The sequence below is a fragment of the Coenobita brevimanus genome, chromosome 89 (assembly GCF_032717465.1).
Source record: "Coenobita brevimanus isolate Jiangsu-jjx chromosome 89, ASM3271746v2, whole genome shotgun sequence".
NCBI classification, from domain to species: Eukaryota; Metazoa; Arthropoda; class Malacostraca; order Decapoda; family Coenobitidae; genus Coenobita; species Coenobita brevimanus.
Window position 1 is genome coordinate 15235042 of NC_137042.1, and position 144179 is coordinate 15379220.

Sequence of the window (144179 nt, forward strand, 5' to 3'; positions counted from 1 at the left end):
AACAGACGTTCGTTTAGTCCCCAGACACCGGCGGTGACATCCGTGGGAGCACGCCATTATTCCCAAGTATTGCCCATAGACTTTTACACTTACACTTACAGCACTCACGAGTTATTATTGCAAACCGAAGGTATTTGATGTGTTATTAATGGTTCTATCAAGTGAATTCTTTTTTTTGTAGATAAGGAATAGAAGTATAGAAGTGATATGTTCTGTAACGGAAAGGAAAATTCAAATTCATCAACTGTTCTCTTTCTTTAAAATTAATTTATTAGAAAAAATTATAATCAGGAGCGTGGAAGGGAACTTACTGATTGTGAACAATAATGTGATATTTAAGTTGTACCTCGAGGCTAAATAAGCCCGAGTGATTGAGGTGTTCCTAGTGATTGTATTTCTTTTTTTTTTAATTGTACCTCGAGGCTAGACAGGCCCGAGAGATTATGTATTTCTAGTGATTATATAACATTGTCGATGGTAAAACGTGAAAAAAATACTGATTTGATGTGAGAACCGAGAAAACTATATGAGAATACCTTATATGGGTGAAAAATGAATACAAATAATCATTCTTATTGATTCGAGGCTATGCCAGCCCGAACAGACAAATCCTATCTGTAAGAGTGTCCCTGTCTTGAGGCCAATGTTGAGCCCAAGAGTAACTGCCAAAAATAAATTAAAGTACAACGACTCCATATCTCGCGTGTATCAAAATTGTTTCGTCTGGTAACAATGTTAGAGGAATGATCACCCAAAAGCCTTAGTAGCCTTTACAATCTTCTCTCATACTAAAAAGGGTCATGTAATAAAAAATGTTTTTGTGGAAATTGACAATTATTAAAGTAGAGTAAAGTACATAGCATTTTCTTTTCTTTATTAGTATACCTAATCAAGGAAATTATGTCCTCAAGCCAAATTCACTCCCCTTCCAATTCAAGATTCCTTCGCTGAGGGAACGACAACCACCTGAGGTACCGACTAAATCTAAACTCGGCCAAAAACTACAAACGCTACCACAATTCATTCTTTTCATAAATATTTATCATCCACTATATTAAGTCGAGTACCACTTGTATATCCATGGGTGAGTTGATCAATACCCACAACAGGTAAGCAAATACATACCACTAGCATCACGCTGGTGAATACCGGTGGGGCAGCATTCATAGCTTTACACTGGTGTCAACTGGTGGGATAAGTTTCTACCATTACAATGCGAAACATAGAGCACATTGGTGGACGCTGGATTGCTGACAAGCATTAAGGAAACGCAATAGGAGATACAGGATTTTTGATAGTCAGCCCACTGAGGAAAATTTTATTGCATACAAACAGGCACAGGCTGAGGCAAGGAGAATAATAAGAAGGACCAAACGTGACTCCTGGCGATCCTTTGTGTCTACGGTGACTCGCACTACACCATTAAGTAAAGTCTGGTCCACTATAAGAATATTAAATAATAAAGGCCCATACATTCCTGTTATCACTCTGTATGTGAACAACACCATCTATGACGAGCCCGTGGACGTTGCTAACATCCTCGCCAGGAGTTTTTCTCATGTAAGTAGCTCAGCCAATTATGACCAGCATTTCCAACATCATAAACGCACGGCTGAGCTACAGTTAATAGACTTTGCCACAGAAGATGTAGACTCCCCGTACAACCAAGAGTTTACGCTAGATGAACTGCTCCTTGCCCTTAAATCATGTAAAGACACCAGCCCCGGAGCTGACACCATCACGTACGGTATGATCTAGCATCTTAATCAGGACAGCCTGATTAAGATGTTAGCATTGTACAATGAGATTTGGGCGTCTCAAACGTTCCCAAACTCATGGCGCTTTGCGCACATCATACCGATACCCAAAGAGGCTGGTCATCTTATGAATCCCACTTCATTTCGTCCTATTGTGTTGACTTCTTGTCTCTGTAAGGTCATGGAACGTATGGTTAATAACAGGCTTCTTTTTGTTTTAGAGTCAAAGAATTTGTTAAATGATCAACGATGTGACTTCCGTAAATACAGAAGTTCACTAGATCATTTAATGAATTTGGAGCATTGTACTGCAGAGGCATTTGCCAATAAAGAATTCATGATTGGGGTGTTCTTGGACATCCATTGAGCCTATGACATGACATGGCGACACGTTATAGTAATGAAGCTCTATGCTTATGGTTTAAGAGGAAATTTGCCTATTTTTATTTCAAATTTCTTAAGGGACAGTACTTTCTCTGTCAAATTGCCCCGTAATGTAACATCGGATATATTTATCCAGGAAAACGGGGTGCCTCAGGGAAGTGTGCTTAGTCCCACTTTATTTAGTATTATGATCAATGATATTCTGTCATCAGCTCCCGTCCCAAGGAATCTTAAATACTCGCTCTATGCTGACGACTGTGCAATATGGCACTCTTCCCATAATGCACAATTTTCGGCTGGGCGGATTCAAGCAGCCCTTGATTCCGTCCACCAATGGGCCTTGCAGTGGGCATTTAAGTTTTCCATCCCTAAGTGTGCTGCTGTAGTTTTTATGATTCGTAACGTACATAATTTGTGCTTAACTTTGGATAATTAGGCGGTACCTTTTCAAAATTCTGTAAAGTTTTTGGGAATACATTTTGATTGTCGTTTGAACTTCAAAATTCGTGTTAATAATTTGCTTGCTCGTTGTGATAAACCAGTTAATGTCCTCAAGTACCTAGCGGGTACTACATGAGGTGCCGACAGAAAATCTTTATTAATGGTGTATAAGTCCCTTATTTGATCGAAGCTAGACTATGACGCACAGGTGTATGGCTTGGCATCCGATGCCACGCTGAAAGGATTGGGTGTGTTGCAGAATAAATGTTTGCGAATGTGTCTTGGAGCCGTTCGGTGTACCTGTGTAGCTCGTATGGAAGTGGAGGCGAATGTGCCTCCCCTCCGTATTTGCCGTGACAACCTGGCTTGGTCCTATGGACTCAGAACATCGAGGAAAAGTAATATCGGCAATGTGGCCTGTACCCCCCTGCGTCAATACCATCTTCTGCGGGGGTTGCGTCAGCCACTTGCCGTTCGCCTCCACTTACTAACTCAGGAGCTTGGTGTGGACCTCAGTGACTGTGACAAGTTGGTGTTTAAAAATATAGCGCCTTGGGAGCAACCCGACTTTATTGTTGATGTATCATGGCTCCTAGCACCAAAGACCAAGGTGCCGGAGGCGGAGGTCCACCACTTGTTTCGTAAGATCATCATTCGTCACTTGGGGTTCCACCAATTGTACACCGACGGCTCCAAGTCGAGTGAATGTGTGGGTGCTAGTGTGTGGTCGACTGAATGTGCCCTTAGGTATTGGTTGCCGACTCATACATCTGTGTTTACCTGAACTTTTTGCTATTGACAAAGCCATAGACTATGCTCTAAATTCTCAGCATGACCCATTTGTCATATTTTCAGACTCGAAATCAGCCCTTCAGGCACTCGCATCTTGCACTACGGACTCGCACGAGATCCAGGGCCGCATTTTTAATAAGTTGCATTCATGCAAAAAGTCATTCACGCTAATCAGGGTGCCTGGTCATTGTCGCATCTACGGCAGTGAGCAGGCTGACTTACTTGCAAAGTCGGCTGTAGAGCTCGAGGACACTTGGGACGTTCCTCGTGAACTACGGTCGAGTCTCTCTCTCGGAAAGAAATCAATAAACCTTCTGTGGCAAGGTCAGTGGACCAGACTAAATATTCGAACATGTAAGCCGTACCTAGGCGACTGGGACACTGCCAACTGTCCCAGTCGTCTTGAGGAAAAAAGTCCTGGCGCGATTACGGCTTAATGCCACACCATATTAACGCACATGAAACCTTATATGGAAAGACGATTCCCACAGCACTGTGACATCTGTGATGCGGTGTTATCTATCAGTCATATCATCCTGCACTGTCGGCGATTTATTCGTGAACGCGCTTCACTTATAAATTACTGCAGCGCAGAAGACATCCCTTCACCCTTTCCACCATCCTGGGTGATGGGGACCTTGTTATGACTGTTAAATTTATGGCTTTCTTGAGAGAGACCGGACTGATCAGAGTGATGTGACTTTTTTACTGTATGGTTATGTTTTTATCAACCGTAAATATGTACTGTATATATTGTACTGTTAATTAGAGCTGACAGTTGACATATCTGAAATAGTTCCTCCTCCCACTGATATCTTTCTAATATAGATGTCCCCTACATTAAACCCCGTTCCTCGACTGACAGTCACCAGCTGATGAGCGCAAGTGTGCAATACAGAATGGTATTGGGCACTTGCAGTCGATGGTGGTCTCTTGGGCGAGGTTCTTCACTTTTGTACATATTATGTAAATATGTTATACCATCTTGCTTAAATTATTCTAATTAGAGCCGACAGCTGACGTATATGGAAATGTTCCGGAATCGTCTGGTTCCCCTTCATATATTGATGTCCCCTACAGTATATTAGGTTGTGCCTCGACTGACAGTCACCAGGTGATGAGTGCAGATATGTAATGTTGAAAGGCATTACATATCTGCAGTCGATGGTGCTCTCTTGGTCGAGGTCTTTTTACCATTAGTTTAAGTTTATTTATTTGTCTCTTTAGGATTTAGTATAGGTCAGTGATTTGTCAGTTAGGTGATTAGTTTCAGGTTCTTTAGATTAGGCATTTTCGTTTATAATGTAAGGAAAAATTATAGAAATAGAAAAAAAATAATAATAAATAAAAATACAAAAAAAAATAAAAAAAAAATTATTATACATATGTACGTGTGCATGAAATTGTGTATTTTCATATGCATGGATGTGGGTATGTATGTATGTATGTATTGTTACGGAACAGAGAAAGATAATGTACACTTTAAGTGAGAATACTAAATATCACTACTGTCCCGTAAAGTTCCAGGTTCAAAACAAAAGAGTTAGGTAAAATTACAAGTTAAAGTTTAATGCTCAAACTAACAACAAAACATTCAGGACTCATAAGGATAATGTAATGGCAAAAACAGGTTAAATATATGGTTAACTGCAATAGCCTCTATTAACACGAAATTAGCAAGAGTAAATTTACCTAAGTCAGCCCTGATAAAATGAAAATACACTGGGTAATGCTCAGTTAATGCAAGATAAATTATTATAGATACAAAATAATATTAAAACTGGCTGACAAAATGAATCCTACATAAATTACAAAAAAAAACTCACTAGGCCTACAAATCAACACCTTATGCTATACAGTACAAGGAAAAAATGCAATAACAGTTATACTCAAATTACACGGCTGCTAGATGGTTTGGAGACTTCCGGAGCACTCACAATAATAATAACGGTGCAGGGGAGGACAGAGATGTGAACAAAATGAGGAGTAGATCTAAGTGGCAATGATGCAGAGACTGAGCTCATTATATAGGGGCCGGCAGAGCTTGATACAACTTGTAAGAAGGATGCGCAAATCAAGCCATGGGGACAAAGAGTTGACAATCCCGCTCTAAACAATAGAAAGAACGACTTACTCTACTATAACGGTAGAAGGGGGGCACTGAGGCAGAACACGCTCGTGATCAAACATGCAGCATACTGTGCGTTAGAATTACACAAAGGATGATGAAATCATAGGCTATGTAACACCTCCCCACAAAGAAAAAGAAATTTACATAGGAAATTTCTTATTATTCTAAAACAATCTGTCTAAAGTCTAGATAAGCAATCTGCAATAACATTTTCTTTCCCCTTGACATGTTGTATGTCTAATGAATACTCCTGAAGAAGTAGACTCCATCTTGTCAATCCCTGATTTTTATCTTTAAACTTACTAAGGAATTTCAGTGGGTTATGATCGGTATAAATGACTATGGGGTCAAAACCAGAACACAAATAAAATGAAAAATGCTGTAAACCCAAAATCAAGGCCAAAAGCTCTTTCTCAATAGTTGAGTAGTTCTTTTGAGGTGGAGTGAACTTCTTACTGTAGTAAGATACAGGGTGTTCAATACCCTGATCATCCTCTTGCAGCAAAACAGCCCCAGCTCCTGTATCACTTGCATCAACAGCCATCTTAAAAGGCTTAGCAAAATTTGGAGTAGCGAGCACTGGCTGACTTAATAGAATAGCTTTAAGTTTGTTGAAAGAGGATTCACAGTTATCGGTCCAGACAAATTTAACTCCCTTTTTCAGTAGGTCTGTAAGTGGTGATACAAGAACAGAAAAGTTAAGAACAAATCTCCTGTAATAACCTACAATTCCCAAAAATCTTTGTAGTTCCTTCCTACTTTTAGGTCTGGGAAGATCACTTATAACCTGAACCTTAGCTCCTGGTGGTGCAACATGTCCATCACCAATCACGTACCCAAGGTACTGAACTTTAGCTTGACCAAACTCACACTTTGATAAATTAGCTACAAGATTAGCCTGAACTAAACGGTCAAGAAATTTACTGCCATAGCATAGGTGATCTTTCCAGTTGTCACTGAAGATTAATACATCATCAATATAAACAACACACCCTGCCAAACCCTCTGTTACAACATTCATGAGCTTCTGAAATGTGGCTGGTGCATTCTTCATACCATATGGCATTACAGAACATGCAAAAGTCTTTCCTAGTGTTACAAAACATGAAATCTCCCTAGCACGTTCAGTCATAGGTACTTGCCAGTATCCCTTTAACAAATCAAACTTACTTATGTACCTAGCCTTTCCGATCTTGTCTATGCAATCTTCCACACGAGGGAGAGAGTAAGTGTCTGTTTCGGTCATCTGATTAACACGTCTGTAGTCGATGCAAAGCCGCTGTGACCCACCTGGCTTAGGGACTAGAGTGACAGGAGAACTCCACTCGCTCTGACAGGGCTCAATCATCTTGTGGTCCAACAGGTAGCCAAGCTCCTTCTGGATGAGAGGAACTTTCACTGCGTTCACACGGTAAGGAGGCAGTTTAATTGGCTTTGAGTCTCCAACATCGACATCATGCATCAACACAGTAGTTCTTCCTGGAGTGGCACAGAACACTTGCGGGTACTCCTGCAGTAATGCCGAAAACTCCTGCCTTTCCTCGGGAGGTAGATGAGAAAGCTTAGTCTGGAGATCATTCATGATATCTGGATTCTTCCCCAAACTATCACTCAGGCTCATACTGCATGGGAGAGCTTCACTTGCAGACTCGGGTGGAACAGCTACAGTGCAGACTGGATTATTCTCGTCCCGCCTGTGATATAACTTTAGCATGTTGATGTGACATAGTTGCTTGTTCTTTCTACGATCTGGTGTGGCGATGACATAGTTGACATCACTGAGTTTCTTCTCCACGAAATAAGGACCGCTAAACTTGGCTTGAAGAGGTTGCCCATGTACTGGTAGCAGAATCAAAACCTGATCTCCTGGCTGAAAGTGGCATAACCTGGACTTCTTATTATACCAAGTCTTCATCTTCTCCTGAGCAGCTCCTAAATTCTCTCGCGCCAGCTGTAAAGCAGTGGACAGCCGTTCTTTGAACTTCATCACATACTCCAGCAGGTTGACGTCATCTTCCTCCGACAGCCAGCATTCTTTGAGTAACTTAAGGGGTCCTCTTACTTCATGGCCAAACAGTAGTTCAAAAGGTGAGAAGCACAGTGATTCATTTGGAGATTCTCTTGTGGCAAACACAACGAATGGAAGACCTTTATCCCAGTCTTTCTGATGTTCCAAACAGTATTTCTTGAGCATCGATTTGAGTGTTTGATGATATCTCTCCAACGCTCCTTGGGTCTGGGGATGGTAAGCTGAAGACGTGATCTGGGTGATGCCCAACTCTTTCAGAGACTGCTTGAAAACCTTTGACATGAAATTACTTCCCCGGTCTGACTGTACCTCCTTGGGCAGACCAAACTTTGTGAAGAACCCTAGCATTTCCTTAACCACGTTCTTTGCTGAGATATTTCTAAGTGGAATGGCTTCAGGATAACGAGTAGCCATATCAATCAGGGTCAACACATAAGAAAATCCTGAAGAAGTCTTAGGAAGAGGGCCCACAATATCCACCAACACACGGGTGAAAGGCGCCTCAAAAGGAGGAATGGGAACTAGAGGTGCAACCTTTTCGATCTGATTACACTTCCCCACAACTTGACAGGTGTGACAAGACTTACAATACCAGGAAACATCCCTGAAGATACCTGGCCAGTAGAAGTGTTTCAAAATGCGTGCCACAGTCTTCCTCACTCCAAGGTGTCCTGCCAAACTGGAATCATGAGCCACTCTAATGATATCCTGCCTACAAACACAAGGGATGACAACTTGATGTACAACCTCCCATTCACAGTCGGCTGATGCTGTTGGGGGTCTCCACTTCCTCATATGTACTCCTGACTTTATATAATAACAAGTAGAAGCACCAGCTGACTCTTCCTCACTGCAAGCAGAGTTAGTTAGACCTTTCAACTCAGGGTCAGCAACCTGCAACTCAACCAACTCTTGACGAGACAAATTATCAACACTACGGGGTACTGCCTCATCTGGTGAGTGGTCCAAATTAGCAAGAAAAGTGTCAGCTAGGATAACATCATCATCATTATCCTCTAAGTCACCAGTAACTTTAGACTTAGCCCTAGTGACAGCACATGCAGGGAACACATCAGAGACACCACAATCCTGGGTCGCAGCCACTGGCTCACTAGACAACTGAGGAGCTGGACACACTTGACTTCCACCAATATCATTTCCAAGTAAGAAAGTTACACCTGACATTGGGAGTATCTCAACCAACCCAACCATAACGGAACCATTAACAAAACCAGACTCTAAATTCACTCTGCACAGAGGGACAGAGAAGTAATTATTCCCTACACCTTGTAAGATTACAGTTTCATCAGGGGAATTAACATTAGAGCCTAGAACACTGGTCAGCATAAGGGATTGGCAAGCACCTGTATCACGATATATTTTTACTGATTTCCTGTCATTACTGTCCAGAGGACTGACAAAACCATCAGACAGGAAATTAGCACATGAACTCTTGAGAGTGTCACCCACGTTACTGCTCAAAAGAGGAGCTCCATCATGAGAATTTAAGTTACCCCTCAAAGCAGGATCAGTTAACTCAGTTAAAGCATTCTGCGAACTCTCAAGAGTGGACACTAGACCAATTGACTGAATATTTAAAGATTCCTTTTTGTTCACATCACGCTGTCTCCTGAAACATTTCTCCGTAGTATGACCAAGCTTACTACAATAAGTACATTTACTTTTCTGAAATCTAGAGGTGAAGCTGGTATTTACTTCCTGAGAAACATCATTTTTATTCTCTTTCCTGTTACCTGTACTCTGAGTAGAGGCAACGTACTTACTCTCAGCTTTCCCTTTTTCTTTAGAATATCTCTTGTGAGTGAGAACATATTCATCCGCTAAAACTGCAGCATCAGACAAATTATCTATTCTTTTCTCATCAAGATATAGGCTTACATCTTTCTAAATACACCTCTTGAAGTCCTCCAGCAAAATTATCTGCTTAAATTAACCAGAATCAGAATCCACATTCTTAGAATTTAACCACTGCTCTAACAGATCTTCTTTGATTTTTGCATACTCAACATGGGATTGCTTATCTTGCTTATAGGTTGTCCTAAATTTTACTCTATAGGCTTCAGGAACAAGCTCATAGGCCTTAAGAATCAAGCTCTTAACTACATCATAATTATCAGATTGATCCTGAGGCAAAGATGCATAAGTTACTTGAGCTTTACCGGTGAGAACAGTTTGAAGGAGTACTGGCCAATACTTTTTGGGCCAATTAAAACTCGTAGCTACCCTCTCAAACAACTGAAAATACTTTGTTAAATCAGATTCATTAAAAGGAGGGACAAGTTTAACATTTTTAGCCACATCAAAATCATCAGAGCTAGATGATCCAGTTCCACCTTGTTTCATGCGATACTCATGGTCTGCCTGAATCCTAGCAAGTTCAATTTGTGCCTGAGCCTTTATCTGTGCCTCCTGAATACGAGCATTTGCTTGAAATTCAGCCTCCTTAACACAAGCCTCCTTAGCCTGAGACTCAGCCTCCTTAGCACGTGCTTGAAATTCAGCTTCCTTCACACGAGCCTCCTGCAGGGCTAGCTGTAACTTAGCTAATTCAATCTGCGTTTGCTCATTTGGAGGAGTTACATTAAACAAGCTTTCATTAATCATGTCAACAATTTGATCTTTAGAATGATGAAAGTGAACAGCAATTCCCAATTGTTGAGCAACAAGCTTAAGTTCATTCTTTGTTCTGTTTTCTACATCACACACTGTTTGCACATTTGACAAAAAATCTTTGGCTTCATCAAGTGTAGTAATAGTAGACATCATGAATAAGTAACAGTCACAAAATATCAAGCAATATCCTTATGATAATATCCTGAATATCCTGATATGAGGTCGCCAAATTTATGTTACGGAACAGAGAAAGATAATGTACACTTTAAGTGAGAATACTAAAAATCACTACTGTCCCGTAAAGTTCCAGGTTCAAAACAAAAGAGTTAGGTAAAATTACAAGTTAAAGTTTAATGCTCAAACTAACAACAAAACATTCAGGACTCATAAGGATAATGTAATGGCAAAAACAGGCTAAATATATGGTTAACTGCAATAGCCTCTATTAACACGAAATTAGCAAGAGTAAATTTATCTAAGTCAGCCCTGATAAAATGAAAATACACTGGGTAATGCTCAGTTAATGCAAGATAAATTATTACAGATACAAAATAATATTAAAACTGGCTGACAAAATGAATACTACATAAATTACAAAAAAACCTCACTAGGCCTACAAATCAACACCTTATGCTATACAGTACAAGGAAAATATGCAATAACAGTTATACTCAAATTACACGGCTGCTAGATGGTTTGGAGACTTCCGGAGCACTCACAATAATAATAACGGGGCAGGGGAGGACAGAGATGTGAACAAAATGAGGAGTAGATCTAAGTGGCAATGATGCAGAGACTGAGCTCTTTATATAGGGGCCGGCAGAGCTTGATACAACTTGTAAGAAGGACGCGCAAATGAAGCCATGGGGACAAAGAGTTGACAATCCCGCTCTGAACAACAGAAAGAACGACTTACTCTACTATAACGGAAGAAGGGGGGGACTGAGGCAGAACACGCTCGTGATCAAACATGCAGCATACTGTGCGTTAGAATTACACAAAGGATGATGAAATCATAGACTATGTAACAGTATGTATATATATATATATATATATATATATATATATATATATATATATGTGTCACCGTATATATATATATATATATATATATATATATATATATATATATATATATATATATATATATATATATATATATATATATATATATATATATATATATATATATATATATATATATATATATATATATATAATTGCCTTAATGACAAAAAAAAAAATCACTCTGCTCCTAGACCTCGTCGAGCTAGCACATTGTAAATACACACCTCAAGGATGCTTGGTAGCCCAAGCAACTGACAGAAAAGCCAGGCTCGTCATAATCTGCTGTCCGACTCTTTCTAGCTAAGTAACCTTTACGAATTGGCCAATTCAATGGGGAATTAGCTAGGAGATAGAAGAGTAATTATTAGGTGAGTTAACGTATCAGTTACGGTATACTTAAACCTTAGAGGCTTATGTGAATTTTTTTTAGGACAATTTTTTGGCACCGAGTGCGGTCCTACAACTTATATACTATAGAGATTTTTTACTTCAGTTATTATTATTAGTATTTTTATTATTAATTAATTTTTCCTTATCATTCTGGCAACGTTTAGGATTAGCTGGCTTCTCATTTTCCTCCCTTCCCAGTTAGTATCGAACAGTAGGTGACTGTACCTTAATGTTAAGATTGTCTTTGCCTCCTGGCCACGAAGGGTCCCCGCCAACTGATCGCTCTGGGCGCGAGTACACGGTCGGGCCTCCCTGGAGTGGGTTCAGAGGGTGATCTTAGCCAATGTTGTTTTTTCCTTGGGTGTATTGTCCCTCGCATGTCTGCTTTTTCTTCCCACTTTCCCTACAAGGATAGGCGGTTACTACCACGGACGCCCCTGCCGGCTATCACCTCTTCAGGGGGGGAGGGGGAAGGTGGTTCAGACGGACTGACTGTTACCCAGACTGACCGTCCTCAGACTCGTACACCGCTTGACTTTCCTGTACATTATGCATTGTTTGTTACCCTACATGCCTTAGGTTCTGCGTCCTTGGCCAGTCTCAGTCATTATCAAAAAGACTGTGCTGAAGAGATAGAACTAGTTAAAAAACTTGCTAATGGAGACCTTCTAGTAAAAACTATCAACTCCTCCCAGGTTTAAGACTTGCTTAAACTGCGCAAGTTTCACATGATGTCAGGTAGATGATCCCGCATTCCATGAAATTTTGCAAAGGTGTAGGGACCTCATGGTTAGGGAGGAAGATGAGGTCAAACGTGATCTTGATTAGCAAGATGTCATAAATGCAAGATTTCTTAATCAGTTCTCGGAAGGAAAGGGGACGAAGACTGCAATAATTGTCTTAACCTTTGGCAGTTTCTCTTTCTAGCTCCTCAGGTCAAAATCGGTTATGAAATTGTTAATGTATGCCTGTTATTCCCAGTCTCCTTCACTGTTCCAAATGTCAGCTTTTGGGCATAATGACAAGACTTGTTGGGCTTCCCAACCAGATTGTGGCAGGTGTGCAGCTCAGAGTCATGATACTAAACACTGAACATTTGAGACTGTATGTTGCTTCCGCTGCAGGGGTACTCACGCCATTTCCTCGAGGGATTGTCCCAAGTGGAAGGAAAAGAAAGATGTCTGCATGGTGAAGGCAGCTGAGAGCATCTACTACGAAGCTAGGCAGATGGTAAGAGCATTGCACACAACTCCATCGCCGAATAACCTCAGTGCTTCGGCGGTGATGTCCCGTCCTGTGATGTGCTCTGTCGAAACACAGACTGCCCCTGCCCCTGTTCCTGATGCTATTTGCTCTGCTTCTATGTCTCAGCCTCCTGTACGTTTCATCTCTCTGATATCCCAGCAACTACTTCTTATTCTCAGGCTACTGCTGCTTCTCTGTCACTAAGGCCTAAACATAAGTCTAATAAGACTAACAAGATTAATCTGATCACGCTTAGTATGCAAGCACGTCCTCTAGTACTTCCTGCTCCTGCTTCAGCAAGGGAGAGAAGGGTTAGCTCTTCCTCGGGGGAATCTGCGAGTCCTGCAATTGATTTTAATACGGATGTTTCCGTTAACAAGCACTGGGATAGGTACCCCAGTAGTTGCTTGCCTGGTGGCGGGCGGCATGAAAAAAAAAAAAAAAAACTGCACAATGGCCCACCTGGTAAATCTTAAACCATCGCGTACACTGTGTTAAAGTGGAATTGTAGGATTCTTAGGAATAAATTACACAATATAGCAATCTTGCTATACACAGGCAAGATGTTATTTGTTTACAAAAGACACGCTTGGCGGATCACCCTGATCCTCCATAGTTCATAATAGTATATTATACTGCCACTCTAATACCAGGTTTGGTGGTTACGGAGATAACATATACACCCACAAAATTAATCACACCCACAAACAGAAGTGATTCTAAGTTCCACTCTGGAAGCTGTCACGTGCAGAGTACAGTTTAATAACACGTGTCTGTCTATTTACTGTCTCAGCCGTCCACCACATGGCCCCAATTATTGTAATTCTTCAAATTTACTTTTTGAACGTCTTCCTGGAAATAAGTTGGTGCTGGGCGACTTTAACTTCCATCACTATCAATGGGGTAGGTTGAGGATTGATGGTCTTGGGGAGTAAGCAGCTGACCTAATACTACAATCCAACCTCTGTCTTCTGAACAATGGTAGAGCGACTCGTGTGGACGATCGTACTGGTAATTTTTTGGCCATCGACTTATCTCTTCCTTCTTTAAATATACATCAAGATTTCTCACAGGCTCTTTGTGATGACTCCTTTGGAGGTGGTCATTTACCCGTCTGTCTTTCTTGCACATGCGACGTTCTTTTGGACCTTCCACTTCCAAAACTGAACTTTAAGGAATCGGGGGATCATTCTCAAGGGCTGTCAGTTTGGATATAACTGGAGAGTCCATACATGTGAAAGTCCAACATTTAACTAATTCCATGTTACATACAGCAAAGGCTGCTATTTTCAAGACTTTTCCAGTTCATGCAAGTGTTGAGCTCATTGATGGACGCCGGATTGCCGACAAGCGTTAAGGAATTAGGAGGTACAGGATTTTTGACAGCCAGCCAGCTGAGAAAAACACTATTGCATACAAACAAAAAAGGAATGAGGCAAGGAGAATAATTAGAGGGCTAAACGTGACTCCTGGCATTCCTTTGTGTCCACGATTAATCGTTTTACCCCACTCAGTAAAGTTTGGCCCACAATAAAAAAAATAAAAAAACTAGATAATAAACTCCCTAACATCCTTTTGACCATTTTGCAGGTAGATGACACCATCTATGATGATCCCGTGGACGTCGCTGACGTCCTTGCCAGTTTTTCTCATGTTTGCAGCTCAGCCAATTATGACCTGTGTTTCCAAGATCATAAACACGTGGCTGAGCTACAAATATTAGCCCAGACTTTGCCGTAGAAGACGTAGATTCCTCGAACTCCAAGGGTTTATTTTAGATTAATTTCTTTCCCACTAATCCTGTAAAGACACCAGTCCTGGACCAGATACAATCACGTATGATATGATCCAGCATCTTAATCATGACAACTGTACAGAGAGCTTTGGGCGTCCCGAATGTTCCCAAACTCGTGGCACTAAGCATTCGCCATACCGATACCCAAACAGGCTGGTCATCTTATGAATCCCTCTTCACTTCATCGTGTTGTGTTGACTTCTTGTCTATGTAAGGCCATGGAGCGAATGATTAACAATAAGTTTCTTTTTGTTCTCGTCAAAGACTTTGTTAATTGATCGACAATGTGACTTCTAAATATCATTTAGAGCATTGCAAATCAGTGGGATTTGCCAATAAAAAATTCATGACAGGGAGGTTCTTTGGCATCCATAAAATCTATGGCATGATGTGGTGACATGGTATACTAATGAAGCTCTATGCTTATGGCTTAAGGGGTAATTTGCCTATTTTTATTTCCAATTTTTTAAGAGATGGACCTTTCTGTCAAATTGCCCCGTAAAGTTACATTGGATATGTTAAGCCTAGAAAACGTAGTGCATCAGGGCAGTTTGCTTAACCCCACCTTGTTTTGTATTATGATCAATGATATTCTGTCATCAGCTCCCATCCCGAGGAATATTAAATCACTCAATGCTGACGATTGTGCAATATGACACTCTTTTTGTAATGTTCCATTTTCAGCTGGGCAGATTCAATTAGCCCATGATTCCGGCCACCAATGGGCCTTGCAGTGGAGATTCAACTTTTCCATCCCTAAGTGTGCCGCTGCAGTTTTTACAACCCTTTGTGTCCCTGGTTTGGGCTTGACTCTGGATAATCATGCGGTACCTTAAAATCTGTCAAACTTTGGGGCTTGCATTTTGATTGGAGGTTAAACTTTAAATATCATGTTAATTTAATTGTTCATTGTCATAAGCCAATTAATGTCCTTATGTAACTAGAGATTACTACATGGGGAGCCAACAAGGAATCTTTGTTAATGGCATATAAGTCCCTTATTAGATCTAAGCTACAGGTGTATGGGTCGGGATCTGAAGCCACGTTGAGGAGGCTGGATGTACTACTGAATAAATGTCTGCAAATGTGTTGTGGAACCTTAAATTTTACTAGTCTGGCACTAATGGAAGTGGAGGCGAATGTACCTCCCCTCCAGATTCGCGGTGACTTCTATTTTATCATACGACATACAAACTGTAAGGAATTTTGATATCGGCAATGTGTTCTATATCTCCTGCGTCAACACCACCATCTTATGTGGGGAGGTTCGTTGGCCATGGCTTTCGCCTCCATTTACTGCATCAAGAGCTTGGTTTGGACCTCAATGACTGACAAGTTGGTGTTTCAAATTATGGCGCCTTGGGAGCCACCCAATATCGCTGTTGATGTTTCAAGGCTCTCAATACAGAAGACCAAGGCATCAGAGGTGGGGTCCACCATTTGTTTTACAAAAACATCGTGCATCATTTGGGGTCCCACTAATTGTACACTGATGTCTCCAGGTCAATTGACTGTGTGAATGCTACTGTGCGGTTGATAATGTGTCCTCAGGTTTCGGTTGCCGACTTAAATATCTGTGTTTACTTCTGAGCTTTTGTCCATTGACAAAGCCACAGACTATGCTGTAAATTCTCGGCAAGACTCATTTGTCATATTTTCAGACTCTGAATGAGCACTTCAGGCAATCATTTCTGGCACTACTGATTCTAATGAGATCATGGCCGCATCATTAATAAATGGCATTCATGCAACAAATCCTTCATGATGATTTGGGTGCCTGGTCATTGTCGTATCTACGACAACAAGCAGACTGACTTGCAAAGTCGGCTGTGGAGCATGGAAAGACTTGAGACGGTTCTCATGATATACTGTCGAGTCTCACCCTCGGAAAGAAATCAGGAAATCTTCTGTGGCAAGGTCAGTGGACCAGACTGCATATTCCAACATGTAAGTCACTCCTTGGTGACTGGGACTACAAATCATCCCAGTCACCTGGAAGAAAGAATACTGGCTTGATCGCAGTTCAACCGCATGAGTCTCACACACATGTTGCAGTACTTTATAACGAAAGACGATTCCCACCACACTGTGACATCAGTGATGTGGTGCTATCTAACGGCTATGTCAGCCTGCACTTGGTGATTTGTTCATGAACGTGATTCATTTATAAATTACTGCAGTGCAGCAGACGTCCTCTTCACACTTTCCACCTCTTGGGTGATGGGAATCTTATAAATAATTGGTACATTTCTTGAGGGAGACTAGACTGATCAGAGCATTATGACTTTTTTTTTTTTTTTACCGTGTTTGATCATGGGTTTTATCTGCTGTAAGTATTGTTAAGAAGGGGATTTGGTAGTTAGGTAGTCTCGAAGTTTCTCACTAATTTCCGATGTTTACCGTCGGCTAGTTCTGGTACGAGTCAGAGTTGCCAGTTAGTCTGCTATTGTGAGTGTAGTTATTTCCTAAGTTGTACATTAATTTTTATCCTCTTTTTCTCAATAATGTTTTGTTTATGTATTGCCTGTTAAATTATATTATTTAATTTAACCCGAGGCATCCCGATAACATATGGACTCTGAAATACCTACCCCAACGGGAGGCCACAGTAAGGGTGGCACAATACCCACCCCAAGGAGGGACCACCGGCAGGGTGGAGAAATACCCACCCATAGGGGAAGCCACAGGGAGGCTCGTAGAGTATGTAAGGGATCCGAGCCAGAGGGTCCTACGTCCCCTGTCACCATGTGTCCCTCTTCCTCTCAAGCAGACCCAACGAGAGGTACGCAGTGCTGGTAGACTACTCTCCAGCCAGAACAGCCTTTGCTAGGATCAGGGTGGGACTTGTCTCAGCACAGTCCCAAGCAGCAACGCGGTGACGGCCACCAGCCGCACCGGGAAAGAAGAGAGGGTCACCAGCTGCTATTTAGCTGTTGCCCCATGCAGCACTGCAGTGACGGCCACCAGCTGCACTGGGAAAGAAGAGAGGGCCACCAGCCACTTTTTAGCTGCAGCCACCTCCTCAGGGAGCAGCGCTGCAGTGACGGCCACCAGCCGCACCGGGGAAGAAGGGACGTCCACTGTAGGCCCATCGTCCACTGCCCTGGTGACTACCCCTCTGGAGGAAGTCCCTCGCTTGGCCCACCATCCATCCAGAGGCTGAGCTGGATGCCTTTCTCTCTCTCCCCACAGGTGCAGTTCCACCGAGGAGTTGCACCTGGAGGAGCTTTGTCGAGGGCCCATCACGAGTCTGGGGATCAGTGACCTGCATCCAGTGTCCGGGCAACGCCCTCAGCGGACGGACTCTATGACGAAGGGACACTGCAGGCCACTCCTAATGGCAGCTCAACCCAGCAGTGACCGCCCCCCAGATGCCCAGGGGCACCCCTAGGACTCTGGGGCATAACCTCCCCAGCCCCACCAGCAGGCAGTCCTCCTCCAAGAGCAGGTGGAAGCAAGCATGCCTGCTTGCCCTGTTCGGACCCAGCCCAGAGGACCGCCTTCCCCACTGAGGTCCCATTAGGAAAGGGTCTCTCTCCGTGCCAACCAGCAGCCCATTCTGGATGACCCAGCCTCCAGCAGTAGTCCCGTGCCTCCTACAGGAAGGCACACCTGACAAGCCACCTCCCACACCCGGGCATCACCTGGAAGCAGCCCAAATCCACAGCAGCCCGGCGCAGGGTCAACTTGTCCAATTGTGTCCACCTTAACCTCTCTGTGTATATAATTAATATTGTACTTGTTCTGATTGTAACTAAGGTAATATACGTGTAGGGTTGGTCAGCCGAGTTTTTATGCCCTATTCCTCTTGTCGTGTATTCTAGTTCCGGTCTTGAAAGAGAATCCCAGCTCAGTAGCTAAAGTTCTACAGACAAGAATTTGACCTAAGAACACATAGCATTATACTGGTGGCCAGCAGTGGTTCTTGACCTGATCAGAATACAAAGAAGAGCAAACAGGGAAGTCTAGGAAAATGGTGGCTTAACCTCACATCTAATTACCAAAATTCAATCCTGAACAATATGATACCTATAACTATTCATGGTTAAGCCACTAATGGACATAGGTTTTGACCACGACAGGGAGAAAATAGCTGTTACCTTGCTGCACATGGGCAAGGCAGTATCAAGTATCGCCTCCAAGATCGTCCCGAAGCTAACATGGGCGAAATTCACCCAAATCGTGATCCAGGCAGTCACGACATCCTTAGGTAAAGTTGTAGCCTCATCACAGCTCAACGCCCTCACATACAACAGCAACCTGGATGACACACTCATCCAGGCCAGGTGACTTGTCACTGCTGCTTACCCGGAAACCAAAACAGCCACCCGGGAACAACTTATCTTTAATACCCTGCTAAGGACCCTCCCCAGCACCATAAGGGAATATTTCATAATCTTTGACCGAAGGGGAGACCTTTACAGGGATGTCCAACTTATCAGGCATCTTCTTGCCCTTCGCACCACCCCACAACGCATCAGGGCAGTAGGTGGAATCCCGATGAATCTGGTACAACCTCCAAAACCACGGATGGCCCCCAGACACACAGTTTCACCAACACCACCCAGTAGGGCCAGGGCGCACCCCAACACAAGGCGCCCCCCTTCTAAAGAAAATGCCAATCAGATTTCCATAGATCCGTGGGAATTTTCAGCAAGTAACCACCGGTGCCCCATTCATGACATGCGGGAAAAACTCATCGCTGTCTGATGCAGACCAGCTACCCAAGGTCACCATCCGGTCTCCTCCATCCAACATCACAACACTCCCAGCACATCTCACAATCGCCATGTGCATCTCTTCCACCCCCCACCCACCACCTCTCAACCATGCCATACTAACTCCCCCACTCAGCATGCCACACCACCACCCACCTCCCCTGACTACACAACTGACTCATACACCTGCTATCTCACACCATCACACTCCTCACCCTCACTCACTCCCCCCTCCACAATTACGCCTCCCACCATACCCTCCACCAACTCCACACCCTCATCATAGACCCCCCACTCATCCCCGGCAACCTCACCTCCCACCCAAGTATTTGCTGCCACACCGCCACCACTGGACATGCAGGTACCTCCATCCACCCCATGTCATCCCACCACGTCACCGACACTGCACAACACCCACCACCACCCCTACACCCACTCAATTATCCCCCCCACACACACACTACCTAACCACCTCCGATGCCAAACCACACACCAACTCCTCACCCACTGCCACCACCACCACTCCACATACTCCACCACCAAGACAATCAACCACCCACCCACGCCCAGCCACCTCACCACATGGCCCAAGCTCCTCACCACTCACACCCGTCCTCACCACTGTCACTACCAGATCCAGCCAGCTCTCCAACCCACCAGCTAGATACACATTCACACCCTCACCCAAACCCCAAGCGCCTTCAGCACCCACAAAACCAACCACCTCCACAGCCCCTGGCGACCCTCTAAAATCCAGGTCGCCTCACCCATCTCTAGCCTTCAGCCAGGAGATGTCGGCCACTCACCACCTCCAGAAATGAAGATACGCTGAGTGACCTGGACACCTGCCCAGGGGAAACATCAGCATATCCAAGGGACACCTCAACTCCTCTGCCTCCTCTTGAAGACGCTGCAGACCTCCACCCTCCACGTCCCCTACACACTGCACCGGGAGCCCAAACCACCCACCCACCACTGGACCACTCTCCTCCACCACCTCACACTGGCTTACCGAACCACCACCTTGGACACCTTACCACCTACAGCCACGGGGACGTGACTTTTTCCCCACCGACGGTGGTGAAATACCCACCTCAATGGGAGGCCACAGTACGGGTGGCACAATACCCACCCCAAGGAGGGACCATGGGCAGAGTGGTGAAATACCCACCCACAGGGAAAGCCATGGATGGGGAGGCACGTAGAGTGCATAAGGAATCCGAGCCAGAGGGTCCTAGGTCCCCTGCCACCATGCGTCCCTCTTCCTGTCAAGCAGACCCAATGAGAGGTACACAGTGCTGGTAGACTACTCTCCAGCCAGAACAGCCTTTGCCAGGATCGGGGTGGGACTTGTCTCAGCACAGTCACAAGCAGCAATGCGGTGACAGCCACCACCCACATTGGGAAAGAAGAGCTGGCCATCAGCTGCTCTTTAGCTGTTGCCCCATGCAGCACCACAGTGATGGCCACCAGCAGCACTGGGAAAGAAGAGAGGGCCGCAAGCTGCTCTTTAGCTGTAGCTGCCCCTGGGAGCAGCACCTCGGTGACGGCCACCAGCCACACAAGAAAAGATGAGAAGGTCACCAGCTGCTCTTTGGCTGTTGCCCCATGCAGCACCACAGTGACGGCCACCAGCCGCACTGGGAAAGAAGAGTGGGTCACCAGCCACTCTTTAGCTGCAGCCACCTCCTCAGGGAGCAGCACTGCAGTGACAGCCACTGGCTGCACCGGGGAAGAAGGGATGTCCACTGTACACCCTTCGTCCACTGCCCTGGTGACTTCCCCTCTGGAGGAAGTCCCTCACTCGGCCCACCACCCATCCAGAGGCTAAGTGGGACGCCTTTCTCTCTCTTCCCACAGGTGCTGCTCTCCCGAGGAGTTGCAGCTGGAGGAGCTTTCGTGAGGGCCCATCACGAGCCTAGGGATCAGTGCCCTGTAGCCAGTGTCCGGGCAACGCCCTCAGCTGATGGACTCCATGAGGAAGGGACGCCACAGGCCGCTCCTGACTGCTGCTAAACCCAGGAGAGACCACAGCCCCCAGATGCCCAGGGGCACCCCTAGGACTCTAGGGTGTCACCACCCCAGTCCTCATCCAGGATCAGGCATAGACAAGCACGTCTGCTTGCCCCGTTCAGTCCCAGCCCAGATGACCGCCTTCCCCACCAAGGCCCGACTAGGGAAGGGCCTCTCCCCTCGCCAACCAGCAGCCCAATCTGGACGACCCAACCTCCAGCAGTAGTCTCGTGCCTCCTACAGCAAGGCACACCTGATGAGGCACCTTACATGCACGGGCGTCACCTGTAAGCAGCCCAAATCCACAGCAGCCTGAGGCAGAGTCAACTAGTCCAATTGTGTCCCCCTTAACCTGTCTGTGTATATTATTAATATTGTACTTGTTCTGATTGTAACTAAAGTAATATCCGTGTAATGTTGGTCAGCAAGTTTTTATGCCCTGTTCATCTTGTGTAATCTAGTTTCGGTCTCAAAAGAGAACCCCAGCTCAGTAGCTAGTGTTCTAAGGACGAGAAGTCAACTTAAGAACATATAGCATAACAGATACGTTGCAACGTTTTGTCATGGTGAATCCCGATAATGTATCTATACATTTTGCAATTGCAAGGTCTGTCATTTCCACAATTTTCAAATTTCACGCGTGATTTTTGGTATGTAGACGTGGGACACCTTCCTCTACATGCCGCCAGGCGGGACACTGCATTACCCTGCGTGACCTCCCCCCCCCCCCGCAAGCCATTGTCTCAGCAACTCACCTGTTAGCAGTGACCTATAGCCAGTAAAGACATGTTGCACCATGGTAGGAAATTCAAGGCGAAAGTGATTCCCCAATCAATGACGAAATGGAGGACAAGGATTACATGGCGCCAGAGGAAGAAAAGAGCGGAAGTGATGAGGATATAACGTCACCAAAGAAGGTGCGGTATGTTGATGTGTTCATTGAATGAAACAAGCTTATATGGTCTATATTATTGTGTGAAAACCAATATTCTTGTACTACATATAAATTCGTACCAAATGAACAAATATCTCCCTCTTCTGAGTGTTTTGCAATAGTTACCGCTACATAGAAAACGCGACATCCGCTGCACAGCTCCAGAGAACATGGTAACAGATGTTTACAGGGTCACGTGTTTAAACCACTTCTAAGCTCACGTGAGCACTTTTGGGGGCATTTTCCAATGTTTCTTATAAAAAGCGAAGGTTTTAGCCATTTTTTTTTTTCCCCGAAGACTGCAGGGATTGTGGGGGGGGGGGCAGTGGTGAAAAATCAGTTGGGATGCGGCAGGTTAAGTTTGTATGCTAAATAATTTAGAGTGTTATGCAGTGTAAGAAACTCTGGCATGTTTTGGATATCTCCGAGTTAGCAACTGTTGTTCTCATAGTGTGTAGAGAACTCCAGAATATAGGAAGCTTATATAAGGATGGGGAGGAGAGTAGGGGAAGTTCAGTCGGTTGTCAGTTCAGTTTGAGTGTAGTGCAGTGTCAGTGAAGTTTTTATATTTTCGGTACTTGTGGAAACAGTGAAGTGTCGTTGGCAAACAGTGAAGTGTTACTGAACTTTGTATATCATCGGTACTCGTGAAAATAGTGAAGTGTTGTAGTTAAGCATTAAATGTAATTGCAGTTAGTAAAGTAGGTATAGCTTCAGTGCTTGTGAAAATAGTGAAGTGAAGATAGAAAGCTTTAAGTGTAATTATTTGGAAAATAAAGACAGTGAACTTAAGAAGCCATTGTTTATTCACCACGCCTGAGCTGATCTTGTGTACTGTACACTTAAAAGGCTGACCATACGAAGAACAACTCACTGGGCAACGTCCTTCCTGTACTGAACTACTGCTGCTGGAGCCTGTGGCAGTGTGGGTGGGGACGTAACAGTATGTATATGTTGTGTACTTTAATTAGGGTTGACAGTTGACGTATTTCGATTGTTCCTGCTTCTGAAGGTCATACTTCTTATCCTGATGTCCTCTACAGTATATTAAACCACTTGCCTCCCCTGACGGCCACCAGTTGATGAATGCAAGTGTCCAGTAGGCTACATAGCGGTGTTGGTCACTTCCAGTCGATGGTGTTCTGCTGGGCGAGGTATTCCACTTTTTGTACAGATGTAAATATTTTGCATCTGTTTATATATATATATTTTTTTTTTTTTTTTTTTAAATTATGGTCGACGGTTGACGTATGAAACAGTTCCCGACTCCTCTGGCTCTTTCATACACTGATGTTCCTTATATTAACATGTGCCTCGCCTGACAGTCAGCAGGTGATGAGTGCAGGTGTGTACTGTTGACAGGCATTACACATCTGCAGTCGATGGTGTTCTGTTGGTTGAGGTATTTTAGGTTAAAAATATAAAGTGTGAATATTTAGTTCGGTTAAACTGTTTGCGTCTTAAGGCGCTAGTGTAGGTTAGTGATTTTTTTTTTTTTTTTTTTTGTTAGGTTTAGCTGTGTTAGGATGCTTTTAGCGTCTTTTCATTTTTTCTTTTTTCTTAGTTATTTTTTAAGTTAATATTAAATTATTCACATAACTAAACGAAATGAAAAAAAAATGTAAATTTAAAAAGTAAAAATAAATGGCTTAATGACCAGGGCCGATTGATAACCATTAAAAAAAAAAAAAAGTTGTAAATCTTATTTGATGCTGGCCTTAACTGTGGCTAATATTAGCCTACACCGCTAGAGTGAGAGAAGGCTGATACATGAGCACATTGTGGTTTTTGCATTTATATACTGACTTACTTCCTCCGAGAAGAAACAAGAGACATATTGTAATAGCCACACTGTCGGATGTTCGTTTAAAACCACCAGATACTAGCCATGGTAATGTGACGTCATCACTTCGGTGCTATTATTGTCTCTCTTCTTCGTTCTACTTACATTCAGAAAGACTTTCAAGTTACAGGGGTTAACGCCTTCAGTACAAAAGATCCTTCCTATGTTGAATAAGATTGCTCGAAAGTACGGTAGCAAAAATTCAGTGGCAAACACGTCATAAAATTGAGAAGGTTTCTTTTTGACCGAAGGCGTCAAATAATTAAAGAAATCTGATTTCTTCTTTATCATTAATGATTCAGAACTTTATTCCACGATGCTGAGTAAATGATTTGCAGAGCGAAAGATTGGGGGATTTTAGCAAATATTTTCCTGACAGAGAAGCCGTATAGCCGAGTGACGACATAATCTTAGTCTTATTCTTGCTACTGTCAGAGTATTTTTTTTTTATTCTGCCTAGCAGTGGCGTCCCGCCGTCACAGCGTTCAAACAGTCGTAGTCAGCCTTCTAACGACGACAGAGTCGTAACTGTCTTTTTCTCCTACCATCGGGCTGTTCTATACTGCTGAGGTGCAGCCTCTCTTCTTTTATAGCTAAAGTCAACCGAGTTTACTCCGCCAGTATGTCAATTAATACATTACGAGGGTCTGCAGCTATATCGGCTTCATTTCATTGGTACAGTGGTTCGATAATCTCGTGGGAATAGACAAAATAGTAGTTACTAAGAGTAGAGTAAATTAATCACAGGTGCTATTCCAGTTGCCGTAGAGCTGTGGTTTTATTTATGACCGTTCTTTTCAAAGCAGTCAGTCTCTACTGCTGAACTAGACTAATCTCTCATTCACTTCTTCCCTGCCAGACCCGTTATGCCCGACTATGGAAGCATGGTGCCTGAGACCATGAGAAGCTCTGATAACCCTTCGTTGGCCACACTGGGGCATCGCATGGAAATGGATTACCACCTTAACCTTTCGGACCCATTCGCAATGGTGACCCCAAAAGTTTTGACGGGAAAATATGTCATGGTGGCACACGTCTATATTATGGCTTACACCCAAGCTCAAAAAGATCTCACGCAATCTACCTACATTATGAAGGAGAATGTAAGTATTTAGTCATGCCTCAATGTGATCAGTGCCGTATAGCCAGGCCTTCCCAATTGGAAAGGCCAAGGTGGAGTCAAACCCTACTCTGGAGGGGCACACTAGACCCAGTATGTTATGTTGACTCAACTGGCACAACTGTAGTCAACGGTAGTATATGCTCTTAAGGCGCCTAGGACAGTAGCAGTTGACGCAAGATTTTTATAACATTCAAGCAAAAGTTATATGCTATGTACTAAACACAGCAATGTATTTTTTTTTTATTAAATTATGTGGGGATGTGGGGATTAAATATTTGCAGTGAGACAGTTAGTTGAAAAAGTTTCTGAGAAACTTATTTGTAAAAGAGTTGCGGCATTTATAGGTCTGGACAAAGCGTATGTAGACAAGGTTTACTGAGGGTTATGCCTATGTATGGTGTGAACGGAAAGTTGTTGAACGCTGTTAACAGTTTTCATGAGAGTGAGTGTGAATAAGGATATGTGGATGTGTAAGAGCGTGGCTTAATATCAGTGTTGCAATGATAAAAGAATATTTGATATCCACATGGCTGTTCAGTACATACATACACACATACATACATACATACAGATAGATAGATAGATAGATAGATAGACAGACAGACAGATAGATAGATAGATAGATAAGGTTCGTAAAAAAGGGAAAGCTTTGCGTTATGGAGAGAGGGATGAGGATGGTATGAATGGTGTTGGGTGGAGCATCGCGAATCCAATGTATGCAGATAATGATGCGATGTTTGCTAATGGTGAACAAGAGCTTCGTAAACTGGTGAAGTTTTGTTGATACATGAGAGCGTCGTGCTTTGTTAATTAATGCTGATAAGAGTAAAGTGATGGCTGTTGAGACAGAGTAATTATCAGTGTGGTAAACTGGTGACTGCAAAGGGAGTTTAGGTACCCAGGTCTAGTAACAGAAAAGAGAGCTAAAAGCGCAGAGGAAGTGAAAAGTATAATAACACAGGGAAGGAAAGTGACTGAAGGCTATTATACTAAACAAAGATCTGAGTGTGGACATGGCAAGATATTATATGATATTTCAGTGTTTCAGGCCTTTGGCGTGACAATAACTAAAGTCAAGAGTAAGAGCGGTGGCAATGGTGTTGTTGAGGATTGTGTGTAAACTGTGTAGAGTGTATAGGATAAAAATAAATATTGGTTTAGATCGAACAGGACATAAAATAATGTGACTGGTGGATGAAGTGGAATAAGGAAATCTTTTAACAACAGGTTTAGAGAGTGTGCTTAGATGGTATGGTCATATGAATGCAAATAGAGCAGTAATAAGAGTTTCCTTATGTTGAGTGAATCTGAAGGAAGAATAGGGCTTGGTATGCAACGAAGAAGGTGGAAACATCTGATAAATGAGCGTATGGGAAAGCACGATATGCAGGTTGATAAGGCATGGGAACTGACGGGGGATCGCACTGTTTGGACGAATTATATCAGGAGGTGAACATGACAAGGGTGTGGGACGTTTTCAGTCCTCACAGTCACTGGAATGATTGTATGATTGGAAATGTGAAGTACACCTAAGAAAAATGTGTGGATAGTCATGCGTGTTAGGTCGAGTGAGGATTCCAAGGGCTTGAATGGTTAGTGAATAATGCAGGGCCCATTCACTCAGCAGTCGACTGATTAGTTTTCCCTCTATTGTTTTCCTTTTTCTTGCTTTCTGGACCCTGCCTTACCTCAAGGATGATGGGAGAAACAGGTCGGGGTGCGGCTGCTGCTGCTGCTGCTTAATCTCATCTGGCTGAACACGTATTGTCTAGAACTCACTGACGTATTCTCATAATTCATAGGTATTTACCAGCAATATAAACAATAAGGTTTGTAAAATTGTTACCGAGCTTCATAATAATTAAAAATCACATACACATGTAGTTGAACTGCCTCGTCTAGTAATGCAGCTGATTCGACCAACTTGCTATTATTCAAAGTTTTCATCAACTGGCAGACTTAGCTAAAATAATAATAATAATAATAATCTTTGGCATTAGAGGTTACTCAGGCCAGAGCAACTGTATACGGTATCCCTTAATAACCCGAAACACAGTCTCCTCCTTCCAATGTCGAATTCAGTAAAGTTAGAACGTTCAGTTTCAGACATAAGATTCTCGTTAACTTGTCAATAATGATGAAAAATGAAATATGTGTTTCAACAAAATGTGAGGCAGACTGCCGCATACTGTGCATATTTAGTAATGCGAAATTTCAAATTGGAGACCCAGTGGGAGGGCAGGAGTCTGACTGGAGTAGGAGGAGGAGGAGTGCAGGTCCCTTGTGGCAACGCCACTGATGATTATTAAAATGGACAAGCTAATCAGAGTGCATTTCTGCTTCAAGAAACACACGAAAGCCTCCAAAGGTGACTGACTTGAAGGTGATGATCAAGGTCTAAAAGTAGAAATATCAGAGTGCCAATCGAAATGTTTTATGGCCGAGGATTACCTTCATTACCCTGACAGAGCCCACCATGTAAACCCGCAAGAGCTCACTCTTCCATGTGGACACACACACACACACACACACACACACACACACACACACACACACACACACACGCTGACGGAATGAACGACTTAGTGAGGGAGAAAGAAACTGCGAAGATGACTGAAGGTGCATGGATAGATAAATACTGTAAGGATTAAGACGGCATGCGACCGATGTATTTTCATGAGCGCATGAAAGCAGGCAAGTGTGGTAGGGAATCGGTGCTGTGGTAGTAACGAAATGTATGGGTATTGTAAAGGACTGTCAGAGGATGGGATCAAAAATTTTACTATGAAGATAAAAGTGGAAACAGAAATGCCAGTCTGTGTGTGTGCATGTGCTGAAACTGATGAAAGGGAAGAAAGAGGCAGAATTTGGGGGCAGATTTCGAGTTAGGTTTAGGTAATTTTAACCTACCCTTAAATAGAAGAAAGGTCAGGATGACGATGGTGATGATGATGTATCTCCATCAGATCTTCAAGAGTTACTTAGTATGGTGGATGCCGCCGAACACACCCTACACCAAACTCATCTCAGACTACCTCACTCGCCTTCTGGAGAGTGGGATTCTGGCCAAGATGTACGACAACAATTTAATGCAGAGATATTTTGTCATTCCAGACGAGGTGAGTTAGATCACGAGTCAGTTGTACTACGTTCTTCGCTAAACATCTGTATTTTTGTGCCATTATCTAGATATAGATGAAAACATGGTGATGACAACAGTCTATCAAACATCTGCTAATATCTATCAGTTTGATTAACGTGCCCAAATATGTGGGTCTGTTTACTGCCGAGCGACCACCTTAACCTTCCGCTACGGTTGGTGCACTTGAGCATTTTATTTAGGATTCACCAGAAGATTCGTTCTGCTATACTACTTTCAGTGGAGAGAAAGCCTAGCAGTCAAATGGTTAAGGTATCATGAAGTATGACCGTAATGCACTATTACCCTGTGCACGTAAATATAGGCTGAAAAGTCTATCTTAATTCAAGATGACAGAGGTCCACGACATTCATAACGAGATTTATAATAATTATTACAGATCTCGTTATGAATGTCCTGGACCTCAGTATGATTATAATCATACTGATTCCTGGACTGGTGTGCCCTGTGACAGATCCGAGGCGCTGTCGTGCTGTCCCTGGACCACCTTCAAAGTGCCTTCATCATCCTGCTGGTGGGCGCAAGTGTTGGTGCTGCCACCCTGATGCTGGAGCAACTCGTTTAGCCTCAGCCACCCTCCTGCCCTCCGAGCCTCACCTTACCTGTTTCCGCCTCTCTCCTACCCTAACAATCTCTCCTCGCATCCTCCCTGCCCTTCAAACCTCACATAGCCTGTATCCTGCACTTCCAACCTAGCCTGTTTCCCTCTTGCGCCCCCAACTTAGTCTCACCTTACTGCTCTCCCGGCCTAGCCTCAGCCTCCATTCTGCTCTCCCACTCAAGCCTCAGCCTCCCTCTGCTCTCCCATCTTAGCCTCGGCTTCCCCTTTACTCTCTGAGCTGAGCTCTAGCCTCCCTCTGCCTTCCCAGCCTAGCCTCAACCTCCCTCCGCCTTCCCAACCTAACCACAGCCTCTCTCAGACCTCCCATCCTAGTTTCATACGCTCTCTCTCTCTTTTACCCTCCCACCCTAACCTCAATATCCCTTCTAGTTTCAGTCTTCCTTCTGTTCTCTCACCCTAGTTTCAGCCTTCCAGTACCCTCCCAGCCTAGTCTCAGCCTCCCTTTTACCTTCCCAGCCTAGCCTTAGCCTCTCCCCTGCCCTGCCAGCCTCGCCATACCCTACAATCCACTCGCAGTGAAGAGAGATTATTCATCCCTGTACTTTTGCAAGTGTGTGACTGGGTATTCACTTTCTTCAGACAGTTGAATATTATCTCCAGATAAAATACTACTACCCTGTAGTGTGTTTGTCTGCCTGTCTGTTTGTTCGTCTTCCGCACATCTTTCAGTGTAATGTCAACAGTACAGAGGTTCCTTAACTGAGCAGATGGGGTTCATAGCAAGATTTCACACGGTTCATGGCGGATAGTGAATTACGGGAGGTTTTTCAGAACAGTCTGAGAAATCTAACGTAGATAGTCATATTATTTATTTTGAACTGACAACATATAGTTTACTTTGCATTTGATTTTCCTATAGCTCGCTGGATGACTTCATACTGTGGCCTGGGTGTCATTAATGCAGTAGTGGTTGCGTCGACACAGCAAGTGTTTTTTTTTTTTTTTATTAAATTGATGTGAACTTTATATTCATGCTGTAAAATTATAATCATTTGCAATTCCAACAGAGTATTATGAGATTTTTTATGTGATTCAGATGAATATTGTTCATGTCAATATGATATTCATTGCCATTATGTATTATCAGTATTGCTTTCAATATCTCAAGATTCACGAATTCAGTACCTGTTGGCCTGTATGTGACGGGCGTTAAAAGTAAATCGAGTAACGAATATACGCTACGATGTCAACAGTATAAAGGAAATATACGTGTTTATCTCCTACTGATATATATCATCATCATCATCGTCAACCGTTGAGGTCCACTGCAGGACCGGCCTATCCCTCCCGAAGCAGGGACGATACAGTCAATGTATCTCTACCTAGTGGCTTAGGCTGTCTGGCAGAGACTGTATGTAGGGTGAGAAGTGCTTGTGAGTGTGATTGAAGTGTTGTAGTGGCTTTGGATGTGTGTGTGTAGTCTGTGAACCAAGTGTAATAGGCCCGCCTTAAGCTGTTTGGGTGTAAGCATACTAGTATGCGACACTGGTTCAACCACAGCACCCCTTGTGTCCGCCAAAGTAGCAAGTGGCTTGGTGAACGCTTCCCAAAGCTTTTACAACTCTGGCGGGAGGCGAACCCCCGCTCACCAGCGTGCGAAACGCACACTGTACCACAGAGACTCCACTAGTATATATATATATATATATATATATATATATATATATATATATATATATATATATATATATATATATATATATATATATATATATATATATATATATATATATATATATATATATATATATATATATATATATATATATATATATATATATATATATCATATAACTGTTTTATGGGTTTGGGGGAAAATGTCCACAGAGATAGTAACCCCTTCGCTATGATGATTTAATTTGTATCTCATTTTCACTGCCATCTGACGATTTTCTTCAGCCTGGGGAGACCTGTGGCAGTGAAGGGGTTAGAAAGTTTTCATTAACATCCTCAGCACGGATGACTTCTTGTTTTATTAAACCCTTCAGTCCGATGACGTTTTTGTTTTTATTCTACCTTCCTTCATATGATTTTATAAGTTTAGGAGAGCATTGTCATCGTGAAAGAGATCATGGGGGTTATACCTTACTCCTCCAGTTAGAAAAAAAAAATTCTTAGCTGAATAAACTCGTCTGAAGTAGCAAGAATACAGCGGAACAAGGACAAGTACTATATAGATGCGGGTGCTTCAGAACCCCTAAATGGGACTTTGCTGAAGTAGATGAAGCCTGCAGGAATGAAGCACCTCGTGTCCAAAAAACGTTGGTAAGTGAGAGACGGAGAGGGCCATTCCAAAATATCCTTCATCTTAAATAAATTAAGAAAAGATAAAAAAAATAAATAGAACAATAAGTAAATGTAGCTGACGGGAGTATGCAAGGGGTTGTCCAGCCTAGGAGAGAATCCTCGTAGTCAGGTAATTAGTAGTTTACTAACGTGGAATGCAGTACAACGAGACAAGAAACTACTGATGACCACAACTAACCCAGCCATTTCCACCAACCCAGCCACGTGTTCTTTGACCTTGGACACATTCCTAAGATACACCACTGACACAGCTCAGATGCACACTACACGTACCTCAGACACACCCCAGACCCCACCACACACACCACCAATACCCTTCACCTCACAACATACTCCAAAAAGTGTGACGCTCATAAACATCTAGTCTCCAATTGCCAGATTTCATTATTCAATAAGGTACAGTTCAGTGATTCAGTGAGTGAATGAGCGAGTGCGCGACACAGCTAGGGACACACAGTGGATCTGACCGCCCCCTGTGGGTGAGGCAAAAGACTAATAATCACTGCAACATTTATTGGTAGTTTTCACATTTCTATGGATTGTCGATAAGTCAGGGAAACGGCACTGTACTGGCTTAACCCTTTCACTGTGATAACATCCTTTATGTTTATTCTTGTTACCACCAGACGATTTTGGTCAGCTTGGGAAGGCCTGTGGCTGTGAAAGAGTTAAAGAATAAAATGTTTATTAATCCCTTTCGTGCAATGGCGTATTTTGTATTGTACTTTTGATGCCACCACCCGATTCTATTCAACTTAGACAAGACTGCCATCGTAGTTACTACATCGCGGTTATTGCGACAGTGTGAATCTGGGCTGGGATGCACAAAACTGTGCTGGGGTTCGGAAGGTAGTCTTAAGGCCAGTCTAATGTGAAGCATTTAAGGCCACGCAACTGCTGCCCATAAGGCCGATGTATAAGACCGTCGGACTCAGGTAAGGCAGACTTTAAGGGCAAGGAGTGTTTTTTTTTTTTTTTAAGAAATCTCTCAACAATCAGACGGAAGAGAGCAGAAACGTAAAACCAATCGCAGTGCTTGAAATTATCATTGGAAAGCTCAGTTACTAACTGACTGATTGATATGACAGAATTAACACGATATGACAGCACTGACATGATATGCCAATACTAACGACGTGACATGACAGCACTGACATGATATGCCAATACTAACGACGTGACGTGACAACACTGACATGATATGCCAATACTAACGACGTGACATGACAGCACTTACATTACATGAGACGGCATGACATCAAAACACTGAAATGGCATTACACGACAGCATTAGCTTTGCATGACATGATGCTAGTAACCTTACAGCACTGACATGACATACATGTCGTCATATCAGTGAACTGATATGACGACAGGCATGACACGTGATGACATGACATGGTAGCAGAAATATGACATGAAATGATAGCACTTATATGACAACGCTGACAGCATGAAAACATTGGCGTGATAAACGAGATGACATGACATGATAACATGATACACTGATATGACATGAGAGCATTGACATAACGTGAACTAGCATGATATACAAGATGACATGACATGATTACACGACGCACTGATTTGACATGAGAACAATGACATAACATGAGATGACTTGACAACACTGATATAAGATGACATAACAGGCTGACATGACATAACAACACCGGTGACGGTACTCACATGACACATGAGTGTCAATAGGTAGATGAGGAGGTAGACATGACAGCACTGATATAAGATGACATAACAGGCTGACACTACATAACAACACTGGTGACGGTACTCACATGACACATGAGTGTCGATAGGTAGATGGGGAGGTAGGTAGGTGCCACCAGTGTCGATAATGTGGGATACTGTAGAGAATCGTTGCCACCAATGTCGGGTATCGTAGAGGATCAAAGATTACTGCTGCTGCCAGTGTATATAATAGTCGTGGCTTAGGAGTTGGGATTGTAGTTGTAGATTGGTGAGGCACTCTGTCACCAGTAATGGTGCTTGCTACCAATATAAAGTCGTGAGGCGTTGGATGGAGTGGGGATTGTATTGTAAGTGATGGTGAGGTAGAGCCACTCTGGGGTTAAGGGGTTTTATTGTGACAGTTATATCGTTTATGTGATGGACAAAGTGACGTGGCCAGGATGGTCAGGGGGACATCAAATCCTACTTTCCCCAATCTCCTATTTCTTCTCAACTCCATCTCCTCTAATGGCTCCCAATTTCCTTCTGCCTTCTTTCTGGCCGCTGCACCGGATTATATTACTGCCTGGCTTCTGGTTACCTGACGTGTGTGCGTATGTGTGTGTGTATAGCGTCTACCATGCTTCCGACACGTGAGCTGATCGTGTGTTGACATACATCATATATTCTTGGTCGTCTAAGGCCATTGGATGTTATGTGATTCTCTTCCTAACGCACCAGACATTACACATTGTGCTAGTGTTACATATTGTGCTACGATTATATAATGCCTATATGTAGCTCGGTCACGCCAAACTGCCATACCTACGACCTAACTTTGTATTATAATCAACACAGTGTACAGGAATACGTTACAAGGTTTTTATCTACTTGTTAAAAAATTAAGTTAAATACTGACGTAAATACATGGTATTCATTATGATGTTGTAAAGCTGAATGCAGTAACATAATTATACAGTACAATAGAGACATACATATCTGTACATATTTATACAATAGCAAGATTATAATAATAAAATGGTAAGTCAACAGTAGTCATTCATATCAAGAAAGTATGTGCTTCCTATCTGTTTATATGAGACATAGTAATATGGTAACATATCATAACCTGAATACATGTATAACTGGCTTCATTCCGTTGCGCAGTTTATAGTCAAGTAAATGCTATACTATATTGTGTAACCTCATAGTTTTGTTATTTGTCCTCCTTACCTACTAGAAACCACGCACATAAACTCTTCCAACCACTACCCACGATGAATTTAAGAGTATGCATATTAAGTTAACTTCACCTAAATGTGAAACCATGCAACTGATCAATCAAACAATGCAACCTTGAGATGAATATAGTAGGATTATGTTCAATCCATAATTTTATGTTTATAGCCCAGCACCAGTCATCTTTACAATTTTCTCCATCATACTTGCAATATTATTATTGGCTATGTGCCAAATGCAAGCTAGGATTGAAGACTTGGAAACATTATGTAAAAGCTATGCGTTACAAGTGAGACCAACTGTGTAAATATATATATATATATATATATATATATATATATATATATATATATATATATATATATATATATATATTTATATATGTATAACTATCTGTCTATCTTTCTATCTATCTATCTATATATATATATACATATATATCTATATATATATATATATATATATATATGTACAATATTTACACAGTTGGTCTCACTTGTAACGCATAGCTTTTACATAATGTTTCCAAGTCTTCAATCCTAGCTTGCATTTGGCACATAGCCAATAATAATATTGCAAGTATGATGGAGAAAATTGTAAAGATGACTGGTGCTGGGCTATAAACATAGAATTATGGACCGAACATAATCCTACTATATTCATCTCAAGGTTGCATTGCTTGATTGATCAGTTGCATGGTTTCACATTTAGGTGAAGTTAACTTAATATGCGTACTCATATTTAAATTCATCGTGGGTAATGGTTGGAAGAGCTTATGTGCGTGGTTTATAATTGCATAGTTAATTCTAGTAGGTAAGGTGGACAACGAAGGGGTTGGTACTGAACAGTAATCCGGTGATATGTATAAACCAGATGCTGATGTATGGGTTGGAGGTGTGTCTGGGCAAGTTACGAAAACTAGTATATTTTGAGTGAAATGGAAAAACTGCGAACGTCCAATGCGTTGATGACGGATGAGTTGATCTGGAGCAAATGTGAAAATGCAATGATGATTGGTGTGATTCTTTATGATAGCCATTTCGCAAGGGACTGTCATAACTGGCTGAAACCTGAAGATATAAGCAGGACTAAAGTGAAATGCATGCAATGATATGCGACATTTATGTTCAATTGTTGTTTCACTAGTGAAGATGGCAGTGTCCTGTTTACTGGAGACTAACAGGACTTCTGTTTTGGTGTTGATGGTGACTAATGAGTCATCTTTTTTAAGAAGGGAAAGGATATTATTTGATAAACCGTGAAAAAAATCATCTGTTATGAATGGTACATGAACTACTATTGATGCTGGTGTGAGTGTTGCTTCTAAGTATGGATAATAAAACATAAGGTTCCTTTCCTCAACAAAGCCTTCACACCATGCTTATTTACGCGCTGACTGATTATTTGACGTAGATTGTGAATGGGAAGTAAATTAATGGTGATCTTATACCAGCATTAGCACTGCCTTTCATGAAAGCTAGATAATGAACTCTAGTATTGTCTAACGAAAGTATTATTACGTAAATATTTCCATGACCAATGAGAAGTGTTGGAAAAGTGTAGCAGTTCTATCCAGTGCATTTACTTTCTCCACAATTTCTTGAGTTGATTTCTCTGTCTATCGTAGGTTCTTTATAATCGTCATCATTACAGTGTTCTGGGTATCAGCTAGCTTATGTTGATATGAGAGAATTTGTGCAGTCTTGTTGAATTTGTTATTTACATCTTCAAGATCATTTTCTGTAGCCACTCCAAAAATGTTACCTAGAATTGCTCCACCTAGATCGAACGAACCAAGTTTGTCACGTGTATTTGTGATGTTTGTTTCCCTAACTGTGTCATTCCAGCGGGATGTCCTGGATCATGGTGAGCATAATGGTCTTAGCCTGTTCTGCTTTATTAGATAGTTAATCCAATTATGTTACCAAGTCATATTACGGATGATGATACTGATGATGAATATTTTAGTTATCTTGGCTTTAATCTGGCTCTAGGAGAAAAATGACTCTGCTCTAAATTGTTCAAAGTATTACCCATAAAAGGAATCTGTATTAGTTGCACCTATGTTTGTATGTTTGGCATGCGATCGTAATTCATTCCGGTATGGATTAATTTTTTTCGGTTTATTTCCATCGTATTTACCAGGTTTTTCGGTTGTATCCGATGTTTTATAATTGCAAGCTAAATTTCTTGAGACCTTTTTTAAATGATCATTATGAATTTGTTTCTCTTCGCCAATCGATAGTGACTTAATACCTTATTGGCTGTTCTCTTAATAATCCTGTATGAGCCTTCAAATTTCGGTGATATTTTATTGTCTCTAGTGTTAATGATGCCATAGACAATGTCACCTATGTTGAAATTTGCTTCTTTTGCCTTCTTATTAAATGATTCTGTCATTTATTCCCTGGACATCGTTTACTTTTTAACTTTGTATCTCTTGTAATTCACGTAAATAAAGTTTAGGATAATCTTCATAACTGTATACAGGTATTTGCTCGCCTTCCAGTATCTCGTATGGGAGATGTTTGTGTGTCTCGTAAAGAATAAAATGAGGTGTTTCTCCTATAGGCTTGTTAAATGCACAATTAACTGAGGCTTCATCTCTGGGGATCCAGTCATCCCAGTTTACATAATTCTCATTGAGTATGTGACGTAGTACATCTAATACTTCTTTATTCTGTCTCTCTACCAAGCCATTGGAAGCTGGAGGGTAGGCTAAAACATTAACCTTTGTTTATATTGTATTGTTTACATATTTCTTGTAAGATTTCAGAGTTAAATTCTCCTGCATTGTCACTTATTAGCAACTTTGGTGTGGTTAACCTACAGATAACATTATCTATGATTACACGCACCACTGTTTCTGCTGTCTTATCCTTCATTGGGACCAAAATTACAAATCTTGAGAAATGATCAGTAGCAACAAAAAGATATTGATTATGATTATTAGATAACAGTAGCTTAAGTAAGTCAACCCCAACAACGTCCCACTGTTGGTTAGGCACAGGATATTTTGCTATGGGTGCGGGTGTTGAAGTGTAACCTTTGTGTTTTGCAGATGGTTCACATTTGTCAATGTGATCATGTATGTCTTTGCGTAACGAAGGCCAATAATATGACATCCGGGCATGCCTGACGGTCCTATCTTTAACAGGATGGCCTGCATGTGGACTATGGTGTATTGGCCTTAAAATTTGAGGTATCATTGTATAAGGAGTAACTAACTGCCTGATATTCTCCCAATGATTTGGTTGTCTTGGATTTACCCTATATAAGGTATTGTTTATGACTGTGAATTATTTAAGTGGTACATGTAGCTTGGGTAATGACTTTCTAAATGATAAATAACGTTAGACCATACTGGGTCATCTCTTTGTGCCTGAGCAATATCTTCATTGTTGGGGAATGTTTCCCATAGACTAACTGTAGCGACATTGGTCGTTGTTGGAGTTTGTGATATAGGGTCTGCTGCCATATTTATTTTGCCTTTTATATAATGAATATTTACATCGTAATTCTGTACTGTACCTTTCCATTTGCTCTCCTCCCAGTGAGAAGTTTTTCCTGAAACATGCCCAAGAGGCTTATGATCAGTATAGAGATGGATTTCGTAACCACATACAAGATCACGAAATTTTTGTAGTGCAAAATTCACTGCCAGGGCTTGTAGGTCCGTAGTAAAATAATTTTTCTCTGCCCCTTTTGTTTGTCTACTGACAAATGCAATTGGTTGATATTTTTCATGTTTAACTTCTTGCATCAGCACAGCTCCTAAGCCTTTACGTGAGGCATTTGTGCAAATTATGAATGGTTTAATAAAGTTTGGATATGCCAAGTAGGGTGCACATGTAAATTTATCTTTTAAATTATTAAATGCTGTCTTTTGTTCCTCTCCCCACTGAAATATAACTTGTTTTTTTCAGTCTGTATGAGTGAGATGGAGGGGGAGAGAGGGAGGGGGAGGCCAAGAATGAGATGGAGGGATGGAGTGGAAAGGTATATGAGAGAGGAGTGAGTGAGCTGGGAGCAAGGCAGTGAAATGGTGGGGGACAGAGCGACATGGAGGTGATTTGTTTGTGGCCACCCCTTACTAGATTAAGGCATCTGGCAATAGGTAGATAGACAGATTTTCAGTAGGTGGAATAATGGCTCTGTTATATTAAAAAATCCTTGTATAAAGGATCTCTAATGTCCCGCTAGTCCTAGAAACTGTCTTACTTCATCCACATTTGTGGGTTCAGGGAAATCCCTTACTGCCTTTATTATTTGTCTGAGGTGTGGATACCCTCTGCATCCAGCACATGGCCAAGAAATATAATTTCTTTAAAGCAAAATTTACATTTATACAGTTTAATTTTTAATCCCATATTGGCTAACTTGTTTAGGAGTTTGTCTAATTACTGTAAATGATCTTCTATTGCTTGTTGCAATTATAATGTCCTCCAGATAAACAAAAATGCCATCACCTAGCATTCCTGATAACACACTATTCATTAATTGTTGGAAGGCGCCTGGAGCCATGCGAAGCCCCAGTGGCATTCTGTGGTACTGAAAACTACCACTATTTGTGGAAAATGCTGTATATTTGCATGATTCCACATCTAACTCTGTCTGGTAGGCTAGTAAGCACTGAGTAAATCGATTGTTGAAAATATATTGTATTCAGGTCCAATGTTTTGTGAGACGTCACTTAACAGTGGCATGGGAAAACGATCTGGGATCGTTTGCTGACTGAGGCCGCGATAATCAGTACCTGCCCGCACTTCACCGTTTTGTTTAGGTACAAAGAAAAGTTGTGCATTCCATGGGGACACGGAAGGTTCAGTGATAACCAAACTTAGTGTTTCATCCACATATTGTTTAGATAATGCACGCTGCGAGTGTGCAACTCTATATGCTGGCACGTAGAGAGGTTGTGTGTCAGGTTTTACATTAATTGTGTGTTGTATTAAATTTGTACAACCTAATTTTTCCCCAGGTAATGCGACTGTCGGAGTTTTTCTAGTAAGTGTAGTAGGTCATTCTCTATATTAAAATATTCTGAATGAATCAAATGTTCTTTTATGCACTCTCTGTCTGTCGATTTTATATTGCTAGATGTTACAGCTATTGTTGCTTTGCGTACTGGAGCTGGGCAAATCTCTAAATTACATATACAAGCCTGTAGCACCAGTCGAGCAGGGCAGAACTCCCAAGGTGGATGGAAAGCTCATGACAGGGAGAGCTGGAGCTCCAGTTTCATCAGCCCTCGGGACTAGTTCCTGACCATCTCCCTTTGTTGAACTTTTTCAATGTTTCTGTAACACAGAGATTAGGCCAGATGCTCTCCAATACAAAGTTTCTCTATCAACACCAAACTACATGCACACTACACACTACACTTCCTTTTCAAAATTAGAAAAGAAAAATGAGGTCTAATAACCATGCCTCGGAGTCCCCGGGGGGAGGGGACCATAAATGCCCCCATCATCCGCCCCTACCCCGGTGACGACTCAACGAGCTACCTGGAACCACTGACTGACTCACTTCTTCTTCATTTCTGCAACATTCGCTGCCTTTCCTCTAACTTTACCTTCGTTGAGCACCATCTCCCCTCGTCTAAACTTCACCTTCTCTTCTTAACTGAAACTCAGGTGTCTGAGGCCACTGAGAGCAAACCCTTCTCTGTATCCTCCTACTTTCTCTATACTCATTTCAAAGCCAAAGGTGGCTGTTGTGTATATCTATGCAACGATTTATCTTGAAAGCAAGTTCCTGAATTTGATTCTTCTGAATCCTCTGCTCTCTGGCTTCGGCTATCCTGTCATTCTCTACCTAAATATATCTGTGCTATTTACTTATCCCCTAATAATTCTACTGGCTATGAAAAATTCTTCGACTATCTTACTTCTGCGATGAAACACATCCTATCCATTTCTCCTTTTTGTGAAATCTCCATTCTAGGAGATTTCAGTGTTCACCACCACCTTTGGCTCTCTTCTCCTTTCACTGAACCTCTGTCCTTAATGACCTAGTGCAGCTTGTACAGCACTCTACCCGTATCCCTGACTGCCTTGGAGAGAACTCCAACATACTTGCCCTCTTCCTTACACCTAATCCTTCTGCTTACACTGTTAATCTTTCCTCTACATTGGGCTCCTCCGATCACAACCTTACTACCTTAACTTGTCCTATCACTTTGGTGCGGCCTGTGGACCCTCCAAAGAAACGTCGACTGTGGCACTTTGGAGCTGCAGATTGGGAGGCCCTCAGGCAGTACTTCTTTGATTTTCCATGGAATGATTATTGCTTCCATGGCCAGGAGTCATTTGAGTGTGCCTTGTGCATTACGGAGGTTATTCTCTCGGGCATGGAAGCGTACATTTCCATTCTCATATCCTTTGTCAAATGCAAAAAAGCCTTGGTTTAATCATGCATATTCTAATGCTGTCCACAACAAGGAGAGGGCCTATAAATGGTACCAGAGCCAACCCACCCCTGAATCACATCTTGCTTATGTTTCTGCCCGGAATCGTGCTGAGTCTGTTCTTTGCACTGCAAAAAATAATTTCATCTGTTCGGAATGTTCTCAACTCTCCAACTCGAATTCTTCCTGCTCTCTGGCACCTTGCCAAAGCCCTTATCTTATCATCCTTCCCTCCTCTTTTCTACTCTGATGGCTCTGCAGCTATTTCTTCTACTGATAAAGCAGATCTCTTTGCTCAGACTTTCTCCTCCATTTCCACCTTAGACGATTCTGGTGCTGTTCCTCCATCACTTCCTCCCTCTAACTTCCTCATGGCTGATGTTAAAATTTCTTCAGCTGATGTATTTTCTTCCATCACTGGCCTTAGTACTAACAAGGCATATGGGTCGGATGCGGTCCCTCCTATTGTCCTCAAGAACTGTGCTTCTGTGCTTACACCCTGCTTAGGTAAACTCTTTCGCCTTTGTCTATCAAATCGTACCTTTCCTTCTTGCTGGAAGTTTGCTCTCATTCAGCCAGTCCCAAAGAAGGTGACCATTCCCAACTTTCTAACTATCGTCCAATTGCTTTACCATCCTGTGTGTCAAAAGTTATCAAGTCTCTTCTTAACAGAAAATATTTAAAGCATCTTTCCTATCACAACCTTCATTTTGATCGTCAGTATGGGTTCCGTCGGGGACGCTCCACTGGCGATCTTCTCACCTACCTTTCAGACTCCTGGTCGTCCTCTTTTCGGGACTTTGGCGAAAGCTTTGCCATTGCACTTGACATCTCAAAAGCTTTCGATTGAGTCTGGCATAAATCTTTAATTTCCAAACTGCTCTCTTGCGGTTTCTATCCTTCTATCTGTGCCTTCATCTGTAGCTTCCTTTCTGATCGTTCTATGGCTGCTGTTGTACACGACCATCATTCTTCTCCTAGATCTGTCGATAGTAGTGTGCCTCAAGGCTCTGTCCTATCACCAACTCTCTTCCTTTTATTCATCAATGACCTTCTAAGCTGTACATCTAACCCTATCCATTCATATGCTGATGATTCCACCAATCACCTTTCCATTCGGTTCTTGCAACGTCCATCTCAGTAGTTACTTCAACAAACAAGGGGTGAGGCTATGGCACGCCTGTCTGACTTGGCTCGTATCTCTAACTAGGGTAAAAATAATCTTGTTTTTTTTAATACACCAAAAACTCAGTTCTTACACCTATCAATCCGACAGAATCTCTCACAGGAGTACCCACTAATGTTTAATAGCATCCATCTTAATCCTGCATCATCCTTAAACATACTTGGGATTTCATTGTTTTGGGACTTATCTTGGAAAGATCATATTACATCTCTTGTAAAATCTGCTTCCAAGAGATTATGTGTGCTAAGCCAACTCCATATCTTCTTTACTCCTGCACCTTTGTTGACTTTATACACGGGTTTTATTTGCCCCTGTGTAGAGTACAACTCTGATGCGTGGGGAGGCTCCGCACATATAGCTCTTCTCAACAGGGTGGAGTCAAAGGCTTTTCGTCTTATTAACTCTCCTCCTCTTACTGGCTCCCTTCAACATCTGTCTCTTCGCTACACTGATGCATCTTTATCTCTTTTCTATCGCTGCTTCAATGGTCACAGCTCCTCTGAACTGACTGCTTGCCTCCCTCCACCTCTACAATGGGCGCGTAGCACCCGTCTAGCAACAAACTTTCATCCCTTTTCTGTCTAACTCTCTAATGCAAGAGTTAACCGTTACTCCCAGCCCTTCATTTATGCAACAGGTCAACTCTGGAACTGTCTCCCTCTGTCTGTATTTTCTACTTCCTATAATCTCCAGTCTTTTAAACGCAGTGTGTCCAGGCATCTCGAAATGAATGGATCTTGAATTTGGCTCTTTTTCATATTGTTTTTGTTTTTTTCATAGAAGGAACGGTTTGCAGGCTCCTGGCCTTTGGTTCCTTCTTCCTTGCATTTAAAAAAAAAAAGAAAATTCATCAGGTTAACTAGGAAAACAGTAGTTTCCCCTCCGTTGCCCCCTCTGCGGAAGGACGTACCCGCTCTCACTCACCAGTTTTTACACGATTTGAGTGAATTTGAGTGATTATTCCGTGTTCAAATAGTGCTTCTGTGTTTACAAGTGTCTTGGAAGTATTATTCCTGTGAAAGGTGTGAAAGTCCAGAGCTAGAGTTTTTTTTGCTGTGTTTTAACTTTTAAGTGTGAAAAGCTCTGTCTGGTCGTGTGTTTGTTTACGTTTGGCGCCAAATAGGGTGACTGAGGTGGATGGTTATTGTTCCCGTGGAAGTGATTAGTGTTACCCTGTGTAAATTTAGAGCTACAATTGGGTGAGTGTTAACTGTATGTTGTTTCACCAGTAAGAACAGTTTATAACTCAGTATAACCATTCGGAACTGAGTGGAACTTCGTTTTGTTTTGATTACTTTGTTTGAGCTGATGTAGGCTGAGTGGACTTGTCTTTGTATGAACTGAGCCTTATTTTCAGGTGATACAGCAGTTTAATGTAATTGTTGTGTATTAACAGTAGTGTGGGAACGATTTTTGTGACGATTTAAGCAGTTTGTGGCAATCAGTTCTGACTGTGGCTGGCGCCGTTATGCTGGGAGATGTAAACAACTGCAGTCTGGTACAGTATACTTGATGTATTTAGTGCTAAGCATTCCCCTGTGCACAGTGTGTGAGTGAGTACTATTCCCTTAGTTTTTGTTTGTTTGTTTTCGCCAACGAAAACAGTTTATATCCCAGGTTTACGGTTATCCTTACAGGTAATACATAATTGTACTTTCATATGTTGTAACTTTTCAGGTGCTAAACAATTAATTTTTGTATTGTAAGACTCTGTTGTGACTTCATTGTTGGTGTATTTCAGGTAATATAATTTTAGTTCTTCATTCCAGGTAACGGTTAGCTTTCCATTCTTTGTAACAGGTGTATTACGAACCAGTAAGGTAGCTATTCCTGTACAGTTCTAAACAGCATCAAGACCCCCACCAGTAAAACCTGTAACCATTGCATAAATTGTCACTGTTCTAGCAGGTTTTGTATATGTAACTTATTCTTGTTCCAATATCTCTTCCAGGTACTAATCAGTATTACCAGATTCTTTTTCTCAGACAAATCCTCGCAGTTACCTTGCATTTCAGAATGCCGCGGAACATCATTTGCGTAACCTGCTCTGGTAGTTTCACCGGATCCTTTTGTACGGACCGCACCTTTGTTTGCAGGATGTGCATACTATGTCAGAGCCTGGAAGACAAGCTGACCGAGGCTACAAACAAAATTAACAGTCTGACCCGAAAAGTAGATGTGCTGGAGGAATTCATTGCGAGTAATGTCGGACACACTGCAGAGGACAACGTCACTGCTAGGCCAACTGCAGTCCAGGTTGACCATCCTCCTCCTGCTGTAGTTACTTCTTCCCCCACCGTACAGAATGAGTTCCAGCCACTGGTGCTTGGTGCAAGGACAAGAAGCATCATTCCAGGTAACAACATACAAGTTTCAGATTCTCACAGAAGTAGAAGAAGAGCCCCATGAGGCACGGGTTGTGGGGGACTCCATCATTCGTGGTCAGTTGGTGGAATTTTGCGCCCGGGAACCCTCTAAACGAAAGCGTTTTTGTATTCCAGGTGCAGGAGTAGATGACGTAACAGAGGCTGTGGATGACGTTTTTGAGAATGCGGAAAATGACAGCCTTGTTATCATTCATACAGGTACCAACGACGTCATACGAACCCGATCAGAGGAGCTGATGGAGAAGTACAGGAAGATGATCCGACGCTACAAGGAGAAAACTAACCATATTTTAATTTCTGGCATACTACCAAGGATTAATGCAGGGAATGCCTTCTTCAGCAGAGCATTTAGTATTAATAATAAAGTCAAGTCACTTTGCTTACAGGAAGGAGTTCAGTTCATCGACACGTGGAACTAATTTTACGAGCAGCTTACACTATTTACGAACGATGGACTACACTTGAATGCCGTTGGTTCTGCCCGTCTCGGTCGTTTACTTAATGATGCCGTAAGTTTTTTCTGGAGAAAAAACAAGCACCACGGGAGGCAAACGTAGGTGTCATACGATCTGACAAATCAATAAATAATGGAAGCTCCCCACATCAGAAAGGAAAGCACATTAAAGCAATCCTTGCAAATGCTCTTAGTCTACGTAATAAATTTTCTAATTTAGAGGCCCTTGTCTTTATCGAAGATTATGATATAATTGGAGTAACAGAATCGTGGCTAAATACTGAGCAGAGAGATTTTCTAGCAAAGTTTAATTTACCAGGCTATCACATTTTCAGTAGTGAAAGGAAGAATTGAGCAGGGGGCGGTGTGCTGTTATATGTTAAATCAGGATTTCATCCAGTCGAAATTACCAAGCCATGTATTGAAAACATCGACACTATTTATATTCAGCTTAGAAATGAATCTTGTCATAAAATCACTCTTGGGTTAATTTATCGTCCACCTGGGCAGCCACTCAACATCGATAATGAAATCTACAATCAAATTGCTGAACTATCTTGTATGCAAAGCACTGTAATATTTAATGACTTAAATTTACCAGTTCCAAAATGGAGAGAAGCCCTATCCTCACACACAGGGTTAGACCTATATACAAACTTGAAGGAAAGTTCTCTGTATCAATTTGTAAATTATCCGACACGTGGAGCTAACATCCTAGATCTTGTCTTAGCTACATCAGATAATGTAGTAAGTAATGTTATTGTAGGTGAAGAATTTAGTACAAGTGATCATTGCATAGTTACATTTAACATTAAATTCAGTGAAGACAGTGTCAAGGGCAGTTGTGAGAAAGTGCCTGACTTTAAGAGAGCAAATTTTAAGAAATCAAAAGCAATTGCAGGTGCACCTGACTGGCATCCCATTGTCGAAACTTTGGATATCAATGACGCGTGGAGTTACCTTAAAGAAACTCTCGACAGTGCAATCAAATTATGTATTCCAATGCGCAACAGAAGGCCCGCCAAAAATTCTAAACCCAAATGGTGGAACTCCAACATTAAACATTGTCTAGAGCCAAAAAATCTCGCATATAAGAATTATACCACAGTCAAAGTGATAAAAATAAATACGATGCCCTTCGACGAAAAGCCAAAAAATTAATTAAACGCAGTAAGAAAAACCTTGAGACACATATTGCAAGTATCAGTAAATCAAATCCCAAAGAATTTTTCCGTTACATAAGAAGCAAAATGGTAATAACTCCATCAATCGGTCCCTTAATCACAGATAACGGAGAGCACACTGATGATGAAACTATGATGGCGAAAATTCTTAATACTTTCTTCGCGTCAGTATTTACAACAGAAAATATACATACAGTTCCTACTGTTTCCCCCATTCCTATAGAAGAGGGCAACATAATCACTGACATTACAGTCAGCGATCGCGATGTACTGCTTGCAATAAACAGATTAAAAGAGAATAAAGCACCAGGACCAGACAAAATATCGCCACGTGTATTGAAGGAACTACAGAATGAAATATCAAAGCCTTTAGTTGAACTTTTTAACTTATCATTTAAGAGCAGTAAGGTGCCACATGAATGGAAGCTTGCTAACGTAACCCCAATATTCAAAAAGGGCAACAGAGCCCAACCAGAAAACTACCGTCCAATTAGTTTAACATCGGTGGTTTGCAAATTGCTTGAAACCATTATCAGAGACAAGTTTGTAAAGCACTTACAAACAAACAATCTCATCAAAGATTCGCAACATGGTTTTCTTAATAATCGCTCTTGCCTCACAAATCTGCTGGACTTTTTCAATGATATACTGAACATGTATGACGAGACTAAATCTGTTGATGTGGTCTACCTCGATTTTCAAAAGGCTTTTGACAAAGTTCCACACAAAAGACTCCTTCAGAAGCTAAAGGCACATGGTTTCAGTGGCAGTGTTCTCGGGTGGGTAGAAGATTGGCTCACCGGACGAAAGCAAAGAGTTGTAATAAATGGAAAAGAGTCAGACTGGATAAACGTTCCAAGTGGAGTGCAGCAGGGTTCAGTGTTAGGTCCTATTCTTTTCTTAATATATGTAAATGATATTGACGAAGGATTGTGTTGTAAGATTTCAAAATTTGCTGATGATACTAAAATAGGTAACAGATCAGATACAGCACTGCAAAGACAGGCAATTCAGTGAGATCTTGATCAACTGTTTAACTGGGCCCAAGTCTGGCAAATGGATTTCAATATTAATAAATGCAAAGTGCTAAACATTGGCAGTAAAATTGTACGAGCATGTTATAGCATGAATAATGTTCAACTTGATAGGGTACACCATGAAAAAGACTTAGGAGTTATAATAACAAACGATTTGAAACCAAGCAAACAATGTACTGAAGCTGTGAAAAAAGCCAATAAATTGACTGGATTCATAGGCAGAGCATTTGAATATAAATCCGATAATATCTTCCTCACTTTGTATAATTCCTTAGTACGCCCACACTTGGAGTATTGCGTTCAGTTTTGGTCACTGTATTATTAAAAGGATATGGAAAAGCTTGAAAGAGTGCAGCGAAGGATGACAAAGATGATACCTAGACTGAGAAATAAATCGTACGAGGAACGTTTAGAAGCCCTGAATCTCTTTACCCTGACAAAACGGAGGATACGAGATTTAATTCAAGTATCAAGATATTCAAAGGACATGATAACATGGCTGTCGATAAATACTTGACAGTTGATCACTCGAATTACACTAGAGGCAGTGGGCATAAAATAATTGGCAAAAGATTCCAGTCGCATGAAGCTAAGCATTTCTTCTTCAATAGAGTTGTAAATATATAGAATAAATTGCTCTCCAACGTAATAAATTGTAATACTGGATAAGTATTTGGCATTAAACCCCCAGCTTAATAAGTTTACTCCTGAATAAAACACTTGTATATATATAATTTTCTATTTTACTTTATTTTAGTTTTTTAGAGCCTGAATCAATTAATTAAATGCAAATATAGTATATGCACAGACAAGGATACGCACAGATAGCCCTGAGTTAACGGTCACTACTCATACTTTCGACCTGTGATGGGCTGTGGATCACTGAGGGTCCCTGTTAGTTAAGTGGCCACCATCGGGATTTTTTTAATGTACCAGGGGTCACTGCTTCAGGAGGTGACTTGTTTGCTTGTCCCGCATGGGGGAAGTTCCTAGTCTTAGTGGAATGAATGGAGCTGGGGCCTGATTGACTGCTGCCTACCTTAATAGCACCAGGCAAGGCTGCCGCACCACCCCTGAATATCCAGACTGAGCACTGTGCAATTTCCACACCGTGTCCGCAGACGCCCCATCAACTTAACGTACCCGTACAAATCTACATGCATTAGTTATTTATTTATTTGATTATTCATTGCACTTTAATACTTTCTCTTTCAGGTTATTGATACTGGTAGCTTATAGATAATGTATTATAGAATGTAGTTTTCCTTTTTAATCTTTCCTATAAAATTTCCATGTCAGGTTTTCCATGCTGCATGGTGGTTTTTCTCACTTTTTCTTGCCAGTTTTAACTGGGGGGTTTGAAGGCAGGGAGGAGCCTTCTTGCTTTACTATCCTTATCCTTCAGCATATTGAGTCAGAGCTTGTAGTCATACTCTACTCTGTAACAAACAGCCTTGAAAGGACCATAAGGTCTGTTGCTGTTTGGTTTCCTTTGTACTCCTTTGTACCTTTGTTACTTATCCAACATAAAGCATTCTCCATTGAGAGACCTTTTACTTTGCAAGTTTCTTCTACTACAATAATATTGAAATGATTCAATTTACTCTTTATTGCGAATTTCATAAATGATCTTGGTGGTAAGGTTATGTCATAGCTGATGAAAACTGGGTGAGTGGGTACGGGACGTGACTTGGGCTGGGAGATGTGAGAGAGTGAGGGATTGTAGGGCATAATCTTCGTTTCATCTTTTGCTACTTGCTCTTGTTACTTTAGATTTTTTATAATTGTTAGTTGTTGTATTTGGAGAATAAATTTCCTCTATGAATTCATCGTCAAATTGTATACAATTAAAACGAGGTATCAGTAAAATATTTTCTTCTCTCATCGTACATAGGACAAGGAGCATATTTGGTTTAATTGATAAATTATCTACTGCGTAGAATATAGCAGTGGTTGTTTTGGTAATCTCTGCAAATTTGATGTCTAATTCAATCATACCTTTTCCAGATTCTACAATCTATAAATCTAAGTCTGGTTCCACCATATGTGTTAGCTTTCTTTTATTTCTAAAAATTCGTTGTAATTCATCTTGTGTTATTAGACTGACTGGAGAGCCTGAATCCATAAATAATGAAATCTTTTCATCTTCACAAAAAGTGGAAACCAGAATGCTTTCATTTCCATCTATGATTGCTATAATTATGCTTGGCTTGTTTGATTCTTTATCTTGTTTTGCATATTGTTGTCTTTTGCGCTGATATAATTTTCCCTCAAATTGTAAACAGCTACTAATTTTTGCACCATTTTCCACTCTAAGGTCCAATGACCGACAGTTTTGTGTTTCCTACAGTAGGGTTCAAACCCTTTTGTTTTGTCTGTCCTTGAAATGCGTGATCTACAGCATAGTGTCCCCAGAAACTCACCAACACCCCCACCCAGATCCCATGGAGTAGCCGCAGCCAAACCACGGGATGCCGTGCGACAACAGCACAAGTCAACCCAGGCCGTGCGCCCCTATAGCACCCAGCCACCTCACCGTCGCCCTAGCAGGAAGACGACACTACCTTCAGGGAGTGGGACCACCAGATCAGCTCGGGGTGGAGCTGTCTGTCCAGCTCCGACTAGCGCCCCTTAGGAGACGGCCGATAGCTGCTCCCGCTTTCTACAGGAAGGTGCCTTCTCTTTAGGGACGGCCGATAGCCGCCCGCCCCTTGTAAGGTTGTCATAAAAATGTCATAAAAGACTTTGTATTTACTTTGTGGTTACTTGTAGTTGAGTTATATATATATTAGACTTGTGGACGAGCAGTTATTATACTGGAGTAGCTTCGTGAGTAGCTAATCTTCTTTCCCATTTGTCATGTAGTGACAGGAGAGGTAAAGAATAGTATGGGACTATTTTTATTTGTCTTGGAAATATTAACAAGTCTCTCACACAGAGCAGAGTATAAAGTGAAGTCCCGCTAGCTATCTCTCTGTCTCGCTCTCTCTGTCTCTCTCTCAAGTTGCTAAACCCTTCTCCCCTTCTGACCTGCCTGTTCTATGGCCTGTCTCCTTCTGAGCTCTCTTTCCTAAATTCTGGTGAAACAGGAGACGTATCACGTGTGTTCCTTGTGGATGGAAAGTTTAAGAAGCCTGTGTGTGAGTATGTGTGTATGTGTGTGTATGGTCACTAGGGCTTTGTTCACGGGTGGACTGCCGACAGCTAACTGCATCATCTCCTTACTGGCCACTGTCGTCAGCTTTCCTCAGTGTAATTTGCAAGCTCATTTCCTATTCCCAGGCTCGCATAGAGCTGTCTATCTATCTATTTATCTATCTATCTATTATGATTTGTAATTATAATATGGAGTTCTGATATCTGCTCGGGCACGCGAAAATGGCGTACCATCGACAGTTAATAGTCCTAACATATTAATACATATTATATACACATTATAATGAACCTATAAGTTAAGTGAAATACATAATATTGTAAAAGTAACATAATTGTATGAATATTGTATACATATAATATTTATAGTAAATAGTGATTATTCAGTAATATTACATTTTAAACAAGTTGTATACATATTTGAATAAATGCATTAAAGTAAATTATTTAACTCTAATACAGTATGTACTTGGGTTTTTGTAGTGAAATGCATACATGTGTTGGCCTTATAACTGTAGTTACATTTTGTTAATGCAACTGTTACATAAGTGTCTTGGCCTTATAATTGTAGTTAAAGTTACATAAAAGTTACATCTTGTTAATGCAACTGTTAATTGGCAAAGTGTAACATAATGCAATCGTTTGTCGTTACATAATTGTTACATATCGTTTGTAGTTACATAATTGTAGTTAAAGTTACATAAAAGTTACATCTTGTTAATGCAACTGTTAATTGGCAAAGTGTAACATAATGCAATCGTTTGTCGTTACATAATTGTTACATATCGTTTGTAGTTACATAATTGTAGTTAAAGTTACCTAAAAGTTGCATCTTGTTAATGCAACTGTTACATAATTGGCAAAGTGTAACATAATGCAATCGTTTGTCGTTACATAATTGTTACATATCGTTTGTACGTACATAATTGTAGTTAATGTTACATAAAAGTTACATCTTGTTAATGCAACTGTTACATAATTGGCAAAGTGTAACATAATGCAATCGTTTGTCGTTACATAATTATAATATGGAGTTACATAATTGTTATAATTGCAGTCCTAACATATGCTGCGGTCGATGATAGTGATGATGAGTCATGCCACTTGCTTGTGGAGACAACAATTTGCTTTTTTTTTTTTTGTAGTTTATGTGGTATTTTGGCATATGTAGTAACACTTACACTTATTTTCATTTGTTTGTTATGTGATATTACTCTATTTCTCTCTTTTTTCTTTCTTGCTTTTTCTTTCTTTCTTTTTTTTTTTTTTTTTGTATGTATTGATTTTCCATAGTTTGTTTTTCTTCGCTTGTGTACGCTTTTTCTATGTTGTTCATGGTTGCATAATTACTGGCTAATTTCCTTGGGATACTTTTTTAAAGTTTAGTTTATATTGCACAGAGATTAAAAAATGATATTATATAGTCCCATATTTTGTTATTTTATATAAAAAATATATATACATATATACAGTATTAACTATATACACTGACTTGTTGTTTACTTGTACCTATCGTGGGCAATATGTGTGTCAGCACTGTGTGGAAATCATTGTCTTCACGATTGTGTTGAAGGTGTTCACTCTTGCTAACGTCATTTGTGTTGGCCTTTTTTTTTTTTTTTTTCTAGTTTACCTTGTAACTTAATTTGTCTGTTTCCACTAGGTAGCTTTAATTAATAAATGTTAAATACAGTTCTTTTAATCGCTCACTGAGTAACTGTGATGGTATATTTTCTTGATCACTTTGTAGATATAATAATGTATAGCTGTACGTATGAAACACGTATTTTATGTAGGTATAAATGGTAACACTCGTTGGTAGTAAATAAATGTTATAATAAATGAATGAATATATACAGTGTAGAATATTTATTGTTGGTGATTATTTAGTGTTTGAGTTATGCAGATAACTGAAATAAGTATGTGTATTTAAGCTGTAACTATACAGCACGTTTTATATGTTTGTGCAGAAGCTTATTGTCTATCACTGTGTATTGTATAAATGAAGTAACTATGTAACTCACTAATTTTTACCGCGGTGGGAATGGTGTGGGTGGTGTTGCACGTGGTGATAGCGTTGTTCTTCACGGGTTGATTGGTGTGGTGTGGGGTGTCAGACACACGGCTTGGCGTCGTCTCAGCACACGTATGGTGACGTCGTCAACTTCCCACACTGGTAGCTGTGGTGAGTAAACGAGTAGCGATGAGTAACTTGAGTGAAGATGAGTAAGATGAGTTATAAATGTGGCTCTGGTGTTTTGTTGCGTCGTCTTGACCTCTGCATCAGCGTAGGCGGGAGAGAGTGGTGGGGGCTTATGTGCTTGTTGCTTTGGGCTTTCCTCTTCTTTACTTGCTTTGTTTTATATTCTTCTTGTTGCTGCTTGAAGTTACGTGAAGATTATAGAGTTGTTTTGTAGACTTGTAGGCTATTTGCATTGTAGGCTGTATTTTGTAGGAATTTACTGTAGAACTGAAGCTAATCTTGTAGAGTCTCGCCTGCTTTTGTAGAAATTTGCTTTTGATTCGGAGACGATGTCCGTAGATTCGCTGCTACCAAATGTCATAAAAGACTTTGTGGTTCCTTTGTGGTTGAGTTATATATATATTAGACTTGTGGACGAGCGGTTATTATACTGGAGTAGCTTGTAGTAGATAATCTTCTTTCCCATTTGTCATGTAGTGACAGGAGAGGTAAAGAATAGTATGGGACTATTTTTATTTGTCTTGGAAATATTAACAAGTCTCTCACACAGAGCGGAGTATAAAGTAGAGTCCCGCTAGCTATCTCTCTGTCTCGCTCTCTCTGTCTCTCTCTCAAGTTGCTAAGCCCTTCTCCCCTTCTGACCTGCCTGTTCTATGGCCTGTCTCCTTCTGAGCTCTCTTTCCTAAATTCTGGTGAAACAGGAGACGTATCACATGTGTTCCTTGTGGATGGAAAGTTTAAGAAGCCTGTGGGTGAGTATGTGTGTATGTGTGTGTATGGTCACTAGGGCTTTGTTCACGGGTGGACTGCCGACAGCTAACTGCATCATCTCCTTACTGGCCACTGTCGTCAGCTTTCCTCAGTGTAATTTGCAAGCTCATTTCCTATTCCCAGGCTCGCATAGAGCTGTCTATCTATCTATTTATCTATCTATCTATTATGATTTGTAATTATAATATGGAGTTCTGATATCTGCTCGGTCACGCGAAAATGGCGTACCATCGACAGTTAATAGTCCTAACATATTAATACATATTATATACACATTATAATGAACCTATAAGTTAAGTGAAATACATAATATTGTAAAAGTAACATAATTGTATGAATATTGTATACATATAATATTTATAGTAAATAGTGATTATTCAGTAATATTACATTTTAAACAAGTTGTATACATATTTGAATAAATGCATTAAAGTAAATTATTTAACTGTAATACAGTATGTACTTGGGTTTTTGTAGTGAAATGCATACATGTGTTGGCCTTATAACTGTAGTTACATTTTGTTAATGCAACTGTTACATAAGTGTCTTGGCCTTATAATTGTAGTTAAAGTTACATAAAAGTTACATCTTGTTAATGCAACTGTTAATTGGCAAAGTGTAACATAATGCAATCGTTTGTCGTTACATAATTGTTACATATCGTTTGTAGTTACATAATTGTAGTTAAAGTTACATAAAAGTTACATCTTGTTAATGCAACTGTTAATTGGCAAAGTGTAACATAATGCAATCGTTTGTCGTTACATAATTGTTACATATCGTTTGTAGTTACATAATTGTAGTTAAAGTTACCTAAAAGTTACATCTTGTTAATGCAACTGTTACATAATTGGCAAAGTGTAACATAATGCAATCGTTTGTCGTTACATAATTGTTACATATCGTTTGTAGGTACATAATTGTAGTTAATGTTACATAAAAGTTACATCTTGTTAATGCAACTGTTACATAATTGGCAAAGTGTAACATAATGCAATCGTTTGTCGTTACATAATTATAATATGGAGTTACATAATTGTTATAATTGCAGTCCTAACATATGCTGCGGTCGATGATAGTGATGATGAGTCATGCCACTTGCTTGTGGAGACAACAATTTGCTTTTTTTTTTTTGTAGTTTATGTGGTATTTTGGCATATGTAGTAACACTTACACTTATTTTCATTTGTTTGTTATGTGATCTTACTCTATTTCTCTCTTTTTTCTTTCTTACTTTTTCTTTCTTTCTTTCTTTTTTTTTTTTTTGTATGTATTGATTTTCCATAGTTTGTTTTTCTTCGCTTGTGTACGCTTTTTCTATGTTGTTCATGGTTGCATAATTACTGGCTAATTTCCTTGGGATACTTTTTTAAAGTTTAGTTTATATTGCACAGAGATTAAAAAATGATATTATATAGTCCCATATTTTGTTATTTTATATAAAAAATATATATACATATATACAGTATTAACTATATACACTGACTTGTTGTTCACTTGTACCTATCGTGGGCAATATGTGTGTCAGCACTGTGTGGAAATCATTGTCTTCACGATTGTGTTGAAGGTGTTCACTCTTGCTAACGTCATTTGTGTTGGCCTTTTTTTTTTTTTTTTTTCTAGTTTACCTTGTAACTTAATTTGTCTGTTTCCACTAGGTAGCTTTAATTAATAAATGTTAAATACAGTTCTTTTAATCGCTCACTGAGTAACTGTGATGGTATATTTTCTTGATCACTTTGTAGATATAATAATGTATAGCTGTACGTATGAAACACGTATTTTATGTAGGTATAAATGGTAACACTCGTTGGTAGTAAATAAATGTTATAATAAATGAATGAATATATACAGTGTAGATTATTTATTGTTGGTGATTATTTAGTGTTTGAGTTATGCAGATAACTGAAATAAGTATGTGTATTTAAGCTGTAACTATACAGCATGTTTTATATGTTTGTGCAGAAGCTTATTGTCTATCACTGTGTATTGTATAAATGAAGTAACTATGTAACTCACTAATTTTTACCGTGGTGGGAATGGTGTGGGTGGTGTTGCACGTGGTGATAGCGTTGTTCTTCACGGGTTGATTGGTGTGGTGTGGGGTGTCAGACACACGGCTTGGCGTCGTCTCAGCACACGTATGGTGACGTCAACTTCCCACACTGGTAGCTGTGGTGAGTAAACGAGTAGCGATGAGTAACTTGAGTGAAGATGAGTAAGATGAGTTATAAATGTGGCTCTGGTGTTTTGTTGCGTCGTCTTGACCTCTGCATCAGCGTAGGCAGGAGAGAGTGGTGGGGGCTTATGTGCTTGTTGCTTTGGGCTTTCCTCTTCTTTACTTGCTTTGTTTTATATTCTTCTTGTTGCTGCTTGAAGTTACGTGAAGATTATAGAGTTGTTTTGTAGACTTGTAGGCTATTTGCATTGTAGGCTGTATTTTGTAGGAATTTACTGTAGAACTGAAGCTAATCTTGTAGAGTCTCGCCTGCTTTTGTAGAAATTTGCTTTTGATTCGGAGACGATGTCCGTAGATTCGCTGCTACCAAATGTCATAAAAGACTGTGGTTCCTTTGTGGTTGAGTTATATATATATTAGACTTGTGGACGAGCGGTTATTATACTGGAGTAGCTTGTAGTAGATAATCTTCTTTCCCATTTGTCATGTAGTGACAGGAGAGGTAAAGAATAGTATGGGACTATTTTTATTTGTCTTGGAAATATTAACAAGTCTCTCACACAGAGCGGAGTATAAAGTACAGTCCCGCTAGCTATCTCTCTGTCTCGCTCTCTCTGTCTCTCTCTCAAGTTGCTAAGCCCTTCTCCCCTTCTGACCTGCCTGTTCTATGGCCTGTCTCCTTCTGAGCTCTCTTTCCTAAATTCTGGTGAAACAGGAGACGTATCACATGTGTTCCTTGTGGATGGAAAGTTTAAGAAGCCTGTGGGTGAGTATGTGTGTATGTGTGTGTATGGTCACTAGGGCTTTGTTCACGGGTGGACTGCTGACAGCTAACTGCATCATCTCCTTACTGGCCACTGTCGTCAGCTTTCCTCAGTGTAATTTGCAAGCTCATTTCCTATTCCCAGGCTCGCATAGAGCTGTCTATCTATCTATTTATCTATCTATCTATTATGATTTGTAATTATAATATGGAGTTCTGATAAGGTAACCGATGTCTCACCGGCCTGAGGGTAACAAGGAGATGGCTGATAGCCACTCCCGCCTTCGTCAGACGGCTGATAGCTGCTCTGAAGGTGCTGCCCCTGAGACGGCCGATAGCTGCTCACTCCTCTGGCAGAAGGAGATGGCAAGAGGCCGCTCCCACCTTCGCCAGACGGCCGATAGCCACTCCGGTGTTGCCCTAGAGACGGCCGATAGCCGCTCACTCCTCCGGCAGGAGATGGCAAGAGGCCGCTCCTGCCTTCGTCAGACGGTCGATAGCTGCTCCGAAGGTGCTGACCCCGAGAGAGCCGATAGCCGCTCACCCCTCTGACAGAAGGAGATGGCAAGAGGCCGCTCCCGCCTTCATCAGACGGCCAATGGCCGCTCCGAAGGTGCTGCCCCTGAGTCGACCAATAGCCGCTCCCGCCTTCGTCAGATGGCCGATAGCCGCTCCGAAGGTGTCCAGAGGCTCGCTGAGTCCCCTACTCAGCCCACGGCCAATAGCCGGGCCTTGGCGCCCTATAGTTGCGCCCTTGGACAGCCACGGCTGATAGCCAAGCCCCACGGCCAGAGAGAGGTGCAAGCAGTGTCACAGCCCCAGCGTGAGACGAGTGCCCGGACCTCCAGCACCGAAGGACCCCAGGGAGGTCCTACAGCTTCCCCCGGCCCCTGCTCCTTACGCCTGGCCCTGGAGAAGACCCACCTGATGGACCCTAACTCAGGTCGGTGCTGCAGCCCCTCCCTGACGGCTTCCCTTGACCCTGGGGGCCGCAGTCCTCGGGTAGTCCAGGCCCTCCCCAGGACGCCCGGGCGTGATCTCTCCACGGCCCGACGGCGGAAGACCTCCACCTCTGGCCAAGACCTGAGCCAGAGATTCCTGGACCTGTTTGGCCCCAGTCTTGAGGGCCACACTCCTGTACCCAGCCCGGAGACTACGGGCCCCTTCACCACATGCAGCCCTGGACGAGAGAGGACGCCCCTGCGAGCCGTCCCGTGCCCTCTCGGCACGCCCTACCTTGGCGGTGCTCCTATTCTGGCGGAGTTGTTGCAGGCATGTCTCCCTGCCGTCACCACAATATGAGTGAATTATGTTAAGTGTGGTGTTGCCCCAGAATTAGTTAAGTGACTTATGCTAAGTGTGATGTTGCCCCAGAATTAGTGTAACAGTGGTACAGTGACTCAGTGTATGTTGAATACCGGGGCGAGTGATATCAAGCGCGGATGAATAAGGAAGAATGCAGAAACTAAGTTCTGGTAAATCAGACTCATGAATGACGCCCTGGTAGAAAGCCAGTAAGACTCCTACCCCGAGAGATTCTTCATAGTAAAATATCCAAATGTCCTTTGCTACCAGGAAATAGCAGAGAAAAAGTGTTAATAATATTCTCCCGCTTGTATTACCATAAACACAGTACATTCCCAGTGTCCTCCACCCTCCCTTAAGGAATCTCCTCTCAGCAGTCAGTGTGTATGTAAGAACCCGGACTAGCAATAGAATCAATTGTCAAAGTCCCTTTGCTATCAGAAAATGCTAATTTAGAATCCATAGCATTAACTCCCTCCCAATATTACTATAACTCTGATCTGACCCTCCGCGCGTCACCCATTGTCCCCCCTCCCCCCCCGTGTGAGAACCACTCCTGCGCTCCCTGTACATCTGTTCACTAAAATTACAGTCTTGGCATCAGTTTCTGTTAAGCCAGTATCCTGCGAGATACTAATTATCCAGTTAAGGTTTTATTTTCTGTCACATACTGTATTTTATTATCTGCTGTTTTTGTTCTGTGTCTGACTGTGGCAATATACGTGTAAAGGTTATTGCCTGGAGTTTTTGAGTCCTACCTCTCTTTGTAACACTAAGCTCCGGTCTCGAAAGAGGACCCCGCTACACGTTAGGTGTTGTAGGACCGAGGAGTTGGGCCTTTTACACCTAGCATTAGAGTTCTCTTTATTTTTTATGTAACATTCAGGTTTCGTGTGGCCTGGATTTGCACAGTGGAAACATTGTCTCTTGAATTTGACCTACGAGATGATTTAACATATTTTGGTCCTTCTGTAGCATGATGCCTACTAGGGTTACACCCGTATTTCGGAGCCTGCCTGTTGCTTGGTGTGCATGTGTGAGGCATTGTGCTCAACTGACTTATCTGGACAAGACTTTCTTTGGTCTTTATTTGGACTTGATTTATTTATCCCTGCAACAGTCTGTACTACTCTCATACCTGTTTTATTGCTTTGTGATATTTCATTCACACCTGTTTTATTGCACTGGAACTCTAACTCATACACACAATCTATGTAAACAGATTCCTGGACTATAAGATATCGTCTTTGCGATTTTTAAAACTTTCAGGCAATTTACGTAATGTAGCTATATATATCCAGTTATGTCAACGGCATGTATTGGTGACATACTACCATCATCTGTAACCCATTCTGAATTTTCTCTGCTAGCTAAAAAGTTCTTTTAGTGGTGGACATGTCTGCTGTTATATCACCCAGATCTGAGTTAGAATTTGTTTGTTTTAGTGGGTCTACAATTTTATGTAATTCTGGTGTTAACCAGCTAGAATATTTCCACCCCCAGAGAATTTTATCAGAAATTATTACTTAAATTCATCATATGTTATAGCTCGCAAAAGCTTGTCTGACTTAACCAAATTGACAGCTGGCCAACGTTTCTGATTAATTGTAGCTGAAAAAATGGCTCTTTTTTCCTTTTTGTCTGTGATGTTTCTTCTAATGAAATGTTATTCACATTCGTCTAACACTGTCTGTGTATCTACTCTGTCCTTATCATTAACTGAAAATTTTCTGCGACTTTTGTCCTCATGATAAACATACGCTGGTACCGAATATACGTAGTGATGTGAGAAAGGTAATGCACCGGACATTGCTTTATTTGTTTTGCTATTGCTGACATGACATACATGAAATGATATGACTGCACTGACATAATAAAACTGATATGACAACTGGCATGACACCTGATGACATGACATGGCAGCAGAAATATGACATGACATAAGAGCACTTATATGACAACAGTGACGACATGAAAACACTGGTGTGATAAATGAGAAGACATGACATGATGACATGATATACTGATATGACATGAGAGCACTGACGTAACATGAACAAGCGTGATATACGGTACGAGGAGACATGATGTGATTACACAACGCACTGATATGACATGAGAACATTGACATAACATGAGATGACATGACAGCACTGATATGAGATGATATAACAGGCTGACATGACATAATAGCATTGATGATGGTATTGACATGACACATGAGAACACTGACATAACATGAGATGACATGACGTAATTGATATAAGATGATATAACAGGCTGACATGACATAATAGCATTGATGATGGTACTGACATGACACATGAGAACACTAACGTGGCACGAGATGACACGACACAATGGCATTTACATGACATATGAGATGACACGACACAATGGCTTTTACATGACATATGAGATGACAGCAATGACATGACATAATGTAAGAACTGACAAAACATGAGAACAGTGGCATGGCACGAAGTAACCTGGCAGCTCTGATATGACCTGACATGATGGCACTGACATAACTGATATAACAACCTGAAGTCGTGCAGGTTTGTGTAGTTGGGGATATCGAGTTGGTGCAGTAATTATAGGTCACAAAACGTTACACCCAGGATTAATACAACTCCGGACTCGCATTTCCAGTTTAGGCAGCCACAGCCTTCTATATGTGCTGCATTCATTGAAATAGCGGGATACGGCCTCCGAGAAGACAGAACCTGCCAACAGACTTGAAAGATATATTACCATAATCCAGCCCATCACTTTTATATAACTTGTTGCTAACACAACCAGTACATCTAAAACCAGCAATATCTTGCAGTCTACCTCTGATACTACCACAGCCATTGGTTTCAGTATTATCCAGTGCAGAGTTTCTATTCCTACCTACAGTAGTTTTATATATCTCATTTCATCTCATCAGGCGTTTGAGTGTCCACTGTAGGACCGGCCTATCCCTACCGAAATGGGGACGATACAGCCAATGTATCTCTATCAAGTGGCTTAGCTTGTCTAGTAGAGATTATATGTTGGGTGAGAAGTGCTTGTAAGTGTAATTGTTGTGTTGGAATGGCTTTGGATGTGTGTGTAGTGTGTGAACCAACTGTAATCAGCCAGCGCAAGCCGACTGGGTGCAAGCATACTTTACAGTATGCAACACTGGTTCAACCACAACACCCCTTGTGTCCGTCAAAGCAGTATTTGGCCAGAAGAACGCTCCGAAAGTTTTTTACCCTGGCGGGGAGCGAACCCTCGTTCTTCAGTATACGAAAAAGCACACTTTACCAGAGAGGCTCCATTTATATATATATATATATATATATATATATATATATATATATATATATATATATATATATATATATATATATATATATATATATATATTGTTACGGAACAGAGATAGATAATGAACACTTCAAGTGAGAATACTAATATCACTACTGTTCCGCAAATTTCCAGGTTCAAAACAAAAGAGTTAGGTAAAATTTCAAGTTAAAGGTTAATGCTGAAACTAACAACTAAACATTCAGGACTCATAAGGATAATGTAATGGCAAAAAACAGGTTAAATATATGGTTAACTGCAATAGCCTCTATTAACACGAACTTAGCAAGAGTAAATTTATCTAAGTCAGCCCTGATAAAATGAGAAAACCGGATAATGCTCAGTTAATGCAAGATATATTATTACAGATACAAAATATTATTAATAATGGCTGACACCTAAAACACATGAATCACAAGAGCCTCACTAGGCCTACGAATTAACACCTTATGCTATACAGTACAAGAAAAAATGTAATAACACTTATACTCAAATTACACAGCAGCTAGATGGTTGGAGACTTCCTGAGCACTCACAAAAATAATAACAACAGTACAGGGGAGGACAGAGATGTGAACAAAATGAGGAGTAGATCTAAGTGGCAATTAATGCAGAGACTGAGCTCATTATATAGGGGCCGGCAGAGCTTGATACAACTTGTAAGAAGGACAAGCATATGAATCCATAAGGGACAAAGAGTTGACAATCCTGCTCTGAACAACAGAAAGAACGACTTACTCTACTATAAGGGAGAGAAGGGGGGAGTGAGGTAAAACACGCTAGCCTGGTCACTATGGAAGCCACGAGGCGAATCGTGATCAAACATGCAGCATACTGTACGTTAGAATTATACAAAGGATGATGAAATCATAGGCTATGTAACACCTCCCCACAAAGAAAAAGAAATTTACAAAGGAAATTTCTTATTACTCTAAAACAATCTGTCTAAAGTCTAGATAAGCAATCTGCAATAACATTTTCTTTCCCCTTGACATGTTGTATGTCTAATGAATACTCCTGAAGAAGTAGACTCCATCTTGTCAATCTCTGATTTTTATCTTTAAACTTACTAAGGAATTTCAGTGGGTTATGATCGGTATAAATGACTATGGGGTCAAAACCAGAACACAAATAAAATGAAAAATGCTGTAAACCCAAAATCAAGGCCAAAAGCTCTTTCTCAATAGTCGAGTAGTTCTTTTGAGGTGGAGTGAACTTCTTACTGTAATAAGACACAGGGTGTTCAATACCCTGATCATCCTCTTGCAGCAAAACAGCCCCAGCTCCTGTATCACTTGCGTCAACAGCCATCTTAAAAGGCTTAGCAAAATTTGGAGTAGTGAGCACTGGCTGACTTAATAGGATAGCTTTAAGTTTGCTGAAAGAGGATTCACAGTTATCGGTCCAGACAAATTTAACTCCCTTTTTCAGTAGGTCTGTAAGTGGTGATACAAGAATTGAAAAGTTAAGAACAAATCTCCTGTAATAACCTACCATTCCCAAAAATCTTTTGTAGCTCTTTCCTACTTTTAGGTCTGGGAAGATCACTTATAACCTGAACCTTAGCTCCTGGTGGTACAACGTGTCCATCACCAATTACGTACCCAAGGTACTGAACTTTAGCTTGACCAAACTCACACTTTGATAAATTAGCTACAAGATTAGCCTGAACCAGACGCTCAAGAAATTTACTGACATGGCATAGGTGATCTTTCCAGTCACTGAAGATTAATACATCATCAATATAATCAACACACCCTGCCAAACCCTCTGTTACAACATTCATGAGCTTCTGAAATGTGGCTGGTGCATTCTTCATACCATATGGCATTACAGAACATGCAAAAGTCTTTCCTAGTGTTACAAAACATGAGATCTCCCTAGCACGTTCAGTCATAGGTACTTGCCAGTATCCCTTTAACAAATCAAACTTACTTATGTACCTAGCTTTTCCGATCTTGTCTATGCAATCTTCCACGCGAGGGAGAGAGTAAGTGTCTGTTTCGGTCATCTGATTAACACGTCTGTAGCCGATGCAAAGCCGCTGTGACCCACCTGGCTTAGGGACTAGAGTGACAGGAGAACTCCACTCGCTCTGACAGGGCTCAATCATCTTGTGGTCCAACAGGTAGCCAAGCTCCTTCTGGATGAGAGAAATTTTCACTGAGTTCACACGGTAAGGAGGCAGTTTAATTGGCTTTGCGTCTCCAACATCGACATCATGCATCAACACAGTGGTTCTTCCTGGAGTGGCATGGAACACTTGCGGGTACTCCTGCAGTAATGCCGAAAACTCCTGCCTTTCCTCGGGAGCTAGATGAGAAAGCTTAGTCTGGAGATCATTCATGATATCAGGATTCTTCCCCAAACTATCACTCAGGCTCATGCTGCATGGGAGAACTTCACTTGCAGACTCGGGTGGAACAGCTACAGTGCAGACTGGGTTATTTTCGTCCCGCCTGTAATATAACTTTAGCATGTTGATGTGACAAAGTTGCTTGTTTTTTCTACAATCTGGTGTGGTGATGACATAGTTGACATCACTGAGTTTCTTCTCCACGAAATAAGGACCACTAAACTTGGCTTGAAGAGGTTGCCCATGCACCGGTAGCAGAATCAAAACCTGATCTCCTGGCTGAAAGTGGCGTAACCTGGACTTCTTATCATACCAAGTCTTCATCTTCTCCTGAGCAGCTCCTAAATTCTCTCTCGCTAGCTGTAAAGCAGTGGACAGCCGTTCTTTGAACTTCATCACATACTCCAGCAGGTTGACGTCATCTTCCTCCGACAGCCAGCATTCCTTGAGTAGCTTAAGGGGTCCTCTTACTTCATGGCCAAACAGTAGATCAAAGGGTTAGAAGCCCAGTGATTCATTTGGAGATTCTCTTGCGGCAAATACAATGAATGGAAGACCTTTATCCCAGTCTTTCTGATGTTCCAAATTTCTTGAGCATCGATTTGAGTGTTTGATGATATCTCTCCAACGCTCCTTGGGTCTGGGGATGGTAAGCTCAAGACGTGATCTGGGTGATGCCCAACTCTTTCAGAGACTGCTTGAAAACATCTGACATGCAATTACTTCCCCGGTCTGACTGTACCTCCTTGGGCAGACCAAACTTTGTGAAGAACCCTAGCATTTCCTTAACCACGTTCTTTGCTGAGATATTTCTAAGTGGAATGGCTTCAGGATAACGAGTAGCCATATCAATCAGGGTCAACACATAAGAAAATCCTGAAGAAGTCTTAGGAAGAGGGCCCACAATATCCACCAACACACGGGTGAAAGGCGCCTCAAAAGGAGGAATGGGAACTAGAGGTGCAACCTTTTTGGTCTGATTACACTTCCCCACAACTTGACAGGTGTGACAAGACTTACAATACCAGGAAACATCTCTGAAGATACCTGGCCAGTAGAAGTGTTTCAAAATGCGTGCCACAGTCTTCCTCACTCCAAGGTGTCCTGCCAAACTGGAATCATGAGCCACTCTAATGATATCCTGCCTACAAACACGAGGGATGACAACTTGATGTACAACCTCCCATTCACAGTCGGCTGATGCTGTTGGGGGTCTCTACTTCCTCATAAGTACTCCTGACTTTATATAATAACAAGTAGAAGCACCAGCTGACTCTTCCTCACTGCAAGCAGAGTTAGCTAGACCTTTCAACTCAGGGTCAGCAACCTGCAACTCAACCAACTCTTGACGAGACAAATTATCAACACTACGGGGTACTGCCTCATCTGGTGAGTGGTCCAAATTAGCAAGAAAGGTGTCAGCTAGGATAACATTATCATTATCCTCTAAGTCACCAGTAACTTTAGACTTAGCCCTAGTGACAGCACATGCAGAGAACACATCAGGGACATCACAATCCTGGGTTGCAGCCCCTGGCTCACTAGACAACTGAGGAGCTGGACACACTTGACTTCCACCAATATCATTTCCAAGTAAGAAAGTTACACCTGACATTGGGAGTGTCTCAACCAACCCAACCATAACGAAGCCATTAACAAAACCAGACTCTAAATTCACTCTGCACAGAGGGACAGAGAAGTAATTATTCCCTACACCTTGTAAGATTACAGTTTCATCAGGGGAATTAACATTAGAGCCTAGAACACTGGTCAGCATAAAGGATTGGGAAGCACCTGTATCAAGATATATTTTAACTGATTTCCTGTCATTACTGTCCAGAGGACTGACAAAACCATCAGACAGGAAATTAGCACATGAACTCTTGAGAGTGTCACCCACGTTACTGCTCAAAAGAGGAGCTTCATCAAGAGAATTTAATTTACCCCTCAAAGCAGGTTCAGTTAACTCGGTTAATGAATTCTGGGAACTCTCAAGGGTGGACACTAGACCAATTGACTGAATATTTAAAGACTCCTTTTTGTTCACATCATGCTGTCTCCTGAAACATTTCTCTGTAGTATGACCAAGCTTACTACAATAAGTACATTTACTTTTCTGAAATCTAGAGGTGGAGCTGGTATTTACTTCCTGAGAAACATCATCTTTATTCTCTTTCCAGTTACCTGTATTCTGAGTAGAGGCAACGTACTTACTCTCAGCTTTCGTTTTTTCTTTAAATATCTTTTGTGAGTGAAAACATATTCATCAGCTAAAACTGCAGCATCAGACAAATTATCTATTCTTTTCTCATCAAGATATAGGCTTACATCATTATTAATACACCTTTTGAAGTCCTCCAGCAAAATCATCTGCTTAAATTTATCAAAATCAGAATTTACATTCTTAGAATTTAACCACTGCTCTAACAGATCTTCTTTGATTTTTGCATACTCAACATGGGATTGCTTATCTTGCTTATAAGTTGTCCTAAATTTTACTCTATAGGCTTCAGGAACAAGCTCATAGGCCTTAAGAATCAAGCTCTTAACTACATCATAATTATCAGATTGATCCTGAGGCAAAGATGCGTAAGTTACTTGAGCTTTACCGGTGAGAACAGTTTGAAGGAGTACTGGCCAATACTTTTTGGGCCAATTAAAACCTGTAGCTACTCTCTCAAACAACTGAAAATACTTTGTTAAATCAGATTCATTAAAAGGAGGGACAAGTTTAACATTTTTGACCACATCAAAATCATCAGAGCTAGATGATCCAGTTCCACTTTGTTTCATGTGATACTCATGGTCTGCCTGAATCCTAGCAATTTCAATTTGAGCCTGTGCCTCCTTAGAACGTGCCTGAAACTCAGCCTCCTTAGCACGAGCCTCCTGCAGGGCTAGCTGTAACTTAGCTATTTCAATCTGCGTTTGCTCATCTGGAGGAGTTACATTAAACAAGCTTTCATTAATCATGTCAACAATTTGATCTTTAGAACGATGAGAGTGAACTGCAATTCCCAATTGTTGAGCAACAAGCTTAAGTTCATTCTTTGTTCTGTTTTCTACATCTCACACTGTTTGCACATTTGACAAAAAATCTTTGGCTTCATGAAGCGTAGTAATAGTAGACATAATGAATAAATCACAGTCACAAAATATCAAGCAATATCCTTATGATAATATCCTGAATATCCTGATAGGAGGTCGCCAAATTTATGTTACGGAAGAGAGATAGATAAGGAACACTTCAAGTGAGTATACTAAAATCACTACTGTTCCGCAAATTTCCAGGTTCAAAACAAAAGAGTTAGGTAAAATTTCAAGTTAAAGTTTAATGCTCAAACTAACAACTAAACATTCAGGACTCATAAGGATAATGTAATGGCAAAAAACAGGTTAAATATATGGTTAACTGCAATAGCCTCTATTAACACGAAATTAGCAAGAGTAAATTTATCTAAGTCAGCCCTGATGAAATGAGAAAACCGGATAATGCTCAGTTAATGCACGATATATTATTACAGATACAAAATATTATTAATAATGGCTGACACCTAAAACACATGAATCACAAAAACCTCACTAGGCCTATGAATTAACACCTTATGCTATACAGTACAAGAAAAAATGTAATAACACTTATACTCAAATTACACAGCAGCTAGATGGTTGGAGACTTCCTGAGCACTCACAAAAATAATAACAACTGTACAGGGGAGGACAGAGATGTGACCAAAATGAGGAGTAGATCTAAGTGGCAATTAATGCAGAGACTGAGCTCATTATATAGGGGCCGGCAGAGCTTGATACAACTTGTCAGAAGGACAAGCAAATGAAGCCATAGGGGACAAAGAGTTGACAATCCTGCTCTGAACAACAGAAAGAACGACTTACTATACTATAAGGGAGAGAAGGGGGGAGTGAGGTAAAACACGCTAGCCTGGTCACTATGGAAGCCACGAGGCAAATCGTGATCAAACATGCAGCATACTGTATGTTAGAATTATACAAAGGATGATGAAATCATAGGATATATATATATATATATATATATATATATATATATATATATATATATATATACTGTATATCCCATTGGATACCAGGGTTCTTGGGCGAGGCACTTAATGACCTAGAGCATCTTGTACAGCACCCTACCCGTATCCCTGACCGCCTTGGAGAGAGCTCTAACATACTTGACCTCTTCCTTACAACTACTCCTTCTGCTTACACTCTTAATCTTTTCTCTCCATTGGGCTCCTCCGATCATAACCTTGTTACTTTAACCTGTCCTATCGCTATGGTACGGCCTGTGGATCCTCCAAGGAAACGTCTGTGGCACTTTGGAGCTGCAGACTGGAAGGCCCTCAGGCAATACTTCTTTGATTTTCCCTGGAATAATTACTGCTTCCGTGGCCGGGAGCCATCTGAGTGTGCCTTACGCATTACGGAGGTTATTCTCTCGGGCATGGAGGCATACATTCCTTTCTCATATCTTCTGAGTAATGCAAGAAAGCCTTGTTTTAATCACGCTTGTTCTAATGCTGTCCGCAACAAGGAGAGGACCTATAAAAGGTACCGGAGCTAACCCACCACCGTATCACATTTTTTTAATGTTTCTGCCCGGAATCGTGCTAAGTCTGTTCTTTGCATTGCAAAAAATAATTTCATCTGTTCGAAATGCTCTCAACTCTCCAACTTGAATTCTTCCCGCTTCTTCTGGCACCTTGCCAAAAACCTTTCTAACATCTTTACATCATCATCCTTCCCTCCTCTTTTCTACTTTGATGGCCTATTTCTTCTACTGATAAAACAGATCTGTTTGCTCAGACTTTCTCCTCCTATTCCACCTAAGATGATTCCGGTGCTGTTCCTCCTTCACTTCCCCCCTCTGACTTCCTCAAGGCTGACATTAAAATTTCTTCAGCTGATGTATTTTCTGCCATCACTGGCCTCAATACTAACAAAGCATATGGGCCTGATGGAGTCTCTCCTGTTGTCCTCAAGAACTGTGCTTCTGTGCTTACACCCTGCCTAGGTAAATTCATTTGCCTTTGTCTTTCTGCTTGTACCTTTCCTTCTTGCTGGAAGTTTGCTCTCATTCAGCCAGTCCCAAAGAAGGGTGACCGTTCCTAACCCTCTAACTATCGTCCAATTGCTTTAACATTCTGTGTATCAAAAGCTTTTGAGTCCATTCTTAACAGAGAAATTTTAAAGTATTTTTCCTATTACAACCTTCTTTCTGATCATCAGTATGGGTTCCATCAGGGACGCTCTACTGGCGATCTTCTCACTACCTTTCAGACTCCTGGCCATCCTCCTTTCGGGACTATGGCGAAAGCTTTGCCATTGCACTTGACATCTCAAAGAATTTTGATCGAGTCTCGCATAAATCTTTAATTTCCAAACTGCCCTCTTACGGTTTCTATCCTTCTATCTGTGCCTTCATCTATAGCTTCCTTTCCGATCGTTCTATAGCTGCTGTTGTAGACGGCCATCGTTCTTCTCCTAGATCTGTTAACAGTGGTGCTCATCAGGGCTCTGCCCCATCACCAACTCTCTTCCTTTTATTCATCAATGACCTTCTTAGCTGTACATCTAACCCTATCCACTCGTATGCTGATGATTCCACCCTTCACCTTTCCATTCGGTTCCCGCAACGTCCATCTCGGCAGTTACTTCAACAAACAAGGGATGAGGCTATGGCACACCTAATGTCTGACTTGGCTCGTATCTCTGACTGGGGTAAAAATAATATTGTTTTTAATGCATCAAAGACTCAGTTTTTACACCTATCAACCCGTCAAAATCATCAACAGGAATACCCAGTAATGTTTAATAATATCCAGCTCAATCCTCCATCTTCTTTGAGTATGCTTGGGGTTTCATTCACACGGGACTAATGTTGGAATATTGCATCTCTTGTAAAATCTGCTTCCAAGGGATTGGGTGTGCTAAGCCGACTCTGTGCCTTCTTTACTCCTGCACAGTTGTTGACTTTATACAGGGGTTTTATTCGCCCCTGTTTAGATTACGACTCAAGTGTGGGGAGGCTATCCACATACAGCTCTTCTCAATAGGGTGGAGTGAAAGGCTATTCGTCTCATCAACTCTCATCAACTCTTACGGGCTCCCTTCAACCTTTGTCTCTTTGCTACACTGTTGCCTCTTTATCTCTTTTCTATCGCTACTTCAGTGGTCACTGCTCCTCTGAACTGTCGGCTTGCATCCCTCCACCTCTACGACGGGCACATAGCACCCGTCTAGCAACAAACTCTCATCCCTTTGCTGTCCAACTCTCTAATGAAAGAGTTAACTGTTACTCTCAGTCCTTCATTTATGCAAAGGTCAACTCTGGAACTGTCTTCCTATGTCTGTATTTCCTACTTCCTATGATCTCCCGTCTTTCAAACGCAGTGTGTCCAGGCATCTCGAAATAAATGGATCTTGAATTTGGCTCTCTTTTTTATTGTATTTGTTTCTTTCTTGGAAGGAACATTAATGTGGGCTCAGCCTTTGGTTCCTTTTTCCTCGCATATATATATATATATATATATATATATATATATATATATATATATATATATATATATATATATATATATATATATATATATATATATATATATATATATATATATATATATATATATATATATATATATATATACTGTATATCCCATTGGATCTCAGGGTTCCTGGGCGAGGCACTGTGCTGGGAGGGCACTAAGCATAGCACCCTCCACCTTTTGGCTCATAATCGTGATGCTCATAGGTCCCTACCCGGGGGTTCCCTACTTTATCAATGTTTGAAAATTTCGAGTTCTGTCCTTTATTGAGGTCACTGGGCTCCAGTGGGTTAAAGAACCTGACAGATTTGCTAGTCATTAAGGCAGCTGACAGATTTGCCAGTCATTAAAGACGCTGACAGCTTTGGGAGTCATTAAAGAAGCTGACAGATTTGCCAGTCATTAACCCATTTGATCCCAGGGTTCCTGGCTGACAACTGTGCTGGGAGGACACTAAGCGTCTGCTGAAGAGTCACACTATCGTGACCATGAAATAGGATACAAACACCCACACTGGCAGACGAAAAAAGATGTATTCCAAACAGTTTCGGCGACAGCTGTCGCCCTCTTCAGTGGATCTACAGACCAAGAGTGGAACATATTTATGCTGAAAAGCTACTTATATGCAGGGTGAGGACACTTTTTCCCAACACACCTGATGTGACCCTACCAGACTCTCCCTCTACTCTGTACACGATCTGAGTGAGGGATTTCATTCTCTAAATCCCATGTCCAAAACTCTACTGATTTTATTAATAAAATCAAGTCTCTCAGTTTCCCCAGTGGCAGTTTGGTTAGTTTTGATGTAGATTCCCTTTTTACTAAAGTCCCTATTGAAGATGTAATTAATTTCTTGGAAGAAAAATTACCTAATTGTAACATTGATCTCGACATGCCACATGATGTCTTTCTCCAACTTATTAGGCTGTGTGTGCAATGTAATGCATTTTCTTTTGGTGATCAGTTTTTCATGCAAACGTTTGGTATGGGTATGGGCTCACCTCTCTCTCCCATTCTTAGTAACCTGTACATGGAAGGTTTTGAATCCAGCCTTCTTACCACCATATCTCCTCAAATTTTGATTTGGTATAGGTATGTTGATGATGTGTTTTCATTTTGGCCAGACATATACGCTAACTTTGACGATTTTCTTACAAAATTAGATGCACTGGTTCACTCAATTAAATTTAAAGTTGAATGGGAAAATAATGGTACCCTTCCATTTTTAGATGTATTTGCGCACAGGGATGAACTTGGGACACTTAGCTTTTCTGTATACAGGAAACCAACCCAGTGCAATTTGTATATACATTATTATTCATATCACCACAGTTCCACTAAAATGTCAGTTATTTCATCTATGTTCCTTAGAGCACTCAGAATTAGTAGTCCCCAACATCTGGATACGGAAAACGCTAAGATATGGAGGATATTTTTAGATCTAAAATATTCCAGATGGTTTATAAGGCAAGCATATTTTAAAGCCAGAAAAGCCTTTTTTGTACCTAGACCAACATCACAAAGTCAACAAAATAAACCATACACCACAGTTCCGTATGTGTCAAAACTTAGCTTGGTAAAGTCTGTGAGTCATGATTTGGATGTAAACCTTGCATTTAGATATACTTCCACCTTAAGATCAATGTTAGTAAAGAATAAACCCATTAGTAAAGAAACTGCAGGGGTATACAAAATTCCATGTAGAGACTCTGATTTGGTTTATATTGGTGAAACTAGAAGGGATTTGGACGCTCGCATTAAGGAACACAGGTGTGGTTGTAAGATAGGCAACATAAATAACGCAGTGTACGTTCACTCCTCAGAAAACGACCATAGAATCGACTGGAATTCTAGCCAAATATTGTACAAATGTAGTAATTATAAGAATCGTTGGATAGTGGAAGCTGTATGTATTGAGAGATATAATAATTTTAACCACTGAGAAGGAATGTACAAATTAGATCCAGTGATAAGAGGATTAGTGGCAAGGTCCTTGCCGCCCCTTGTAATCCCTCACTCAGGTCGTGGACAGAGTAGAGGGAGAGTCTGGTGAGGTCACATCAGGTGTGGTTGAGAAAACGTGTCCTCACCCTGCATATAAGCAGCGTCTCAGCATTTGTATGTACCACTCTTGGTCTGTAGATCCACTGAAGAGGGCGACAGCTGTCGCCGAAACTGTTTGGAATACATCTTTTTTTGTCTACCAGTGTGGGGTTTTCTATCCTATAGCACTAAGCGTACCGCCCTCCGCCTATCGGCTCATAGTCACGAAGCTCATAGGTCCCTACCCGGGGGTTCCCTACTTTATCAAATTTTTAAATTTTCCAGTTTTGTCCTTTATTGAGGACACTGGGCCCCAACGGGTTAAATATATATATATATATATATATATATATATATATATGTATATATATATATATATATATATATATATATATATATATATTTGTGGTAGGTGAGGGTGCTCACCATCCACTCTCTTGATGTAGTGCTGCTCTCGGGTGTCTGCCCTTTCCTCTCCTCCATCCTTCTTTCCAACCATCCTCTTCTGTCTTTCTTTCCTTCATTCTTTCCTCTTTCTTCTGCCTGCGGATGACTTTACAGTCCCTCTTGTTTCTTTCCTTCCTACATTCTTTCCTCTTCCTTCTGCCTGTGGGTGACTCTACACTGAATGACAAGCCAAATGGTTTCCTGTACACCAGGAAACCATTTACCACGCTGGGTGGTAACCATATAACCAATTTTTGGCTCCTGGCGGTTTAGTGGGTAATAAAGGTGCTCCAATCGGATTTAGCCGGTGAAGGTTTATATCCAAGGGTTGGTTGGGGTTTATTGCTCACGTAATACCACTCAGGGACGAGTGAGGCTGGTCACTCTCATCTTAAATGCCAGGACCAACTTTCCTAGCCCCGGGCTCCTACGCTCCTCATGGGGCAACGTATGATTAGATGAAGGATGGATGGATGGATATATATATATATATATATATATATATATATATATATATATATATATATATATATATATAAAATGCAGCAGGACATCGAAGCAGACAGCAACAATCCACCAGAAGGAGCCCACGGAGGAGTGTACACGGAGCGAATGAGCTCCGGGCGGAAACGGCCTAAGTACACCCGGGCCGTGCGCCCCTATTACACGAAACTTGCCGGCTGCCACGATAGCAGGAATACAAGACAACCTGCTGGACGAGCTGCCAATTAATCAGACCGGGGTGGAACTGTTTCTCCAGTTCCAAACAGCACCCCTGAGACGGCCAGTAGCCGCTGACCCTCCTACAGGAGACAGCCTGAAGCCGCTCTGAAGGAAACAAAGAGATGGCTTGAAGCCACTCCCGCCTTCATCAGTAGACGACCTGCAGCCGCTCGGAAGGTGCCCTACAAAGAGACGGCCTGTAGCTGCTTCCCCCCTACAGGAGACGGCCTGAAGCTGCTCCGGAGGCTAATCAGGAGACAGTAGGTAGCTGCTCCCGCCTTTGTCAGGAGACAGCCGGAAGCCACTCTGAAGGTGTCCCTTGAGACACGGCCTATAGCTGCTCACCCTCCTACAGGAGACGGTCTGAAGCCGCTCTGGAGGCTAACCAGGAGACGGCTGGTAGCCGCTCCTGCCTTCATTAGGAGACAGCTGGTAGCCTCTCCCGCCTTCGTCAGGAGACGACCGGAAGCCGTGCTGGAGGTGCCCCTGGAGAAACAGCCTGTAGCTGCTCACCCTCCTACAGGAGACGGCCTGAAGCTGCTCCGGAGGCTAACCAGGAGACGGCCGATAGCCACTCCTGCCTTTGTCAGGAGATGGCCAGAAGCCACTCTGAAGGTGCCCCTTGAGAGACGGCCTGTAGCTGCTCCCCCTCCTACAGGAGATGGCTGGAAGCTGCTCCTGCCTTCATCAGGAGATGGCCAGCAGCCGCTCTGAAGGTGCCCCCGGAGAGTTGGCCTGTAGCCGCTCTACCCTCCTGCAGGAGACGGCCGGTAGCCGCTCCCAAGGTGCTCCGAGACAGCTATCAGTAGCCGGGCCTTACAGCCAGAGACGGCCTGAAGCTGCTCCTTCATCAGGTGCTGAGCCTGATCCACCCACCCACAACTTGGAGGGAGCCCCCAGCCTGGAGGAGTATTGGGGAGGCCCTGTGACCACAGCCGGTGGAGACACCCTTGATGGACCCAGACGCAGGCCGATGCTGCAGCTCACTCCTGACGACGTCCCCGACCTTCGGGGACTGCAGCTCCCGCGACCTCTCGACTGCCCCTCAGACTCCTGGGCGGGACCTCCCTGCACCCAGACGTCAGAGATCCTCATTCTTCATCAGGAGCCTGACTCAAAAGTTCAGGCGATTCTTCGGCCCCAGCCCAGAGGGCCAGACTCCCACCCCAAGCCCAGAAACCTTGGGCCCCTATGCCCCCAGCAGCCCCGGACAAGAAAAGATGCCCCTACCCACTGTCTCCTGCCCCTGGGACCTAGTAGCCCCTGGCGGATTCCAGCCCCATCAGTAGGGAAGCTGAGACTCCATCGCCGCCCCTGCGACTGACTGTGACACGTCCGACCTGACAGTGAGTGAAACTGAACACACGCAGCATAAAGACTGTATAGGAGTGACATAATAAAGTGATCCGGTGGTTAGAGTGTAAAAGAAAGTGGTGGAAAAAGATAGTGCAATAGTGAGACAGTGAAGGACGGGTCTACCATCGTGAACAGTGCCACCGTATCATGTGGAGATCATACGTTGGCCCCTGTGTTGAAATTCCAGTACTGCCAGCTCCACTCGGGTACATAGTGAAGTAGTGTAATAGTGATCTACGGGCAGAGGTACAGTGAAAACTCAATCCAATAGTGACAGCACATCTCAGTAAGACCATGCTTAGGCCCAGTGTAAAATTTTAACGCTACCCAGAAAAATCAGATGACCACTACCACCGACCTAGGAAATCTAAACTCCCCCACCAACATAAGTGTCTAGCTCAAGTGTCGTTCACCCTAACCAATTTGGTCCTGTACAGTATCCTGCGTGATACTATTATTCCATATCTGCAGCCCAAGAACTATAATTGTCCAGTTTATTTGTATTTGTGACATCTGCTCGTTCCTGTGTAAGATTTAGAAATACACATGTAAGGTGTTGCCTTGAGTTTTTGTGTCGTGCCTCTCTCTTATTTGTCTAAGCTCCGGTCTAGAAAAAGAACCCAGCTATTCACTAGGTGCTCTAGGGATGGGAGGCTGACCCTAAAACATCTAACATTACACTGGTGGACAGCAGTGGTTCTTGACCCGGGTATACGAGAGAGGTGATCAGGAAATACTATCAAAATGGCAAAAAACCGCATGTGCAATTACCAAAATTCGACCCTGAACAGTTTGATGTTCACACATACCTGGCAATTATTAAACCTTTGCTGGATATTGGACTTGAGGACGATAGGCAAAAAATCGCAGTCACACTCCCATTACTAGGCAAAGTGGCAGCTAATATAGCACCGAAAATTGTTTCGGGGCTCACTTGGCAAAATTTCACGAAACTTGTGATTCAAGCTATCACTCCCTCACTAGGGAAAGTAGTAGCGCTGTCCCAATTGGATAGCCTAACCTTTGACGGAAATTTGGATGATACCCTAATTCAGGCTAGACGCTTGGTCACTGCTGCTTACCCGAAGGCAGATATTGACACCAGGGAACAACACACCTTCAATACTCTCCTGAGAGTGCTCCCTAGTATGGTGAATGAGCATTTCACAATCCATGACCCTACAGGAGACATGGATAAGGATATCCAACTGATATGCCACCTCCTGACCTCCTGCCCTACACCCCAGCAAATCAATGTGGTAAAGAAATATCCCACAAATGCTCCAGCTCCCCCAGTCAAGCCTGCCTAAAGCACACCCCACCCATTGATGCCCCAGTCACAAGGAGAACCCCAACCTCATCCTGGTCAGCCCTTGGGAGTTCTTTGCCTGCAGCTCCTGATGACCCCTGCATGACATCAGGGACCAGCTAAAGGCTGCCAGACGAAAAGCCACCACCCCAGGCAGGCACAAAGTCTCCTCCCTAGATAATGAGGAGCTGGACGACGAACTTGGCCCCATGGAGGAAGCCAAACCCAGGGAACAGGAGCCGGAGGAAGAAGAAGGAGGCCCCTGACAGTTGGATTTTTAGGACCTCCTCCGCACCTTCCCACGGTGGAGGGGGCCACTTCCCCCAAATACCGCCCCCCAGTTTACCACAAGATGAAGCTGAATGGGGTAAAAACCAGATTGCTGGTCAATACAGGAGCGGCCAGATTGCTGGTCAATACAGGAGCGGCCAGATTGCTGGTCGATGTGGGAGCGGCCAGATCTTGCCTATATAGCCACTACTTCTCCCATCACAAGTCGACCTATGGCCCGCTACTCCCGACGGCTACTTACCTGATGGACACAGGGGATGGCACGCTGCCGATCCGTGGGGAAACACGGGCCCTACGCGTCGACACCCATCAGCCGGCATCAGCGATGCCCAAATTTATTGTGTTCGACACTTCCTGCCGAAACTACGATGTCTATCTGGGGCTGGACCTGCTGCAGAAGCTGGGCGCCACCATCGGCTGCCAGAATAGACAGCTCCAGTTCCGGAAACCCCACGGCTCCCCTCCTCCCACGAGGGCTGTCTGCACTTGCACGCCCCGGCCCCGGCAGGAAGATTCCCCGCTCCCCCCTCCCCCCTCTCTTGCCCCCCCTTCACCCCCTCTCTCTACCCCCTTCCCCCCTCCCCTCCTTCCCTGCTGCCACCTCCTCGGCTGTCATTATCCCCCCTCATCATGAGGCTTGGGTGCCTCTTCACCGGCCCTCAGGTACCTCCATTCTATTCTCCCCCCTCCTTCCTCCTGGAACCCTCTCAGCCTGCCTCCTGCCCCCAGCCTTCCTTCCTCCTCATTACTCGGCAGTCCGGATTGCAAATCTTGCTCCCTCGCTCCTCACCCTCCCGAAAGGGCTCGTAATCAGAGAGATGGAAGAAGCTGAGCCCTGTGCCCCTTCCTTATCCCGCTCCCCCACCCCTCTGCCCCCTATCCCCAACAATCTCTCCGGCCACCAGTCCGACACCCTCCACCCCCTTCTCCTGGACTTCCAGGACCTAATTGCTGAAGGACCCGCCGACATTGGATATACCACTTACCTAGCTCACGCGATCCATACGATGGGCCCACCGATCCGACAGCCATCCCAGCAGAAAAACCCCAAAAAACAGGAAGAGGAAGACCGCCAGGTGCAGGAGATGATTGAAGCCGGAGTTGTCTCCCCATCTACCAGCCCTCGGTCCTCCCCCGTCATCCTCGTGAAGAAAAAGGATGGCGCGATGCGGTTCTGCATCGATTACAGCCTGCTCAACGACGTCACTATCAAGGATGCCACTCCACTCCCGTGAATAGACGATTCTCTAGACTCCTTATACGGCGTCTCCTGGTTCTCCACCCTCGATCTCCAATCAGGGTATTGGCAGGTCCTGGTGTGACCAGAGGACAGAAACAAAACTGTGTTTTCCACCAGCAACGGGATACATTATGAATTTAATGTTTTACCTTTCGGACTCTGTAATGCCACTGCCACCTTATCAAGACTCATGGAATCCGTCCTCAGCGGCCTTACATGGGAGATCTGACTGGCATACTTGGACGACATCATCGTGTTCAGCCAGACCTGGGCCGACCACCTGCAGCACCTCCACCGGGTTTTTTCCCAAATCTGACAAGCAGGCCTCAAACTCCGGCCCTCCAAGTACGTTCTGGTCTCATTCCTGGGGCATGTCATCTCCCAGGCTGGCATATCTCCCGACCCCAACAAACTCTGTGCCATCACGGACATTCCCCCACCCAACGATGTCCGTGGAATCTGAGCATTCCTTGGCCTGACTTCCTACTACTGCCGTTTTGTGAAGGGAGTTGCACACATCGCCAAGCCCTCCACGACCTGACCCGAAAGGGAGGGCCGTTCATCTGGACAGACGAGAGACGAGCCGCCTTCCAACAACTTAAGGATAAGCTCATATCCACCCCTGTCATCGCTTTCCCCGACTGCACCCTTCCATTTCGGCTCTACACAGACGTCTCTCTCGTTGCAATCAGGGCCGTGCTGGCGCAGGTCCAAGAGGGCCGCGAACACATCATCGCCTGCGCCAGTCATACCTTAAATCAGACAGAGAAGAATTATACCGCCACCAAGAGGGAGTGCCTAGGTATTGTCTGGGTACTCGGGCACTTCGGGCATACCTATCAGGGACCCAGGTCACCATCATCACTGATCACCAGTCCCTCCAGTGGTTGCAACAGTCCGACACCCACAATGCACAGCTCATCAGCTGGTGCAAAACTCTGGAAGAGTTTAACTATGAAATCTCGTACCGCCCCGGCAAACTCCACACCAACACGGACACCCTTTCCGGACTCCCTATCAATGCCGCCCAGCCTGGGGCCGACCTTCAACAGTGACATCGGACAGAAAGGCCATCCTGGATTCCTCAGCCCCTCTTCAAAAATTTGTACCTTCAAGGCGACTATCTGCTAACTCCATCTGGGCATATCATCCTGGCCCCCGACGCCATCTTAGATGTCCTTTGACACCTGCACTCCCATGACAGCATTCACCTGGGCACAAAGAAACTCCTACAGGTTTTCAATGACGCCTATTGGACACCAAATCCCTCAACCCTCACCAAGGAGATTATCCAATCATGTCGAGCATGCACCCTCGGTAAAGACATCACCTGTACCGCCGGCCCAGCTGGGTGTATTATCACCCACAAACCTTGGCAACTATTGGCACTCGATGTAATGGGACCTTTGCCCCTGAAATCGGGCTACAGGTACGTGATTACATTCATCAACACGTACTCTAAGTTCGTCGTAGCCTGCCCAGCAAAAGAACACCACGCTGTCACAGTGGCTGACACCCTGGTCCGACATGTTTTTCTCTACTTTGGTATCCCGCAAGCCATCCATTCAGACAATGCACCAGAATTCATCAGCAAAATCTGGGAGGAACTCACCCATCTTTTCGGCCATAGCATCTCCTACTCGTCCCCGTACTGGCCCCAAGGAAATGCTGTGTGCGAACGCAGCCATCGTACACTAATGAATCAACTCCCCACCCGGATAGAAGCCACCAAAAATGACGACTGGCCCGCTCACGTAAAAACTGTGCAATGGGGCATTAACTCCTGCCCCTGAGAGGACGGCATCTCGCCCTACGAGCGAGTGTTTGGAGAAACACCTCTCCTCCTGCCCCTTTGGCGGCACTTGCAGTCCCCTGCTTCCACCCCCACCTCTGACCCCTTACACCACCTCAAACGACGATTGACACACCTCCAAAACAACCCGAACCTCCACCCCAACACCGCTTCCAACCCCTACAAGCCAGGCAATACCGTGATGATCGCACATCTCCCCACCCCCCACAAGTTTGCCCCATGCTTTACTGTATGAGGCCACACACCATCACTCATGTCCCTAACCCCTACCAGGTGACCGTAGAATAACACGGCACGTCCCAAACCCTCAGAAACTGGAATGTCCGCCCCTTCCATGCCCCCACCTCCCAAGCTTCGGCCCCACGCCCCACCCCACCCCCCACCCCCGTGCCACCTTCCTATACCTCCTACAACTGCTATATCTCTCCCTCCCCTTCTCTCTCTCCCTCTCCCTCCCTTGCCGCCCCCACCTCACCCCCCAGCACGTCCAGCACCTCACCTGACAGTTCACCAACACCACCGAGCCCCCACACCTCCCCCACCCCCTCACCCCCTAGTACCCGGGCCCCCACACCCGACACCAAGTGTCCCACCCATGCCCCTGCACCCTCGCTGCCCACCACACCCCTACCTCAACCTCTGCCCCCTCCGACAACTGAACCCACCAACCGCTGCCTGCCCACACCCCATCGGTCTCACCCACCCCAGCTCCCACCCCTGCTTCCACCAGAGCTCCCCACATGCCCGCATCACCACCAACCCCTACACCCACCCCCTGCTCCCTGCCTTGCGCTATCCACCCACTGACCACCCCCGAACCAATCGCCCATGCCCCACGCCCATCACAAGCAGGCCGATGCCGCACACCCCCACTGCCACCCACACCCACCCTCAGAACAATCACCACCAGTTCTGGCCGTCTCTCCCACTCACCCGCCCGATATGCCCACTTTCCCACCTCACCCGCCTCGCCACAAATTCACATGCCGACCCCTACCTTAAGCCCTCTCACATACATGATACACCAAGTTCAGATCCCGACCACCTATACTCCCCAGACTCCACACCACATTGCTCTGGCATAAAACTCCACACTTACCCTCCATCTCCAGCATTCAGCACAGCCCAACATCTGAGACGACACCTACCATGAAGATCCGCCGAGCCGTATGGGCACAGCTCTTTGGGCACAAACAGTGTGTCCGAGTGTGTCCGAGGACCTCATCACCTCCTATGCCTCCTCTGCTCCTCCCCTGACCAATCCACCCTGTTCATCACTTGTGACGAACAACACGAAGAAAATCCTGCTACCACAGCCTGGCACACCCTCCTCCAACATCTCCAGCCAGTCTACGCCACCTATGATACAAGAGTTTATCACCTCCAGTCACGAGGCTGTGACTTATTCCCATCCGACGGTGGTAAAATGCAGCAGGACATCGAAGCACACAGCAACAATCCACCAGAAGGAGCCCACGGAGGAGTGTACATGGAGTGAATGAGCTCTGGGCGGAAACGGCCTAAGTCCACCCAGGTCACGCGCCCCTATGACACAGAACTCGCCCGCCACCACCATAGCAGGAATACAAGACGACCTGCTGGGCGAGCTGCCCATCAATCAGACCGGGGTGGAACTGTTTCTCCAGTTCCAAACAGCACCCCTGAGACGGCCGGTAGCCACACACCCTCCTATAGGAGATGGCCTGAAGCCACTCTGGAGAAAAGGAGATGGCCTGAACCCTCTCCCGCCTTCGTCAGTAGACAGCCTGCAGCTGCTCGGAAGGTGCCCTACAAAGAGACGGTCTGTAACCGCTCCCCCTCCTACAGGAGACGGCCTGAAGCCACTCCAGAGGCTAATCAGGAGACAGCCAGTAGCCGCTCCCGCCTTCGTCAGGAGAAGGCCGGAAGCCACTCTGAAGGTGCCCCTGGAGAGACGGCCTGTAGCCGCTCACCCTCCTATAGGAGACAGCCTGAAGCCACTCTGGAGGCGAGTCAGGAGACGGCCAGTAGCCGCTCCCGCCTTCGTCAGGAGATGGCCGGAAGCCGCTCTGAATGTGCCCCTGGAGAGACGGCCTGTAGTCACTCCCCCTCCTACAGGAGACAGCTGGAAGCCGCTCCGGAGGTCAATCAGGAGACGGCCGGCATCTGCTCTGAAGGTGCCCCCAGAGAGTCAGCCTGTAGCCGCTCTACCCTCCTGCGGGAGATGGTAGGTGGCCGCTAAGAAGGTGCCCCGAGACAGCCATGGCCAGTAGCCGGGCCCTATAGCCAGAGACGGCCTGAAGCCACTTCTTTGTCAGGTGCTGAGCCCGGTCCACCCACCCATGACTTGGAGGGAGCCCCCAGCCTGGAGAAGTATTGGAGAGGCTCTGTGACCACCACCGGGCTCTTCTCCCTACAGCCGGTGGAGACGCCCCTGATGGACCCCAATACCAGCCGATGCCGCAGCTCACTCCTGACAGCGTCCCCGACCTTTTGGAACTGCAGCTCCCGCGACCTCCCGACCGCCCCTCAGATTCCCTGGCGGGACCTCCCTGCACCCAGACGCCGGAGATCCTCATCTTCCATCAGGCACCTGACTCAAAAGTTCAGGCGACTCTTTGGCCCCAGCCCAGAGGGCCAGACTCCCACCCCAAGCCCAGAAGCCTCAGGCCCCTACGCCCCCAGCAGCCCTGGACAAGAAAGGACGCCCCTACATGCTGTCCCCTGCCCCCGGGACCTAGCAGCCCCTGGTGGATCCCAGCCCCGTCAGTAGGGAAGCTGAGACTCCACCGCCGCCCCTGCGACTGACTGTGACACGTCCGACCTGACAGTGAGTGAAAGTGAACACACGCAGCATAAAGACAGTGTAGGAGTGACAGAATAAAGTGATCCGGTAGTTAGAGCGTAAAAGACAGTGGTGGAAAAAGATAGTGCAACAGTGAGACACTGAAAGACGGGTCTACCATCGTGAACAGTGCCGCCGTATCACTTGAAGATCATATGTAGGCCCGTGTGTTAAAATTCCAGTACTGCTAGCCCCACCCGGGTACACAATGAAGTAGCGTAATAGTGATCTACAGACAGAAGTACAGTGATTGACGGCACCTCTCGGTAAGACCATGCTTAGGCCCTCTGTAAAATATTAACGCTACCCAGGAAAATCAGATGACCACCACCAACAGCCTAGGAAATCTAAACTCCCCCACCAACATAAGTGTCTAGCTCAAGTGTCATTCACCCTAACCAATCTGGTCCTGTACAGTATCCTGCATGATACTATTATTCCATATCTGCAGCCCAAGAATTATAACTGTCCAGTTTATTTGTATTTGTGACATCTGCTCGTTCCTGTGTAAGATTTAGTAATACACATGTAAGGTGTTGCCTTGAGTTTTTGTGTCCTGCCTCTCTCTTATTTTTCTAAGCTCCGGTCTAGAAAAAGAACCCAGCTATTCACTAGGTGCTCTAGGGACGGGAGGCCGACACTAAAACACCTAGCATTACACTATATATATTGTTAAGATGCGAGATTTGCCGGTTAGGTGCTCGAAAAGCATCTAGATGTTTCCCGATGTTTACGGTAGCTAACTCCGGTACGAGTCAGAGATGCCAGTTTGCCTGCTGTTTGTGAGCGTAGTAATTTCGCAAGTTATGCATTAAATTTTCTGCTCTTTTTCTTTGTAATGTGTTATTTATGTGATTGTTAAATTATGTAATTGAAATTAAGTTCGTATGGTAAATAATTTATAGTGTTATGCACTGTAAGAAAACTGGCATGTTATGGTTGTCTCTGCGTTTGTAACTGTGCTCTCTCTCTCTAGAATACACCAGAAATGTGGAGAAGTAGATAATTCTCGAATAATTTAAGCTTATATAAGGATGGATAAGATACTATAACAAATTCAGTTGGTTTTCAGTTCAGTTTGAGTGAGGTGCAGTGTCAGTGCAGTGAAGTTTGTATTTTTCGGTACTTGTGAAAACAATGAAGTGTTTATTGAAGTTTGTACATCATCAGTACTTGTGAAAATAGTGAAGTGTTACCAAGCATTAGCTTTAATTGCAGTTAGTGAAGTTTGTAGAGCTCCAGTGCTGGTGAGAATAGTGAAGTTGAAAAGCATTCAGTGTAATTATTTGGGAAAATAAAGACAGTGAACTTAAGAAGCCAGTGTTTATTTACGACGCCTGAGCTGATCCTGTGTACTGTATACCTAAAGGCTGACATAGGAAGAACAACTCACTGGGCAACGTCCTTCCTGTACTGTACTACTGCTGTTGGAGCCTGTGGCAGTGTGGGACGGGGACACAAGAATATATCTATCTATCTATCTATATACCTAGGCTGCTTCCCCCAAGGAAAGGGAGGTAGCCGAGACAGGATGACTCACTCTCCATTTACTCATCCATTCAAACACATTCATTTGCATCTTAGCCCCAAAGGGGAGAACGGACAGATCCTCACCGCACCACACCGCACAAGGGTCAACTGGGCAATGCAATCAGTGACATCCGCAGCAGGGCCCGACAGCAGAACTGGTTTACCCCTGCCACATCATAACAGACCCATCCCCTTACCCGCACCTGACCTGACTAGCTGATCAGACCAAATGCGGGAGAATATCCCCTCAGGGCTGCGTCATCACTTATTCATTCACAATTTCTCTCCATTTATTTCTGTCACGCACAGCCACTCTTCCTTGCTCAACAGACATCCCTCTCGCATCCAGCGCTCTCTTCACACTGTCCATCCATCCTATTCGTGGTCTTCCTCTCAGCCTTACACCTCTCACATCAGATCTAGTTATCTTTTTCACCAATCGCTCATTATCCATTCTCTCCATATGTCCAAACCATTGCAACACCCTCTGCTCAACTCTACCAGCCATCTCCCGAACAACTCCAGTTCTCCTTCGCACTTCATCATTTCGCACCCGATCCATATGCGTCACTCCACACATACTCCTCAGACATCTCATCTCCATTACATTCAAACTTTTCCTCTCTGCTACACCCATATTCCATGTTTCAGCCCCATATAATGCAGTCGGTACCACAACACCCTCATACAGCCTTCTCTTTACATCCATTCTAAGCGAACGACATTTAAACACTTTTTTCATTCCTCCCAGCACCTTTCCTACTTCATTTATTCTAAACTTCACTTCTGCATCTATTCTTCCATCCACAGCAACATGTGACCCTAGATATTTAAAACAATCTACCTCCTCAAGCAACTCACCATTCAAAACTATATTCATCCCCCTACCATCTATCAACCTCGTACACTTCATCACTTTACTCTTATTCTCATTTACTTTCAATTTCCTCCTTTCACACACCCTTCCAAACTCCTCTACCAACTGTCTCAATCTCTCCTCTGAATCAGTCACCAGTGCAGTATCATCTGCAAACAGCAGCTGCTTCAGATTCCACTCTCCTCCATCAACATTTACCAGACTCAGACCACCTAAAACTCTTGCATTCACCTCCCTTACAACACCATCCATGTAAATATTAAACAACCAAGGCGACATCACACATCCCTGTCGCAGCCCCACTCTCACGGGAAACCAATCACTCACAGCATTTCCCACTCTTACACACGCTCTACTATTTACATAAAAACTTTTCACCCCTTTTTAGTAACCTACCATCAAGTCCATACAATCTTAAAACAGTCCACAAAGCCTCCCTATCAATTCTATCATACGCTTTCTCTAAATCCATAAATGCCCAAAACACATCCTTGCCTTTCGCTAAATACTTTTCACACACTTGTCTCACAGCAAACACCTGATCAACGCATCCCTCCCTCTCCTAAAGCCACACTGCTCATCACTAATCACTCCCTCTGTACCCTCTCTAACTCTAATAATTAACACTCTACCATACACCTTACCTACAACACTCAACAGACTTATACCCCTAAAGCTAGTACATTCATACTTATCACCCTTGCCTTTATACAACGGGACCACACAAGCACTTGCCCAGTCAATTGGCACCATACCTTTCTCAAAGCACACATTCAACAATCTTACTAACCAGTCAACAATAGTCACTCCACCACCCTTCAGGCATTCCACAGCACACCCATCCATACCTGCAGCTTTCCCTGTTTTCATCACCTTTACTGCCTTCTCTACTTCTTCCTTCGTGATCAAAGAATCATTCAACTCTCCCAACACATTTATTCCTTGCACCCTTCCATCCGCCACAATCTCAGCCACCCTTTCCTCCTCTACATTTAACAATCTTTCAAAATACTCTGCCCATCTCTTCCTTACTGCATCCATCTCAATTAACATCCTTCCATCCTCTGCTTTTACTCGTTCTTCCTTCCCAGACTCTCCCTTTCGCACCCTTTTCACCTCCTTCCAAAACATTTTCTTATTCTGCTGAAAATTCTCTGTCAGCCGCCTACCCCACCTCTCATCTGCTGCCACTTTAGCATCACGCACAGCCCTTCTCGCTCTATTCCTCTTCTCCTTATACCTTTCATATGACATCTCATCCTTCCTCTGCAGCCACACTTCATATGCACGTCTCTTCTCTGCCACAGCCATACTTACTTCCTCGCACCACCATTCACTTCCTTTTCTTACACCACCACCCACACGTCTCACACCACACACCTCTTCTGCATGCCCCACCACAGCACTCTTAAACAACTGCCATTCCTCCTCCACGCTGCCATTTTCCCGATCTTTCACTGCGTTCCACTCATCTTTCAATTTCTCCTGATACTCTATCTTTTTCTCTCTTTTATCCAACTCACTCACTTTCAAAACCTCCCTGCCACACCTAACCCTCCTAGCTCTCATCCATCTCTTTCCTACTCTTAACTTTCCCTCCACCAGGTAGTGGTCAGACATACCTCCACCCTCCCCTCTCAGAACTCTCACATCCAACAATCTTCCTATTACATTCCTAGACACAACCACATAGTCCATCAAGGCTCTATCAACAACCCTTCCACCCTCCTGTCTCAATTTTCGGACACCCTTGGTTTCAGTGCCTTGCGGAAGAACCGTTTTTTTTGGACTAACCGAGGTCACATGTCACATACAATATAATAGTTTAACAGGGACCAAAGGAGGTCACGCATAATAATTCAACATTACACTTCTGACCCACTATCCATCAGTGTATTCACAGTCATGTTCTAATTTATATTCTTTATGAAACAACTAAGCCTGCATCGTTATCAAGCTACCTGACAAGTCTACATCATCCGATGCAGTCGAAACCATCCTTTTTTTTTTTTTTTTTTTTTTTATCATGCTCAACACTCCTACTATCTCATAGTTTTTCTACTGTTCATTTGCATCTCCGAATCAGTCTGCATAGAATTTCAGTATTTTTCCCTCTTTGCTTTGTTATATTATAAGCAGTTGTTGAACCAATACCATGTGTGTCATGCAACTTCTGCATAGAACATAACGGTCCAGTTTATTTTTTGAGTTTACCCCAACCTGATTTATTGATTTTGTTTTTAGCATTATGAAAATATCTTGCTGCATTAAACTCCCCCAAAATAGATGTTAAAACACCGTTATGACCAGACAGGCGAGTGAAAATATATTTGAAGATACGGGCGGCCACTGAAGTAAGTCACTGCAGCTATACAGATCACTGAGCTCTGTAAAATGAAGGAGCTTTCTCATGGGTAGGCCTCATAATTTGTGTGCCCGCCGCCAGGGCAGTGCTGATGTTGTGGCAGCCATGTTTATGCACCTTGCCTGATGCTTGTGCCTTTTCATATCAGCCGATGAATCCGGTATGTATAGGGCCATGGTCCACTGCGCAGCTTAGCTATGCAAAAATGGGCACAGGAATTGACTGAAGAGAGATGACATTACATTTCACAGGTAAGAAGTATATCTTCGTGCTAATTGTACAAGATTACTGGATATGTTAACTGGCCAAGAAAAGATTCTTCCTTCTCAAGAAGCACTGGTATCAGCCTCTAAAGGCTATACAGTAGTTATTTGAGCACTTTTATTGGCATGAGAGACAGGGGAGGCTTCCTCAGTGCAAGTGTGAATGTTGTTACAATATGTCATGAAACTGAAAAATGATTTTAAATCTTGTAAAAGAAAAAAAAAAACATCAGCCTATGCCACTAGGTTACACAACATCTTGCACAGTATACTATATAGAGCATATATGTGAAATAACGACACCCGACAACACCACGACACCCCCAGGAGGCAACAACGGAGGGGTAGACGGAGCGAGCGGGACGTACGTGCAATATGGGCGCAAATCCCAGGTAGCCGCAGGCCGCTGCTCCCCAGAATGTACCCGACATGAACACCTCAGCCTGGGCACATTACCTTTCCGCCAACCTGGCCTGCATCAGGATCAGGGTGGAGCTGAAATATTTGCTCCAGGCAGCACCCTAGAGATGGCCTCTAGCTGCTCAAATAAAGACATGGCCTCTAGCCACTCAAACAAAGAGGCGGACTCTAGCCATTCAAATAAGGAGATGGCCTCTAGCTGCTCCAACAAAGAGATGGCCTTTAGCCACTCTAACAAGGCGATGGCCTCTAGCCACGCCCCTGAGACGGCCTTTAGCCACTCTAACAAGGCGATGGCCTCTAGCCACGCCCCTGAGACGGCCTCTAGCCTCTCAAATAGTGGTGCCTACCCCCCCTGCAGAACCCGTGACGGCCTCCAGCCGCACAAGGGGAGTGAAGGGTACGTCCCCTTTCCTTCTGCAGTAGCCTCGGACGGCACGACACTGGCAACGGCCTCTAGCTGCGCCCCTAGACAGGAGACGGCCTCTAGCCATTCCTCACCCACACGTCGCCCTTCATACGGGACTCCAGCGACGGCCTCTAGCGGTGCCTGTAGGCAAGCAATGGCCTCTAGCTGCACTTCATCTGCAGTCCCGTCAGGAAGTTGGGCCCCGGTGAGGGCCTCTAGCCGTGCCGATAGGAAAAGGACGGGCTCTGGCCGCCCTCCTCCTGTTGCCCAAGGAACCTCGGCGACGGCCTGTAGCTGCACCAGGGAGGGTCGCTATAAAAGCCCCTCCCCTCCTGTGGCTTTGCAACGTGAGGGCGACCTCCGCTCACCTCCACCCACCTGCAGCAGAGCTGGTCGTTCCCCTCTCTGCCCGGACCGAAGCAGTCCCCAGGAGGAGAGCTCCCCACTAGTGGACTGGCGGAGAGACCTTGTGTTGTCCCTGGGGATGTTCTCCATACGACCAGTGCCAGAGGAAGATCCGCCCCTGACGGACTCCTGCCTGAGGCGGCGCCGCAGCCGCACCCTGATGGCAACGCACCACGAAGGGGACCGCAGTCACCAGGACCCCAACAGCACCCCCGACACCCCAGGGCGAGGCCTCCCCAGTCCCTGGCCAAAGTGATGTTGTTCCCCCACCAGGTGCTACGAGAATGCCTGGAGAGACTGCTTGGCCTTAGTCCTGTGGGCCAGGCCCCTGTCCCCAGCCCCGAGAGTGAGGGGCCCATCGCCACACCCATCTGCAGCCCTCGGCGAGAGATGACGTCCCTGAGAGTGGTCCTGTGGCCGCTAGACGAGAGGGCTCCTGGAGAGACTCCGGCGACCCCAGGCCCTCACCTGTGAGTCCCCCCTCCCCCCCTTGCCCACTGACAAGTGACTGTGTGACAAAGGAAACTGAAGTGAAAGACAGTGCTTAAGGGAGAGCCCCCCATTCAGTGCAACGTGAATATCAGTACCTAACCCCCACCCCCGTGGTCGTGTCAACATACAATGAAATTGAAGTAAAAGACGGTGCCTACGGGAGAACCCCTACTCAGTGCAAAGTGAATACCAATACCTAACCCTCCCCTCTGTGATCGTGTTCAGTGCATAGCGAACATCAATCCCTAGCTTTTCCCCCAGTGATCATACTCAGTATAAAGTGAATGGAACCCAAGAGCAGAACAAGAGTAAAGAAACTGTGAAATACTAACCTCCCCCAGAATAATAAGACACCACTGTAGAGATTGTGCGTTGTGTATCACCTATACCTAACTCCCTCTCAGAATACTAAGGCACGAGTCTAGAGACAGTGAACTATTGCCACACCCATTCAACCCGGAAACAGTTCAGTGTCTGTCCTGTATCCTGCGTGATACACCTAACCTTTTCAGCAGCCTGAGAATTGATTTGGTATAAATAGTGAGATTGTCTGCCTGTTCCTGTGTCTAAGAATTTGTGAATATACGTGTAGGTTGTTGCTCAGAGTTTTTATGCCTCGTTCCTCTTATGTTTGTGGTCTAGCTCCGGTCTAGGAAAGAACCCAACTGCAAGTTAGGCGTTTCTAGGACGGGAAGCCGTCCTAAAAACACCTTGCATAACAATAGGATTGTCTAAACACCCATATGTTTGATACCTCCAATGAGGACAATCATGTTCAGTGACGTGCAGTCTTTCAGAAGGGCAGGGGCTCAGTTGAAAAAAGGGACACTCCCCTGGCATTTTTTTTTCAATGAAATCAGCAATATCATATTGGCTATATATATGTATACACACAAAGAAATATGTTAAAGTTGCATATGGTAAATACTCCTGAATTCAGTGCATTATTTTTATATATATAAAGCTGATTAAAGGAAATGAATAAAAAATTTTTGTAAAAAAGGCATTTGTTTTTTATTATTGCATGATTTTTAAAAGATATGAAGATACTGAAATACTGGAGTGTGTTTAGGCTACAATTATTCAATTTTACTTTATTGACTTTAATCTCGCTCATCATATAAATAACAGTATTTGGCGATTCGTTATTAAGAGGACAAAGCAAAAGACTATACTAAAAGAGAGGCAACAAAGATGTAAAAAAGTTTTGGCTCTCTAATAGAGCAATTGACCAGTGGTATGTACTAAGAAACCCAAATGAAATTGTGTGTGTCGACACCACTGACAAATTTAAGGATATGTATGATAAATATTGCTTAGAAAACGGGACAATACGAGTTTGACTCAGTCCTGTAAAAATACAATTGGGTAAGGACAATTAGGTAAGAAACACACACACACACACACACACACACACACGTGTGTGTGTGTGTGTGTGTGTGTGTGTGTGTATGTGTGTGTGTGTGTGTGGTATACATCATTGCTTGACCCAGAGCTTGCGGGCGGGAGCATGTGTTCTTACCTAATTGTTCTTACCTACAAGTAATTTTATCTTTATAGGATTGAGTCAAGCTCGTACTATCCCGTGTCTTAAACCATTTTTATCATACATCTTAAATCTATGAACTGTTTTGTCACACACTGTTTCATTAGATAGTGCATTCCACTGATCGATTGCCCTATTTGGGAACTAATTTTTCCTTATGTCTTTATTGCGCCTCTCTTTTCATGCAGTTTTTAGCAGTGTCCTCTTGCTGATGCTTCCCCATAGGTTATATATTCATTTATGTCTATTTTCTCCTTCCCTGATATGCACTTATATAGCATAATCATGTCTCCTCTTTTCCTTCTCTCCTGTAGTGTTGGCAGATTCAGTTTTTCTACTCTTTTCATTCATTCATTGCCAGACGCCATGTATCCCAAACGGGGTGGCCAACGGCTTAGAGTTAATTGTTTTACAGGGAGGGGCACTAATCCTCCACCAACCCCACTTGACACGTAGGGATGCCAACAGCATCTGGTGTTCCCAGGTGGTCACCCATCCAAGTACTAACCAGACCCAACGTTGCTTAACTTCGCTGATCGGACGGGAAGCGGTGTACTCAACGTGGTATGATCGTTGGCTTTTCTACTCTTCATACTGTAAATTAGATCCCTTAAGCTTGGTACCCATCTCGTAGCGGCCCTTTGAACTCCTTCGATCCTATCTATGTGTTTCTTGAGATGAGGATTCCAGACTACTGACGCATACTTCAGGGTTGGTCTGATGAAAGATGTTATTATCTTCCTCAGCATGTCTTCATTTATGTATGTGAATGCTATTCTTATATTTGCAAGCAGGGTATACACGTTCCGTACCTTCTCACTTGTGTGGTCAGCCGGAGATAGTCTGTTATTGATAATCACACCTAAGTCCTTCTCTCTTTCTGATGTGTGTACGGTTTTGCTTTCTAACTTATAATCCCAATCAGGTCTTTTTCCACTTTTACCAAACTTGATTACATGACACTTGTCCACATTGAATTCCATTTGCCATGTATTACTCCATTCATGAAGTTTATTTAAGTCTTCTTGTAGCTCTTTACAAGAGTCTGTTAGTAATTCTCCTTTGTATTTTCGCATCATCAGCAAACATATTTAAATAGCTTTCATTTCCAGTGTTACTGGCTATGTCATTTATATACACAAAAAATAGTGCCAGCACTGAGCCCTGTGGAACTCCGCTAGTCACTTCCCTCCATGACGAGTAATTTCCTCTTAGTATTCTTCTCATTTCCCTTTTTCTGAGAAAATCCTGCATCCATGAGTAGTTTGCCCTTCCTCCTTGATGTTACAGTTTCCATAAAATTCTTTGGTGCGGTACTCTGTCAAATGCTTTCTTGAAATCTAGATAGATACTGTCCACCCATCCTTCTCTTTTCTGTAATGTTTCTGCAACTCTGTCATAGTAGCTCAACAGATTAGAAACACATGATTTTCCGTTTCTGAAACCAAACTGCCTTTCTGTTATCATACTGTGGCCTTCTAGATGCTTTACCCAAACTATTCTTATCAGCTTTTCTTGTACAGTATCTTACTTACAACACTGCTTAGTGATACTGGTCGGTAGTTCAGTGGATTTTGTCTATTCCCTTTCTTGAATAAGGGAACAATGTTCGCTTTCTTCCAAATGTCAGGTAGTTTACCTTGACCCAAGGATTCCTTGAATATTAAGGATAATGGTTTACTTAACTCCTTTGCACATTCATGTAGCACCCAACATGAAATTTCGTTAGCAAAATTTGTTTTTCCTTTGTCTAATTTACTTAACTCCTCTTGTATTTCTTTTTCTGATATTTGTATATCTGGTAATATGTTTGAGCATGCATGTTCCGTATCATTCCTCTCAAAATTATTTTATTTTGTAAAAACTGACTGGAAATTCTTATTTAGTGCTTCACAAACATCCTTCTCTTGTGTACAGAGGATCCCTTCATCCGTAATAGATTGTATTTTATCTTTTACTTTGGTTTTGCTTCGGATGTAGCTGTAAAATAGCTTCGGTTGATCACTACTTTTGTTTATGATGTCCTCCTCAAACTGCTTTTGGGCATCTCTCCTTATTTTTGTGAATTCGTTTCTTGCCCGTTTATAGTTGTTATATGCCCTCTCACTATTATATCTTCTCTGTCTATTCCACAAGTCTCTTTTTCTTTTGATTTTTTACATTCTTTGTCAAACCATTTTTTAATGTTCATTTCTGCTTCTTTGTACCGAGTGATGTAATTTTGGACTCCTATTTCATAAAGTTCACAGAATTTTCTATATATAACATTTAAATCTTGTCCTCTAAGCTCTTTTTCCCAATCTATTTCTAAGAAGAATTTCTTTAGGTCATGATAGTTGCCCTTTTTGTAGTTAAGGCTCTTTTTGTAACTTTTATTACTTTTAACTATGTCATATGCAATCCTGAAGTTGTAATTTAATACTGCATGGTCGCTTTTGCCGAATGGAGGGTGATACATAATATTGTCAATATTATTTTCTTGCCTCATAAATATATGATCTAGTACTGATGGTACGTCAATTCCTCTTTTGCTGGTGCTTTCTTTTACATGTTGTGTTAGGAAAAACTCCTGCATAAGGTCCAGGAGCTTTTGGTCCCAGCAGCTTTCCTGGCTTTTTATATCTAGAGTATTCCAATTTATATTTGTATTGAAATCCCCAGTTAGTATAGTTCTTTCAGATTTCTCCTCCATTCTATGCAGTAATGCTCTTAAACTTTGAACTGTGTTCTCTGCCAGGTCTTCATATTCACCTTTCTCCCAAATGTTTGATCTAGGTGGCATATATATATATATATATATATATATATATATATATATATATATATATATATATATATATATATATATATATAAATGTGTGTGTGTGTTCTCATCTAATTTTTCTTACAATTAGGTAAGAAAACACACACACACACACACACCAGGCGTCAGATAGTAAACACGTCGTATCACCTCACTTCGACCTGACCACTCTTGGATACAACTGGCTATACCAAAATAGTATCTTTATATGAGTCAAGCTCTGTACCGGGTTTATCTAAATGGTAGTATAAAATTTTAGAGCAAGTTTAAGCAAAGTGTTGCCCAAATAACAGAACATAACTGGTTAGTGCAGGAATGTGTTGATGAAGTCACAGTTGCTTCGACTACTCATCAAGAAAGGAGTAAGATGCATAATTGTAAGTAAAACTTTCTTTCTTATTATTAACACAAAGGGACCAGCATATGAAGTGAAGTGAATATGGAAGTTGGGAAGAGGGAAAGGGTTAGAAAAAAGAATGATTTCTACCAGGAACTGGTCGAAATGGAAACATTCAACAAATTAGTAGAAAGGGTGAACAGATTGGAAAGGGCATTTCAGAGTGAAATGGATGGAATTAAGAAGCAACTGCACATGCAGAAGGAGGAAAATGAAAAATTAGTAAAGAATTAAACAGGAAAGGCACAACAATAGATGAGCTGACAGTTGAGGTAGGTTCATTTAAAAGGAAGATCAGTGAAATGGCAACCGAGCACCACCGGGATATGGCGACACCCCCCCCCCCAGGAGGGGACGATGGAGGACCTCTGAGGGTGCATGCATTGCCAAGGCAGTATGGAGCTATGTCCCAGACTACCTTGTGTCCTTATTCCCCAGAATGGACCCAGCAGGACCATCGCAGTCCGAGTACATTACCCTCCAACTGGACCAGCCCTCGACAGGTTCGGGGTGGGGCTGAATACTCAGTCCCAAGCAGCACCCAAGTGACGGCCTTTAGCTGCACAAATAACGTGACGTCTTTAGCCGCACAAATACCGAGGCAGCCTAAGCCGCTCGACTGCTGCCTCCCTCCTCTCCTGCAGAAACCGGTGATGGCCTTCAGCCGCACACAGGGAGAAACGGTAACACCCCCTCTCCTTCTGCAGCTGCCTCTGGGAGTAAGACACCGGTAACGGCCTTCAGCTGCACCCGCAGGCAGGTGATGGCCTTTAGCAGCACCTCGACTGGTGTCACTCCCCGTGCAGGACACTGGTGATGGCCTCCAGCCGCACCTGTGGACAGGTGATGGCCTCCAGCCACAGTGACAGGAAAGGGATGGCCTTCAGCCGCCCTCCTCCTGTTGCCCACGGGACCTCGGTGACGGCCTTCAGTCGTGCTACAGACGGACACTCCAATAAAAGTCTCTCATCCCCTGAGACTTCTCCTGTGGAGGACGACTCTTGCTAGGTTTGCATCCCTCCTGTAGCCAAGCGGGGCTCTCCTCCATTTCTTCCCACAGAGGCAGCCCCCAGGAGGAGCTTTCCTGTCTGGAGGAGGTGTGGCGAGGCCCTGTGCTGTCCCTGGGAGTGTGTGTAGTGCAGCCGGCGCCCATGGGAGACAACCAGCTGATGGACTCCTGCCAGAGGCAACGCCACAGTTCAACTCTGATGGCGGCCCGATGGGAGGGAGACCGCAGATGCCAGATTCCCCGAGGCACCCCTGTAACCCCAGGGTGTGACCTCCCCAGCCTTGGATGACGGCAACCTCTCCCCAGGGTGGGTGCAGACAAACATGCTTACTCACTCTGTTTGGCCCAAGCCATGAGGACCAGACCACTCAGCAAGGCCCCACGAGAGGAGGGCCTCTCACCACACCCAACAGCAGCCCACAGAAGATGACGTCGCCCCTGAGGGTTGTCCCGTGGCCCTTACGAGAAGGGATGCCTGACGGGACCCTTTCAACACCTGGTCAACACCTGTGGGCCACCAGACTCCTGCAGCCCGATCGGAGCCCTCCGGTCTGCCCAGTGTAACAGTGACTGACTAGTGTATGGTGTGATAATGGTATTCATGTTGTATACTGTGCCTAGCTAGTGCCCTGGTGACTGAGTAGTATACTGTGTGTCCTTCATGTTCATATTGTGTACTGTGTCCAACTAGTGCCCCTACCACCGCATAGTACATTGTGTGATTCCTGTATTCAAACTGTGCAATCATGACCAAATAATATACTGCATGAGACTTTCATCCATCTTGTGTACAGTGTCTGTCTAGTGCCCTTGCGACTGGATAGTATTCTGCGTGATACTGATACACCACAGTCCAGTCAGAGCCCTCTAGTCTGCCTAGTGTATTTGAGACTGAATAGTGTATTGTGTGTTACATTCATACTGTATACTGTGAGTTGTAATTAAGATAATACACGTGTAAGGTTGTTGTCCAGAGTTTTTATGCCCTGCTATTCTCGTGAGTCCTAGCTCCAGTCTCGAAAGAGAACCCCGGCTCTACAGCTAGTGTTTCTGGGACGAGAAGTCGACCTAAAAACACCTAGCATAACACTGGTGGCCAGCGGTGGTTCTTGACCTGTGCAGAATGCAGGGAGGAGTAAAACAGGGACAACTGCAAAAATGGCAACAAAACCTCACATGCAATTACTTAAATTCGACCCGGAACAATATGACATACACACATACTATCCATAATCAAACTGCTGCTAGACATAGGGTTCGAGGATGACAAACAGAAAATAGCAGTCACCCTGCCTCTCCTGGGCAAAGCAGTAGCCAGTATCGCACCCAAGATCGTCTTGGAGCTGACATGAGCGAATTTTACCCAAATAATGATTCAGGCCATCATGCCATCATTGGGGAGAGTTGTGGCACTATCACAACAGGACAGCTTAACCAATGACAGAAACCTAGATGACACCCATCCAAGCCAGGCGACTCATCACAGCTGCATACCCGGAAACTGATATAGCAACCCGGGAACAACACACATTCAACTCACTTCTAAGGGTTCTCCCCAGTGTTATCAAGGAACATTTTATGATACACGACCCTACGGGAGACCCACGTAAAGACATCCAGCTCATACGATGCCTCCTAACCTCCCGCTTCACCCAGCAGCAGATCAACTTCATAAGCAAATTCCCCACCCAAAGACCAGCACCACACCACAAACCATGGGCGTCCTCAGCCCACGCCAACTCCACAGCAACATCCAACCAACCCAGGGTGTACCCCACCAACAAGCACCCCAACCCCATGGAGAACCAGAACTTGATCTCCATTAACCTGTGGGAATTCTCCACCTGCAGCCACAGATGTCCACTCCACGACATCAGAGTACAACTAAAAACTGCCTGTTGCAGTCACCAGGGGCAACGGAAAGTGTCCTCCCTAGATAACGAGGATGACGCCTTACCAACCAGGGACACCGACCCCAGGGAAACGGAGCTGGAGGAAGACGAGATCCCGCAACAGCTGGATTTTTAGGCCTGCCCCCGAACCTTCCCATGGTAGCGGGGGCCACCTATCAGAAATACCATCCCCCAGTCTACGACAAGATGAGACTGAATGGGGTAAAAGCTAGGTTACTGATCGATACGGCAGCGGCCAGATCCTGCCTCTACAGCTATTTTTACTCCTGTCATAAGTCTGCTTTTGGCCTGCTTTTCCCTATGTCAGCTTATCTCGTGGATGCAGGGGATGGCCCCCTACCCATATGTGGGGAAACCTGGGCCCTACACACTGACACCTACCATCAAGTCTCTACCTAACACAAGTTCATTTTATTTCACTCGACCTGCCATATGATTGTTGGTTACCTGGGACTGGACCTCCTGCAGAAGTTATGCATGAACATAGATTGCCACAAGCGACAGCTCCAGTTCCAGAAGCCTCCGGACCCCCCCCCCAGCCCCCTTTGCATTTGCAGACCCCCCTTTCTCTCCCCCCCACTCCCCCGCACACCCCACCTTCCCAGCAACCATTGCCTCCGCCCTAACAATCCCCCCCCCCAACATGAGTCTTGGCCACATCTGAACAGGCCCACTGGTGCCTCCATCCTGTTTTCCCCCATCCTACCACCCAAGACCCTCTCAGCTTGTCTGCTGTCCCCCACCTTCCTTTCCCCCCCACATCGTAGTAGTCAGAGTAGGAAACGTCTCCACCACCACCCTCACGCTTCCTAAAGGAATAGTGGTGGGAGAGATAGAAGAGGCCGAGCCCTGCGCCACCCTCCATTCCCTCCCTGCTGCCCTACCCCCTCTACCGGAACACCTCTCAGCTCACCAGGAAGACAGCCTCCTCTGCCTTCACCTGGACTAGACCTCTTCGCATCAGGCCCTGCTGACATCGGATACGCCACCTACGTGACGCATGAAATACACACCACAGGACCACCCATTCACCAACCATCACGGCGGAAAAAAACAAAACAACGGCCTGAGGAAGAAACTGGCAGGTCCAGGAAATGCTCGATGCCGGTGTTGTATCACCTTCCACCTGCCCTTGGTCCTCCTCCATTGTTCTTGTCAAGAAGAAAGACGGCACCATGCAATTTTTGCATGGACTACCGCCAATTGAACAAAGTGACCACCAAGGATGCCACCCCCCTTCTCAGGATAGAGGACTCCCTCGATTCCCTATATGGAGCCTCTTGGTTCTCCACCTTGCACCTCCAATCGGGATACTGGCAAGTCCCCGTACACCACGAGGACAGGGGGAAAACTGCGTTTTCCACCAGTAATGGGAAACACTATAGTTCAATGTCCTACCATTTGGACTCTGCAATGTCCCCACCATGGAGTCTGTCCTGAGCGGCCTTACCTGGGAAATCTGCCTGGCATACCTAGACGATGTAATCATTTTCAGGCAGACATGGGCCGACCACCTCCACTCCTCGAGAAAGTCTTTCTACACATCTGCCAGGCTGGCCCCAAGCTCAGGCACTCAAAATGCATCATGGCTGCACAAACCATCGCCTTCCTGGGGCACGTCATCTCTAATGATGGATATCACCTGACCCCGACTAGCTGCACGCCATCGCAGACCTTCCCATACCCCGAGACGTCCACAAAGTCCGTGCCTTTCTAGGCCTTACATCTTACTACCAGCGCTTTGTGAAAGGGTTTGCAGACATCGCCAAGCCCCTCCATAATTTGACCAAAAGGGGCAAGCCTTTTATCTGGACTGATGAGCAGAGAGCCACATTCCACGAACTAAAGAACAAACTCGTCACCGCTCTGAATGTCACCTTCCCCGACTACACCCTGCATTTCTGTCTATATACCAATACAACTTTCATAGTGATTGGCGCTGTCCTTGCCCAGGTACAGGAAGGGCGAGAGCACATCATCGCCTATGCCATCCGCACCCTCAACCAAGTTGAGAGGAACTACACTGCCACCAAATGACTGCCTGGGAATCATATGCACACTAGAACATTTACGAGCCTACCTGTCGTGTATGAATGTCACCATCATCACCGACCATCAATCACTCCAATGGCTACGGCAATCCAATACACACAACGCCCAACTCATTGGATGGAGGGAAACTCTTGAGTTCAACTACGAGATTTCCTATCGCCCCAGCAAACTATACACCAGCACCGATGCCCTTTCTCGAATCGGATCTCCTGCAACAATGGCACAACAGAGATCGCCCTCACTGGATACTGCCACATCTGTTCTCTAAACTCCACCAGCAGGGCGACCACCTATTTACCCTGTTGGGGCGTAAAATGCCTGACCCCAAAACGGCCCTAGACACCATGACCCACCTCCACTCTGACGATGGGATTCACCTGGGCGGCAAGTATTCAGTGATGCCTATTGGATCCCTAACCCCTCCAACCTGGCCAAACAAGTTACCCAGTCCTGCTGGACCTGTGCGCTAGGCAAGGATACCACCCACACACCCGGCCCATCGGGAAGCATCACCACTCACAAACCCTGGCAATTGTTATCCATGAATGTAGTGGGCCCCCTACCATCAAAATCCGGCTACAGGTATATCATCACCTTCATAGACACCTATTCGAAATTCCTCATAGCCTACCTGGCCAAGGAACACCATGCAATTGCTGAGGCTGACGCCCTCGTCCGCCATGTCTTCTCCTATTTCGGGATTCCCCAAGCCCGCACTCAGACGACACCCCGAGTTCACGAGCTCTGTATGGCAAGAACTCACTAACATCTTCAGCTACCATATCTCATACATCTCCCCATACTGGCCCCAAGGGAACAGAATATGTGAGAGGAGCCATTGCACCCTCCTGAACCAGGTGCGGGCCCGAATAGAAGAAATCAAGAATGAGTACTGGCCGGCCCATGTCAAAATTGTGCAGTGGAAAATAAACTCCCGCCCCTGGGACGACGGCATATCCCCCCACGAAAGTGCATTTCGGGATGCCCCTCTCCTCCTACCTCTATGACAACTCCTACAGCCCCCCACTGTGTCCCCAAAGTCCGACCCCCTACACCACCTCAAGAGGCGATTACACCACCTACAGATAAATCTAGACCTACAGCTGAACACTGTCCCCTCCAACTCCTAGAGGCCAGGTGATTCAGTAGTGGTAGCAAAGCTACCCACACCCAACAAAGTCTCTCCCCGATTTATGGGTCCATATATCATCAGTCACGTCCTGAACCCCTACCAGGTCACCATAGACTATCACAACATACAGCTACATATCAGAACCACCATGTGCGCCCATTCCCGACCAACACTGCCCCACACCACGACCCCACTCCTACCATCATCCCCACCATCTCATCACCACCCGCCACTCCAAATCCCCCGTCAGACTCATGCAATTTGTATATTACACCCTCCTCTTCCCTACCCTCCTCCCCCACTCCTTCCTCACTAGCCCACTCCCCAGCTGCACCTCACATCTCTTCCACCACCTCACCACCACCACAAATCCAGCCACCCAACCCAAGGACCCAATCCCACCCCCCACTGTAGCACGCACACAGCCTTGCATGACACCTGCTGCTGCCTTCACCCCTATACCATCCCCCCCACCCCCTACACCTCACTGTCCACCCACAACCCCCCCCACACCATGAACACAGCCCACCGCTGCTCCCCATGCCACCATGTCACCAAACACCTGGATATCACACGCAACCCCAACACCACCAAGCCTAGCTCTCCCCTCACCACCCACACCCACCCTCAAGACCACCACCACCCGCTCTGGCTGTCTTTCAGGCCCTCCAGCCAGATACTCCACCACACCATCACCTACTCCCCCCACCTCGCCTGCATCACCAGATCAACCACCCCTACCTCCCACACAACCAACACGACCCCCATAACACTCATTCTACACCAGGCCCAGTGGAAACGTCCACCCACCCCTATCCCCAGGGAAAACAGCCGCACCTATCCTCGGTGACCACATAAAACCTCCACCACTTCAACGGTCGCCACCATTCAGCTGGGAAACACTGTACACAGGCCACCACCAGCCATGAAAGTACGGTGCGTCACCTGGGCCCCAGCCAACGGAAGGAAGCAACATGTCCGTGGGACACACCACCCCCTTCGACTCTTCCAGACAACACATCAATCCTCCACCCTCTACGTCACCTATGCCCATCACCAGGACCCGAATCTGGCCACCACACACAGCACCTGACACTGACCCACAGCACCACTGCCACCGAGACCTAATACCTCCAACCACAGGGACATGACTTTCCCCCCAAGACGGTGGTGAAATACCCACCGTGGCAACTATGCATCACTGGGACATGGCGACACTCCCCCAGGAAGAGACCATGGAGGGACTCGGAGGGCGCACGCATTGCCCAGGCAGTATGGGCCTATGTCTTCGACTACCCTTCACCCTTATTCCCCGGAATGGACCCAGTGGGAATGTCGCAGTCTGAGTACATTGTCCCCCAACCGGACAAGCCCTCGACAGGTTCGGGGGAGGGGGGGCTGAATACTCAGTCCCAAGAAGCACCCAAGTGACGGCCTTTAGCTGCACAAAACAAGTGACGGCCTTTAGCCGCACAAATACTGAGACGGCCTCAAGCCGCTCAACTGCTGCCCCCCCCCCCTCTCCTGCAGAAATCGGTGACAGCCTTCAGCCACACTCAGGGAGAGACGGTAATGACCCCTCTCCTTCTGCAGCTGCCTCCAGGAGTAAGACACTGGTGATGGCCTTCAGCCGCACCCACAGGCAGGTGACAGCTTACAGCCACACCTCAACTGCTCGTCACTCCCCTGCAGGACACCGGTGATGGTCTCCAGCCACACCTATGGATAGGTGACAGCCTCCAGCTGCATCTCCCCTATGGTCCTGCCTAGAAGTCAGGCCCTGGTGATGGCTTCTAGCCGCACCAACAGGATAGGGATGGCCTTCAGCCGCCCTCTTACTGTTGCCCACAGGACCTCGGCGATGGCCTTCAGCTGCACCAGGGAGAGACACCCCAACAAAAGTCTCTCATCCCCTAAGACTACCCCTGTGGAGGATGACCCTTGCCTGGCTCACCTCTCCTGCAGCAGAGCGGGATGCTCCTCCATTTCTTCCCACTGAGGCAGCCCCCAGGAGGAGCTTTCCCGTCTGGAGGAGGTGTGGCGAGGCCCTGTGCTGTCCCCAGGAGTGTGTGCAGTGCAGCCAGTGCCCGTGGGATACGACCAGCTGAAGGACTCCTGCCATAGGCGACGCCACAGTTCAACCCTGATGGCGACCCGATGGAAGGGAGACCTCAGATGCTGGACTCCCCGAGGTGCCCCTGTAACCCTGGGGGGCAACCTCCCCAGCCCTAGACAATGGCGACCTCCTCCCCAGGGTGGGCGCAGACAAGCACGCCTACTCACTCTATTTGGCCCGAGCCCGAAGGAGACCACTCAGCAAGGCTCCACGAGCAGAGGGCCACTCACGACACCCAACAACAGCCCACAGAAGATGACGTCGCCCCTGAGGGTTGTCCCGTGGGCCTTACGAGAAGGGATACCTGACGGGACCCCTCCTACACCTGGCTGACACCTGGGGGCCACCAGACTCCTGCAGCCCAGTCTGAACCCTCCAGTCTGACCATTTTAACAGTAACTGATCAGTGTATAGTGTGGTACTGGTATTCATGTTGTATACTGTGCTTAGCTAGTGCCCTGGTGACTGAGTAGTATAGTGTGTGTGCTTCATGTTCATATTGTGTACTGTGTCCGACTAGTGCCCCTACCACTGCATAGTACAGTGTGTGATACCTGTATTCATATTGTGTACTCGTGACCAAATAGTATACTGCATGAGACTTTCATCCATCTTGTGTACAGTGTCCGTCTAGTGCCCTTGCTACTGGATAGTATCCTGCATGATACTGATACAGTCAGAGCCCTCTAGTCTGCGTAGCATATTTGAGACTGAATAGTGTATTGTGTGTTACTTATATTCATACTGTATACTGTGAGTTGTAATTAACATAATACACATGTAAAGTTGTTGTCTGGAGTATTTATGCCCTGCTCTTCTCGTTGTGTGTTCTAGCTCCGGTCTCGAAAGAGAACCCCAGCTGTACAGCTAGTGTTTCTAGGACGAGAAGTCGACCTAAAAATATTTAGCATAACAGTTGTCAACCCTGTACTTATTATGGAGGAATTCAAAAATGATCCAGAGACAGTTAGGCAAGCAAATAGTTTGATAGACCTAAATAATGTTATTGAAGAGAAGGTAATCCAGATGAATGAAGTGATGCAAAGCTATAAAGATGATGTGGAAACTACGTATGCTGAAATGGTGAAAGTTAGAAAAGACATAGAAACAAGAGTTGAAGAAAAAAGCACTAGAAAGGAAGTGAAAAAAATAATCCAAAACAACCCAAAATTGGTCAAAGATTCAGCGGATATCAATAAATCTATAGTAATCAGAGGTATAGAGGAGGAAGAAATAAAACACAAAATTTCAAGAGGCAAAAGGGAGATGGCAAATATAATGAGGATATTGAAGGAAGTATCAGAGGAAATCTGTAATAAAGACATAGAGGAACACAAATGGCTAGGGAGATATGAGAGAAATAAGTCAAGGCCTCTGAAAGTAACTGTAATGCTAGGTGTTTTAGGGTCGGCTTCACGTTCCCCTAACGCCTAGTGTGTAGCTGGGTTCTCTTTCTAGACCAGAGCTTAGAAAAATAAGAGAGAGGCAGGACACAAAAACTCAAGGCAAGAACCTTACACACGTATTGCTAAATTCTACAAGTGGAAAGGGTAGATGTCACAAGAGTAATTATGAAGGACAATTATAAACCTTAAGCCTAGATTGTGGGTATTAGTATCACGTAGGATACTCTTTGAGACAAGATCAGGTAAAGTGAATTGCACTACAATCAGGAATCCTAGGGCATGGAAACTAAATACTGTCACTTGGGGAAGTCTAGGTTTTATGTATCAGGTGGAGTTCTGTTCACTAGGGCCATGGCACTGTTTTCACTATTGGCAGTTTAATTTGTTTGTCTGTCGGGTAATTAATTATTGTTATGGCACTGAACCCTCCGTATGATCTCAGTGTGAGGCTATATCACTAAGTTGGTAACGTGTCCACTCAGACAGACACTTCTCTCACTGCCCGGCCATATTCAGTGCCTCACAGTTACTTTACTATTCCACCTTTCTTTTATACTAACACTGACGCTTGTATTTCTGACTTCCCATATTCTGATAATTCACTGTTCATCCCTTGCTTCACTGTATCACTTTCACTGTGCTCTCACTGTCACTTACTTTAGGGACTGGGTATGGTGGTGGTCAGGTACAAGGGCAGCGGAAATGACTCAGCCTAACTACTGACAGGGCTGAGTTCCGCTGGGGGCTCCGTATTCAGGGGACATGGGATCACGCGGGGCGTCCTCTCTCATCCGGGCTGCTGGTGGCGAAGGGTCTCACTCTCTCGGGGCTCAGGGCTGGAGTCTGGCCCTCTGGGCTGGGGCCAAACAGCTGCCTGGATCTTTCGCTCAGGTGTCTGACGGAGGACTAGAGTCTCCGGCATTGGGGTATAGGGATGTCCCGCCCAGGGGTCCTGGAGGTGGTCTGGAGGTCCTGTGGGCTATGGTCCCTGGTGGTCAGGGACCCCGTCAGGAGTGGGCTGCATCGTCGACCTCTGTCGGGGTCCGTCAGGTGAGGCCTCTCAGGGACCGGCTGTAACGAGAAGAGCCCGGTGGTGATCACTGGCCCTCTTCAGTAGTCCTCCAGGCTGTGGCCTCCTTCTGGGTCATAGTCTCGTGTACGGGAGTCAGCACCTGACGGAGGAGCGGCTACCGGCCATCTCCTCTCGTAGGGCCCGGCTACTGGCCATGGCCTTCTAGGGGTGTAACTACTGGCCGTCGCAAAGGCCCGGCTACTGGCCATGGCCTGGGGAAGTCAGTGGCTACAGGCCGACTCAGGGGCACCTTCGAAGCGTCTATGGGCCGTCTCCTGACAAAGGCAAGAGCATCTACCAGACGTCTCCTGGATACATCCGGAGTGGCTACCGGCCATCTTCTGCTGGAGGGTCAAGCCGCTACAGGCCGTCTCTGTTAGGGCACCTTTGGAACGGCTACCAGCCATCTCCTGATTAAGGCGGGAGCAGCTACTGGCTGTCTCCTGTAGGAGGGTCGAGTGGCTACAGGCCATCTCTTTAAGGGCACCTTCAGAGCGGCTACCGGCCGTCTCCTGACAAAGGCGGGAGCGACTACAGGCGGTCTCCTTATTACCTCCAGAGCGGCTGCAGGCCGTCTCCTGTAGGAAGATTGAGCGGCTACTGGCCATCTCAGGGGTGCTGACTGGAGCTAGAGTAATAGCCCCACCCCGATCTTGTCGATGGTTGGCTCTCCCGGAAAGTAGTCTCTTTTTCCTGCTATGGTGGTGGCGGGCGAGTTCCGGGCCATAGGGGCATGCAGCCCGGGCGAACTTATGTCCCTGTCCCCCAGAGTCAGGTCGCGCTCTTTTTACCCCTCTGTAGGCTCCTTCTGGAGATGTTGGACTGTCCTCCATAAGACGATATGGCATTTTACCACCTGCTTTAGGGAAAAAGTCACGTCCTTGTGACTGGAGATTGTAAATTTTTGTGTTGTAGGTATGGTAGACTGGCTGCAGGTGTTGGAGGAGGGCGTGACAGGCTGTGGTGGTGGGGTTTTTCATCTAGCTGAGCGTTGCAGGTAACGAAGAGGGTGGATGGGTTGGTGGAGGAGCGGAGAAGTCGTAGGAGGTGGAGGGGTCCACGGACTCGGTGCTCGGTGTTTACGTCTGAAGGGCGGCACCCCATATGGCTCGGTGAATCCTCATGGTGGCAGGTGTTGTCTCCTTTAGAGAGCTGTGCTGAATGCTGGAGATGGACGTCGAGTGTGGGGTTTTATACCAGAGTGATGCAGCGCAAAGTCTTTGGGGAGTGTAGGTGGCTGGGATTTGGGCCTGGTGTAGCATGAATGTGAGATAATTTAGGGAAGTAGGTGAAGTGTGATTTTGTGGTGAGATGGGTGGTGTGGGAGTGTTGGTGTATCAGGCGGGTGGGCATGAAAGGCGGCCGGAGTGTGTGATGGTTTTTTTAAGGGTGGGTGTGGGAGATGATGTGGGTGTGTGGTGTCAGCGTGTGTGGGAAGTGGGTGGGGTGTGCAGGGGTGGATATAAGGTGGTAGGGGTGGGGGTGGAATGGGGCATTGGGCGAGGTGTAGGCCTAGTGGGTGGTGGTGTCATGGGTGCGTGGGCAGTGCAGGTGGGGTCAGGTGTGGGGGATGGGGCAGGCAGGGCCAAGGTGACATAGTAGGGAGACAGGTGGGGTGGGTTTGGGCTATTGGTGGGTGATGGTTGGAGCGGGGGTGTGGTGGTTGAAGGAGTTGTGGGCGTGTGGGCGGGGCACATGGTGCTGGGCTTGGGGGATGGGATGGTTGGGGGTGAGGAGTTGGGGGAGAGACCCGGACTTGGTGGTATTGGTGAACCTTCAGGTGAGGTGTGAGGCAGCGTGGTGGGGGGGTGAGGTGGAGGCGGCGTGGGAGGGGAAGGGGGAGAGAGACGGTGAGGGGGAGATGTAGCAGTAATAGGAGGTAGAGGGAAGCGGAGCGGGGGCAGTGGGAGGGGCGGGGCGCGGGGCAGGGGCGGGGGACATGGGAGCATGAAATGGGGGTACATGATGGTTTCTGAGAGTGTGAGGGGTGCCATGATATTCAACTGTCACTTGGTAGGGGTTAGGGACACAGATGATGGTATGGGGTCCTGTGAATCGTGGCACGAGCTTGTGGGGGGTGGGGAGCTGCACTATCATGACAGTGTCGCCCAGTTTGTAGGGGTTGGAGGCAGTGTCGGGGTGAAGGTCCAGGTTGTTCTGAAGGTGGGATAGCCGCTGCTTGAGGTGGTGAAGGGGTCAGATGTGGGAGAAGAGGTGGGGGGCTGTAAGTGTTGTTGCAGGGGTAGGAGGAGAGAAGTTTCCCCAAACTCTCACTCGTACAGTGAAATTCCATCCTCTCGGGGGCAGGAGTTTATGCGCCATTGCTCGATTTTCACATGGGCGGGCCAGTCGTCATCTTTGGTGGCTTCTATCTGGGTATGGAGTTGGTTCATTGATGTACAATGGCTTCGTTCACAGTGTCACGAATTTGCGTGAGCGTATTGATAAATTAATCACATTCTTCATCAGTGGGAAAACCACGAATTCTAGTGGAATTCCCACTGTTTATCACTCAGTTTAACCGTCCTCGTATTCACCTGATCGGGAGTGTTTTCAGAACTTTTTCACTGTTTCATAAGTGATCGTCCTTGCGTGCGACACTGGTGCTTTCGTTGAGTGATTTGTTGTGGGCATGTATCACTCACATTCTTTCCGCTGACCATTTAACCAAGCACGGCCATCTCTCGCCCTCTTTCGTAATTTGAACTTAGTCAGGATTAGAGCGTCATGAGAGCAGGTTCGTTGGCCCAACGTGGAGCGTACAGCAAGTTCCTGAATCTCCACCTAGTGTGAATCGGTGAGAGGTTTAGCGTGTGCAGAGTCCGTCCTACGCACCGACCCCCAGTCATTCCGCTTAGCCCCCTCCACTGACCAGTATTTCTTTTCGGTTTTCCAAGGTTTAAGTCTTAGCATTTGAATGAGCGAGTGAGTGTATTCTCCTTGTTATTCTGATTTCATTTGAGACTCATGTAACGTAAATATATTTCATTGTAATTAATAAATTTACAGTTCCATTTCTTTGAGCCTGATGTAATGTAAACTCATGTTTTATTTATGCACATTAAGCTTATTTTAGTTGCCGCTCCTAGTTGCACAAACGCTTTGCATTATTCATAACTGTTACTTAGGCCAGTCCTCTTGCATTAAGCTTATTCGTTGTGCCAGCCAGGAGTTAATGCACCAGCAAGAACCCGTTTATTATTAATAGCATTAGTTATTGATTGTCAGGGGTGTCACTTTCCCTAGAGGCTAAGAGTACTACAAACAGCACTTGTGAGTAATTAGTCTCTGCTGTGTACTATTGAAAAAGTTTATAAATTCTTATCCTTAGAGAATCGGCGAAGTAGGCCGGCGTAAAGTAAAATTTTTTGCTTGATTTCACAAGTCAATTCATTGTCCATATTTTCAAGTAACATTTAAAGTATTCTTTAATATACAAATTCTCACAAAACCCCGTGACATCTGGCGACCTCATTCCAGGATACTAACTCCTAGCTCTAAAGCTATTAACGAGAAAATACTCACTCATATCAGGGTATTTATCATTAAAGTCTATAGGCACTATCTTACTGGTGATTATTAATTCATTTCTATTAATTTTATGTAATAGTTTCCACAGTCAGTTATTTTTTTAATTTTTTTTTCTTTACCAGTTTAACTAGATAAAATTGGTCACCACTAACCTGTGCCTATATTCTTTACTCTTGATTACTGGCATTTCTCTGCAAAATAGCAGTCAGTATTCAGTCTTTAGGTCACTCAGACTGAGTTAGCATCATGTCTACTGACGTGTATGTAGAGGAAGCTAAAGATATGGGGCTTAGTGACCCCGAAAAAATTAAGGACTACGTCCTCTCTCGGTTTAGTTACGAGCAGCAACGTGAGAATGATGCTCGTGAAAAGCGTCGAATTCAGCTTGAGGAACGCGAAAGAGAACGCGAATATGAGCGTGAACAGCGCGAGGAACGCGAGAGAGAATGTCAATACGAGCAAAAACAACGCGAACTCGAGTTAGAACAAGAGCGACAACAACGCGAATACAAGCAAAAACAACGCAAACTCGAGTTAGAACAAGAGCGACAACAACGCGAATACAAGCATAAACAACGCAAACTCGAGTTAGAACAAGAGCGACAACAACGCGAATACGAGCGAGAACAAGAGAGAGAGTGAGAACACGAACGTGCCAAACGCGAGGCAAGTGAAAAACATGAACTTGAGATGCTGAGGCTCAAACGAGACTCCTTGGCTTCAGACACATCTGGTGCAGCTAACCCAAGCTCCACGAGCGCTCTCCCTGCACATGTTTTGGCGACCCCACACATCAAGCTTCTTCCATACAAGAAAGGCAAGCGAATTGAGCCATTCATAGCTCGTTTTGAAGACATGGCTCAGCTGTACCAGCAGGATGATGCAGCTAAGCTGCTCCAGTTTCTTAGCCTGTTTGAGGGCCCTGCCCTCGATATTCTCCACAGAATTCGTGGAGACAATCTCACGTATGAGATGATGAAGGCCGCACTCGTCAAAGCGTATGGTCTCACAGTTGACGACGCTAAGAGTCACTTTATGAGGGTGCGTTTACAAGAAAAAGAGATTGCCATTCAGTTTCTTGATCGGCTTACTGCTTACTTAGATGAGTGGATGGAGAAAGATGAAACTCCTTCCACGTGAGAGGGGATAATTGACCTTATGCTGCGCACGTAGCTAGAAAAGTCGTGGCCTGCTGAACTTACGGCTCAGCTTAAAATCTGCCAGGTAAGGGATGCCAGCCAAATGGTCGAGAAGGCTGGTGCATTCTTCACTGCATACGGGTATCAAACTCGTAAGCAACACACAAGGAACAAGAAAGCTGACAAATCTGGGAAACCATCTCAGACTGAACCCCAGCAACAAGGCCGTTCCCAGAATAATGGCCAAGGTCCAAAACCGCAGAAGAAGGACCAGGGGCAAAATACCCAGAAACATGAGTGGAAGCGGTACGAATAAGCAGAACCCTAACCAGCAGCAGTACCGGTATTTCAAGCAGCAGCAGGGCAAGGACAAACCACGTAACCCTCAGTCAGGACAATCGACTCTGGTGTATCGGAGGCAGGATGCAAATGCAGCCTTCATTCCACAACAAGCACACAATGGTGTCAATCCCACCAGTACAGGTCCTTCCCCACAGTTCACTAGCTCCCCAGTGACAGTGAACTCTCCATCTCAGGTGGTCAATGCTCCAACTCCTCAGATGGTGAGAACGACCCCTCAGGCATCAAGTTCTCAGGGCGCCACATTTGCTGCATCGTTTGTTCCACAGTTTCACCAATGACTGGGTGCTACCTCCTCAGACCCTTCCACCAGTAACACTGACTTTCTTGTTCAGCCAGGGTTTGTGGTAGGTGTTTCTGTAAATATCCTGAGAGATAATGGTTCCTCAGGTTGCTCCGTCAAGCAAAATTTAGTTCAGCCCGACGAGTACACGGGTAAGCAGATCCAAGTTAGACTTATTGATGAATCAGTGAGATTGTTCTCTGAGGCACGTATCCAGGTGGCATCTCCTTTCTACACTGGCTTGACAGCTGCTGTTGTCATGCCAGAACCTTTATTTGACCTCATTATTGGCAACATACCGGGTGTCAAAAACAGTGGTGACGTAGATGTTGCTACTCAGACTTCAGCTGTTGCAGTAACACCAGCCATGGCCAAGACTCCGAATCGTGTCACCCCGTTGACCGTTGCAACGCCGCAAGATCTGATTCATAGTCAAGATGTTGTCCAAGAACAAGAGTCTGACCCGACACTTGCCTTAGTGTGTAAGAAGCTGGAGGGTAAAGTGATTAAGTATTCACGCAGAGGTCAAGCCAAGTTCCTTCGTAAGCGAGGACGGTTATACCGTGAGTCAAAAACACCCCAGGGCGAGGTTCGATTGCAGTCTGTCGTTCCTGCAAATTATCGCCGAGCAGTGTTCGAATTAGGTCATTGTTCAGTGATGGGAGGTCACATGGGTCAAAAGAAAACCTCCAACCGCATCCATGCTGACTTTTTCTGGCCAGGAATTGTGCGTTCCTGTGATGTGTGTCAGCGTACCACTGACCGGGGACGTGTCCGTCCTGCGCCATTGAAACCAATGCCCATAATCTCTGAACCGTTCGAGAGAGTAGCAGTTGACATTGTTGGGCCAATCTCTCCTAGGGCAAGTGATGGATCAAGGTATATCCTCACTATTGTTGATTTCAGCACATTGTGGCCTGAAGCCGTGGCCCTTAAGAATATAGAGGCCGTCACTGTTGCTGAGGCATTGATTGAAGTGTTCTGTTGCGTAGGTATCCCCAAAGAGGTCTTAAGCGACTGGGGTTCGCAGTTCACCTCTGCAATGATGAATGAAGCATTCAGGTTGTTGTCCATTGGAGGCCTGCGAACTACGCCTTATCATCCCATGTGTAATGGGTTGTGTGAGAGGTTCAATGGGACTCTCAAGAAGATGTTAAAACGCATGGCTGCTGAACAGCCAAAGGAATGGCCGCGGTTCATTGCTCCTCTTCTATTTGCTTATCGAGAAGCCCCACAGCAATCCTTGAAGTTCTCACCCTTTGAACTGGTGTATGGAAGGTCGGTCCATGGACCACGTCAAGTCCTTCGCGAGTTAAGGGACGATGAAGACCATGAACCTGAAGTCAAGACCACCTACACCTACATCCTTGATCTTGCTGACCGCCTCCAGTCGACATGCGAGTTAGCTAGGGAAGAATTGATCAAGGCCCGTGAAGTTCAGAAAGCCTATTATGATAAGAAGACAAAACTTCGGAAGTTTAGTCCAGGCGATAAGTGCTTGGTGTTACTCCCCACTGCCTAGAACAAGTTGTTGGCACAGTGGAAGGGTCCATTTGATGTAGTAGAGCGCATTTCAGACCTCAACTACATCATTCAGATGGGGAATCTTCGTAAAAGGTTCTACGTTAACATGTTGACGGCTTATCATGAGTCAAACCCTGAGGAGACTGGCCTACGAGTAGCTGATGACAGTGACCAGCCACTGGAAGAAACCAGGGCAGCCACGGTGATCCCAGCTGATGACCATGATGACGAGCGCTTAACCGTTCAGTCCTGTCAGGAGGAGACTGTTGGAGATGTTTTACTTAACTCTGACTTAGCATTAGGTGACCAGAATGCCATAAGGTCACTGCTCTGTCAGTACGCTGATGTCTTCTCTGACCAACCTAGACTCGCAAAGGTTGATTGTCACAAAATTGAGTTGACCAACAATACTCTCATAAAGGTTAAGCCATATCCGATTCCCATGCAACTACTGGATGCAGTAGACAACGAAATTGCTGACATGGAGACTGCAGGTATTATTGAAAAGTCTTCATATCCTTACTGTAGTCCGATGGTAGTAGTCCGCAAGAAGGATGGTGGAGTCAGGATTTGTGGTGACTATAGGAGGCTCAATGCAATCACCAGAGTGGATGCCGAGCCAATGGGTGACCACATTGCCATTTTCTCCAAGCTGGCAGGGTCATGATATTTCACAAAGCTCGATTTGGCAAAGGGTTTCTTTCAGATTCCCCTTCACCCCAAGAGCCGTCAGTTCACTGCCTTTGCTACTCCTGGGGGGTTGTATCAGTATAAAGTCCTCCCATTTGGACTTACCAATTCCCCAGCAGTATTCAATCGTGCCATGAGACAAGTGCTCCATGGTATTGTAGGAGTAGAGATGTTCGTTGACGATGTCCTCGTTCATTCTGCCACGCTGGAGGAGCACCCCAGACTCTTGGAAATTGTCTTCAGTAGACTCCAGAGTTTCAACATGACTGTGAAGCCTAGCAAGTGTAAAATTGCCCACAGTGAGGTGGAGTTCCTTGGACATATTGTTGGCAACAATCGCTGCGGGGTGTCAGGGTGACAAGATCAGGAAGGTTAGAGAAGCCACGAGACCTGTGACCAAGAAACAGGTTAGGGCATTCCTTGGCCTAGTGGGGTATTATAGGAGTTTTATCCCCATCTTTGCTCTCATTGCCCAACTGTTGTACGAGGTGCTTCAGAAACATGTTCCAAACACCATTGAATGGGGAGAAGCACAAGAGAGAGCTTTTGCCGCCCTTAAGAATATGCTGTGTAAGGAGCCTATCTTGCAGTTGCCTGATTCCAACAAACCTTTCATACTGCAAGATGCTTCATAAGATGGAGTCGGTGCCGTGTTAATGCAAGAATCGGAAGGTGAAAGCTTTCCAGTGGTATACCACAGCCATAAGCTAAAACCCGCCGAGAGGAATTACAGTACTGTTGAGAAGGAACTCTTGGCCATGGTTGATGGTGTTGAGAAACAGTACTATTATTTATATGGAGCACCATTCACTCTGGAAACTGATCATATGCCACTCAATAGTCTCAGCACAACTAAGACGGCTAATGCAAGATTAACATGCTGGACACTGTATTTGCAGCAGTTTAACTTTGTTGTGAGATACATCAAGGGAAGTGGCAACGTAGGGGCAGACCTGATGTCTCACCTGCTAACTGCTGACTAACACAGGCAACTGTTGTATGCTGGGTTCCGTAAGACAGACGTCCTCAGAGATTTGAGTAATCCAAGGACCAGCCTGGTTCCCAGTTAAAAGTGTACCAGTAATTGCTGACGTCTCGCCTGTTGGTCCCACAGGACATGTTACATCCAGGACCTGTATATACATGTATACCATAGGTTAAGGGGAAGTTTGAGACCCTGTAAGGACAATCTGAGGCTGTGTATGAATTACCTTGTGGAACGTCTCGAGCTGTGGGCCTCTCTGAGGATTCCCGGAGAATGCACATTATCCTCATCAGTGTTCACATCCACGGTGGGTGTTAAAATGTGATCTGCCCGAGATTGCGTAGGGATTCTCAGCTTGCTGTCATTAATTGTAAGTGTACAGTTAGGTTGACCAGTAAACTGCCCGTTCTGAGAGATTTGAGCAATTGAAGAACTGGCACGTTTCTTAGTTAATAATGTTAGGTTAACCAGTAAACTGCCCATTCTGAGAGATTTGAGCAATTCAAGAACTGGCACGTTTCCTGGTTAATAATGCTAGGTTAACCAGTAAACTACAAGGGTCCTGAGAGATTTGTGAATCCAAAGACTACGTTTCCTGGTTAATAATAAACATAAGTACTGATTCAAGGCAGAGAGAGAAAGAAATGACACTTTTGATGTTCCACCTTGATTCCTTTCGCAGGTGCAGCTGGAGGTGCAGCATTGTCATGCAGATCAGTTGATCATCCCTGCCGCATGCTGCCGCCTCATCTCTTCTGCCTCATCGTCTCTTTACTATTAATTTGCATTATATCATTTTACACGTAGGCACAGTTACACCACAGCTGTCACACCTACACCGTGTATTACATACATCACGCTACATAACAATTAGTTGTTAATGTAAATGTAGCGAACTTTTCGCTCAGTTTGACCTGAGTACAGGATTTTTCACCGTCGTCACAGAGTTTTTTCCTCAAGCTTGCTTCCATTAACGTAAATTCGAGGTTTTTACGCTCATGGGTGACTGTGATTTTCTCCTGTAGCAGGATAGTACACACACCACAGTGTGAGTCTTATGTGACTGAGTTAGGATTTATATATATGTATATTGAAAAAATTTTTTCCTGAAGTAAAAAAAAATTGATTTTGATGGGGCATAATGTCACGAATTTGCACGTGTGTATTTATAAATTCGTCACATTCTTCATCAGCGGGAAAACCACGAATTCTAGTGGAATTCCCACTGTTTATCACTTAGTTTAACCGTCCTCGTATTCACCCGATCGGGAGTGTTTTCAGAACATTTTTCACTGTTTCATAAGTGATCGTCCTTGCGTGCGACATTGGCACTTTCGCTGAGTAATTTGTTGTAGGCATGTATTGCTCACATTCTTTCCACTGACCATTGAACCAAGCACGGCCATCTCTCGCCCCCTTTCATAATTTGAACTTAGTCAGGATTAAAGCGTCGTGAGAGCAGGTTTGTTGGTCCTGCGTGGAGCGTACAGCGAGTTCCTGAATCTCCACCTAGTGTGAATCGGCGAGAGGTTTAGCGTGTGCAGAGTCCGTCCTACGCACCGACGCCCGGTCATTCCATTTAGCCCTCTCTGCTGACCAGTATTTCTTTTCGGTTTTCCTAGGTTTAAGTCTTAGCATTTGAATGAGCGAGTGAGTGTATTTTCCTTGTTATTTTGAATTCATTTGAGACTCATGTAACATAAATTTATTTCATTGTAATTAATAAATTTACAGTTCCATTTCTTTGAGCTTGATGTAATGTAAACTCGTGTTTTACTTATCCACATTAAGCTTATTTTAGTTGCCGCTCCTAGTTGCACAAACACTTTGCATTATTCATAACTGGTACTTAGGCCAGTCCTCTTGCATTAAGCTTATTCGTTGTGCCAGCCAGGAGTTAATGCACCGGCAAGAACCTGTTTATCATTAATAGCATTAGTTATTGATTGTCAGGGGTGGAGTCACTGTCTCTAGAGGCTAAGAGTACTGCAAACAGCACTCGTGAGTAATTAGTCTCTGCTGTGTACTGTTGAGAAAGTTTATAAATTCTTATCCTTAGAGAATCGGTGAAGTAGGCCAGCGTAAAGTAAAACTTACTGCTTGACTTCACAGGTCAATTTTTTGTCTCTGTTTTTAAGCAACAATTTTAGCATATTAATCTTCAAATCCACAACCCCGTGACATGCAGATAGCGTTTCCTTGGGGCCAGTAAGGGGACGAGTGAGATATGTGGTAGCTGAAGATGTGGCCTAGCTCCTCCCAGATTTTGCTGGTGAACACTGGTGCATTATCGGAGTGGATTGCCTGTGGGATACCAAAGTATGGAAAAACGTGCCGAATCAGGGCATCAGCCACTGTGACAGCATGGTGTTCTTTTGCCGGGCAGGCTATGACGAATTTTGAATACGTATCAACGAACGTGACAACGTACTGATAGCCCGATTTTGGGAGTAGAGGGTCCACTACGTCAATCGCCAATAACCGCCAAGGTTTGTGGGCGGTAATGTGCCCTGATGGGCTGGCGGTGTGGGTGATGCCCTTACCCAAGGCGCATGCTCAGCACGATTGGATAATTTCCTTGGCTAGGGTGGAAGGACTGGGCGCCCAGTAGGTGTTGTCAAAGACCTGCAGGAGTTTTTTCGTGCCCAGGTGAATTCTGTCGTGGGTATGCAGGTGCCAGAGGGTGTCAAGGGCAGTGTTGAGGGCTAGGATGAAATGCCCAGACGGAGTGAGCAGGTGGTCGCCCTGGTGATGTACAGTAGCTTTTTGAAGAGATGTTGGGGAATCCAAGGGGGTTGTTCCTTACAATGCCACTGTTGGAGGAGATCTGGCTCCGGTTGGACGGCACTGATGGGGAGCCAGGAGAGGGCATCTGCGTTGGTGTGGAGTTTGCTGAAGCGGTATGAGATTTCATAGTTAAACTCCTCCAGTGTCTCTCGCCATCTAATGAGCTAGGCATTGTGGGTGTCAGACTGCCGCAGCCATTGGAGGGACTGATGATCAGTAATGATGGTGACTTGGGTCCCTGATAGGTATGCTCGGCAATGCTCTAGTGCCCAGATGATGCCTAGGTACTCCCTCTTCGTGGCAGCATAATTTTTTTCTGCTTGGTTGAGGGTATGGCTGGCACAGGCGTTGATGTGCTCGAGGCCCTCTTGGACTTGGTCTAGCACAGTGCCTATCGTGATCAAGGAGACGTCGGTGTAGAGTTGGAATGGAAGGGCATAGTCGGGAAAGGCCACGACTGGGGCGGAAATGAGTTTGTCCTTAAGTTGTTGGAAGGCGGCTCGTCTCTCGTCCGTCCAGATGAACGGTTCTCCCTTCTGGGTCAGGTCATGGAGTGGCTTAGCAATGTAAGCGAACTCCTTCACGAAACGCCAGTAATAGGACGTCAGGCCGAGGAAGGCCCGAATTCCGTGAACGTCTTGTGGCGGGGGTATGTCCACAATGACACGGAGCTTGTCTGGGTCGGGACATATGCCAGCCTGGGAGATGACATGTCCCTGGAATGAGATGGTTCTGGCAGCCAGGTCGCACTTGGAGGGCCGGAGTTTTGAGTCCTGCTTGTCAGATTCGGGTGAAGACCCGGCAAAAGTGTTGAAGTTGGTCGGCCCAGGTCTTGCTAAAGACGATGACGTCGTCTAAGTAGGCTAGACAGATCTCCCAGGTGAGGCCACTGAGGACAGATTTCATTAGTCTCAAGAAGGTGGTGGGGGCATTACAGAGGCCAAAGGGTAGAACATTAAATTCATAATGTTTCCCGCTGCTGGTTGAGAAAGCAGTCTTACCTCTGTCTTCTGGTCGCACTGGGACCTGCCAATACCCCGACTGGAGGTCGAGGGTGGAGAACCAGGAGGCACCGTACAGGGAATCTAGTTAGTCGTCTGTTCACAGGAATGGATTAGTGTTCTTGGTGGTAACGTCATTAAGCCAGCAGTAATCTACGCAGAACCACATTGTGCCATTCTTCTTCTTCATGAGGCTGACGGGGGAGGACCAAGGGCTGGTGGAGGGGGAGATGACTCCGGCCTCAATCATCTCTTGAACCTGGCAGTCTTCCTCTTCTGACTGTTTAGGGTTCTTCTGCTGGGATGGCTGTCGGATTGGTGGGCCCGTCGTGTGGATCTCGTGAGCCAGGTAGGTGGTATGTCCAATATCGGCGGGTCTCCTGGAAATCCAGGAGAAGGCGGCAGAGGGTGTCTGATTGGTGGTAAGAGAGATGGTCGGGAAAGGGGGGCAGACGGGCGGGGGAGCTAGAGGGGGAGTGGGTGCAGGGCCCGGCTTCCTCCATCTCTCCAATTACAAGCCCTTTAGGGAGGGTGAGGGGTGAGGGTTGGCAATTTAGACTGCCGTGTGATGAGGGGGAAGGACGGTTGGGGGCAGGAGGCAGACCGAGAGGGTTCCGGGTGGCAGGTGTGGGGAGAACAGGACGGATGTACATGAGGGCCGGTTGAGGGGCACCCAGGCTTCGTGGTGGGGGGGAATGTTGACAGCAGAGGAGATGGTGGCGGGAATGAAGGAGAGGGGGAGGGAAGGGGGGAGGGAGATCGGGGGGGAGGGGGGTATGGATTCTTCCAGCCGGGGCCATGGCGTGCAGGTGCAAGCAGCCTGAGGGGGAGGGGGGGGAGGGGATTTCTGGAACTGAAGCTGTCTGTTGCGGCAATCAATGGTGGCTCCTAACTTCTGTTGGAGGTCCAGCCCGATATCCATCGTAGTTACGTCAGGAAGAGTCGAACATGATGAACTTATGGTGTGTCGATGCCGGTTGGTGGGTGTCAACATGCAGGGCACGTGTTTCCCCATGGATTGGCAGGGGGCCATCCCCCACGTCAACAAGATCAGTAGCCGTTGGGACTAGCGGGCTGAAGGTCGACTTATGGCGGGAGAAATAGTGGCTATACAGGCAGGATCTGGCTGCTCCCGTGTCGACCAGAAGTCTGGCTTTCACCCTGTTCAGCTTCATCTTGTGGTAAACTGAGGGGTGGTATTTGGGGGAAGTGGCCTCCGCCACCGTGGGAGGGTGCGGGGGCGGTCCTAAAAATCCAACTGCTGGGGGCCTCCTTCTTCTTCCTCTGGCTCCTGTTCCCCGGGTTTGGTATCTTCTGTGGGTGCGGGTTCATCCTCCGACTCCTCGTTCTCCAAGGAGGAGACTTTACATTGCCCTGGGGTGGTGGTCTTTCGCCTGGCAGCTTGCAATTGGTCCCTGATATCATGCAGTGGGCATCTGAAGCTGCAAGCAGAGATCTCCCAGGGATTCACCAGAATGAGGTCGGGGTTCTCCTTGTGACTGGGTCACCGGTGGGTGGGGTGAGCCCTAGGCAGGCTGGGTGCTGCGGTGAGGCTGGTGTGGGGCATAGGCGGATGTAGCTTGACTGGAGGAGCAGGGGTGTTCGTGGGGAACTTTTTCACCTTGTTGATTTGCTGGGGTGTAGGGCGGGAGGTCAGGAGGCGGCGGATGAGTTGGATATTCTTATCCATGTCTCTGGTAGGGTCATGGATTTTGAAATGCTCCTTGACCATGCTAGGGAGCACTCTGAGGAGAGTATGGAAAGTGTGTTGCTCTCGGGTTTCATCATCTGCCTCCGGGTAGGCAGCAGTGACCATGCACCTGGCCTGGATTAAAGTGTCATCCAAATTGCCATCAATAGTTAGGCTATCCAATTGGGATAGCACCAGCACTTTACCTAGTGATGGGGTGATGGCCTGAATCATGAGTTTCGTGAAATTCTGCCAGGTGAGCCCTGGGACGATTTTGGGTGTGATATTGGCTGATGCTTTACCCAGTAACGGGAGTGTAACAGCGATTTTTGCTTGTCATCTTCGAACCCGATGTCTAGCAAAAGTGTAATAATTGCCAGGTATGCGTGAACATCAAACTGTTCGGTGTCGAATTTAGGCAATTGCACATGAGGTTTGGTTGCCATTTTGCTGGTATTTGCTGATTACCTCTCTTGTATGGCTGGGTCAAGAACCACCGCTGTCCACCAGTGCAATGCTAGGTGTTTTGGGGTCGGCTTCAAGTCCCCCTAACGCTTATTGTGTAGCTGGGTTCTCTTTCTAGACCGAAGCTTAGACAAATAAGAGAGAGGCAGGACACAAAAGTTCAAGGCAACAACCTTACACGTTTATTGCTAAATTCTACAAGTGGAACGTTTAGATGTCACAAGAGTAATTATGCTGGACCATTATAAACCTTAAGCCTAGATTGTGGGTATTAGTATCACAAAGGATATTCTTTAAGACAAGATCATGTAAAGTGAATAGCATTACGCTCAGGAATCCTAGGGCAGGGGAACTAAATACTGTTACTTGGGGAAGTCTAGGTTTTATGTATCAGGTGGAGTTCTGTTCACTAGGGCCGTGGCACTGTTTTCACTGTTGGCAGTCTACCTTGTTTGTCCGTCGTGTAATTAATTATTGTTATGGCACTGGAACCTACATATGATCTCAGCGTGAGGCTATATCACTAAGTTGGTAGCGTGTCCACTCAAACAGACACTTCTCTCACTGCCTGGCCATATTCAGTGTCTCACAGTTACTTTACTTATTCCACCTTTCTTTTACAATAACACTGACGCTTGTATTTCTGATTTCCTGTATTCTGACCTTCACTGTTCTGCCCTTGCTTCACACTATCACTTTCACTGTGCTCTCACTGTCAGTCACTTTAGGGACTGGGTGTGGTGGCAGTCAGGTACAAGGGCGGCGAAAACAACTCAGCCTAACTACTGATGGGGCTGAGTTCCGCAGGGGGCCTCTGTATTCAGGGGCCACGGGATCACACGTAGGAGCGTCCTCTCTCGTCCAGGGCTGCTGGTAGCAAAGGGTCCCACGCTCTTGGGACTTGGGGCTGAAGTCTGGCCCTCTGGGCTGGGGCCGAACAGCTGCCTAGATCTTTCACTCAGGCGCCTGATGGAGGACGTGGGTCTCTGGCATCGGGGTGTAGGGATGTCCCGCCTGGGGGTCCTGGGGGCGGTCTGGAGGTCCCGTGGGCTGCGGTCCCCAGTGGTCGGGGACGCCGTCAGGAGTGGGCTTTGGTGTCGGCCTCCATCGGGGTCCATCAGGCGAGGCCTCTCAGCGACCGGCTATAGTGAGAAGAGCCCGGTGGTAGTCACAGGGCCTCTCCAGTAGTCCTCCAGGCTGGGGCCTTCCTCTGGGTCGTAGTCTCGTGTAGGGGAGTCAGCACCTGATGGAAGAGTGACTTCCAGCCGTCTCCTCTCGTAGGGCCTGGCTACTGGCCGTGGCCTTCTCGTGGCGTGGCTATCGGCCATCACAAAGGCCCAGCTACTGGCCATGGGCTGGGGAAGGGAGTGGCTACAGGCCGACTCGAGAGCACCTTCAGAGCGGCTACCAGCCATCTCCTGATGAAGGCTGGAACGGCTACCGGCCGTCTCCTTGTACCCCCTCCACAATATGTCTACCCCCGATGTATATATGTTCCCCCCCAGAGCATACATGCCCCCACTAATCTTGCTAGGTCAGCACGCATTCCCACACCTGAAGACGGCGTTATTGCATCAGTTGATAGCAGACAGCCGAGACGGGCAGACTATTTTACTGTGAGCTTGTAATAAACTCCTTATCTAGCTGTTTGTACACGGAGTTTCTCTCACCAAAGTATTGCAAGTTACATTTGGTAGCAGCGGTGTTTCGAACCATCAGATTCTGACCGCCTCCTTGGATTTTTAGTGATACAACAAGATACACGACGTCTCGCATCTGCCAGCCTCGCCCCTCCTCCGTGCCTCTAGTGGTGTAATACCTGGCTGTGCTTTCCGAGTGTCCAATTTTTCTCACCAGTGCTCACCTCTCAACCAACCCCACCCATACGCCTTGTTCCTGACCGCACGTGTCGCTGTCGCCGACCTATGCACCTGTTGCACCTGTTCCCAGCACCTGTTCCGAACTCATCATAACTCCTGCTCCCACGGTGCTACTTATCACTGTCTGCCTGCTGCCTGCCCACCACCATTCTCTGCATTTGCAACTCACCAGCTCTACACCTGCCTTGCGCCGACATCTGCCCTCACCACCCACCACCGGCCTCCGCCGTCGCCTGCATCTGGTCTGCATTACGGAGCCTCCTAAGACCGCTGTAGCGTTATGATCTGTCCCCCTGTCCGCCCCCTACGGCGCATGCGCAGGGGTTGCCAGAGGCCGCCACAAATATGCCATTTGTCCTCTGATCTCTGTAGGGGTAACATGATCGGAGCCTCTCGCCCTTTGTTTACAAACGGCAAATGGTCATTCCGGCTTCTCGTATCATTCATCTCAAAGCTTTCTCGGGTAGTTTCCGCCCTTAAATTAAATTAGATTACGCGGAAAGCAGTAAAAATTCGAATTTCTAAGGTATGAATGAGTTAGGTTGGATAAACATAGATATAATTAATCATCTGGGGACAAGTTATCTAATCTGTTAGGCGTGAGGATTGCCTTAGCTTTGTATCTTCACAGGAATGAGTCAAGCTCGTACTGTCCTTTGTATTAAACCATTTTTATCATACATATCCTTGAAATTATAAATAGTTTTGGCACACATTACCTCATTCGGTTGTGCATTCCACTGATCAATTGTCCTATTAGGGAAACTGAATTTCCATACATCTTTATCACCTCTCTTTTTATGCTGTATTTTGCAATGTCCTCTTGCTGATGCTTCAAACATATGATATATATTCATTTATGCCTATTTTCTGTTCCCCTGATATGCATTTATATAGCATAACCATGTATCCTCTTCCTCTCCTGCAGCGTTGGTAAATTCAATGTTTCCAGTCTTTCTCAGTAACTTAAATCCCTTAGGCTTGGTACCCATCTTGTAGTGGCCCGTTGTACTTTTTCAATCTTATCTGTGTTTTTTGAGATGAGAATTCCAGACTACTGTGATGCATACTCCAGAGTTGGTCTGATGAATATCTTCCTCAGCATATCTTCATTTATATATGTGAATGCTATTCTCATATTAGCAAGCAATGTATACATGTTTCGTACCTTCTCACTGATGTGATCATCAGGAGATAATCTGTTACTGATAATTGCTCCTAGGTCCTTCTCCTTTTCTGATATGTGTAGGGTTGATCTTCCTAACTTATAATACCAATCTGGTCTTTTCTCACTTTTACCAAATTTTATTACATGACACTTATCCACATTAAATTCCATTTGCCATTTATTGCTCCATTCATGAAGCTTGTTCAATTCCTCTTGCAGCTCTTTGCAAGAATCTATGTTAGTAATTATCTTTTGAATTTTTGCATCATCTGCAAATATATTAAGATAGCTTCCTCTCTGTGTTATATATTCACTTTAATACCCACCCAACTCCTTTTAAATGCCATAGAGTCAATAAGTGGCTTGGTGCTGGCTTTTCCTTTTCCTTTTTTTTTTTTGCAATTATCCAATCCAATCCCTTTAGTTTTGAGAAATCTTACATCTCCCTTTAGTTTTGAGAAATCTCACAAAAGAGTGTTAGGCTAGTCCAGTATAGTTCAAGTTCAGTCAATGTGAAATAAAAATTAGCCTGAAAATTTCATTTATGGAAAAGTACTTTTAACTCCAAACACCATGAAAACAGTATGCACTCCAGCAGGGTATGCTTTGTGAAGTTTCCTGTTCACACTGTTACAGCACTTCTACTGATTCAATGGATAATGATAAAGTAAAAACCCTTATCAGTTACGTTACTGAGATCACTTCAGATACTAGTTATGGGAAATTTAAAAAAATAAAAATCCTAAGTTAGGTTATTGAGCACATTGGGTACATTACTACACATCACTGATTGGCATATTTTAATACCAATCATTTATTTAAATCTGCACACATGTGCAGTAACATAAACCCTGTCGTGTCCAGTAGCACAGGATATATTTATATACTGTACTGTCAGTGGAAATGCACTGAATACAGTAATAAAGAAAAAAAAAGTTAGCACCAAGCCAATGAAAATATGGCACTGAGGTGGAAGGGGGTTGGGTGGTTATTAAAGTGAAAATATAAGGCAGAGATGTGGGACAGATAAAGTATAAGAAGCAGAGGGGGAAAAGAGGAAGGATGCAGATTAAAGTGCCCCTTTTAGACGGTTTTTACGACAAGCAGGGATACTGAGGAGGTATTCTATCCCCCCCCTCCCCAGGGGGAAACTTAGTCATTGAGTGGCTTGGTGCTCGCTTTCCTTTTTTTTTTCTTTTTTAATTATTCCATTCCATTTCATTCCATTCCATTCATGAGTCCTTTACTCATCCCTCTTAACCTCCTGTGGGGTCTACAAATACCTGTACACTAATCAAATTTAACACAATGAGAACTACTCAGCTACAGACTAGTATCACTGACCAGTGTTGTAAGATACTAGAAAAGCTGATAAAGGAAGTTTAGGTAAAACATCTAGAACATGGTATGATAAAAGAGAGGCAGTTCGGTTTTAGGAAGGGAAAATCATGTGTTACTAATCTTCTAAGCAATTATGACAAATTTAGAGAAACATTACAGAAAAGAGAAGGATGGGTGGACAGTATCTATTTAGATTTTAAGAAAGCATTTGACAGAGTACCGCACCAAAGACTTTTATGAAAGCTGTACTGTCAAGGAGGTATCCAAGGCAATCTCCACTGTTGGATGCCGGATTATCTTAGAAAAAGGGAAATGAGAACAATATTAAGGGAAAATTACTCATCATCGAGGGAAGTGACCAGCGGAGTTCCACAGGGCTCAGTTGTGTTTTTAGTATATTATGTTTTTAGTATATATAAATGGCATAGATAGTAAAATTGGAAATGGAAGCTATCTAAATATGTTTGCAGATGATGAAAAAATTCAAAAGACAATTACTAACATAGATTCTTGCAAAGAGCTGCAAGAGGAATTGAAAAAGCTTCATGAATGGAGCAATAAATGGCAATTGGAATTTAATGTGGATAAGTGTCATGTAATAAAATTTGGTAAAAGTGAGAAAAGACCAGATTGGTATTATAAGTTAGGAAGATCAACCCTACACATATCAGAAAAGGAGAAGGACCTAGGAGTAATTATCAATAGCAGACTATCTCCTGATGATCACATCAGTGAGAAGGTACGAAACATGTATACATTGCTTGCTAATATGAGAATAGCATTCATATATATAAATGAAGATATGCTGAGGAAGATATTCATCAGACCAACTCTGGAGTATGCATCACAGTAGTCTGGAAACCTCATCTCAAAAAACAAAGATAAGATTGAAAAAGTACAACGGGCCACTACAAGATGGGTACCAAGTTTAAGGGATTTAAGTTACTGAGAAAGACTGGAAACATTGGATTTACCAACGCTGCAGGAGAGGAAGAGGATACATGATTATGCTATATAAATGCATATCAGGGGAACAGAAAATAGACATAAATGAATATACAGTATATCATATGTGTGAAGCATCAGCAAGAGGACATTGCAAAATACAGCATAAAAAGAGAGGTGATAAAGATGAACGGAAATTCAGTTTCCCTAATAGGACAATTGATCAGTGGAATGCACAACCGAATGAGGTAATGTGTGCCAAAACTATTTATAATTTCAAGGATATGTATGATAAAAATGGTTTAATACACGGGACAGTACGAGCTTGACTCATTCCTGTGAAGATACAAAGCTAAGGCAATCCTCACGCCTAACAGATTAGATAACTCGTCCCCAGATGATTAATTATATCTATGTTTATCCAACCTAACTCATTCATACCTTAGAAATTCGAATTTTTACTGCTTTCCGCCTAATCTAATTTAATTTAAGGGCGGAAACTACCCGAGAAAGCTTTGAGACGAATGATACGAGAAGCCGGAATGACCATATGCCGTTTGTAAACAAAGGGCGAGAGGCTCCGATCATGTCACCCCTACAGAGATCAGAGAACAAATGGCATATTTGTGGCGGCCTCTGGCAACTCCCGCGCATGCGCCGTAGGGGGCGGACGGGGGAACAGATCATAACGCTACACCGCCACTCCCTGCCGGTGATTGATCGCGGCGTCTCTTCTTCTCTCCGCCCAGCTGTCTCTACCCCGCCGCCCCGCCTCGCCCCGCCCCGCCCCAGCCCAGCTACGCCCAGCCACCCCTGCACGTCATACATCTCAACATTCCCATCTCCACTGTGTAACTATAGTATATCTTTCCTTTCTATAGAGATTATCCCCGATTTTCTCTACAGATTGGTTATTGTGAATATTCCATCTTATTTCCATTACCCCGTTTTCATCTTCACCTACGTTATTTATACTCCATCTCATCCTTCGCCTTTCGTTTAAGCCATCCATCCCCGCACCTTCATCCATTTTCACACCTCCTCGTGTATTCCATTCTCTCATTGTTATATTATACATTTCCCCCTACGTATCCATCTTCATCCTTTTATTTTCCATTGCCGCATTAAATGTCATACTTTCCACGTCAACCGCTTAATACCAGCCCTCTTGACCCGGAAACATCACCTGATCATACCCCGTCTGCCGACTCTAACACAATCACTCATTTACAAAGTGGCAAAGAGTACCACCGCCCTGTACCTGAGACTCCCGTTTCCCTCCCCTCAGAATCACTTACTACCCATCCTACACTCGTAAATTCAGATACCTCCTCCTCTACTCCTGCCTCTACACTCCGTTCTTCTTCCTCTACTCCTTCCCCTGTCGTTCCCTCTCCTGCCTCCCTTCATACCCCGTCTTGCTCGCCCTTAACTGCCACTACCTTCTCTCTCTCCCACACCTCTCCTGCCGCCACTTCTACACTTCCAGCCATGGCCAACCCTCCACAGTCTATCTATCTCGACGATGCCAATCGTCCCAAATTTACCGGCCAAGACCCAACTTGGTCTGTCTATGATTTCCTCAGAGAAGTCGACACAGAAATACACAATAGACAAATAACCGATGAATCGCTCAAAGTAGCTTACCTCCTCGGTCGCTTGCACCACGGTAAATCGGACATCGGATCCGCGATCCGTGCAGGACATTTCGATAGCATTCGTACCTTTGCTGATTTTCGTACGGAACTCATCAGCCTTTGTTGCCAGTATTCAAATACCGCGTTTCTCATGGGATTCATTAATCTCCTAAACCAACTAGATGAGGACTTGCGCGTCCCAGCGCAATATGCCAAGCTCCGTGAAGCTGCCGCCGCCATGAAAACAACTAGTAGCGAGATGCTGCAATTACTGGTAGGCACGAAATGGTTAGAAGACAAGAATGGCGTTCTAATGCTTTCACTCACCAACTTTGCTGACTTAATTGGTTACCTGAGATTCCTTCACTGGCTTACTCCTAAACAGCGAGAGCTAGCCTTGGAAATCGGTTTCAATCCAGGAGATAAAATTATTCAGGTCACTAAAGCCATTCATGAAAGAACAGGTTCGAACTACATGCGTCAGGGCACCACCCAACCCTTGGCCTCCTCAGTCTGTCACACCTCCACTACCCCAGACCAATCTTGCTCCCGTCCCACCACACGCGGCAGACCTGCCACACATCGCTCTCCTACCGCAGGTCGTGATCAATCTAGCGCCCGACGGAACAGACAATCTTCGATTCTTTGCTGGTACTGTGGTCATCCTGGACATCGAGCATCCAGTTGCGACCGTACATACAGACGTCCTCACTCCCAAACCAGACAGCGTATGCCTTCCCGCTCACGTCGTCCACACTGCAAATACCACAAATCAAGCACGACTCACACCAGTGAGGAATGTCGTTACCTCAAACGCCCACAGTTGGGGGAAGCGCCGCGCCCGTATCGGACCAATATCACGTAGAACCAGAAACCCAACTCCCCATCCGCCATGTAGGTCCCATAACATCCTCGGGTTTAGTCATTCTCGGAAGCAGTCGTGACATACCAACGTCATTCTTCTTGGACACAGGATCTATAGTAAATCTCATCTCCGAAAATTCCTTACAAATTATTCATCGCCATCACAACCACGTCAGTTTCCTAGAACCACCAGACATTCACCTATGTGGTGTTAACGGCTCAGAGTTTAAGGTTAAGGGAAGTCACCCTTGAAGTCAAACTCCACAGAGATTTGCCCCCTATCCCCATTGAATTTCATGTCACTAATAACTTGCAGTATCCCGCAGATGCCCTTATTGGTTTCTCCACCATGGCACAACACTCCATTGCATTATTACCTGCTTGTGGTAGTATAGACATTTCTGGATTCCCGGTTTACACTATGGAATGTCCCCGTCCTGTTCTTATGATCAAATCAGTCCTTCAGTTACCTCTGTCCCTATCACTACCAAAGAGTCCAACCCAGCCCAAACCACCACTATCATCATCTGAGAATACAGAGATCATTCCTTTACTGACTGCGAGCAAGGACATAAATTCCTCAATGTCTCCTGATACATCATCTCAGCCCTCGAACATAGCTCTTACATCCTCTCCCGACAACACTATCGCTGACTCAGACATGTCTCAGTTACCTACCTCCCACAGTCTGAATGATCTTCTCCAACACGCAGAGACGAAACGTGCAGTAACGAATACGTGCACAATTTTGTTACCGCATGAGTTCACCAAAGTCTCTGTTTGTGTTGCTGGTGTGAAAGAAGGAGTGGATGTACTAACCCTACCTGAGACGTGTTGTGTGAATGGCTTGACTTATGAGTCAGCGTGGTGTACAGTCTTAGAGGACAGTTTATGCTACCTGTACTTGCTCAATGTCACAAATGCTCCACTAAAACTTAAAAGTGGTGTAAAGATTGGAGACTTCCTAGTATACCCAGCGGCCGTAAAGGTGTGCCAGGATTCCTCAATTCCTACTATTCAGACTGATGATACGCCAATCGGTGTATGTACTATTAACTCTACGGGATCTGCGCCGACATATTCACCCGATATGCTCTCACATCTCACTTGCACAGATTTCCCAGAAAATACGCCTCAACTCCTCGACCTTCTGACCTCGTACAGAAACATGGTTGCCTTACCCGGTGAACCGCTGGGTAGAACAGACCTTGTCAAACATACGATTGAACTACTCCCAGGAACTCAGCCGATTTACATACCAGCGTATCGATTTCCTCACAGCCAGAGAAAGCAAACAGATCAAATGGTACAGAACATGTTAGACCAAGACATTATTGAACCCTCCGTCAGTCCATGGAATAGCCCACTTTTCTTAGTACCAAAGAAGGACGGCAACTTTAGACCAGTAGTCGACTATCGTAAGGTCAATTCTGTCACCGTTCCAGACCGTTTCCCGTTACCTGTCCTCACTGATTTGCTAGAATCCCTTGGTGAAAATAACGTAGTCTTTTCATCTTTAGACCTCCTCAGCGGGTACTGGCAGGTCGAAATGGAAGAGTCCTCTCGCCCAGTTGCAGCCTTTAGCACCCCTTCCGGACATTTTCAGTTTAAGAGACTCCCTTTTGGTCTGAGAAATGCTCCTTCCGTGTTCATGCGACTTATCCATTCATTCTTCAGCGGTATGATGGGACACTCTCTTTTTGCTTACCTAGATGATATCATTGTTGTGAGTAAATCCATCCCTGATCATTTTACCAAACTCCAGCAAGTCTTTGAACGCCTCCAGCTCGCAGGCCTGAAAATCAATCTCAGTAAATGTGACTTCCTGCGAAAGAAAATCAAATTCCTAGGCCATGTCGTAGATGCACAAGGCATTCATACTAATGAGGATAAAACTAAGGCGATTATTAACTTCCCAGAACCTACCACTACCGACGCTGTACGAAGTTTCCTGGGCCTCAGTGGCTATTATCGTCGCTTCATCCGGAATTATGCAAAGATCGCTGCTCCTCTGACCCACTTACTCAAGCAGAATGTGCCCTTTGTTTGGACTAACGACCAGTCACAGGCTTTCCAAAAGCTAAAGACAGCTCTTGTTAATGCCCCTGTTCTAGCGTTCCCTGATTATACCAAACCCTTCCTTCTCTGCACAGACGCCTCAGGCACTGGACTTGGTGCCGTTTTGATGCAACTCGACGAAGCATCAAGGAAGCGCGTAATAGCGTATGCTAGTTGCACCCTTACAACCGCTGAACTTAACTACAGTGTCACAGATCTCGAAGCGCTAGCGGTAATCTGGTCCTTGAAACATTTTAGAGATGTAGTCTATGGTTATCCAGTGCATATCCAAACAGACCACCTTCCACTAAGTGATTTGTTCAAGAATCGCAACCTAACAGGTAGACTAGCTAGATGGTCTATCATCATCCAGGACTTTAATCCCACTTTTGAATATGTACCAGGCAAGTTGAATGTAGTCGCAGATGCACTCTCACGTCACGTAGCAGCAGCTATAACATCACTGCAGCCTGAAGTAACTGAAAACACTACACTAACATCAGAAGTTGTTCGAAACTTTCAGCGCCAAGACCCCATGTGGTCCAAAGTCATTTATTTCCTAGAATCTGGTGATGCCTCGACCTTACCTACTCTGCCAGTATCACTAGATGAGTTCATGCTAGACGATGATCTATTGTACAGGAAAACACTGCTAACAGGCAAAGATATGCCCAATCGCGAAGTACGCCAACTTGTTGTCCCCACTGCCTTGATACCAAAGGTTCTTCATATTGTTCATAATACTCCTCAAGCTTCCCATCCAGGTAAAGACCGATGCTTGCGCCAAGCACGTCTCAAATACTATTGGCCAACCATGCGCTGCGATATCTATACCCACTGTGACTCTTGCATCTCCTGCCACCACCACAAAGGATCAACCGGCTTACCAGCACCTCTCTTACAATATCCAATCCCGTCACAACCATGGGAAACTGTCAATCGATCTCTTAAAACTACCTCTCACAGAATCTGGCGCTGAGTACTTGTTCGTAGCAGTCGACCACTTTTCCGCTACTGTGTCCTCGTACCCCTCTCCGACAAGACCGCGAAGAGCGTTGCACGTGCCCTTGTAGATCACGTAATTTGCCCGTTCAGTACCCCTCATACCATTCTTACTGACAACGGTACAGAGTTCAACAATAGCCTTCTCGATGAGATCTGTCGCCACTTTCATATCAGTAAGTGCAATGTCGTGCCTAACCATCCGGCTTCCAATGGTCTTGTAGAACGCCACAACCGAAAAATCTTAGAGTGCCTCAGACATCTAGGCTCCCATAGTTCGTCCTGGGATGACTGGATTCCCCAAGTGGCATCCTCCATCAATAGTTCCATCAATGCATCCATTGCTGAATCTCCCTTCGTCCTCTTTGGCTTTGACAAGGACCTCCCATACTCTCTCTTATCCTCAAAGCCAGAACCCATCTATAACATGGATGATTATGTTAAACTAAAATTGGCCAACTTCCAGACAATCCACCAGTATGTCCAATCCACTTTGGCTTCCTCTCAGGAGGACATGCTGCAGCGCCAACATAAGTCCGCCTCTCCTATCACTATCAATGTAGGCGATCATGTCTTTGCTCATTCCCATACACGTTCCTCTAAGTTGGATGACAAATTTACAGGGCCCCACCGCGTCCTCACTCAACAAGGCAACAAATTTCACCTCCAGGACCTGTCCACTAGGGACACCAGATGGGTCCACGTCGATGACTTAAAGCGAGCACCCCGTGGCCTCGTGTTGGAAGAGTCACTTACACAACCTCCTGCCCCCTCTTCCCCTCCTCCCATCCCTCAGTCTACCTTGTCTCCACCTGTCCCTCAGTCTCCTTCCTCTCCACCTCCACCTGCTCATTCATCGACCAATCAATATCGGTCCAAACTACGCTCTGCTCATCAACCTCTTCACGACCTCCCCCATTAACTCTACCCTGATTTTCTAGGTACGATGTTAGCGATCTCCCTGCTGGCAGTGCTGACCCTCCTGGGGTCTGGGTCAGGTCAGGACGATGGTGGAGACAGTCCCGGGGCCTTGGTCGGCTCGGGAGGCGAGGTAATGCTTATCGAAGCCGTAGCCTCTCTGCGCTACGATCTTGCGCCCCTGGCCGACGTAGCCATTGCCCTACCTGCCTACACGCACCAGCTCCGCGGAATCAGGAACCATCTCACGGCCCTCATGGGGACACACAACCCGAATGAGTATCTCTATAACCTTTTCCTCCCACTCTCCTGGCAATTGCAATACATAAGTAACAGATTCACTGAGCTCAATGACACATTTTCCATTCAGACACCCGTGTGTCGTTCTCGTGTGAAACGAGGTCTCTTCGACTTCGGCGTGAGATTCTGAGTGGCTTGTTTGGCGTTGCTACAGCCCGTGACATTTCTGGCTTCAAATCTGATCTCACTCATTTAGCTTCAGCCCTAGAATCACAATGCCGAGTCATTAAAATCCAACACACTATGTTACAGAAGTTCACAACCCAACTCAATGAAGTCACGTCCACTCTAAACAATTTCACCGATATCTTACAATACCACCTTTCAGATCTCAACGTTATCTCTCAGTTCTTCTACCTCAAACTCAACATGGATAATCTCCAACTAGCCATTGACTCTCTTCTGTCTCAAGTCTCTACCTTGGTTCATATCCTGGTCGATGCTATCAATGGACGTGTTGCTGCCGACTTAGTACCTGTCTCAGCTCTCCATTCTGTCCTGGAATGGGCTTACTCCACCTTCGGTCTATCCCCAGTCCTCCCTTACTCCTCCCTTGAATATTATTATCCTGTTCTCGAAGCCACTCTTCTCACCACATACGTCATCGTCCATATTCCTCTCCGTTCTGCCATAACCTTTAACCTTTTCCACATCATTCCCTTCCCTTTCCGCCTCAACAACTCCTTGTTACGGGTATCTGTTCCTTCAGAATATTTCCTCCTGTCCCATGATCATCTTTCCGTTGCCTTCCTTTCTTCCACAGACCTCCAGCAATGTTCCTCCCTTACTCCGACCTCTCGTCTCTGTGCTGCCCACCTTTTCGCTATCTTCCCTAGCAGTGCTACACCCTGTGAGTCTGCTTTAGTTCGCAACCATTCCATCTACTCGGCCTGTTCTTTTGTCCCAGCTCCTGACCTCCCGGTCCACCATGCTCACCTCAACCATGTCCAGTATTTCTTCTTTGCTGTTCCCATCTCTGTCACAATCATGTGTCCTGGTTCTTCCGTTCGCTCCATCCCCGCTAGTGGTCTCTACAAAGCACCTGACTATTGTACTGTCAAATCAGAGTCCGTCATCACTTACGCCACTCGCTATCACCAAGCTGTCCGTAATCACTCCTATGACATCTTTCAACCACTTGACATACCTTCAACCCTACCATCTGCCAACATTAACATCACCTCCCCTAACTTGCTCATGCTCACCTTCCTCAATGACAGTGATTTCATTATGGATCAATTTTCTCTGGTCTTCAGCCATTCATGGGTTCATCCAACAGTTGTGTTTCCCCCTGTGGTTATCGCTTTCATAGGTTTTCTACTCATCATCTGTGCAGTGCATTGTTGTGTCAGAAAAATGGAACGTCGACTCCAGGAAATCAGAGTCGCTACAGGCATAGTACGCCCTACACACGACGTAGAAACTCCCTGTACTTAGTGCCCTCGCATTCAGTGACTACCAATGCCATCTGCCAATTAACCAAACTGTGAACAGCACTCTGCCTACTAGAAAATGATGGTATTTCTTTCATGCATTACTGAGTGACAGTGTATTCTACAGAAAATACAAATGAAAAAAACAAAAACAAAAAAGAAAAAACAAAGAAAAACAAAAAACATGAAGGAAGAACAACGATAGAACTCTCATATCTACTCCTTGTTTATCATGTATCAAACTATTATTGTGTAATTCCCATTATGTTTATATATACCTTCGACCCTTACTGGATTTGTACCTATTAATCCTTGTATATCTTATATGTATATATCCTTCTAATTCCCTCCCCTCAACATGGCCATGTCTCCCCTACTGCCCCTGTATCATACTTATCCCTTGTACAAACCTCCCGGTCCTGCCTTACTACTATAATCAAACACCATTTAACTCCCGGTGTCAGGAGACACCGTCTCATCTACCCGGGGGAGTAGTGTACCCCCTCCACAGTATGTCTACCCCCGATGTATATATGTTCCCCCCCAATGCATACATGCCCCCACTAATCTTGCTAGGTCAGCACGCTTTCCCACGCCTGAAGACGGCGTTATTGCATCAGTTGATAGCAGACAGCCGAGACGGGCAGACTATTTTACTGTGAGCTTGTAATAAACTCCTTATCTAGCAGTTTGTACACGGAGTTTCTATTACCAAAGTATAGCAAGTTACATCCTGATTACCTCCGGAGCAGCTACCGGCCGTCTCCTGATTACCTCCGGAGCAGCTACCAGCCGTCTCCTGCAGGAGGGTCGAGCAGCTACAGTCCGTCTGTTAGGGCACCTTCGGAGCGGCTACAGGCCGTCTCCTTGTTACCTCCAGAGTGGCTACCGGCCATCTCCTGTAGGAGGATCGAGTGGCTACGGGCTATCTCTTTAAGGGCACCTTCAGAGTGGCTACTGGCTGTTTCCTGACAAAGGCAGGAGCGGCTACAGGCCATCTCCTTATTACCGCCAGAGTAGCTGCAGGCCGTCTCCTGTAGGAGGGTTTAGCGGCTACCGGCTGTCCCAGGGGTGCTACTGGAGCTAGAGTAATAGCCCCACCCCGACCTTGTCGGTGGTCAGCTCACCCGGAAGGTAGTCCCTTTTTCCTGCTATGGTGGCGGCAGGCGAGTTCTGAGTCATAGGGGCGCGCAGCCCAGGCAGACTTATGTCCCTGTCGCCCGGAGTCATGTAGCGCTCTATTAACCCCTCCGTAGGCTCCTTGTGGGGGTGTTGGGCTGTCCTCCGTAAGACTATATGGCATTTTAGTAACTTTCCAGAGTGTGAACACTGTAGAGGCAATATCAAAAAATGCAAACAAACTCATGGAAAAAGTGGAGTTTTCAAAAAAGTATGGACAAAACGATGCCTAACTCAAAAGGAATTGGAAATACTAAAAGAGAAGAGGGAGGAGGCAAAAACAAAGAACGAGGGAAGATCAGAAGAAGAGAAGAGTACTTTTTTTTACAAAGTAATTGGACTGCAGGTAAGAAAGTGGTACTTAACCAACAGGGAAAAGAAAGGAGGAAGGTAGTAGACTCAAGTTATGGCAGGTATGTACGGTAGGCAAGTATGTAAACAAGATGGTTAGGTTGATGTACTCAAATGTAGATGGAATGGAGTCTAAATTCTTAGAGATAGAAGACTATATCAAAGAAAAGGAACCACACATTGTCTGCCTAACTGAAACAAAATTATCCCCAAAGATATCAAACGATACGGTAACCTAAAATTGGAGGAATAAAATATATGGAGAAGAGAGAAATTTAAGTAAGGGAGGAGGAACTATAATCTTAACAAAGAAAAATCTACAAGTCAAAGAAATAAAACTAGATATACCCTCACAAGGAGAACTGATTGCACTGGAAATTAACACATACGAAGGGAACGTAATTGTGGCAAATTTATACATGCCACCTAAAACAAACACCTGGGAAAGAGGTGAATATGAAGATCTGGCAGAAAAGTACAATCCACAGTTTAAGAACATTATTACATACAGTGGAAGTGAAATATGAAAGAATTGTATCAACTGGAGCCTTCAATTCAACTATAAATTGGAATACTTTAGATGTTAAAAGCCATGAAAGCAGTTGGGATCAAAAGCTCTTAGATCTTGTGCAGGAATTCTTCCTAACACAGAATGTAAAGGAAAACACCAGTAAAAGAGGACTTGATGAGCCAACCGTCCTAGATTTTAGATTTACCAGGCAAAAAATGAAATTGACAATATATCACCCCCCATTTGGCAAAAACGACCATGTAGTATTGAATTTTGCCTTCTGGATTGCATATGACATTACCAGCAATGAGTTACAAAAAGTGTCTAAATTACAAAAAGGGCAATTATCATGACCTGAAGAAGTACTTCCTAGAAATAGACTGGGAAAAGTAATTTAGAGGACAAGATTTAAATATTATGTATAGTAATCCCTCTACTATCCAGTGCAATAGAGCCAAAAGCATGTCCGGAAAGCGGTCCCGTCTGGAAAGTGGGCCCCAACCTCCTGGACCTGTACTTATGGACCCTAACCTACCCTGACTCTGAAAAACACCTATACAACTCCCTACTGGACATGCATAGCACCTATTTAAGGCCCAATTCACACCAATAAGGGACATAATAGACTGTAATAAATGCAAAGAAAACGGAGAATGAGGTTTTTGAGGTGAGTTTATACAATATTAAACCTTCTGGGTACTTACAACAAGTCCCTGGCTCCTAGACTGGTAGTTAAGGACCCTTACCTAGCCTAACTCAGAAAAACACCTCCCTACTGCACATGCATAGAAAGAAGGGACATAAAAGAGTGAAATGAGGTTTTAGAGGTAAGTATGGAAAATACAGTACAATATGAAACATTCTGGATACTTACAACAAGTCCCTGGCCATATTGATGAATAACCCGCCTCCTCTCAGACTCTGACAGTAAAAAGGAGTACCTGAAGCACCTGCAGTACACTGTACACGAAGTCTTGCACTGAACTTAGTCATTTGCACTCAGAATTCCATTCTCTTAACACTGCGCACTCTAGTCTTAGGTGCGCTCCATTGCGCCTCAGTGAAATAAGTGTTGCACTCTGTACTTAAGTCTTTGCACTCATAAATCCATTATCTTAACGCTACACTCTCTAGTCTAATTTGTGCTCCATTGAACGTCAATAAAATCAGTGTTGCACTCTGCACTTAAGTCTTTGCACTCAGAATTCTAATTTCTTAACACTATGCACTGTTTTTTTCACTGCACAACACTGTAAATTCCCTTGTGGTCTAGTGGCGAGTTCTTGCTTTTTATTCACTGTCAGAGTCTGAGAGTAACTGATGCAGGTGGCCTAGGGGTGCGTCGCTGGGTCGTGATGACGGACTACCCACTGCAGACGACTCTGAAGAGAGGCACAACCTCACGTCCAGTGGTGACTCCACCTTGGTTGATATGCTGGGCTGTGGCTCAGTGGATGAGGGCCTGTCTTGGGGAGGCAATGGTGTGGAGCCAGGGCTGGGCACAGCGGGGGTCACAGGTCTGAAAAAGCTGTCAATGGTTGATTGACACAAGGAACGACGATTTTGGTGATTAATGATGCACTGCCTGAAAGCACGCACTTCCTCCACAAGTCCCAAGGGCCCTATCTCCCTGTCGCAGTCCGGGTGTTCCAGGTAGTCGAGAATGAATTCTACGTGTTCCTTGAGTGCGCTCAGCTTGGGGATGGCTGGAGTAGTGTTACGTTGAGAGGAGTCTGCATCATCGTCGCTGTCCTCATTGGAATCTTCAAGCTGGGTACTGACACCTGCAACTGAAGATGCGATCTCGATATCAGACATGGTTTGATACCTAGGATCGCCCTCGGCGTCATCCAACTACTTACGCACTTCGTCCACATCAACATCGTTGCCATGCGCACGTAGACGTGCCTGGAAGTCATCCACGTCAAAACCTAGGAAATCGTGTTCCACATCCGTTCCACGAAGCAGACGAGACCAATCATTTTCTAGAGTCTTGACAGGGACTTCCTTCCATGCACTGGCCCAGTTGTAGATTGCAGACTTGATGTTGCAGCGGCGAAGGTTTTCCAAAGTCCACTGGCCTCGCGTGTCCCGTCCCTCCCTGCACTCGTCCTCGTCCTCGAGAACAACCATCACCTCGTCCAGGAACTTCCTTCGGTACAGCCTCTTCGTTGCCACGATCACTCCTTGGTCCATTGGTTGGATGAGAGCAGTCGTATTAGGTGGCATAAACATGCACCTACTGCACCCATTCTCAGCCACCAAGTCCTTGTCTCACAGGTGGGCAGGTGCATTATCGAGGAGAAGGAGGGCCTTTACCTGGTCGCATAGGATTTCCAGTGTCTTCGTCTGGTAATTGATGACCTCCTTGACGAAATGGCAGTGGAACCAGTCTTTGACGATCTGGGCAGTGAACCATGCCTTCAAAGAGTGGTACCAAATGACCAGAAGGACATCCATCACCCCACAAAGACACTGAGGCTGCTTTGCACGGCCAACAATAACGGGCTTAAGCTGGTGCATGCCGTTAGCATTGGCACAACACAAAGCAGATATCCATTGCTTGGAGAGCTTGTGGCCAGGTACACGCTTCTCCATCTCCTTGGCTAGAGTGTTTATTGGCAAAGAGCGATAGAATAAACCAGTTTCGTCAGCGTTGTAGACTTGTCCGAGAGTGAGGCCCTCCCTGTCGATCAAGCCCTTCACCTTGTGCCGAAACTCCTCTATTCCATCCTCGTTGGCGTCCAAAGCTTCACCATGAGACTTACAGTTGGTAAGGCCATGTCGTAACTTGAACACAAAGAGGCAATCCTTGGATGCCTTGAAGTCTGGGGCGTCGTGAAGCCTTGCGAACTTCTCAGCAGCAACCTTCTGCTCCGTGCCACGCACCAGCACACCAGCAGCACGTTGCTGTCGATACCAAATCAACATGGAGCGGTTGATTTCAGCATAACGGGGAGTAAACATCATCTTCCTCTCCATGTTGCATTTGTTCTAAGACGAGAAGTCAGCTGTGTACTGAATGAGTTTGTCGCGGGATCCCTAGATATCAAACAAAGTAGATCAGGCCAGGTTGAATTCACAAAGGATGCATGAGGTTGACCATCCCGCATCCACCTTGTCCAATATCTCCCTCTTCTTCTCCAGAGTCAAAACCACTCTCTTCCCCTTCTCAGCTGGCGGAGCCATCATCACACACACTAACAAGAGGCAGGAGAGCAGTGGGAGAGCCTGCAGCAGGTAGGGCACCACCACAAAAGCGAGCACATGGGCGGCCATGATGACGAGCGTGCACTCACAACAAGAGACGGGCAGTAAGTGGGGAGGATGCAGGGGCACTCTAGCAGACGGCAGCAGAACTACGCATCAAAACACAGCTGGTCCGAGCCATGCGCGCCGAGTTCAAAGTACGGGGGGGAAAAAGTCGGATATTTTCGAATTTTTTTACAATTTTGGGGCAATTTTGGGAAAATTGAATCCAGGAACCAAAATGTCTGGTAAGTGGGGTGTCCGGAAAGTGGGCATCCGGATAGTACCGGGATTACTATATAGAAAATTCTGTGATCTTTATGAAATAGGAGTCCAAAATTTTATGCCATAGCACAAAGCAACAGAAATGAAAATAAAGAAATGATTTAATATAGAATGTAAAAAAGGAAAAGAAAAAAGAGACTTGCTGTGGAATAGATACAGAAGACACAATTGTGAGAGGGCATATAACAATTATAAACAGGAAAGAAATGATTATACAAAGATAAGGAGGGAGACTCAGAGACAGTTTGAGGAGGACATTTTAAATAAAAGTAGTGAACAACCTAAGCATTTTTATAGCTACATCGGAAGTAAAACCAAAGTTAAAGATAAAATACAGTCCATTACGGATGAGGGGATCATCTATATACAAGAGAAAGATATTTGTGAAGCACTAAATAAAAACTTTCAATCAGTTTTTACAAAAGAAAGAAATTTTGAGAGAGATGATATGGAGTATGCATGCCCACACGTATTACCAGATATTCAAATATCAGGAAAAGAAGTACAGGAAGAGTTACGTAAACTGGACAGAGAAAAAGCAAATGGTCGTAACGGAATTTCAGGTTGGGTGCTACATGAATGTGCAGAAGAGCTAAACAGACCATTGTATTTAATATTTAAGGAATCCTTAGGTCAAGGTAAACTACCTGACATTTGGAAGAGAGCCAACATTGTTCCCCTATTCAAGAAAGGGAACAGATAGGATTCACTCAACTACCAACCAGTATCACTGACCAGTGTTTTAAGTAAGATACTAGATAAGTTGATAAAGGAAGTTTGGGTAAAACATCTAGAATAACACGGTATGATAACAGAGAGGCAGTTGGGTCTTAGGAAGGGAAAATCATGTGTTACTAATCTGTTAAGTTACTATGATAGAGATACAGAAACATTACAGAAAAGAGAAGGATGGGTGGACAGTCTCTATTTAGATTTTAAGAAAGCATTTGACAGAGTACCGCACCAAAGACTTCTATGGAAATGTACCATCAAGGAGGTATCCAAGGCAATCTCTACTGTTGAATGCCGGATTTTCTCAGAAAAAGGGAAATGAGAACAATATTAAGGGGAAATTACACATCACGAAGGGAAGTGACCAGCGGTGTGTCACAGGGCTCAGCGCTGGCACCAATTATGTTTTTCGTATATATAAATGACATAGACAGTAACCCTAGAAATGGAACCTATCTAAATATGTTTGCAGGTGATGCAAAAATTCAAAGGAAAATTACTAACACAGATTCTTGCAAAGAGCTGCAAGAGGAAATGAACAAGCTACATGAATGGAGCAATAAATGGCAAATGGAAGTTAATGTGGATAAGTGTCATGTAAATAAATTTGGTAAAAGTGAGAAAAGACCTTATTCGGATTCTAAGTTAGGAAGATCAACCCTACACATATCAGAAAGGGAGAAGGACCTAGGAGTAATTATCAGTAACAGACTATCCCCAGATGTTCACATCAGTGAGAAGGTATGCAACATGAATACATTGCTTGCTAATATGAGAATAGCATTCACATTTATAAATGAAGATATGCTGAGAAAGATAATAACATCATTCATCAGACCAACCCTGGAGTATGCATCACTAGTCTGGAATCCTCATCTCAAAAAACACATAGATAAGATTGAAAAAGTACAGAGGGCAGCCACAAGATGGGTACCAAGCTTAAGGATCTAAGCTATGGAGAAAGACTGGAAAGACTGAATCTACCAACGCTGTAGGAGAGAAGGAGAAGGGGAGACATGATTATGCTATATATTTCAGGGAAAGAGAAAATAGACATAAATGAATATATATCATATGGGGAAGCATCAGCAAGTGGACACTGCAAAAAGCTACGTGAAAAGAGGTGATAAAGACGTAAGGAAATTCAATTTCCATAATAGAGCAATTGATCAGTGGAATGCACTACCGAATGAAGTAGTGTGTGCCAAAACCAAAGCTGGAAACGCTACTAATAAAAAGTGGCGGCGCTCCCATTCCCGATACTAGCTTGAAAAAGTAGTGGCTTTACTGGTTTCACTACTTGATACGAAATGTAACGGCGCTCCTGCTTCCGCTCCTGCTACTTTGGATAAGAAAAAAGTACACGAAGGAAAGGTTAACAAAAATCTGTGATGTTGCAATACACTATATACTGTTTTGATAAAATTAGTCAGTCTGAGTGATTATGTTGTGTACCGATAATGTCAGGATATACTTATGTTGAAAACAATAATAATAATAATAATAAATCATATACATGTCGGTGTCACGTCAGTGAAGCTTAGAGCCGAAGGTAGAGGAAAAAGCTATTTACTGTATAATGTAACAAATGTTCTTTTACATTGTTACCTAGTATAACTACTGAAACTTACATACGAAAAAAAAAAAAAAATGTGGCCTACCATTGATACATATTATATAGATTTATTATATTTTCAATTATACCTATTTAAGATATGTACGAAAACGAAAGTAAAAATGAAGTGGGGCTTTCTTTTAAAGGCTATTTATACAGTAGCAATATTTTTTGTTTCCATTACTTTAAACTGAAAGTTACATACTGTTATGAAATAATAACATAGTAAGAATTATAGTCTGAAAGAGAGAGTGAGGGAGGGAGCGGGAGTTAGAGAGGGGGATAGTTAGAGGTGTGTGTGTGTGTGTGTGTGTGTGTGTGTGTGTGTGTGTGTGTGTGTGTGTGTGTGTGTGTGTGTGTGTGTGTGTGTGTGTGTGTGTGTGTGTGTGTGTGTGTGTGTGTGTGTGTGTCCCCGTGCTGCTCGCCAAGCTGCCAGTTATGTAATTTAAATGATCGATAGTTAACTAGCAAATTCCTGTCATATTATTGCACATTACTAATAAATAATAATTAATAAATTACAGATGTAATGTAGAACAAACATCATTGTCAGAACTGACGAAAGTATTATTTTTCGTCATTAATAAGTAATCCCTTTAATATCCGAACGCCCAATATCCGAACATCCCCACTAACCGGACATAATTGTCCCGGGATCCAATATTCCCAAAATGGTCCGAAAACCGCAAAAAAATCGGAAAAAAAAAAAAATTTCATGCCCGTAATTTGAACTTGGCGTGCAGGGTATGGGATAGCTTTGTTGTGGTGCATCATTCCTCCGATGTCCGCTAGAGCGCCCTGCATCCTCCCCACTTTCCGCCTGTCTCTCGTCGCGAGTGAACGCTCGTCGTCATGGCTGTCCACGTGCTCGCTTTTGTGGTGGTGCCTTACCTGCTGCAGGCACTCCTGCTGCTCTCGTGCCTCTCCTTTGTGTGTGTGATGATGGCCCCGCCACCTGAGAAGAGGAAGAGAGTGGTGATGACTGTGGAGAAGAAGCTTGAAGATTCCGACGAGGACGGCGACGATGATGCGGACTCCTCTCAGCATGACACAACTCCAGTCATCCCCAAGCTAAGCGCACTCCGGGAACACCTAGAGTTCGTTCTGGACTACCTGGAACACCCGGACTGCGACAGGGAGATGGGGCCATTGGAACTTGTGGAGGAAGTGCATGCTTTCAGGCAGTGCATCATTAATCGTCAGAATCGTCGTTCCTTGCGTCAATCAACGATTGACAGTTTTTTCATGCCCGTGACCCCCGCTGTGCCCAGCCCTGGATCCACTCCGTTGCCTCTCCAAGACAGGCCCTCATGCTCCGAGCCACAGCCCAGCACATCAGCCACGGTGGAGTCACCGCTCGACGTGAGTTTGCGTCTGTCTTCAGAGTCGTCTGCAGTGGGTACGCCATCACCATGACCCAGTGACGCACCCCTAGGTCACCTGCCAGCGATACTCTAGGACTCTGACAGTGAACAGACGCCAAGAATTTCTCCACTAGACCACACGGGAATTTACAGTGTTGTGCAGTGAAAAAACAGTGCATTGTGTTAAGGATTTACAGTTGTGAGTGAAAAGACAAACAATTTTTGGACTAAATTTAACGTAAATAAACTTGTGTGTTTTTGCTTTAGAAAATGGTTATGAGTGGAAAGAATTAAAGTGCAGAGTGCAACACTTATTAAGTTACAATGGAGCATAAGTTAGACGAGAGTGCGTACTGTGAAGAGAATGGACTTCTGAGCGCAAATGACGAAGTTCAGTGCAAGACTTCATGAACAGTGTACTGCAAGTGCTTCAGGAAATCCTTCTTACTGTCAGAGTCTGAGAGGAGGCGGTTATTCATCGAGATGGCCATGGACTTGCTGTAAGTAGGCAGAATGTTTCATACTGTACTCTACTGTATTTTCCATACTATACTTACCTCAAACACCTCATTTCACTCTTTTATGCCCCTTATTGGTGTGAATATGCTGTGTCTTAGGTGCTATGCATGTGCAGTGGGGAGGTGTTTTTCTGAGTTAGGCTAGGTTAGGGTCCATAACTACCAGTCCAGGAGCCAGGGACTTGTAAGTACCCAGAATGTTGAATATTGTATGAACCTACCTCAAAAACCTCATTTTATGCTTCTTTTGCATTTATTTCAGTCTTTTATGTCCCTTATTGGTGTGATTTGGGTCTTAAATAGGTGCTATGCATGTCCAGAGGGAGTTGTATAGGTGTTTTTCTGAGTTAGGGTCCACAAGTACAAGTCCAGAAGCTGGGGCCCAATATCCGGACAGGACCACTATCCGGACCTGCCTATGGCTCTATTACATCGGATATTGGAGGGATTGTACAACCAAACTGTCGGCATATCTGCATGTACTCACCGACCCTGGACCTGTATTCGTCGCGTGAGTAGTGAGGAGCACGGTAACGTGTGAGTACGGCCAAAAAGTAGCGGCGCTCTCAGTTCCGCTACTGGCTAAAAAAAGTAATGGCATTACCACCAGCGCTATTAAAATCGTAGCGGCGCTATATAGAACCACTACTAATAGCAGCGTTATTCCCATCTTTGGCCAAAACTATTCATAAATTCAAGGATGTGTATCATAAAAATGGTTTAATACACGGGACAGTACGAGCTTGACTTATTCCTGTAAAGATACAATTAGGTAAGAACAGTTAGGTAAGAACACACACACACACACACACACACACACACACACACACACACACACACACTTATGGTATGGTACCTTACTCTAAAATAACTGTGAAGTGTGCCCAGACACGACTTAAAAATGCTGGTTATATTTGATCAACAACTGCTGAAGACAGTAGCATAGCCAATCCGCAAATAGGAGGTTGGTGGGAGGGGACAACGTGGGGGCAACTCCTATTCTGAGGAGGCCCACTGCTCTACGATGTGGACACTTTAAATAATGTGACATTTCAAATGGGGGCTGGGAGCAAGGGTCTTACTGGGAAGCCGCACATGGTTATGACACTGGCTGAAGAGGGTTGCCTTCCCGTGGTGGCACCAATATAACTGGCTGGCTTCACTGGCCATTTATACAAACGTCAATCAGCTCCCTCCCTGTCCACCGAAGAAAGATGATGAAATGCAAGAAAAGAAAAGCTTCAGCCTGCAGCCTGCCTAGTTTACATTCCTGTAAGCCTAGGCTTACAGCAATAACAACTTGGTTAGCAAATATTCGTGGGACAAATGCTTCTAAAACACTGCACTGGAAATATGCTGAGCTCACAAGCTCCTATAGTAGAGCTCAAAATGTCACTGAGGACCGGAAAGCCCTAACTTATAAGAACTACAGGTGGGCAAAACCTAGTTTAGTGCCTGACCCAAGGAAACAAAAATATCCCATCAAGTCCCAGTTTCGTACTGGCTTATACATCATCATCATCATCATCATGCCAGCTCTAATGACCTCCTAAAGGACGACGTCCATTACGAACAAGAATAAGAGCATATGCCGGAAGTAGAACAGCATCCACCAATTAAATGGACCAATCGAAATAATTAACCATGAATCACTCAGTCCTTCGAAATGCTATTTTGACTTCACAAGCAGTACCATTTGTACATTTTTTTTTTTTTTTGGAGATGCACTTAGCATCCATCTATGGCACAGTCATTCCATGGTCGAGGAGTGGTGTTTACTGTTTACCACTTTGTTTTATGCACATTTCATCACAAATAAATAGTAATTTCTTGGGCTTACTTCATTTTACAGATCTAGCAATACGAAAAAAAAATTATATGATCAAAAGAAGTAGGCCCAAATATTATAATTGGGACTCAAAAATATGATTTTCATACCGGAAAATTTAGAGCAGCGTCGTGATACCAGTTATAGACCTGGGTCCCTGACCAGCATGGTCGCATAATTGTTCAAGAGAATCTTGGAAGACAGGTGAATGAAAGTCAGTTTGGATTCAGAAATGGAAGGTCGTGTGTCTGTGGGTAATGGGCCAACACTCTCAGCTGCACACGTCACGTGGATAGGAATGTCCTCATTTCCCTGCTCACGAGGTTTGTACCCCCATCATAAGACAGGACCTCCGGGATACCGAACCTCTTGAACCACTTACGAAAGGCCATTTTGAGCCATGAGCTGGTGGTGCTCCTAGGCAGATGCTCCACCTCCAGCTAGCCAGTTAACCTGTGTGCAGAAGCGATGTACTCCTCCCCCTACAGTTGGAATCGGTCAGCCACCTTTTGCTGGAAGGGGTACTCCGGTGGGGGTGTGGTCAACAAGTTTTTTGAGGATTGTGTTGGGGCGTTGATTTTGCATACTTGACAATGTCTCCCCTTCTGCTCCACCTCAGCATCTATGCTGGGCCAGTACACGCATTGCCTGGCGTGCCTGAGCATGGAGTCCCTGCCTTGGTGACCT

At 44.7% G+C, this 144179-nt stretch overlaps 1 non-coding gene across 1 annotated transcript; it reads right to left on the minus strand.

The window, feature by feature from the left end:
- Positions 1-90418: 90418 nt before the first annotated feature.
- On the minus strand, positions 90419-90537 carry LOC145411481 (5S ribosomal RNA). The gene has a single exon (XR_013899422.1). It is a non-coding gene; the product is annotated as a 5S ribosomal RNA (ribosomal RNA).
- Positions 90538-144179: the final 53642 nt, after the last annotated feature.